Source organism: Meles meles, chromosome 16 (assembly GCF_922984935.1).
Source record: "Meles meles chromosome 16, mMelMel3.1 paternal haplotype, whole genome shotgun sequence".
In the NCBI taxonomy this organism is placed as follows: domain Eukaryota; kingdom Metazoa; phylum Chordata; class Mammalia; order Carnivora; family Mustelidae; genus Meles; species Meles meles.
In genome coordinates this window covers 54,468,493-54,605,413 of record NC_060081.1, presented here as the reverse complement: position 1 = coordinate 54,605,413, position 136,921 = coordinate 54,468,493, and the positions used below count along the sequence as shown (strand labels likewise).

The window sequence follows — 136,921 nt, the reverse complement described above, 5'->3', positions numbered from 1 at the left end:
GCAAAGAAGAACTTGGCAGAGGACAGACAAGTAGAGCCAGCATTTCTTAAGTCCTTCCCCCATGTCAGGCCCTGTGGCGCCACGTTCGCAGTTAGTACCGTGCCTGATTTCCCCAGTACCCCTGCAATCAGCGTCACGCCATACCCTCCCTTTTCAGATCGGGAACAGAGGCTAGGAGAGGGTAAGCCATGGGCATGGAGCTACGCAGGGGGCAACACGGCAGAGCACAGTCTGAAACCAGGTCGCTGGGTCCCAGGTGTATGCCCCAGGCCCGGGTGCTACTGCTTCCCACCATCTCTCCGCCCTGCTTCTGTCTCATCTCGAAGCTCTGTATATTTTCTCTCTTCACCTGTTGCTCTGGGAACACAGGAGCAGCTGACCTGGATCACTCCAGGGCCCTTGGGTGGAATTCAGTGCCTGTCTCCAGCTGGCTTCCAGTCCCGTGGCAGCTCTCCTGCAGAGCCTGCTGCCGTGGGAACAGAGACAAGCAAGTCAGAAGCTGTGCTGGAAGAGTTCCCCTGCTCAACCTCTCCATCTCTGTCTCCCCTCCCCCTCCCTCTGTCTCCTACTTTCATATCAAATGTCATCATGAGCCACTCTGTGCTTGGCCCTGAGAGGGAAGTGTGCCACACCCAACTTTGTCTCTGCACTCATGGTCCAGGGTGGGGGGCAACGGAGGTGTGGGAAGTGTCCAGCAGTGTGACAAGGACCGGCCTGGGAGGTGACCTGGAGTTCCGTGGGAAAACAGAAGAGGGGCTCCCAACCCAGCTGGGGTGGTGAGGGAGGGGAAGGTTTCCTAGAGGACAGGAGAGCTAAGTGAGAAACGATCATGATCACAAGTAGGAGTTGTCCAGGCAAAGAGGAGGAAAGGACATCCAGGCAGAGAGAACAGCTCAGGCTAAGGCTGAGAGGCAAGGAGAATAGAGGAGGATGTCGTTCTCCTAAGCACTCACGCTTGACTCCCCTCTTTCTCTGCCCCACATCTGATTCATCAGAGGTCTTCGTGGCTGTCGCCCTGGGCCAGCCCTCACCACTTCTCCCCCTGGCTGCTGCTTCCACCCCCTCTCCTACCTACTACTGGCTCATCTGCAGCCAGAGAGTCTTTTAAAAATATACCTCCAGGGGCGTCTGGGTGGCTCAGTGGGTTAAGCATCTGCCTTTGGCTCAGGTCAGGATCCCGGGGCCTGGGACTGAGTGTCTGCATCAGGGTCCCTGCTCAGCGGGAAGCCTGCTTCTCCCTCTCCCTCTGCCCCCATTTATGTGTGCGTGTGCTCTCTCTCTCTCTCTCTCTCACTCTCAAATAGACAAATAAAATCTTTTTTAATAATTGAAAAATGATAAAAATAAAAATGTACCTCTGATTGTGCTACATCCCTTTAAAAACACTCCAGTGGTTTTCATCAGCTTGGAAGAAGCTCCACGTTCCTCATGTGTGGGACCTGCTCTCAGCTGACCTGTCCCCGGTTCGCTGCTTCTGGGAGGCACCTGGAGCCAGTGAACTCACAGAGACAGAAAGGGGAACGGAGATCACCAAGGGGCACATTATTGCTTAAAGGGCACAGAGTTTTTGTTTAGGGTGATGAAAACGTTCTGGAAATAGACAGTAGAGATGGAGGCACAATACAATGAATGACCTTAAGGCCGCTGACCTGCACACTTTTAAATGGTTCAAAATGGAGGGCCAGGACAGATGCAAGAAGGTGTCTATTTTCCTAGTTGAGAAGGGCTCTTGGGTAACAATCAGGAGAAAGCAGTTGTTCTTCTCCAAGCCAAGAGATGCAGGCCGATGCCAACGGCAGAGTTGATGAACTGAAATTGGAGAGAACTTCCCACACCTGGAGCCCGCCCTTGACCTCTGCTACCTCTCGAACAAAAGGCCAATGGTGGGAAATGGTTTTGCCCAAATGAAGAAGAGAAGAACCTTCCATCTCTAATCACCCAAATCACATCACAGCCACCACACATCCAGTTTCCATCAGGTGCTAGGTGTGTCCCCTAAACCACCTCATGTACCCCTCATAAGCGTCCTATGATGTAGAAACCACCAGGTCCACTTTACAGATGAGGAAACTGAGCTCAGAAGAGGGCATTACTTGCCTAAGGTTGCACAGCCAGTAAGAAGTAGTAGAGCTAGGATAGAAACCTCAGTCTGTCCGCCTGGAAAGCCAGGGCTCTGCACTCATTGTTGCTGCTCTCAAAAGACTCCAGTTCTTATATTCCTCAAAAGCAGCCTGGACACCAGCAGGAAGACAGATCTACCAATGGATTCTAGATATTTGATCCAAAATGAGAGCCTTAACATGAGAGTTGCCCCTCGTCATCCCACAAGCTCCATGAGGTCCATGACCCCTAAAAATAGCTTCTAATGAGAAGTAAGTTTCTTTTTGCCAAAGGGGGAGATTAAATTACTTTATTCTCAGTCTGTGAATCTCAGTTTCACCTAAATCCTATTACACTGGCAAGTTGCTACCTTTCCTGCATTCATTCCATAAAACGCTCACAGAGTATGTGCTATAGGCCAGGTTCTCTGCTAAATACCCAGGGGTACAGCTGAGAAGACTCAGTCCCAGCCATCTGGGGATCACAGTGGGCAGGGAGGATAGAAAGCGAACAGTTAATTTCAGTACATTGTGGAAAAGTCTGAGACGGGTGTGACTGGCATCACAGAGAGGTACCTAAGTCAGCCTAGATGATAAGGTGAGTCATCCAAGAGCTGAAGCCTGAGGCTGGGTTTTGAAGATGAAGTAGGAGTATGCCACGCTGATAGGTCAAGGCTGAGTGCAGATGAAAGACACTATCCCAAGCTTTCATCAACGAACAGAGATTTAAGGTAGCAAATTGGGAGATTAAAGAGGAGCTGTTGGGAGTGGGGGGCTTCCGCTGGAGGACTAGACTGTTAATATGGGGGTCCCCATAGAGCCCCAGCCCTGTGGCCCACTTCAGAGAGGGAGCAACCTATCAAACCAGATAAATCCAAATTGTCATCTTAGTGATGAGGGAAGTAAGGCCCGGAGAAGCGGTAGTACCATCAAAGCCATACAGCCACCGCACGGCCAGAGGGACCTGGAGCTTGGTTATTCCCCTTGTATGGCACTGGTTCTGCCAGCCTACCTCAGCCCTTCCCTGTCCTATTCTGGGGCTTATCCTGCTGTGGCTGGGCTCAGCTGGAGCTGGGGATGGTGACTGGTGCAGGCCAAGGGTGGTAGTCTGACATGGTGGGGAAGGTTCAGGCCCTGGAGTCAGACAGACCTGAGTTCTCTTCCTGGCCCCAGTCCTCCTGGCTGTGTGACCTTGGGAAAGTTACTTTACCTCTCTGAGCTCCAATCGCCTCCTCTGTGAAATGGACATAGTAATAGTACAGAGTAGCAATGAAAAGGCAGCTAATGTATACAAAAAGGATACAGCGGGTACTTTCTAAATGGAGCTCATATGACTAGTTCTACAATATTACTGCTGATTTATAAACCACTATTATTATTAATAGTAGCTCATCTTCCCCAGTTCAGGAGAAAAAAATATTTGAAAAATGTCCTCTATTTCCTTCTCTTCTCTTACATCACAGCACCATCAAAACACCTGCTCTCTAAGTGCTTCCCCATCCTGACCCGCCTATGTGTCAATTTCTAACCAAATAGCTCCTCCTGGAGGTCCTCAGACACTTAGAGCCAAAGACCCACAAGGACCCTCAGGCCCACACCCATAGATTCACACCAAACACTACTGATGCACACGCATGGATAAGAAGACACACACACAAACACAATCACATACCAGACCCTCCCCAGCACTTTGGACTCACACACAAACTCAGAAACACAACCACACCCAAACGCACCCACAGCAAACTCAGGCAAACATACCCTCCTCATCAGGCATACCCCACACCCTCACAGTTGTGGGACACACTGGGCATATTAAAACTTGAAAGAAATTGAAGATGGGAGCCCTGTCCTTGACTTCCTTTGAGTAATTAGCTGATCAGTGACCACTCAGGACTCCTCCTGGCCCTCGTTGAAAGCACTTTATCAATCTAATTCTGAGTATTCAGCCTGGGTCCCACCTCTGATAAGACAATTAATTTTCCATTACAGCTTCTCCCTCTCTGAGTCATCCTTACAGGTCCCCAGAATAACAGCACTTAAGGAGGAAACATTCTGAACACCCCAAATCCCTACAAAAAGATTCAGCTTCCCCAGCGAAACATTTATGTGCTGGTAAGGGTGCACAGAGTGACATGGTTTCCACATTTGAGAAAAGTAAGTGGGAGGGAATATCAGACAACGGCACAATGCAGATTGTCATTTAAATAAAATCCCCATGGGGCTCCTTGGCAGCATTAAATCACTCTGTTCTCCATGAAGGTGTCATAGAACAGGCTCTCTCCTTTCCTCTGCTTTACCATTGAGAAAAGCAGCATGGAGCAGTGGAAATATTCTTCAGTTGGATCCTGGGCTTGAGTTGAGCCATCATTTCTGGACTATATACAACAGGGCAAGTTGCTTACCTCTCTGAGCAATGGTTGTTTTATCAACAGAGTACAGAGATTAAGAGCAAGGGCTCCAAAGCCATGACCTGGCTCTGCCCCTAACTGTGTGGTTTTTAGCAAGTTATTTAATCTCTCTCTGGGTTTCAACTTTCTTATCTATGAAATGGGAACAAAATGGCACTTACTTTATAGGTTGGTTACAAATATGGAATTAGCATATGTAAAATCCTTGGGAAAGTACCTATTACATACTTAGCACTCAGTGAATGCTACCTCTTATTCTCACCACTGCTACCTTCCAACATTGTTGGGAGGATTAAGAGGGACTAAGAATGAAACTGTGCCCCATAGAAGAGGCAGAGATGTCTGGGGCTTACCATTATCAAAGTTGGTTCTAAATAACCACAGGACTGGTCATTTTTCAAAAAAAGCCAAACACGAGATCCATCCTTGAGACCCAAGAACAGATTAGGACTACAAATGGCTTTGGGGTCAGGCAGATTCAAGACTGAGTCCTACTTCATCTCTTTAAGCATCCTGTGACGCTGGGGAAGCCACTTAACTTTCCCAAGCTTCAGTTTCTCATTTGTCAAAAGAATAGGTGTTACTCTGCCAACATCTCAGAGTTGCTGAGGATCCTGCAGCTACAAGACAGAATGTGTAAAATTCCTTTGCAACCTAAGACCAGCGAAGGATGGAGACTTCTCGTTGGGTAGGATTTATTTCAGGGACTTGGGAGTCTCCTAATGGGGTGATAAGGAAACTCCCACCACCTCAAGGAACCGATGTGAAAACTAAGTGGAATTCTTAGCAAAGAAGCCTGAAATGTGAGCTGCTTTCCCTCTGCTCTCTGGCAGGAAAGAGCCCATGCTGCTTTACTCAGACTAAGCCTCAGTGGCAGGACTTATAAAGCATCTGTTTCTAAGGTATAACCTACTGTAGACCCCCTACTCTAGACCTGCTACTCCTATCTCTAAAGAGGCCCTATTGGAGAACAGGTAAGTATCAGAGAGAAGTGGCTTTCCCTCAGCCTTCTGCTCTCTGGAGCTTCTTACTTGCCTTTGGATATTCTGCTTCCAACCAGTGAGTCATTCCCCATCTTTCCCCCAGTTCTTAGACCAGAGACTTGCATTAGACAATGGTCTTTGGGTACATAGCAGGTACTCAAAAAATGTTAGCTGAATAAATAGTACATTGCTAAATCCCTCTGGCCTCCATTTATTAGATCATTAGACATGGTGAGATCTGTATAGGCAGGAGCACTAATTATCTTTATATCTCTAGTGGCATCCGGAGTGTTGTGCTTTATCCATGAAAGTTACAGCTACAACTGTTATTCTGTAAGTGTTTTTTCTATTCTGAACATCTTGTTTTTCCTCCTCAAAACATGGGATCTGGTTTCTGTGTATTTATCCAACCCTTTCTAATATCTCCTTTGATAAATCTGTTCCACTCACATTGACCTCTTTGCTGTTCCTTGAACATCTTTTTCCCATTCAAGACTTTTGTTCTTGTTGTTCCCTCTGCCTGGAACACTGCCCTTCCCCAATATTTACATGTTTTATTCTTTCAATCAGTTTACATCTATGCTCAGATTTCACCTCCTCAAAGAGGCCTCCCATGATCATTTTTCCTAAAAGAGTGTTCCTTTTCATTATCTTCTCTCTTGCCTGGAATTATACAACACATTCATTTGTATAGTTGTTTATTGTTGATCTCCCCCCATTGAAATGTAAGTTCCAGGAAGACAGGGCCTTGTCTTTCTTGTACATAACTCTATCTGGAGCTCCTATAACAATGCCAGGCCATGGTAGGTAACACAATAAATATTTATAGACCAAATGGATGATGAACATATTATCCCATAAAATACTGGTCAAAATGAATCCTTGGCTAATCAGAACACTCACCCAGCTCCAGACTATTAATCTCAGGCCTTGCCTCTCTCTCATTTCCCTATGGCCAATTCTGACTCAGAGTTTTCCACATTCCTGGATGACAGACATGGGTGACATCAGCTGGGCTTTGGTGGGGGTGGGGACCCGTGACTGCTGCCTTTTACTTGCCCAGGAAGATACTGGAAAAAGACCACCAATTTTCAAGAACATTTTCAAACAGCGCTTTATAGGGCTATGGGCTTCCAGGAACCCCCCTCCTACCCATCTTAGAGATTATTATCCTGTGTGGTTATCAAAAAGAACACCTCTCTACCTAATGTTCCCAGCTAGAAAGAATTGCCAAATGGGGACAGCTGGAAAAAGAAATACCAGCTTTGGATTCCAAGATATGGCAAAATGAAGATGTCACTAATAGCCAGTGAAAAGTTGGCTCATTCTTCCTCCTCTCTATTCACTTCCCCTGGGCCCCATTTTCTGCCTCAGCACCTGCTTTGCCTCATGCCGAGTAGCAGGAATTTGCTTTTCAGCACCACGGACAGCAATCGGTTGGCAGCAGGAAAGGCAGAGGCAGCCAGAACTTGGGGCATCTATGCAGCCAAACAAATATTTATTGAGCACTTCCTGGGGCCAGGCACACTGGAGAATACAAAGATTTACGTGGTCTTGACCTTCAAATAACTTAATCCCTTCAAGTCATCAACATTCCTAGACTCACACTGCTGGGGCAAGGCCCACAGATACTTGAAAAGTTGGAGAATCAAAGGGAAAATGTTTTATTTTTCAACGATTGTTGAATTTCTGCCGTGTGTTGGCGTATATCATCTAATTTTCTCACTAGACTGCCGCCCTCGAGGAGAACAGGTAATGAACCATCCTATGTGTTGTTCTATTCCAAGTACTCAGCACAGTGCTTGGCACACAGTAGACACTCAGCAGTTTTGAATAGGTGTGCGGACTAAAGGAACTCTTACAAAACCCCGTTTTATACCTTGTCTTTTTACCTTAGTTTACAGATGAGAAATCTGAGGCTCAAAGAACTGTCTTCTCATGACAGCTGTTAAGTGGCAGAGCTTGGATTAGAAACCAGGACCTTCTGATTTCAGGCCATGATGCCAATCAGAGACATTTACTATGTGCTGGGCACTCTTAGAACCTAGAAAAAGTACTAGCCATGGAAAGACTAGTTCTAACCTCAACATGACTTTAAATAAATCACAACCTTAGATTATCACGTTTTTATTTCTGGCATCAGTTTCCTCATATGTAAAATGAGGAGAGGAGGTTGGTATGGCTAAAGGCTCCCCTGCCCCCTGCACCTGGTTTATAAGTCTCCCCACTCCCAGTCATCCCCATTTCCCCAGCCGAATCATGCATCCATTGCAGTTGAGCAAGTGGACCAGCAGGGGGCGGGATAAAATGAATTTAAAACCTCTTCCCCCAGCCTCTGCAGGGTGTCTAATGAGAAGTATATTGATATCCCAACAGACCTTGGGCTCCCTTTTCATCTTCCTGCTATAACCAGAACGTGTGCGCAAGAAGTGCAGGCTCTTTTCTTTTTAGAGTGCAACAAATGAACTTCAACCCCTCTTGAGAAGTGAGTAAAGAGGCAGCCCCAGGACACAGAGACAGTGGAGTGAGGTTGTGGTGACTTATCGCCCAGGAACCCACTGGTTGAGTAACTTTGGACAAAGCCCTGAGCAAAGATAACTGTTTAAATGGCTGCAGCAGCGGAAAAATCAGTTTGGTTGATTGATGTCCTGGGTTTCTAGTTAGCGGGTGGCTTCCAGCCATGGCTCTGCCTCAGCTCCCAGAATTACTCCAATAAGTGATTTGCTCATCCCTAACTCTTCCTGGGAGGCAAAGGCGGGGGCTGAATCAGCTATCTCCAAGGCTGATTGGGATTTCATGGGGGCCAGTGGGTATTTGCACTGGGGACAGTGTGGGGAGAGGAGGAACAGATCCGTCAGGCTTGGCAGAAATGTCTGGCTCCCGCCTGGGAGTGCAGAAGAAAAAATAAAATCAGGAAAGAACTAATTGCAGAGTGAATGTCTTTCAATTATTTGAAAAGGATGTGAATCAAATGTTTCATAAAAGCCACTTCTCTAACCATATCTTAGTCATTGAAATGTAGGTTGGCCAAAGAGGGTCTCCAGGTTGAAGAATAGTAATAGGGTTCTTGGGAGATTTTGTCAAGGAGCCTGACTCAGTCAGAGTCATCTAGAATAATTGGAAGAGAGCAAGCTCTACACTTAGCCAGACCTCAGTTGAGATCTTGGCTCTGCCACTGACTACCTGTGGGACCTGGATCAAGTTGCTTCACCTTTTTGAAACTCAGTTTCCTCGTCTATAAAACGGGATTGTAATAATAGTACTTACTCTTTCAGCTGTCTCCTTCTGCAGAAGAAGCCACATTAATACTTTGTGGCATAACAAAAGCACCATTTTATTACTCTTACAGATTCTTAGGTCAGGAGTTCAGACAGAACATAAGACTTATGGCTTGTATTTGCTGCATGAAGTCTAGGGCCTCAAAAGGGAGAACACAAATGATGGGGGTTGGAATAGCCTGGACGTTTTTTTCACTCATATGGGCCTAGGCTGGGGTGACTAAAAGCTGAGCTCATCTGGAACGATGACTAGTGGCCTCTCTAACATGGTGTCCTCAGGGTGATGGCTCAGAACCCAAAGAGCTAGAGTTCCAGGTAACAGGCTGAAATTGCATGACCTTCTATGACTTCTTGGAAATTAAATAGTATCCCTTCCTTTGCATTCTATTTGTCAAAGCCATCAGAAATGCACCCAGATTAAGGGGAAGGGACAAAGATCCTACCTCAAAATGAGAAGAGTGTCAATTTGTAATCAAGTTTAAAACCACCACACCTACCAAGCATGGGCATTGTAACAATTAAATGCATGCCAAATACTTGATGCAGGCTACTCCTGTTTTCTCAGAGGATTGACTAGTTCATTGTGAGAGCTCTTCATTATTCTTAAGTAAAAACTCTAAATCCCAGCCATGGTGTACAGGACCTGTATGGTCTGGACATAATTTCTTCTCCAACCCAATATTGCCCCTTTCTCCTCTCAAATTCCTTGCCAGTTGCCTTTCTTCAATAACTAAAAGGCATTCTTCACCCTCCTATTTTCTAAGCCCCTTTGCTCTGTTGTTTCCTCTGCCTGGAACACTCTTTGCTCATCTCAGTGCTTAGGAAAAAAACGCATGTATCTTAGGTTACTCCTGCAGGGACACCCTCCCTGATTCTTGAGACCTACATCAGGTCTTCTCTTTATATGCTCTTAGAGTACGCAATGCTTTCCTTCATGGCACTAATCACAATCACAAGGTAATTATTTAATTAATAGTCTTTTCTTGGGTGCCTGAGTGGCTCAGTCTGTTGAGCATCTGACTCTGGATTTCATCTCAGGTCATGATCTCAGGGTCATGAGATGGAGCCCCCGTGTCGGGCTCCGCATTCAGCACAGAGTCTTCTTATCCCTCTCCCCTGCTCCTCCCCCCTACCCACTCTCTCTCTCTCTCTCAAATAAATAAATTAAATAAATAGTTTTTTAAAAGCCATATCTTTCCCCATGCTCAAACTGACCACCATCATGTTAACTTAATGGACAGGAACTCTGTGTCTCTTTGTGTCCTCAGCATCTAGCAGAGAGACTGACTGACATAAAGACTCAGTAAATATTTGCTGAATAAATGAGCAAATGGGTGGTTGGACCTTCAAGGCTTTAGATGTGGGCTTGAATCACACTTACTAACATAATTAGTTACGCTAACCAGGAGATCTGATTGGCTTTATTGTCATCATGGTGCTTAGTGGTCTTCAGGGAAGAAGTTTCCAGTACTAAAGATGATAAAATTTTGAGGGTTGGTCTCTTGGAGAGTCGTTAAAGATATCCACCTCTGATGTTACATCTAGCACCTTCTGGGACAGCATTGGAGAATTCTGAGCATTTCCAGCTGGATTTTATAAGGTGCAGTAAGAATGTTTCAGCAGTAACTCATTTGAGCTCAGCTTCTTTTCAGCCAAATGGTGCCAACAACACCGTATGTATTTAACGAATAATTAAACCAAGAATTGTATACACAACACACACAGTGCAGTAGACACTGTGCCAGGAAATAAGAATACAGTGATAAAGAAAGCAGACGTGTTCCCTATTCTCATGAGTCTTAAAGTCAAACAGGTAAGAAATACCCCAAAATGGGATGAGAAGAGAACAAGTTCTGTGTAAGAGAGGAGGTCCAGGGGTCAGTGAGAGAACGGGGGGCGGGGCCCAGTTCTGCCTGTGGTGGGAGTAGTTAGGGGATGCCTTCTTGGGAAGGTGACATCCAGACAAAGAACTGAAGGGGAGAAGGAGGTGACACAAAGAAATTCCAAGAATGGGAATGGCAGATAACACGAAGGAATAAAGGAGAAAAAATAACATGCCTTCTTCAAGGAGGTGGAAGACATGAGTGTAAGAAAGGGAGGCACAGATGAGGTTAAAGAGCAGGCAGAAGCCTCCGGATTAAGGACAAACTCTAGACCATGTCAGGGAGCCTGTACTTTTTCCTGAAGGCAGTGGAAAGTCACTGAAGGGTGTTGAACATGGGCCTGATAAGTCTTCAGTGTGGAGAGCAGATTATAAAGGAAGACACTGAGTATAGGAAACCAGTTGGAGAATGATCATTGTCTCACCAGGAGGTAATGGTGGCCTCTGCTTGGGTGTGATGGTGGATTGAGGAAAAATTAACACGTTCCAGGGAACCTGGCAGGAATAATGGTGATTCACAAGAAATGAAGAGTGGAGGAGAGGGACGAGTCTATGAGACCTCCAGAGTTCTGTCCTGAGCACCTGAATGTAAAGGAAGTCAGAATCTCAAAAGAAAAAGCACATTTTCATAGAGGAGGGTGAGGAGTTGAACTTTTGGTATACTGTATTTATGTTGCCAGTGAGCATGCTCTCAGAAATCTAGTGCTGGTGCTGGCCCTGACATGTCTGGGTCCTGGAATTCCCAAGGGATTTGGCTTTGTTTAAGGAGTAGACGGAGTTATGAAAAGAGGGTTCCATCTCAGCCAAAATCCCCCTTAAAATTCAAAATTTGGCTTAATCTTCTGAGCGCCCCAAATCCAACCAGGTTTCCCGCAGCTCAACTCAGATACATATAATTTCCTGGGCATGCGACTGGTCTGTGGGGTAAAGAGAATATGGTTTAAAAGTCAGAAACTGGGGCTTTCTCATCAGACCTGGAAAGTAATGAGTTCTTTCTTAGTAGTTGCATTTAAGCACAACATTCATAGAGATGCATGTAAGATACTCAAATATTGGGTAAGTAATTAGATCAAGTGACCTTCAAGGACCCTTACTGTTTTATTCTTTACTTGTAATTTTATATCTGCTACTAAAAAAAAAAAATCTAAGTATCTCATTGCCTCGATTTCTTCACTTGCAGAAGAGGGTATAGAATAATGATTTCAGAGAATCCTCTTAGTTTGGTTAACTACAACTATTTTGTCAACAGTATCCTTGTTGGAAGATCCAAAGGGCTCTTCTTAGTCCTTATCTTGACTGATCCCCTATAAGTATTTTACACTGTTAATTTCTATTTCTTGACTTCCTCTCTTTCTGGGGCTTCTAAAACAAAGAACCCTCCTTTTCTCCCTCTGAGCACTCCTCTTGTGCTTTTTCATAGTCTCCTTTTCCTCTACCTATCCCTTAAATGGGGCTCCCTCTTCACTCTCTCTTGACACACTCTCATTCCACTCTCATTCACCACCATTGTTCCATACCATCTGGATGCTTATATATCAGTCAGAATTCTTTACTCAAAAGAGCTAGAAAGCCCAATCAAACATAATTTAGGAAATATGACTCACATGATTAGAGAGTCCAGAAACTGATCACAGATTGACCAGGGACTCAAACAGTATCCCTTGGACCCACTCATTCCCAGCACCCCTCAGCACTGCTTTCTCTCTTGCTCACGAATTTGCAGACGATTCCTCCTTGAGGGAAGAAAGATGGCAGCAGCATCAGTTTAACTTCAACTAGAAACAAAGTGTGTCTCCCCGAGATGATGGGACAGAAGTATTGGACCTTATTCTTACTGGCCAAATTTGGTTACAGGTCTAACCCTGAGCCAGTCCCTGTGGCCAGGAGGAACAGGATATAATAATTAATTGAGTCCACTCAAAGCCCATTTCTAGAGTTGAGAATGGGTTAGTCCCTTTCATGTAGCTAACAGATGTTAAGTGCCAAAAACAACAGATGCTGGGATGCCTGGCTGGCTCAGTCATTAAGAGTCTGCCTTTGGCTCAGGTCATGATCTCAGGGTCCTGGGATCGAGTTCCACATCGGGCTCCCTGCTCAGCAGCGTCTGCGACTCTTCTGCTTGTACTTGCACATTCTCTGGCTCTGTCTCTCTCTCCCTCTGGCAATTAGATAAATAAAATATTTTTAAAAAAAGATGCCAACTGCAAGTGGAGACTTCCAAATCTATCCTTCAACCTAGGACCTTTCTCCTAACTTCAGACCCATGTGATAAATTGCCTTCTGATGGGGCACAAGGGTGGCTCAGTCAGGTAAGTGTCCAACTCTTGATTTTGGCTCAGGTCATGATCTCAGGGTCCTGAGAGAGAGCCCTGCATCAGGCTCCATGCTCAGTGGGGAACCAGCTTGGGAATTCACTCTCCTTTTCTCCCATTGCCCCTCCCCCTACTCATGTATGCACGCTCTCTCTCAAATAAATAAATAAATAAATGCACTCTCTCTCTCAAATAAATAAATAAATGAAAACATTTTTTTTAAAATTGCCTTCTGATGTCTCCACTTGAATGATCCACAAATATCCAAAACTCCATATTTTCCAAACAAAACTCATTTCCATGAGAGCTGCTCTTCCATTTAAATTCACCCTGGTAATGGATGATATCACCTTACACCCATTTCCTGATCCAGAAACTTCAGTGTCATACTTAATCCTTTCTTTTATCCTATCCTCAGATTAAATCAATTGCCACATCCTCTTGAGTCCAGTAAACTGTTAAAAGTCAAGATATATGTATCTTGTATTCCCTACATCAAACATATATACTGTAATACAACAACCACTAAAAACTACATACAAAGAGATATGGTAAATAAAAGAGAAAAATTTAAATAGAATACTAAAAAAAAAAAAAAATCAAAAACTCCAAAAGAAGTCAAGAAAGGGAAAAGCAAAGAAAAACAGAAGTCAAAAATGAAAAAAATAGGGGCACCTGGGTGGCTCAGTGGACTAAGCCGCTGCCTTCGGCTCAGGTCATGATCTCAGGGTCCTGGGATCGAGCCCCGCATCGGGCTCTCTGCTCCGCAGGGAGCCTGCTTCCTCCTCTCTCTCTGCCTGCCTCTCTGCCTACTTGTGATCTCTCTCTGTCAAATAAATAAATAAAATCTTTAAAAAAATGAAAAAAATAAAATAAAATAGGACACCTAAAGTCAAACATCCCAATAATTACAGTAAATGAAAATAATATAAACACACCAAGTAAAGACAAAGATGATCAGATTTGAAGTTAAAAAAGACAATTATAAGCTGCATACAAGAATCCCATCTTAAATTCATGACATAGGTAGTTAAAAAATTAAAAGGATGAAAAATAAATATACTATGTGAATACTAAGAAGAAGAAAACTGGGGTGCTTCTATTAATATTGAAGTGCACCTCAGAGAAGAGAAAACTACCACTGAATAATGATACAAGGGTCAATCCACAAAAAAGATACAACTGTCTTTTTTTTTTTTGAGAGAGGGAGAGGGAGAGAAAAAGGGACAGAGAAAGAATGCACAACCAGGGGGTAGAGGCAGAAGGAGAGAGAGAGAGAGAGAATTCCCAAGCAGTCTCCCCACTGAGCATGGAGACCAACGGCGACGTGGGGCTCGATCTCATGACACTGACATCACGACATGAGCCAAAATCAAGAGTTGAACAATTAATCAACTGAGCCACCTAGGTACCCTAAGACACAACATTCTTAAATGCATGTATCTAACAACAGAGTTTCAAAATAAGTAAAAACTACTGAGCTGGAAGGAGAAATGAACGCATCCATAATTATGTTTGGAGATGTGAATATTACTCTCTTAATAACTGACAGGACAAGCACAGAGTCAGCAAGGATAGAGAAGAACCAACTCCCCATCAAGGAACTGGATCAAATCTACTTTTGCAGAATACTTCATCCAAAAACAGCAGAATTCACATTCTTTTCAAATGCCAAGAAACAGTCACCAAAATAGACCATATTCTGGGTCACAAAATAAATTTGAAAAATTGAAAACTTCTAAAAGATATCCCTGAAGATAACGGACTTAAATTAGAAATTCACAACAAAAAGTGATCTGGAAAATTCCACAAATGCTTAGAAAATTAAAAAACAAAACAAAACAAATTTGTAAATAATCCATGCATTAAAGAGGAAGTATCAAGGGATATTAGGATAGTTTGAAATGAAGGAAAATGAAAACACATCTCCACATGTGTGGGATAAAGCTAAAGCAGTGTGTAGGGAGAAATGTATTTCATTAAATGCGTGTATGTGGAAAGGTGTCCTATAGGTGTCACAATCCACAGTCTAAGATTCTACCTTATGAATCTTATGAGGGAAAAAAAGGAATAAAATAAACCAGAAACAACCAGAAGGAAAGAAATACTAAAAATAGATATAATAAAGGTCAGAAATCAATGAATAGTAGAGAAAATTGATCAAACCAAAAACTGCTTCTGTGAAAATATCAATAAAATTGATAAATCTCTAGCCAGACTAACAAAGAAAAGAAATGTGTTACCAATATCCAGAGTGAAATAGAGACTATTACTACAGACCCCACAGACATAAGTGGATAATGAAGAAAAAATACTATGAAAATTTACACACAAATTTAACAACTTAGTTGAAATGAACTGATTTCTCAAAAGCAGCAAACTACCAAATCTCACCCAAGAAGAAACAGATGACCTTAATATTCCCATGTCTAAGAAATCAAATAAGTAGTTTAATATATTCTGAACAATATAACTCTAGGACCATATGGTTTCATCAAAATATTAGCAAACTGTATATATTTGTGTGTGGCTTTATTCATCCCAACCACCCAAGTGAAGATTATCTGGGGAGTACAGTCTAGGTCAACATTTGAAAATCAATATAACCTACCACATCAATACATCAATATAGTAAAGAAGAAAACCACATGATCATATTATCTAAAGCAGAAAAAGCACTTAAACAGCACCCAATATCCATTTGTCATTTTTTTTTAAGGCTCTCAGCAAACTTAGAAGGGATCCTCCTTAACCTAATAAAGGGCCTCTACAGAACACTGACAGCTAACATCACACATAATGGTGAAAGGTTAAATGCTTTCCCTTAGACAGGGAACAAAGCAAGGATGCCCACTCTCATTATCGACTCAACATCATGCTGTTAAGTCCTGACCACTGCAAAAAGGCAAGTAAAAGAAATAAAAGCCATACAGATTGAAAAGAAAGAAAAACTGTATTCACAGAGGCTATGATTGTCTATACAGGAAATTCCAAACAATCTACAAAAAAGAAAAAACTTCCAGAACTAATAGGTGAGTTTAACAACTTTGTAAAATAGAAAGTTGGTATAAAAACTGTTATTTTTAAATATGATTATTAATCGTATCTATATATACTATCAATGAAGAATTAGGAGCTGAAGTTTTAAAAACAGTACCTTTGCAATAAGTCATAAAAAAATAAAATATTTAGGTGTAACCCTAAAAGAACATGTATGGGATCTGTACGCTGAAAATTCCAAAACACAGATGAAAAAAAACTTAAAAAGACACACCATGCTCACTGATTGTGAGACAACATAGTTCAGATGTCCATCATCCCCAAACCAACTGTAGCAAGAGCTTTTCTGTAGAAATAGAAAAGATAATTCTAGGGTACCTGGGTGACTTACTGGTTAAGCATCTGCCTTTGGCTCAGGTCATGATCCCAGAGTCCTGGGATAGAGTCCTACATCAGGCTCCCTGCTCAGTGGGAAGCCTGCTTCTCCCTCTCCCTCTCTCCCAGCTTGTGTTTCCTCTTTCACTATCTCTCTTGGTCAAATAAATAAATAAAATCTTTAAAAAATAAAAGAAAAGATAATTCTGAAATTTATATGGGTATGTAAAAAAAAAAAAAAAACAGCCAAAACAGTTTTGATCGAAAAAACAGAGCTGGAGGGCTCACACTAACCAATTTTAACATTTATTATAAAGCCACAGTAATAAAGACATTGAGGTGAGGTATCAACAAAGGACAGATACATAGATCAATGGAAAAGAATAGAGAGTACAGACAGGGACCCACATAAACATAATTGATTGTTTTTCAACAAAGGCGTGAAAGCAATTCAATGGAAGAAAGATAGTCTTTTCAACAAATGATAGTGGAACAATTAGACATTCATATGCAAAAAAATGAACCTCAACTTATACCTCCCGCCTTATACAAAAATTAACAACATGATAATAGATAAACTGTAAAACATAGACCATATTTTACATGGTAACATGGTTTTACATAGTTTCACAAGATAGGAGAGCTCTCCGTGACCTTTATTTAGGCAGAGTTTACAGATACGACACCAAAACCATACCCATTAAAAATGATTGATAAATTGGACTTCATGAAAATTTAAAACTTTTTTTTTGCTATGAGAATGAAAAAACAGGCTACATATGGAGAGAAAATAGTTGCAAATCACATATTCTGTAAGGGACTTTTATTCAGAATGTATAAAGAACTCTCCAAATTCAGCAGTGATAAGACAAAAAAAATGGGTCAAGTATTTCAACAGCCACTTTACCAAAGAAGATATGAGAGAAGTAAGTAAGTGCATGAAAAGATGCTCAACCATCATTTGCTTATGGAAATGCAAACTGAACCGTCACCATTATGCACCTAATAGAATGGCTACAGTTAAGGGGTGGGGACCCACCTAACAATATTTTGTGCTGACAAGGATTCAGAGCAACTAGAACTCTCATCCACTGTTGGGAAGAAGAATGGTCCAGCTACTCTGCCCTTCAGCAAGTGATAAAGAAACCGTAGATCCTCAACACAATTTAATACTAATAAGAAAAAATAAAAGTGAAGTATTGCCACATACAACAATAGAGATGTAGTTTAGAAGCATATTAAGCTGAATGAAAGAAATCAGAATCAAAAGGTTCTGTGGGGCACCTGGGTGGTTCAGTGAGTTGAGCTTCTGACTCTTGATTTTGGCTCAGATTATGATCTCAGGGTCCTGAAATCAAGTTCTCCCCATGCTCAGTATGGAGTCTACATGAGGATTCTCTCCCTCTCCCTCTCCCTCTGCTCCTCCCCCTTCCACGTTCACTCTCTCTTCTCAAATAAATGAATAAATCTTTTTTTTTTAAAGGTTACATATTGTATGATTCCATTATATGACATCTATAGGCCAAAATTTTAGGGACAACCAAAACCCCATAATTTTATACCCTGTCAAGCTTTCATTTATATAAAGGAAATGGCAGCATGTAGACATTTTTGAATGTGTGCAAACTTAGGAGCCAAGACACATTGTGGGTTTTTTTTCCTTCAGATTTTTATTTAAATTTTAGTCAGTTAACGCACAGTGAAATATTGGTTTCAGGAGAATTCAGGGACTCATCACTTACATATCACAGCCAGTGCTCATCGCAGTGTCCTCCTTAATGCCCATCCCCCGCCTAGCCCCTCCCCCACCCAGCCCCCTTCTTCCACCCTCAGTTTGTTCTCTATATTAAGAGTCAAAGAGACAGTGTTTTTTTTTATTCCTTTGAAGTATTCATTTACAAAATCCAGCCAATAAAGAGATAAACCAAAGTAAAGAATTCAGGAAACAGATAGTGGTGAGCCCAGAATTATTTAAATACATACTCAAGATGAAACAGCTCCAGTAATGAGGAAGTCAATGTTCTAAAATCTTGACAACAGAAAAATAATTAACAAAAATTTGCAAGTTTACGAGGAGAAAATGAAAGGATTTCTAGGGAGGGGCTAATGCCATCATATTTCTCAATAGGGAGTGCTCCATACCCTCTTGAACAAAAACATAATTAGAAACCACTCTAATCTCGTATGTCAATTGTAATTCAATAGAAAAACCTACCCTAATCATTTGTGTTTTCATAAATTTTTTTCTTAAACTGAAAGTGATTTTTGAAAAACATTAAATTTTGAAGTAATTCTAGAATTACGGAGAAGCTGAAAAAATAACACAGAAGTTTCCGTGTGTCCTTCACAGGTTTCTCCTAATGTTAACATTTTACATGATCATATAGAGTTATCGAAACCAGGAAATCAACCCTGATATAATATTATTAACAAAACTACAGACCTCATTAAAATATTGCCAGTTTTCCCAATCATATCCTTTTTCTGGTCCAGAATCCCATCCAGGATGCCACACTGCACTGTTGTCACTTCTCCTCAATAATTTCCTAAGAGAGATTGTTAAGACATCACATCCCTTGTGTGGGGAAAAAAAAGTATTTGAAAATCAGCAATTACTTCAATTTCACTTCAGTTTCTTCTTTTTCTTTAAAGTCAGGTAAAGTTAAATGTAATACTCTATTTGAAATGCTATTGCAATAACACCAGCGTTGTGTGAGTTGAGTAAGAGATTAATATCTCAATATTTTTCAGAAAAACTAATCAAGGTGCTGAGATGCTCTTTGAAAACCCTTATTTAGCCAGAAAATAACACCATGCCTGGGGACGATTGTAGGCAAGGAGAAACCTTTGAAAAGTTATCAAGCACAGAAGGGAAATGATTTGTTTGCTTCAAAACATACCTGTGGCAGCTATGCAGGGAATGAATTAGGGGGTTCACCCAGCGGGGAGGCAAGTTGGTAAGCTGGGAGGCTGATAACACAACATGAAGACCATGTAGGAATCCATCTAGTTCTCCGTAACAGAAACCCCAAGCATCAGTGGCTTACCCAAAGGAGGGGTTTCCTCTTCTCACAAGAAATTTAGAGGTCAGCAGTTAGCTATTTCCCCCAAGAATCCAGGATCCTTTATTTATTTATATATTTATTTTGGTGGGGTGGGGGGGTTCTTTCTTTATGTTCTGTCTTATTACTTCATGGTTCCAAGATAGCTACCACAGCTCCAGACATCACAATCATGTTTAAAGAAAGAAAAATTCAGGCAAGGTATAAGGCAAGCCTCCATGAGACTTTTGTTTCCCTCTTCTTGGTCACAACTGTCACTCTTTGCTCACTAAGTGCAAAAGAGGCTGGGAACATGAGTAGCCTGAGTTATAATGGACATTATAGACACAATGACACTTCCAGTGTAGAAGAAGGAAAGATGTATATTTGGGGTAAGCAATTAACAATGTCTGTCAGACAGGTGTGACATCAAGAGCCCCAAGCTATGTCAGTGAATGGGGGCTGGAGATGAGTGGGTTTTACATATGAGATTTAGAAGACTAGAAGGGCAGAACTTGGTGACCGACTCGCTCTCAGGGATAAGGAGGAGAGAGGAAGGAAAGATGCCTCTCCTGCTTCTGAGTTGGCAGAACAGGTGAATGGCAGTGTTAAGACTCCAGGGGAAGATGTCACCTGCTACCTCCTTGGGGCGTCCAGTATACTGAGCAGGGTTAGGAATGTGTTCCTTGGTGAATTTTTAAAATAATAATCAAAACAACCACCATCTAATAAGCATATAAATGGGCCAGGCATGGTATCAACTGTTTTATTTGCATTATCTCCTTTAATCTTTATAACTAACAACTCAGTGCATTTGACCTGTTTTGGTCATTGGAATATCACCAGTGTCCGGAAAAGCACCTGGGACATAGAGTACTCTTAAAATATTAAACAAGGAAGAAAGACCAACAGGATTATCATGATTTTACAGGAGAAAAATCGAAGGCTCAGAGAAATTTTTTCAAAGACTTATTTATTTTAGAGGTGGAGGGAGGAGTAGAGGGAGAGGACGAGAGTGAATTCCAAGCACGCCCCAAGCTGAGCTCGGAGCCCCACTCAGGGCTCAATATCATGACCTGAACAAAAAAATCGAGAGTCGGACAAGTCAACCGATTGAGCCCCCAAGCATCCATGAGATTCAGGGAGGTTAAAGGTCTGCCTCACAAGGTCACATACCTGTAGACTGGTGGAGCCAAGAGCTCAGTTTAGCTCTATGCTTTTCCTTCATGGTTTACCACCTTCCTGTTAAACTAAGATGTGAAACTCCCACTTTTCAGAGACAGTGGAACCACAGGAAAATTGGAAGCTTTCCAGACACCAAATCCTTTCATAGCTTCCAGATCAGACTTCCCAGTGTCTCCCCCACCCAGTCGTTTGTCATTCTAACGTCCTTAATGCACTCCAGTCACTCTTTGCTCACTCCCAGGTCTTCTCAACCTCAAGCTGTCCTTGGGCTCTTCTCAATGCCCTGAAAGCTCCATTTGGCTCCCAGGTGGATGGATGGCTCTTTCTCACCCACCAACTCTCAGAAGCCATCCATACACCACCTACCCCTTTTCTACAGTACTTCTTGGAGCCTCTAACTAAAAAGATACAGGCATGATTATCTGCTCATTTTCTGAACTCAGGCTAGAATGTTTACTGTATTTCCAGTGTTCACAGTGTGTGGCACATAGCAGATGCCTGAAGGGATAGACTCTGATGGACTGGTGGATATGATGGATGGATGGTGGGTATGATGGATGGATGGATATAATGAATGAATGAACAAATGACTGGAGGAACATGTTTGGATGGATGCCCTAGGTAAATACCAGATGCTATGCATGGACAGAAAGATGGATGGCTGAATGGATGATGGATGGATGGATGGATGGATGGATGGATGGATGGATGGATGAAGAAGATTTCCTAGACCACCTATCCCAGAAGGGTCTCCATCTCACCATCCAGATTCCTCGGGCTGCAGGTTTTGATGGCTCCTTCTTCCTTTGCTGACAAAGACTGCCTGGTTGGATCTCACCTGAGCCCACACTGCTGGGAAAGTAGCCAAAAGATTCCAAATCTGACTTGGGTGCAGCAGCAAGAAACTGTGGGCTGGTGTGGAAATATCCTCTCCCTGGGGAGAAGGTGGGCCCATGGCAATTATGCAGCAGAAAGGGTTTTCGAAGTAAATCTGTCTTGCACAACAGGTCAGAGTTAAATTTGACCTGAGCCATGAATCACGCTGTCAGGCTCCCATTCAACCACATCACTGAGCCAACAACCTTTGTGAGTGCTACTATTTATACAGATACAAAAACATGTATTTACACAGACAGGGGTATGTGCGCAACTGAAGCATTCTGATTAATTGTATCCTTGGGGAGCAAGACTTCTTTCGTCACTCTTCCTTTCAGTAGAAGCTGGTTCAAGGAGGTAGAGATGGAGGGCTTTGAAAGGCCAGGAGTGGGAGGTGTGGGAGATCATCGATTCACTTGGCAAACACTTCCTGGTGCCCACTCTGGGACAAGCCCGTGGGAGTGGGAGTCGGAATGGGAATGGGGTAGCAGAAGGTATGAAATTAATAAGACATACTTTTTGCCCCCATTAAAGTCTGCAGGTGCTGCTGACTGACAGGAGGAAGGATGGTGGGTGGTTGAGGATTTAGACTCTTGTAATCAAGTAGATGGAGATTCAAATCCCAGCTTCACCTTGTTCTTGCTGTGTGACCTTGGCAAGGTGTGTCAAGTCTCTGAGCCCAGGCTCTCACGTCTATGGGTAAAAAGAGATATAAACTCTGCCTTTCGGAGTTTGTGTGAGTCTGGAATGAGACAATGACGGTAAACCCCAGCAGAGTAAGCACTCAAGAATCTCCATCATGGGCCCATCATGATCATAGCTAATACTTTTTCCAGGGTTCCTTCTGTGCCGGGTGCCTGGGCTAGCTTGCTTATTCCTCACAATGGCCCTAGGGAAGATACTCTTACATCCCCTCCATTTTTCAGATGAAGAAGTGGGACACAGAGACATTAAGTGACTTGGTGCCCAAGGTCACACTTCTACTAATGAGTGGGAAAAGCCTTGAACTCAGAATACAAATGCAGATCCGGGGGGGTCAGAGACCTACCCCAGGATTTCTTTAGCACCCTTCCAGCACCGTTTTCTTAACTGCGGTGATCCTTCTGGGGACATTGCTTCTTTGATCATTATCATTGCTAAGAGCCCAGCGTTTCCTAGGAGCCGTACTGTGTGGTGTTCACGGCTTGAATATGTGCTCGTATAGAAAAGATTCATAGCAATAATGATGAAATGAATAATCTAACTCAAAAAACATCATGCAGGGAAAGGCTTGAACTCCAATCAGCCTCTGATGTCACTCTCCTGCCATTGGACTTTGGACCACTCACTTCCCCTCCAATGCCCTCTCAGCTACTTCTTTAGCAAACACCTCTCTGGTCACTGTTTTGTTTTGTTGTTGTGCTGTTTTGAGTATAGCTGACACACAGTGTTACATTTGTTTTGGGAGTACAACATAGCGATTTGACAAGTTTATACATGACGCTAGGCTCACCGCAAGTATATGGACACATCGCTACTATAATACCATCAATTCTGTTCCTTATGCTGTGTCTTTTATTCTGGGATTTTTTTCATTCCATGACTGATCACTGTTTTTAACATTTTACTAATATTAATCTTCGTAACAATTCTAGGAAGGAGGAATGATTATATCTCCATTCTGTGGATGGGAAAACTGAGACACAGAGAGGTCAGGAAACTTGCCGAGGTCAGACAGCTGGTAAGGACAGAACCAGGATTCAAACCAGGCCGCCTGGCTTCATGGTCATCAGTCCTCTTATGCATGATGCTCTCTGTCTTTACTCGCCTTATCACATTCTACGTATCCTCCCAACAACCCACAGCGGGTAAACATTTTCATCTCTGTTTTACAGATGAGGATGCTGATGCTCAGAGGTAACACCACTGACCTGAGACCTCTGGGTCATGAGTGGGCAGTGCCCCAAGACAGAGGCCAGGGCTGCCGTAGTGAGGTGTTCTCCACACAGCTGCACTGGGATCTTCCTGGGGCACAAATTTGATCAGGCCACTTGCCGATCAGATAGAGGCATTGGCTCCTCGCCACCCTCAGGATGAAGTCCAACCTTGATAACTGGGTTGACCTGATGACCAGTGCACTCCTACCCAGTCACTCTCCACTCTGGCACCACGGGGTCAAAGGAATGACAGGCACCTCCCAAGGGTGCCAGACCCTCTGTCCCAGCTCAGCTGGTATCCTGCTCTGCTGCCCCCACAGAGCCTGGAACCTCCCACTCCACACCCTCCGGAAACAGAAGTGCCCCACCCCCACCAAGTCCCTGTGATTTCCATGGGCCTGTGCCTGGTTGCCTCCACCGGCTGTATCTGGGCCACTGTCTCTGATATCTCAGCAAACCCCACAGGCAGCCCCCACCACGACCACCACCAAATCCAGAGGTATGCCCACGTGTCCTGAAGGGTTTTCTGCTAGCTGGAAACAGCCTGACCCTGCTAGATGCTCTGTAAGGACAGAAGGAGGGAGGGCAGAAATGGGCAGGGTGGGGACTGAGGAGGGAGAGAGCAAGGGAACAGAGTGGGAAAGAAGGTGGGAAGGAACCCGTAGGTGGCTCAGTTGTTGTCCGACTTCAGCTCAGGTGACGATCACAAGATCCTGGGATCAAGTCCCACATCATTGAGCTCCTTGCTCAGTGGGGAGCCTGCTTCTCCCTCTGCCTCTCTCCCTGCTTGAGCATGCTCACTCTCTCTGTGTCTCTCTGACAAATTAAAAAAAAAAAATTTTTTTTAAAGGAGGAGAGTGGGGAGCCCATGGATAGTCCCTTACGCCATCACCATTCCTAATTCATTTGAGAACCAGAAGAGATGCCCCACTTTGCTCAGTTCCTACATTAGAGCAATCACCTCTATGCCCAGGTCCTACCCCAGACCAACAGAACACAAATCTGCAGGATAGCACCAAGGCATTGGTAGTTTGAAAATGTTTCCCTTCCATCCCCCCACCACCCCTGCACCATTTCCACTCCCCTTATGTGATCACCTCTCACTGGTCCTTTAGGTCTCTCTTCCCCCAGGAAGCCCTCCTATTATCATTCTCAAAACCCAAGCTGGGTGTGCCTTTCCTGAGCTCCTGCGGCACTGAACATTACTGTATTCACATTTAAAGCGCCATGGTAAAACTGTACATTTACTTTATTTTCGCCTCTGAACCTCGAGTGTTACATCCAGATTGTGTCTTATTACTTGCATGTGTCCCCAGAGTCTAATACAAATGTCTCCCTCATTGTAAAAGGCCTTAATAACAGAAATAAATGGGTGAATTGCACATTGAGGATGTTTCTGGAATTTTACTCCTGTAAATAACAGTGAGCATCTCCATAAATAAGCCTTTTCTTGGGTTTTAGAACATTCCCCCAGAAGTAGGGCTACCAGGACAAGGACATAAAGATTCATGTGTCTCTTGCTATAGATACATGTGTCTTGCTCCATACTTTTCCATTCCCTCTTCTTCATTAAGACCTGGGATGTGCCACGCATAGCATTTGGGTAAGACTGACCTGCCTTTAATCCCTTGAGTAAATTTTCTGTTTAATCCAATCAGGATATCCTAGCACTCCCCACACCCACCCCCTGCCACAGACAGCAATGGATTTAAGGAGAATTACATGATCAAAGCTAGACCCATGGGACCAACCAGATTCAGATTCAACACTTCTTTTTTTTCACTGTCAGGAAAATGCATGACCATGACCAGACCCAGAAAGCAGAAAGCTCCAGTGCTGGTGACATCAATTTTGTGGCTGTAAGGGGAAGTCCCATTGCTTAGTAAGGATTATCACTACCCACCCCCCCCCCCCCCCGCCCCCGCAAGGAAGCAAAGGTGGGAAATGCACAAAAAGAAATTGACCCTGGTCACACTGCTGCTGGATTAAGCCTCACCTGAAACTTCTCTACCTCTCAGCTTTTGACTTTTGTTAGTCAATAAATCCCCTCTCTTGTTCAAACCATGTTAAATTGCTTTTATTTTTTTTTAAGATCTTTTTAAAGTATTCTCTACCCGCCCAACAGGGGGCTCGATCTCACAACCCCAAGACCAAGCGTCATGCGCTCTACTGACTGAGCCAGCCAGACGCCCCTGAGTTGCATTTTGTTTTTACTTTCAAACGTAAGCAACCGAATGCATATACTACAGGCTGCCAGATAGTTTTTCAAGGATTTTTCCACGTTGGCAATTAGGCGGAAATTGTTTTAACCTGTTTGATAAGACAGCTGCTTCGAAGAACTCAGTATTTCAGGATATCGGGGTCACAAAGACTCTAGGACATTGACTCATTTGTATTGCTCCCCCTCCCAGCGAGCGGTAGAATAGAAGGTCAGACAATATCTGTCACCGAGACCTGGAGAAACAGGTAGATGCGAGACCAATTTCTGTTCCCAGATGGTGCTGTGGTTTTGGGGGTTTTTTTTATTTGTTTGTTTTTATGTCTGTGACTTTTAAGAATAACCTTTCCTGTTGGTTTTTCTTTTTCAATTCTTAAATATAAAACAAACCTGTTCATTGCAGAATAAACAGAAATATCTGTGTTTCAACTATCTATTGATGTGTTAACAAACCATTCCAAAGTTTTGCAGCTTAAAATAATTTTATTATGCTCCCATATTCTGTAGGTCAACAATCTGGAAAGGACACGGTGGGCATATGGTATATATTAGTACCACCACGGGCCATCAGTTGGGAAGACCCAAAGGCTGGGACTGACTTGACTGCTGGGGGCCAAATTATCTGGAGGTGTCTGAACTTAAATGTCTGGTCCTTGATGCTGGCTGGCTATTAGCTGGGACCTCAGCGGCTGTCAGCTAGAACACATACACAGGGACTGTCCGTGTGGCCTGGGCTTCCTTCTAGCATGGCTGCCTCAGACTCTTATATGGAAGCTCTGGGCTCCAAGGCTTGTGCCCCAAAAGAACTGGACCCAAGCTCCATAGCATTTTATTACAAAGCTTAGGAAGTCACATAGTATAACTTCCACCACACTTTAGAGGGCATTCAGTCACTAAGGCCCTCCAGATTCAATGGGAGAGAACAGAGACCACATCTTTTGCTGGCAGAGGTATCGAAGAATTTGTGGAATGTTTGGGGTTTGGTTGGAGGGGAGCCTTGGGCATGTTTTTAATTTACTACACTATTCAAACAAAAAGAAGACAAAAAGCATCAACATAGCTCTTACCACCCAGAGAAAATCACAATCCACATCTTGGTGTCTACTTTTTTTTTCTTTTTTAAGATTTTATTTATTTATTTGACAGGCAGAGATCACAAGTAGGCAGAGAGGCAGGCAGAGAGAGAGGAGGAAGCAGGTTCCCGCAGAGCAGAGAGCCAGATGTGGGGCTCGATTCCAGGATCCTGGGATCATGACTTGAGCCGAAGGCAGAGGCTTTAACCTGCTGAACCACCCAGGAACCCCTTGGTATCTACTTTTATGAATACTTTTTTAAAAGGCTTTATTTATTTGAGATAGAGCGAGAGTGAGAGAGAGAGAGGGAGAGCACAAGAGGGGGAAGCAGAGGGAGAGCGAGAGGGGGAAGCAGACTTCCCATTGAGAAGGGAGCCCGATGTAGGGCTCCATCCCAGGACCCCAGGACCATGACCCGAGTGGAAGCAGACATTTAACCAACTGAGCCACCCAAACACCTCATACTTTTTTTTTAATGAATCTTTTTTTGTTACTGATTTTTATAAAACTGGGCTTGTTTTAGTCAAGGTTCTTTTACTTTAAAGTGAGAGAAATCCAATTCAAGCTAATGTAAGCAGTAAAAGAAACGCACTGGCTCATGGGATTGAAAATCATAGGGGCTGACTTCAGGAGCAGATGGATCCGGCTCAGTGAATGTCATCTGAATCTGTCTTCCCATATCTCCTGGTTCTACTTTCCCTTGTTTGATTTCATCCCAGGCAGGCTCTCCCACATGGAGGCAAGAAAGGGATACCACAGCTCTTGGCAAGCATGGTTCTCGGGCCTTAGGCCAATAGAAAGAGAGTCACTTCTTTCCTGAGGGTTTTAGCATCATCTAGGGATGGCCTTCACCGGTCAAGCTTGAGTCAGGAGTGCAGGGCATCCTGGCATGACATGGCCTGCCCCAAATCTCCTGGGGAGAGAAAAGCTCACATCCACTCCAGGGATCATACAATACATGCAGTTTTGTTCCCTGGTTTTCTCAAATTAACTTTATATTTACCCCAATGAATACACTTCCAGAAACATCATTTAGAACAACCGCTTAGCCCTGTCAGCAGATGCATCCTTATTTATTTACGAATTTGTTGCTGGACGTAAGCTGTTTTCAGTTTTTCACTACAACTGCCAGTCTAGCTTGCCTTTTAATTAAATCTTTGCAAGAATCCACTAAATATTATATCTGGATGTGGAATTGCTGAGTCCAAGGACACGCATGTTGTCAATGCTCTTGATGCTTTTTTTTTTTTTTTTTTGGTCAGATTCCCTTTATGACAAGTTGTAGCAACTTCTGCTCCCATCCCCATGATTTAAGACCATTGATATCACCCTGCCCAGACCCATACTGGATACTAAAACTTTAAAAACAAAATCTTTACCAAACAGATAAAATGTTATTTTGTGGTTTTCTTTTCTTTTCTTTTTCTTTAAGATTTTATTTATTTGAAAGAGATCACAAGTAGACAGAGAGGCAGAGAGAGAGAGGAAGAAGCGAGCTCCCTGCTGAGTAGAGAGCCCGATGCAGGGCTCAATTCCAGGACCCTGAGTTCATGATCTGAGCTCAAGGAAGAGGCTTTAACCCACTGAGCCACCCAGGGACCCTTATTTTGTGGTTTTCCTTTGTACTTTTTTTTCCTTATTGCTAGGGAGGCTCAGTGAATTTCACTTCCTTCCATCAATTGCATTTCCCAGGAGAGAAGGAAAACGCCTGTGAGGGTAGCCTGGCTCAAGACCCACAGAGCCCGATACCTCAGCGGCAGTGGGAAGTAACAAGAGTGCTATTTGTGGTGACAATTTAAATAATAGTGGCCACAGTAATAGAGCCTCCAAAATTATCAAGCATTGTGCCCAACACCATACGTTGGTCATAGTGTCTGACCTCCTGGGACATCATGGGTAGCCCCTTCCACTGGGGCCCCCTCTGGTAGACAGGGAGCTTTGCTCAGACCTCGGTTTCATGGCTATGAAATCCTCTTGGGATTTCCGCCAAGGGGTTTCTTTACTGCGCGCTCTGCGGAAAAGTCTCCATCTCATCCCCTCCCTACTCAGCCCCTTCACTTCCAAACCAGACAGTCGCAGAAAGGAGGCAGGTGTCTTACTGCACAGACGGTCTGGCTAGCTGCACTGTTTCTTGTTTTCTCTCCTCCTCCCAGGAGCAGAATCACCCCCTCTCTGTCCACACAGCAACACACGGATCGCCCTGTGTGGTTTCAACACACCTTAGTAAGGGGATGTGGCTCTCGTCCTGCCAAGGTTATGAAGGTATTTATCTCCATACACAGAACAGGGAAGAAGTGGAAAATAAAACGTTCTCTAGGCTTTCAGCATCTATAAGGTAGGCTGCTGATGTTGCCCTGTTTTATAGATGAGAAAACTGAGGTTAAAAGAAATACCATCATTTGTCTGCGGTCCTCCACTTATATGGGCTAAGAAAGTCTCAGGGATGCTGCTCCCGGAGCCACAAGAACCATCTACCCACCCTAAACCTACAGCAAGTCTTCTTGCCCCCAGGCCTTCCCTCCTGCAGTCCCCCCCCACCCCCTGTTTCTCACTGATCATCCCACACCCTCCCATTATCCCAATATCTGCTGTGCCAAGAGGCCACATCTGCCTCCTGTGGCTGGCCAAACAGAGCCCAGCCCCTAACAGCTGGAAGGATCAGTCACAGACACGAATCCCCATGGGCCCGAAAGTTGAGCTGCTTGGGACCCCATGGCCTCTCTATCCAGCACTCCCAGCTCTCAGCCTGGAGAACAAGGACACCCTAAGGAACTCCGAAGTGGCTCACAGCTCCTCCAGACACAGGTAGAGATCAGCTTGTACCAGGGCTGACAACTGACTCATTCACCCAGATCCCTTCCCATCTTCTCAGCTCAAACAGCTCCTGATGCAAAGCTAACGCTCTCCTCTGCCTCCTTGAGTGCCTGTTCTTGGGGGCGGGGGCTTTGGGTATATTTCTGAAAAGCAATTATGCTTATTACTGGTTAGGATTTCAGAAACCTTCTCTGTTTGCTGAGTGCATTAATTGCCAACCCTTTCCATCACTCATGCTTCCTGACAGCCCCATTTTGCAGGTGGAAAAAATGTGTTGATGCAGTGAGCAATGGAAAAAGGCTGTAACAGAAAACCAAAGATGGAAAGAGAAGGCCCGGAAGACGTTACTGGTGTCCATGGAGTTCCCAAGCCTTCACCCTGGACATCTCAGTTATGTGAGCCAATAAATCCTTTCACTTAAATGGTTCCAGGTAAATTTCTTTTCTTTTTTTTTTTTTTTTTAGAGATTTTATTTATTTATTCGACAGACAAAGATCACAAGTAGGCAGAGAGGCAGGCAGAGAGAGGAGGAAGCAGGCTCCCTGTGGAGCAGAGATCCTGATGCGGGGCTTGATCCCAGGACCCTGGGATCATGACCTGAGCGGAAAGCAGAGGCTTTAACCCACTGAGCCACCCAGGCGCCCCTCCAGGTGAATTTCTTTCACTTGTAATCAACAGGCTCCTTGCTATGCCTCTTATATGTGGTGTCTTTGAAATATATATTATAAGGGCACCTGGGTGGCTCAGTCGGTTGAGCGGCTGCCTTCAGCTCAGATCATGATCCCAGGGTCTTGGGATCAAGCCACGTATCCGGCTCCCTGCCTGGCAAGGAGTCTGCTTCTTCCTCTCCCTCTGCCTGCTGTTCTGCCTACTTGTACTCTCTATCTCTCTGTCAAATAACTAAGTAAAATCTTTAAAAATATATATATGTTATAAAAAATAAAATAGGCATTATATACATTTTTACTAATATATTTCAGTTTATTTCACAAACTAAGGGCTCATGTTAAAAATTGAAACCATCCACCTAAGGTATGGATTTGGGGTTAAGCGTGGGCATGTCCCCTTGCAGATTCCCACTTCAACCACAAGGGTGAAGTGAAGGAGAGAGGGGACAGGGCCATCGAACACAGAAGCTCTGCCACAAATGGACAAATAGTGAGCGACACAGCAGAGCCAGGGCAGCTAAAACCTGTACAAAGCAGCAGAGAGCAGGCGAGCCATCTAATTTGTGCCTCAATCCCCTAAAAGGCTCAGAAATGGGTGGTGTCCTACGCTTTCTAAAATAGGGTGTAGACAGGTCAGGAAATGGCCGGAGTGTTAGAAGTCTGTAAAAAGCCGCTGTTAGAGGCCTCTGCCTGAGGACCCCTCACCCCGGCAGAAGATTAAAGGGTGTCTTTGTGGGTTAAGGCAAAAGACTCCGGCTGTTGGAGTCTCCATCCGGAAGCCAGGCAGGAGCCAAGTTCAATGAGAGATATAATCTGAAGTCTGAGGCCCAGCTCTCCTCTCTACTCTGAGCAAGTCAAGCTTTCCCCCACCAGGCCATTGGAAGATTCTATTGTGGACAAATGAGCAGCGGATGAGAAAAGGCATATCAATACTCAACAGCTTTGCTCAAAGAAATAGCCCAACCAGACAGTCCTTTTCCAGGCAACACCCTTCTCTGATGTATTTACTCACGTGCATAATTAGTGACAAAGGAAGAAAGGCTGTAATTACCCACACAATGCTGCCTTGTGCTTTTTTAATTTAATAATGTGCCGTGGACACATCCCGCATCTGTACGTATAAGTCTCTTTTTGCAGCAGACAGATCCGTATGAAGAACAAGATATCCATGCAGTCTCCAAGAATCACGCCACAGGTTACTTCCTTACAGAGAGAGAAGTGTTCTTTTCCAATGAGAAATCCGAAATGCTTTCGTCAAAGGATCGAATTTGGTCTCATCCGTGAGGGACGCTCTAACACCGCATGCTTCTTCTGTGATGTACTAGCAAGCACGCAATGACTTGCAAGATAGTCCCGCCCAAAATGCACATCCCGAATCTAGCCAGGAAGGAACAGACAAATCTAGAATGTGACATAGTCTCCTAGACTCTTCAAAAATGTCACTGTTATGAGAGGGATCCTAGATTGGAAGGAAACTGGCTGGAAAGGACAGTTCGGAGAGAGGTTGGGAAAGGTGCATATAGGATGTACATCTGAATACAGAATGGATGGAGTGTATGAAAGTATTCCCGTTGGCGTTCTTGAGTATGGTACAGACACGGCAAATTGTTGGCTCTTGGTGAGACCAGGTAAAGGATATGTGGATGTTGGTTGCCCAAGTCTTGCAAGTTTGCTCTAAGTCTGAAATTTTTCACAATAAAAAGCTGGGGGATGAGGGATTGGCTTCTGGAGACTACACATGATCCATTTGGGCAGGTGACTCAACTTCATAAGTGCATCCTCTGTCAAGAGGGATAATAATAGAGCCTACCTCACAAGCCTGTTGAATTAAATGAGATAATGCCTGCAAAGTGCGTATCAGAGTTCCTGACATACCAAATGGTAACTGTCACGATCATCAGCCTTGTTCTCTTTAATGGATGCATGATTCCACTGTCTTGATTTGGCAAGGAAGTCATCGCCCAGCTTATGAGCTGTGCTCTTTTCTTGTCAGCTCCAGATAGCGTGGCCCCAGATGATGCCGTCTACAAGGGATTGGAGCAGAAAGAGGTCTTACCCCAATGGTTGAATTTGGATGCCTGACCAGTGGACTGTTGCCCCTTTCCCTACCTCCTTTGGGCGAGAGCTCCCTTTTCAAAGGAACACCCATCCAGAGTGGTGTGATTTGGGATAACTTTGCTCTTTCTACTTCCGCTGAGGCAGCCGCCCACCCAATCCTGGATAACGCCCTTTCCTCCTGGCTGAGTGGTTACTGTAAGCATCATCTCAGACAGGGTGCTCCCTAGGGGTCGTTTGCCAGCACCATCAGGAATACGTACAGTGAACCAGAAGCACAGACATAGATGCAGCCCAGCCCCGGACAGAGGCAATCCTCGGGTCTAGAAGAGGAGATAGCCTAGACGGAGATCCAGCTCCCTAGTACCCCAAATTTCCCAAAGATCGCTACTTTTTACTTCTCTGTCATTCCTGCAAACGAGGCACCAAAACTGAACTCGGAAACCTGCTTTATCTGCAAGACAGAGGTTTTAAGTTTGCCTCAGAAAGACCCTCGAGGAGCAATTTCCTCCCAATTACCACTAGTTTCTCAACGCTGTTCCCTTGGGAGGCTTTATAGAGGGGCGGTGGTGCCGGCTGATAATGTCAGGGGATCTGCGCTATTAAGTAACTTCTGGAAATCCCCAAGGCTTAATGACAATGCTTTTCCTTTGAACTCCAAACTTCTTCTTCTTTTTTTTTTTTAAAGCATTCTCCAGCTATTTCATTTTATTGTGTTCAGACCGTCCTTTGACGCAAGTGGAACAAATATAGTCCTATCCGTCCCTGCGAGAACAGAGGAGGTGGTGCAGTGTCGTGGAGAAGAACGCGGGCTCTGGCGTCAGACCGCTGCAGTCACTCTTGGCTCTGCCAATTAGCAGCTTTGTAATCCTGGGCCAGTGACTCGGCTTTTTTTGAGCCTCAGTTCTCTCTCCTGTGAAATAGGGGTTAAAAAGAACCTGCTGTGTGGCATTGTGGTAAAGCTAAAAGGAAATCATGAATGCAGGGGCAAAGCCTGGCACATAGTAAGTGGTCAATAAGTATTAGCTATTATAATTATTATTATTGTGGTTGTTATTGTCACTGCAGACAGTCCAGGGATGACAAAGGTAGATAAGCAATCCTGGATGGCTTCCAGGCAGAAGCATAATATTAGACATGGAGGTAGATACAAGGGCCAAGAAAATTGTCCCTGCTCTCCAGGACCTCACAACTAGGTTAGGAAAGGGGGGGGAAATCAGGAGCAGGCAAATAATAATGCCAACAATTAGAAAGGGGTCTCCTATCCAAGATGTTTCAAGGAGGCATCAACACACAGGTGCACAGTGTAGGCACTGCGTGAGCTCCACAGGGTCAGATGGGAACTCATCAGCAGAGAATCGAGCCCCAGGAGATGCTCGAGTGAACACACATATACATATACACGTTCAAATGTTCAGAGTGAGGACATTTGTTCAGACAGATGTGATTTGAGAAGTGTCTTGCCAAATTCTCACGGGGAAGACATGCCATGAAGTTAGCCTGGCTTAGAATTCAGGTCTGTCTGACGCCAAATCTCCCAATCTATCTGTGACATCCCACCGCCTTCACTGATTTCTGCCTACTCCTCCACGGTTCTGAAGCATGGTGGGTGGAGAGGTTGGAAGGATAGGTGGATGGCATATGGCGGGTGGATGGAGGAGAGAGGGTAGATGGTGCTTGAATGGTTGATGGGGGATAAAGAGAAGGATGGTGGGAGGAAGAAGGGGTGGGTGGTGGCCAGATGTGCCGTGATTGGATGGGTGGCTGATGGCTACAGGAAAGGTATGGGGATGAATGGATGGGGGGATAGAGGAATGACAGATAGATGGACAAAGACACAGACTTGCTTTATACATAAAAGCTCAGGAGATGTACCCTATATAATGAAGTTTTAGAATATAGGTGAGGTTCCGTGGGGTGGAGTCCAGAGCCAATGACCAAGAAAGAATTCCTTAGACATCTTTGGTGCAAAATGGTGGTTTATTAAAGCACGGGAACAGGACCTGTGGACAGAAAGAGCCACTGCCCGGGGTTGTGAGGGGTGGCAGGTTATGTACGACGGTGTTAGGGAAGATAAGGAAAAAGGGAAGTTTCAATAAAACTTTCATATGCTAAAGACCTACAGGATACCAGGTACCAGAGGCCTTGCCATTGTCAAGGTCATTTTTTTCCCTTCTTAGCAAGGTATTAACATTAAGATAGTTGGGAGATTCCTGAGGAATGTCACATATGTCCCGCCCAGGAGTGGGGGTGGGGGAAGGTTGCACAGGGTGTCAGCTTCTGCTTTGTCCTCAGCCAGCCTTCTGTTCCGTCTTCATACAGATGAGACACTAGCCCAGGGTGAAGTCCGGATGACAGAGCAACAAGGTATAGTCAGGTACTTAAGAGCTCGGTTACTCTTTGTCAACGTAACGACTCCATGGTAGCTCGTAAGTCCTATAACTGAGTACTTCCTCTGTGCCAGAGCCTCTGCTAAGCCCTTGAGAGGGATCATGTCACAAAAATGCTGAGGTCGTTACTGTCATACCCCTACAGAACTGGGAGTTCTGGAGGTACGTCTCCAGGTTGGACAGCAAGTAAACAGGTTGGCAGAATCAGGACTTGGACTCGGGCTGTCGAAAACCCCAAACTCCTGTGCTTACCCACTGTGATAGACCTTCTTCTCAGAAGAAGCATCAGAGCACCAGCTAAGGGTCAAGACCTTTTCCCAGGGAAGAATACATCAGGGCTGAGTCTGAAAAGCCAGGAGAAGGAAGGGCTGTCGAGGCAGAAAGTGCAGAAGGCCCAGCACCAAGGAGCCATGACAAATCCCACCCCACAGGAGAGCAAAGCAGGAAAAGAGATGAGGCTGGAGCTGTAGGCTGGGACCACGTCAAGGCGGGCCTCAAGTGCCATATCTAGAATAATTAATAGTAATATTAATAGCAGAGTACTATGAGTCAAGCAATCTGCTGAGTACCTCCCTTGTATTAGCTCATCTGATCTTCTTAAATATGAGAGCTCAGTTGCTACTCTTTGCCCAATCTGCAGCCAAACAGCTGAAAGACTGAGTCACTGAGCTGTATGAAGGTCACACAGCTGAGAAGTGGCAGAACCAAGCCTCGAACCCACATCTCTCTGACTCCATGATCCATGTCTTAACCATGATGCTGGACTGCCCCGTGTGAGCTTGAACTTGACCATTCCACAAGGGTTTGGGCTTCCTCCTGTCCAATGGGAAGCCATTGGAAGTTTTGGAACAGGGAATAACCTGATAAAACGCATGTCTTTGAAATGTCCCCAACGATGCAAGTTGGACAGAGAAAGACAAAACTGGCCTCTACTGTAAGCCTACCTTTGATTGGCCTCTCCTAAGTGCCTCATTCTGCCTAGACAACCTGGAGCTCACTTCCCAGCCCCTGGACCCCACTCATTGGGTCAGAGGCCAAAACAACAGCTTCTCTATGGGCCTGTAAGCAGGACCTGACCCTCACTGGGCCTCGAATTCCTGATGGGAAGGGGGTATCTCCATCTTTAAAAAATATCTCTCCAGGGGCGCCTGGGTGGCTCAGTGGGTTAAGCCTCTGCCCTCAGCTCAGGTCATGATCTCAGGGTCCTGGGATCGAGCCCTGCATCAGGCTTTCTGCTTAGTGGGAGGCCTGCTTCCCCCCCTCTCTCTCTGCCTGCCTCTCTGCCTACTTGTGATCTCTCTCCCTGTTAAATAAATAAAATCTTTAAAATAAATAAAAAATAAATAAATAATACCTGGTTTTAAAAAGAAATCTCTCCAGCTCTGACATTACACTTCCCTCGGATGTCCTCTGGGGCTAGTCCACTAAACGTGTCACTTTTAGCCACTCATAACAGCCTTGGGAAAGTTGACATCTGCATTTTTCCCCACCACCGTGAAATTCCAATGGCTCTTCCTCCCAGCATAGAAGAGTTATTTTGGGCCACGGTTCACTATAAAGCTTTGTTCTCCCAGCCCTTGTGTGTCATCACCAGCTTGTCGCTACAGAATCCCCTTCAAGACACCTTTGCCTTCCGGAGCCACTAACTCCAAGGGGAAGTTATTTATAAGCCTCTGACGGTGCATAATTGCTGATTGCGCCTGGCTGAGGGGTTGTCAACAAGTAGCCGGAGACTGGCTTGCTTAATGCCCGCCGATATGTCAACTGTCACTTTGTTGAGACTCTGGGGAAGGTCTGTTTTCCATTTAAACGGAGCGGAGAACTCAGTGGAGGTGGTGCGAGAGGTTGTGAACCAGATGGTGAACACTGCCACTGGCCTATGCCCTGAGGCGTATTCAGGTGGGCCTGGCGCTCTTCGTCCTTGATGGAAGGGCAAGTTCTGATGAGCCGGGATTTTGTGGTATCCAGAGATGTGGGCTTGGAACCAGACTGCCTGGGTTCAAAGCTCAGCTCTGCTTCTTCGGGGGGCTACAACCTTGAGCGAGTTGCCTAATGTCTCCATGCCTCATGTTCCCCATATGGAAAATGGGGATGTTGTGGGTTTAAGTGAGTTATTGTGTGCGAAGTCGTAACAGTATAAGCACATTGTAACAGCTCAACAAAACGTGGGATGTTGCCTTTATTAGTATTAGGATTCCTGGCATAGTGAGAGCCCCCACTGGCCTGAAGAAATAAGGAGACCACAAAGCAGTGGTCCTTAAAGAGTGGTCCCCAGCTTTATGAGAGAACTTGTTAGAAATGCAAATTCTCAGACCCCACCCTGACCCATTGAATCAGACTCTCTCAGGGTGAAGCCATAAATCTGGGTTTTAAGAAACCCTCTGTGTGAGGGGTGCCTGGGTGGCTCAGTGGGTTAAAGCCTCTGCCTTCAGCTCAGGTCATGATCCCAGAGTCCTGGGATTGAGCCCCCAATCGGGCTCTCTGCTCAGCAGGGAGCTCTGCCTGCCTCTCTGCCTGCTTATGATCTCCGTCTGTCAAATAAATAAATAAAATCTTAAAAAAAAGAAAGAAAGAAAGAAACCCTCTGTGTGACATTAATACACAATGACATCTGGATGGCATCCCTCCCTCCCTTTCTCCTAACTGGTCATCCCCTAAGATGAATGAAAATGGCAATATTCCCTGTGTGACTTAGGGCGGGCTTTTTCCTTTGCCTGGGCCCTTGTCTCCATGGTGAAATGGGTGAAAATACAGGGCTGGCGTGGGGAGTGGGTGATATTAGGACTATGACAAGCCTGAATGGCCTCTCCCACCTCTCTTTTGTCTTCCCGGGTTACCTGAGGAAAATGTCCCTGGGACAAAAGGCAGCCCCAGCTGATTCCAGCTTGGTTCACTGGTTTTGGAAATGTGCAGAGAAGAGAAAGTGAAGAGAAAAACCAATGGAGATGAGTGACTGGGTGGCTCTCAGCAGGCAGCTTCCTCATCTCTGGGATCCATTTCCTCCCAGCCATTAATAAACATGGCGGCCAAGGGCCTTCCATCCAGATGACTCGGGGAAGAGGAATGACTTCTGAATGATCAAGACTCAAATCCTGGTTCCAGCTGAGTGACATGGGCAACTTGCTGCACCTCCCTGAGCCTTTCTGTAAGACAAAAATTATCATCCCTCCGTTCAGATGGTGGAGACGAGGAAATGAGATCTCTGACCAAGAGGCCCTTCTCGAGCACATACTGTGTGCCGGCTCTGCAGACAGAAAGGTGACAAGACAGAGGGACACCTGCCCCTGTGGAGCAGATGTTCCAATGAGGAAGAGAGATATTTAGCATCCAGTTACCAAGCTAATTACCTTACTTCAGCGGTGATCCAAACATGGTGGCAGAAGAGGAACTCACTCTGATGGGTGAGCTTCGGGACAGGTAAGGAAATGGTCACATTTGGTCTGAGAGCAGGAACTCCGCAGGCAAAATTCCAGAACGCTGAAGTCCGCCTTGAGAATGCTGAGCAATAAGAAGCAATAAAGGATTTTCAGCCGGGGCATGAAGTGATAGTAAATCTGAGCTTTTTGGAAAAACCCTCTTATTTAAAAAATAAGTAAATAAATAACAGACCATACCAAGTGCTGATGAGAAAGTGAAGCCACGAGAACTCTCTGGCAGGAACAGGAAATGGTACGAAGGCTTTTGGGGAGGTTTGGCAGTTTCATATAAAATTAAAAATACTTTTATTACCACCTAATCCGGCTGTCCCATTTTTAGGTATTTACCGAGGTGAAATGGGCCGTATGTTCACGCGCGCACGCATGCACACATACACACACACACACACACACACACACACAGGAGGCCGATGTCCATAGCAGCTTTGTACAAAATCACAAAAACCCAGAAACAATCCAGATGCCACCTGACTGCTCAACGGAGAAACCAAAAGGGCACTGCTAAAGAGTAAAAGGAAACAAATCACAAGTCCATGCAGAAACATGGCTGAGTCTCCTGCGAAGGAGGCCGTGTGAGAGCAGACTAGCCAGCACACACTGTATTGTCATAGTCACGTGCTATTTGAGACAAGCCAGAGCTCCAGATAGAAAACAGATCAGTGGTTGCCGAAGGAGAGGGGGAGGGAAGGCTTGACTGATAAGGGGCACAGGGAGACTTTGCGGGGGGGAGGGGTGTCACAGAACTGTTCTATACACCTTGATTAAAGTGATGGTTATGGGACCATACATGAAAAAGAGGGAATTCTACTGTGCGTGAATTATGCTTTTTCTTTAAAAAAAAAAAAAAGTATTTGTTACAGAAAGAAGAATAGTTAGGGCTGGGGGACCATTAGAAGGCTTTTAGGTGTCAGGTGTCAGAGATAAGAGATGACAAGCTTGTGCTCGGGATGGGGCGGTAGGGATAGAGAAGCAGGCAGATCGGAGAACTGGTCCAGAGGTGAGTATATATGCAAAGTGCCCCACAGCATAAGGACGGGCCCTTACCTCTCTCCATGTCATTTACATGAGCCGTATGTATATGTAACTTTCACATACATATCTGCAACTCCCGCCAATCACAGCATGTTATGGCCTTGCAGTTTCATCAGGGGCAGTGGTCAGGTGCAGGGACAGAGGCATCACTGGGGGCAGAGTGGAACAGAGATTCACAAGAGGACAGTGGGGCAGGTTGGAGTCGAGACACATCTATGGTGTGAACAGGGTCCTGAGCAATGGCAGCAGAGGCTCAACCAGGCCTGTCGGTGAATAAAGAGACCCATGTAAGGGTAACAGGTGATCCTGACAGGTCTGTCCTGGGCTGTGATGATCCCTCCCTGTACCTGCTTATATATCCCTTCTCCTCTGAGTATTTGAGCCTCAAAGCAGAGCCGTGAATCATGGTTCAGTTCTCAAGTCTAATTATTTCCTTGTATGACATTACCTTGTCTCTCAAATCGTGGACACAGAGAGAGTCTTGAGCAGTAAGACCTGGGGTGGGAGTTATGAGACCTGAATCATTATCCAGTTCTGACCCTCTGACTCGGAGTGACTTATTTTCACTCTCTGGGCTTTGACGTCTGTGTTTGGAAAATGAGCTGGTTGATCTCTAAGGACCTACCCAGCCTTTAGAATAAGCAAATTCTACCCCCAAAAGTTTTTGTTTTGCCCATCCCTAATTCCAAAATGTGTGTTAAAATATCTTACCAGAATGAACAGAGCAAGATAGAATGAACTGATTAGGAAATTAAGATGAAGGAGGCCGAGGGTAGGATTAAAAGCTTGTACTTTGCTAGAGATTAACCTTATCCTTGACCTTGGAGATTGAATTTATCTCCAAGATTTCTAGCAGCCAAAGCAAAGAAGCAATCAAGATTCATTAGATTGGACACCTGGGTGGCTTGGTCGGGTAAGTGTTAGACTCTTGGTTTTGGCTCAGGTCATGATCTCAGGGTCCTGAGATCAAGCCCCATGTCGAATTCTGTACTCAGCTTGGAGTCTGCTTGTCCCTCTCCCTCTTCTCCCCCTGCTCGCTCACACATGCTCTCTCCTCCCTCCCTCTTGAATAAGTAAATCAAATCTTTTTAAAAAGGTACATTAGATCAGAACTGTTTGGTAGAAATTTCTGTGATGAAGTCTGTGATAAGAGTATTCTACACCTGGCCTGTTCAAACATAGTAGCCTCTAGCAACACGTGGCCATTGGGAACTTAACATGTGGCTAGTGTGACTGAGGACGGGAGTTTTAAACCGTTACTTAACTTTAATTAGTATAAATTGCAGAAGCCTCTAGCCACAGGTTTCACACTGCTGTTGTATCAGACAGTGCAGCTTTAGATAATTTACAGTGTTTTCTCGGCGTGCCAATTCTAAATTTACTGTCTCAGTTTCACCCCTCATTGCCTGGTCTGCCATACTGAAGACAGACTTTGTCATTATTTCCCCTTTGTCAGCTGGTACAATGTTACGTTTTGTCACTGCAAGAGCAGGACCCTGAAGAAGGAAGGGGCTTCTCCACTTCCTACCCACTCTCCAGGGTAGGCTTCCACAGCTCGCCTGGTTTCTGCAGCCAGGCTCTCGCAACACCTGCAGCTTCTGCAGGTGCCAGCTCCCCCAACACACATGGCTTCTCCAGTGTCTGGCAGCTTCTCCAACACTCAGCCATGGAGAGCAAGCACCAGCCCCTGCAGGGTGCCCGGAGACAAGCAGCTTTCCCCAGGACCTCTTCAAGTGACTTCAGAGTGGAAGGCTACAGACTAAGTACCTCCCTGTGAACAGCCTCCCCTAAAAACCTCCCTTTGGGCAACTTTATAGCAAGTTCTAAGGCATGGCATCTGCTGGCAGATGGCTCCCCACTAGGAACCCCAGGGGCAAATGTCCAGCAAATCCTGCAGGTGCAAGACTCAGAGACTCATCCGCTATCTCCTTGGCCCTCTCCAAGATCTGGATCAGAGCCCTGGGGCTGGGAGCCTTTACTAGGGTGCTCTCTTAGTCCCAAAGGCAGCACTACCCTCAGAGCCTTGTATCCACTCTTCCAGTATTCTTCACGGTTCTTTCTGTCTCACGAGCCAATTCTTTGTTACTCCAATCTTCTCTTAGAGTTAATTTTATATTAAACTTTCTCTGTTCCAATTTCTGTGTAGTTTTTATCTCTTGATTGGACTCTGGCTGAGATAGGAGTAGTCTCTGGAGAGAGACCTGTAGAAATGGGATTTGGGTGTTGATGTGGTCATGCCCTTGGGCTTGAGAGCAATAATGAGCTCCTCACCACTGGGAAATGGGATGCTAGTGGTCCACTGCAAGCAGCGCTGATTAAATAAGTTATCACCTGTGGTTGACTGTGATGAAGAACCCATTGAGACAAGCGCCCGGGGAGCCCCGTGAGACGCTTCACTTGACTCTATGGCCATAATCATGATGAGAATGACTATAGTGTGGGATATATTCCTTCAAGTGGACTGGAATGCTTACAGAGGGAAAAAATGCCAAGTTCAGTTCAAACCATGGTCTGAGAATTAAAAGGATAGAATTTAAGTGGATTGAGTGTCCGACTCTTGATTTCAGCTTAGTTCATGATCTTAGGGTCATGGAGTCCGGCCCTGTGTCAGACTCTACACTAGGCTTGAGATTCTCTCTCTCTCTCTCATTCTCCTCTGCCCCTCCCCCCTCTAAAAAAAAACAATACAAAAGAATAGAAGTTAAAAGAATGCTTTCTTTCCTAAAGACATAAAGTTGATATGACTGAAAATAGAGAATTTAATTTTGTGAGTGGCTGAATGTCAATAACAATTGAATTTACAGCTTCATTGAGTTGTTCATGTGAAACTGGATTGGTAAAGAAGGGGATCATAAAATAGGAAAGGAAAACATCTGATTGAATCCATTTGAAACTGACAATCTTGAACCCCTGTGTCATTCTGAGCACCCATTATCAATCGCAGGAGCGTTCCCCCTGGTGTATTAGGACACTAGCACTTTTTTTTTCTTGAACCCTGTGATAACTTCATCTAAGGCAAATGTCTTGAGAGGATAGGCTCACTCTCCTCAACACCCACCATGACCGCCCCTAGTTGCCGCTAAACCCATTACTAGGGTTAAATATTAGCATGCTTTATGGAGACAGGTACACATGATGACCTTGGAGGAAACATCTTAAATATCCAAGAATTACAAAATTGTGGTAATATTTATCAGCATAAATCTGGGATCGTGCATGGGTCTGGATTTGAAGGGTTTTAGACCAAGGATGGTGGACTGTAACACTACAGTGAGCAAATCCATTGATGTAGATGAACCTAATAGAGAATCCCAAGTTATTACCTTATCTCATACCCCTGGAGGTATCTCGAACTGCTCACTTGGTGATTGACTGAAACTTGAACTCAACGGTGACTGACATTTAATGAAATTGAGAGGCCACAGCCTGGATTTACACACATAGAATTATATGGAAGAAGAAGTTAAAAGATGTGGGGACATGAGAAGGTTTGATTGGATTTGTCATGTACAACCTGCACACCCACCCACCAACTGTGTTCCATGGGAACACCCAGAAGACGCTCCCTTGATTAAGGCATTGAGAAATACATTTGAATTGTTCTTGAAAGTTCTGTGGTTGCCCTTTTTTTTTTTTTTAAGATTTTATTTATTTGACAGAGATCACAAGCAGGCAGAGAGGCAGGCAGAGAGAGAGAGAGGAAGGGAAGCAGGCTCCTGGCTGAGCAGAGAGCCTGATGCGGGGCTCGACCCCAGGACCCTGAGATCATGACCTGAGCTGAAGGCAGAGGCTTTGACTCACTGAGCTACCCAGGCACCCCTCTGTGGTTGCCCTTTTTGAACAATAGTTTCAACTATAGGGAATGTCACCATTGATATGGGCTCCCTGATTTCAGTGAAAATCATGGGATCCTGAAGTAGAAGAGGACAAATGGCATTACTTAACTCCTGAAGATCAGGTGGGTATATCTAATGGTGGCGGGAATGTACCAATAACTAGATGTCTTGGTACACAAAGATCTTTGGAAATGGCTAATTAAGCATGGAATCCTAGGGATGAAACAGATGGATACCCTAGTAGGGAACTGCCTGACTTCTTAACAGGAAAAGACTCTTGGTCTGGTAGCCAAAAAATATGACCCAGTGTTCACAGTAAAGGGTCATGGCTCTCATCCAATTTTGAAACCTAGGTCAGTTCACAGAGTAAGAGCCCTTTGATTGAAGGAGCAGTGGGGTACCCTTGAAGAATGGCTCTGCACCATTGCCTCAAAAATGCACAGTAAATCTTCCTGTAAGAGTTCCCCAAAAGGACAGGCAGTCATTTGCTAGAGTGACTTTTTTAGGAGGAAAAACAAAATTTCAGGGAAAACGAGACACTGGGTCTGAGCTGATGCTTATTCAGACTCAAAACCCCACTGCAGCCCAGAGTGGGGGTTACAGTGGTCAAGTGGTAGAATCTTAGCTCAAGTCAGAGTCACAGTAGACCCAGTTCATCCACAAATCCATCTTGTACATTTTTTTTCCAGCTTCTAAATTTATCGTTGAAATAGACATACTTAACAATAGGCAGAGTCCTCATACTGGCTCTTGGACCAATGGAAGGAGGATCATTATGGTAGGAAAGACTGAGTGGAAACCCTCAGAACATCCCCTTTTGTTGCTGTGCCAAACCAGAAGTAATACCACCTCACTGGGAAAATTGCAAAGACTGATGTCACTTTCAAAGACTTGAAAAAAGTAGGGATAGTGATACCTATCACATATCCCAGTGAACTCACCAGTTTGACCTATGAGGAAATCAGACCGATCTTGAAAAATGTGAACTCTTATAAATATAACCAGTGACGCTTCCCATGGCAATTGCTGTTCCAGATTTAGTATCTTTAACTGGAACACATCAACATGGCCCCAGGCACTTGGTAGGCAGATATTGGATTGTCCAAGGCCTCCCCACATTCCAGATCAACGTGTACAGACAGCTAGAAACAGTTTGTTTTACTTAACAGGGACAATAGTCTACCTTCCCAGTTGTGCCCCATGAATACATCAGTTCTGTTCTCGGCCATAAACAATGATCTGTAGAGATCTTAATTATCATGATATTCCATAAAATGTAATGCCGATTCACTGCACTGATGACATTTTGCTAATTGGATCTGAGCTCTTTTATTCATTTCATATTTTTGTTTTATATGCAAGTTTTTGAAACTCAATCTTACAATTTGGTCTTCCGATAACAATATTCAGCGGGACCGTGACAGAACTGGGGGGCAATAAATATAGCTAGCAAGGGATACAATGCCTGTTGGGGATGGTGCTTCTCTTTTGGGAGACAGGCTGAGAACTTCTTCATGTGTAATCAGGAGAACTCTATCTTATTAGATGGGAAGTCTAATCCCATTGGGGATTTCTGGGACACAGTGTAGAACCCACACCTCAGGGTTATCCCCCCCGAGGGTCGACACAGATAGACTATTTATGGGCAAACTCACACCAGTCGGTGGCTGAAAGCTCCTGGGATTGCTGATGTTCCAGCACCTCTATCCTGCCAGGCCAATGGCAACAGGAAGTGCCTGGGCAAAGAAAGGCAGAGGCCCGCTTTTGGAAAGGGTGGCAAGGGCGAGAGGATGCAAGTGAGGCCCTGATAGGGTCTGCTCCTCTGCAGTCTCCTTCTCTCTAAACCAGGGAGGAGAGGGGCGCCTGGGTGGCTAACTGATCATTAAACGTCAACTCTTGATTTCAGCTCAGGTCATGATCTCAGGGTCCTGAGATTGAGCTCCGCATTGGGCCCTGCCCTCAGCAGGCAGCGTGCTTGAGAGTCTCTCTTTCTCTTTCCCTCTACCCCTACCCCTCTCAAAAATATGTATAAAACAGTGACACCTGGGTGCCCCAGCCAGTTAAGCGGCTGCTTTCGGCTCAGATCCTGATCCTAAGTTCCTGGGATCAAGTCCCACATGGGGCTTCTTGTTCAGCAGGGAACCTGCTTCTCCCTCAGCCTGCCATCCCCCCCGCTTGTGTGCACTCTCTCTCTCTCTCCTTAAAATAAAAATTAAATTTAAAAATAAATTTTTAAAAATGTATAAAACAGGGAGGAGAATCCCTACTTCATAGGGTTGTTTCTGTGCTGCTGACTTGCAAGCTCCAAGAGTTAACTATTCATCACTTGGGGCCCTGCATTGCCTGGAGAACTAAGAGAAATGGTGTAGAGAGAGCAGCTGACAAAGAGTCCAGTCTCAATGTGAGTCCCTTCCCTCTCCCTTTTCGTGAGTTCCCTTTTAGTAACTGCTTGCCTAAATCCAGGACCTACTCGGTGCCCGTGCGGTACAGGTGTTAATCATTCTATCCAGAAGAGAAAACAGAGGCTGGGAGGGTTTAAGTCACCTCCCCCAGGTCACTGACTGCCTGACTCCAGAGCCCTGGTTCTTGGCCTCCATGTAGCACCACACCACCAAGGGCTGGCTTCTGACATGCTCGCCAACAGTGCCCATCGAGGAGCTCAGGTATCAGATGCCTGGGAAACATCCGCGCTTGCCAGATGTAACCCAGATTAGCTTTGGGAGAAGCTGCTGCCAGGAACGGGCCTGTCTTCTGCTTCTCTTCCTTCATAATTGGTGTCCCAGCAACATAGCTCAGGTGGGTGGAAGAAAGTCTTCTTTCTCCCTGCCCCAGGCTTTGTCCTCTTCTGCCCACACATGCCTCCGAGGTGTCACATGGCCTCACCTTCTGAGGGCTTCCTTCGGGGGATTAATTTTGAGTCTAGGCCAGGTTCTTTGTTCTGTCAATCTGAGCACAGAAGACATGGACATTCTGCCTGCTTTTTACCTTCTGCCTGGGAAGGCCCAAGCTGTCGCTGCTCACCTCTTCCTCACTGGGCTCGTAGTCTCGCGGAGGCTGACTGGGCACGTTTGTAGGGTACCAGCACAGAAAGGCACCGGAAAGGAATGGTGATAAGTGCAAACCAACGTAGTGACCAGGAAAATGGTTCCTACGTTTGGGATGTGCTTCTGACATCAAGGATTGGCTCCTTCAACTCTGTACCCCGCCCCTCCCCGTGCCTACTTCACCACATGCTAGAGACTGGCAGACATGAGTCTACAGACCGGGTCCTTGTGGAACTTGATTTCCAAAAAGGGCCGTGCTGTGTGGAAGCGAGAAGTGAAGTAGAGAATGTACTTCCTCCCTCTGCATTAACAAGCGTGTTCTTGGAGCATTCTTTGTTCCTTTGCAGCAGTGACAGCTGACAGGTCCAGTGACGGGGGCCTCACTTTGTTTTACTAAGAGGAAGGTCCTGGGACATCCGTTTGCTTGCCTTCAAGCAAGGCAGAGGCCATGTGGCCCCGGAGCCAAGAGTGGTCGCAGTTTCCAGATCTATGCATCTCAGCTGAGGCAATGTGGCCTTGGAGCCAGCCAGTGACTGAGACACAGACTTCCTGAATCTTCATCTTCCTCATCATAGAAGCTCCTTTGGTGGACCAATCCCATCGGCACATTCTGGGAGACATTCCTGGAGGTTCTGCCTACATCTGGGAGGCAGACGGTACATCTTGCTTCTCTGCACTTGTGGGCACACACATGGTCTTCAGCAGATGGCCACAGAAGCCTCTAGACATTCTCTGACAATTGTGGGGCCTACAGGCAATTGTGGAGCTCTAGGCCACCCATCTCATACTGAAAGAGGCTCCAGAAAACACATACCTGACTTCATTTGATTTTCACAGCAACCCTGTGAAGAAGAGGCTATTCATAATCCCACCTTACGGATAAATAAGTAGAGGTTAAATAATCACTCTAGGCCACAGATCTGTGTGAGAGCAGGGCTCCTCCTCACTTTCTCCTATCCCCAGCCAGCATCCTCCCCTGCTCACCTCCACCCCTTATTGGCAAAGGAGGGGGAGTAGCGGGTGCAGGAGAGGAGAGGGCTGGGCAGGAAGGACGGAGAGAGATCTCCAGGAGTCAGGCAGTAGTCAAAGCACAAACTATCCTTGGAATGTTAGAAAGTTCTTTTGGAAAGTCCTTCTCAGCCGGAGGCACATTCTTGTAAAGCACTTTCTTGATTGGAAAAATCCGGTGCTGTGAGGCTGGAATTGAACCTGTGGGCATGGCCCAAGGCCATTGGGTAACACAGCTGCAGAGTAAGGAAGCATGTCAAGAAGGGGGCACCATCAGAGGTCAGAGCCAGGTGGCCTCACACAGAGACAGGCCCCAGGGGGCAGTCAACATTATCAGGACCATGGCAGCTTCAAGGAAGGAACCCAGAGGATGAGTGTTCCAAAGGCACTCATTAGCTGTGCACCCTTGGGGAAGTGACTTCACCTCCCTGAGGCTCAGCCCTCTCATCAGCCCTCTGGCCGAGAGGCAGAGCATTACAGGGGTTAGGACTGCTGGCTTTCTAATCCGACAGCTGAGTCCTTGGCTTTGTCACTAGTTGCGTGGTTTCTTTGTGCCTGTTTCCACATCTGTGAAATGAGGATGAAACTATCAATGAAATAGCATCTTTGGGACAATTCAATGAATTGGCATAGGAAAAGGATTTTGCACTGTACCAGGCATATAGCAAACACCAAATACGTGTTAGCTGTTGTTTTTCCTACCTAAGAGGGAAGCGTGAGGATTAAAGGAGACAGTATAGGGGTGCCTGTGGGCCTCAGTTGGTTACTCGTCTGCCTTTGGCTCAGGTCCTGATCCCAGAGTCCGGGGACTGAGCCCTGCATCAGGCTCGCTGCTCAGCCTGCTTCTCCTCTCCCTCTGCCTGCAGCTCCCCCTGCTTGTGCTTTCTCTCTCTCTGTCCAGTAAATAAATAAAATCTTTCAAATAAAAAAGGGGGGGGGGAGAGTATGTATGTAAGGTTTCGTATATACTTTGCCTTAGATGATCAGCTCAGAAACTGGTATTCTGGTTATCTAATACTGCCTAAAAAACCATTCCAAAGTGTAGTGGCTTAAAATAACAATGATCAAGTACCTTGCTCACAAATCTGCAATCTGGGCAGGTCTTAGCAGGGTTGGCTCATCTCTGCTCTATGCAACATCAGCTGGGGAGTTTAGAGGGGGGCTGAGGGATTCACCTTCCAAGATGGCTCACTCCCATGGGTAGCCCATTGGTGCTAGCTGATGGCAGAGAGTTCAGCTGGGGCTATAGACCAATGGCCTATGTTATCTCTCCATGGCCACACCATGGCTGCTTGGGCTTCCTCACAGCATGGCAGCTGGATTGTCAGACCAAGTGTTCCCAGAGACGGAAGGTGGAGCTTCCAGTCTCTAAAGGTGTTGGCCTGAAGATGGGCCCAACTTCATTTCCATTGTATTCTGTTAGTCAAGCACTCACTGAGCCTGTCCATTCTCAAGGGGAGGGGGACAGATTCCTCCTCTGGAACGGAAAGAATGTCAAAGAATTTGCAGCCATCTTTAATGGAGGTAATTTGTGTATTCACTCCAGGTACTAGCCCTGGGTCCAAATACACACGCGTAGGTGAGTAAGCTCTTTGTTCCCACCACACCCCAACCAAGAAGTAGATGATCAAAGCAGGTAAGAAGGACTCCCTCCAAATTGGAAAAGTCCTATTTGTTATTCCAGATTCAGTAGAAGAGAGTTTGTGAGTCTCTCATCTCCCAAGATCCCTGGGTCAAGTGCCTACCTTTGCCTCCCCCGAATCCTGCTTCCCTCTCACTGGAGATGGTCAGGGAGCCCGTGGTTGTATTCAGGGTTGCAAGTCACGATGGTGAAGCATACAGGCTGTGGAACCTTTGGGTAGCTTCCTAAGCTCTGTCAGCCTTACGTATCTCATTCAGAAAATGGGCATGAGATGCCCTACATCACAAGGTCATTCTGAGGCTTAACTGAGGTCATGAGTACAAAGGTGCAAGGAAATTAACAAGTGACCCATCGGGCTAATTTTTTTTTTTTTTTTAAATGTGGAGTATTTTTCATTTCAGAAACAGATTTCCTCTTTCCCTCTGGCTCCCCACCCTACTACCTACTAGGTTATGGAGAGTAGGCCGGAGTCAGGAGACTTTAAAGAACCCATTAAAAGTAAGCCTCCTAAGATAGATAATGAGTATAGCTATAAGTACAGCTATAGATAGATAGTACAGTACGTAGAGACAGTATGATCTCAACTATGTGAAAAGATAGAGACTAGAGGAAATGTTCAAGATGTTAACAGTGGTTGACTCTGGAGGCTGAGACTATGGCTGATTTTTTTCCCTGCCTCTCCTTTATAACTTTTTTGTGTGCATCCCCATATCTTAGCAGTCTCTGTGTTGCTTTTTAATAAAGACATTCATATGAAATGAATAGATGTGTGATGGCACTCTTCCCATGCACCCCCACATATCCTCCCACACAAACTTGTCTTTCTACAGAGCAGGCTTTGCCCAGGATGATGCTATTGGACCTTTGGGCCGACAAGTCTTCCTTGAGCTGGAACAGACCAGGCATCGGGGCACACTGAGCCTCCCTGCCCCTCGCCCACGGAACTGTCAGTAGCGCTCCCCAGTGTCAACTAAGAACGCCCCCACATCGTGCCCAAAAAAAATGTTCTTGTTTTGCAGAGATGCATTTGGGGTGAAATGTCAGGATGTTTGTAATTTAGTTTCAACTACTTCAAAAAAAAATGGATAAAACAATTATGTGGAACAAACACAACAATTGAGAAATCTAGGCCACAGATATACGGGCATGAGTTCAATTACTCTTCTTACTTTCCTGCTTGAACATTTTCACAATCAAAAAGTGGGAGGAAACGCCCCCACTCCCCATTTTCCAAATGCCCCCGATGGGTGTAGTACGACCCCTTGCTGAAAAATCTCTGGCCATGTTTTGTACCAGCCTCTTTTTCATAGATGGTGAGTCCAGTTATAAGTCGAAAACTCCTACAGTGGTGCTTCTTTGGTCTTCAAATGTTTCCCCGATGGCATCTGGAGGTAGGGGGACTGTCCTCATGGTAATGGAAAGAAGGGACTCTTGTCCAGTCCACTGGGGCCTTGCTGGTTCCATGAGGTGTCCCCCGACCTGCCCAGCTAGTGGCATCTCGATGGTATGAGCTGAAACTCGTGATCTGTTCCCACTGGCACAGACTCGATGCCTCCGCCTCTCTCCTGGGCACCTGTGTGTCTCGGAGACTCAGCAGCACCCTCCATGTACCCCTGCCTCAACGTGCCACCTGGCCGCTCCAGGCTCAACCATTCCTCCCTGGGGGTACATAGGGACTTCCGGGGCTCTCCCATGCCGTGCCCACCCTGAGATGATTCCTAAACCTGGGGACAATACCAGAATGGGATAAGAGGTTGTAACAGGGAAGCCCAACCATCCACCCATACCTTCCTCATACGGGGCATTTTATAAATTTCATGTACACGCTCCCTTCAGTCACACACCTTTCTGAGTGCCTACGTTGTTGCGCGGGGCACTGTGCTAAGAGACTGGGCTCCCCACTCGGCAGCATATACACACCAGGTGTCTTTTGATATGTGAAAAGGCAAACAGATCCTGCTGCAGCCATACCCATGAATATCGAGCAGCTGTTACAAAGAATAAAAGGAATTGATATGTACTGATAAGGAAAGATATCCAAGCAATGTTGTTCAAAGGAAAGGCAAGTTTCAGTGTAATAGGTGGGATAGGCTTGGAGCTGTTTTCCGTGAAAAAAAAAAAAAAAAAAAAAGTATAATAATAAGAACTGAAAGCAACCCTCTTTCTGTCCCTGCATTAAATAATACTGTGACCAAGTCATAATTTAGTTGCTTGCTCTAGGAAATACCTGCTCTCAGAAGATAAGACAGAATCAGACATATGCCTTACTTAACGAAACAAAATTTGCTCATCAGGACTCATTTCAAGTCCCTTGCCTCTCTGGGTCCACAATGCAAAGCTCTGAGGTCATAAATTTTGCCCCGTCTCAACCAGCTACCTGCCTTAGATGACCCACCTGAATGAATTCCCCACTTATATGATCAGCGCAGCCTTTAGTGCCCCGGCAGTGTCCTTCCTTGAGGTCTTCGCTTTCCGACACCGCTAAGACTTGTTCTGGGTGGTGTTCTCCCTTCCTGCAGGAAGTTGGATACACTCAGCTTTGTCCGACCAACAAGTTTTCCTGGTAGTCTTTTAAGGAATCAGTGATCAAGAATTATAATTACTATGTGCTAGGGGTTGAGCTGATGGTTTTGTAGAGTAATCTTATTCTGTGCGATGTTTAGTCTCACGTGTTCACATTTTACAGGCGAAGAAATAAGAATTAGAATTTGAACAACTTACCCCATGTTACACGGGGAATAAGTAGCAGAGACGAACTCAAGATGTCGGATGCCAGAGCCTGAGAGTCGAACCCCCTGCTATGACTTCTGTTCTAGGTGTTATTGTAAGGACCTATTTAGCCAGAGCGACTCCATCTTGGGTAAATAGCCATTTTGTTGTTTGTGCAGTAAACTTAAATTGACCCTGCCCCCCAGAGAAACTTACTTAGAAGCAAGTCCAAGAAACCAGTAAAATGTAGTCGGCTAGTTCCTGATAACAGAGCCCAGAATACAAGGACGATTCAGGCCAGATGGAGACATCTAATCAGTACTATTTTTTTTTTTTTTTTAAAGATTTTATTTATTTATTTGACAGAGAGAGAGAGATCACAAGTAGGCAGAGAGGCAGACAGAGAGAGAGGAGGAAGCAGGCTCCCTGTGGAGCAGAGAGCCCGATGCGGGGCTCGATCCCAGGACCCTGAGACCACGACCTGAGCCGAAGGCAGCGGCTTAATCCACTGAGCCACCCAGGCGCCCCTAATCAGTACTATTTGTAACAGTGAGAAGGTCTTGCCCAAACCAAAATGACTCCATCTTGGGAAGGATAACCATCTTATTATTCACACTGAATATGTTAACTGACTAAGCCTTCCCAGAAAGTACTGTTTGTAATGGTTCCTGGTATGGGGTAATCTTGAATAACAAGTCACCAGACCTGATGGAACTAGCCAATCAGCAAGAAACACACAAACCCGGTGGGTTGAGATACCAAAATATGGGTCACAGTTTTACCCAATAAAAGGTAGCCTGTAAGATTGGGAGCGGGGGTCGCTTTCTTCGGAGACAACCCTGGCGGGTCAGGCTGACTTCTAATACTTGGCATAGAATAAAGCTCTACATAACTTTCACTCTGTCTCAGTCTCGTTCCTTTGATAATGGACCCAACATTATTACTATAGAACAAGTTGCTCAAAATCTCAGTGGCTTAAACATTTTTTTTCTTTTGTTTTTCTTTTCTTTTTTTTTTAAGATTTTATTTATTTATTTGACAGACAGAAATCTTAAGTAGGCAGAAAAGCAGGCACAGAGAAAGAAGGGGAGGCAGGCTCCCTGCCAAGCAGAGACCCCGATGTGGGGCTCGATCCCATGACCCCAGGATCACGACCGAAGCCGAAGGCAGAGGCTTTAACCCACTGAGCCACCCAGGCACCCCGGCTTAAACATTTTTTGATTTTGCTTATGGATCTTCATTTCGGGCTGGGCTTGGGAGAGATAAGCGCCTCCACTCCACGTAGCATCAGCTGAGGTGGCACAGACGCTGGAAGCTGGAATCATCTGGAAGCTCATTCTTTCGCATATCTGGCAACAAATGCTGTCAGCTGCGACCTCAGCTGGGCAATTAGCCATCACACTTGCGTGAGGCCTCTTCCTGTGACCAGGGCTTCTGCATAATGTGGTGGCTGGCTTCCCAGAGTGAGTATCCCAGGAAAAGAGATTTCCAGGTACAGCTGTATTGCCTTTCATAACCTTGCCTTGGAAGTCAGGCAGCGTCCCTTCTGCCGCATTCTATCTGTCAAGGCAATCACAGAGCCCTCTCCAGATTCTGGGGAGGGGAAAGAGACCCACCTATGGATGGGGAGTGGCAACGTCTGGAAGAGCATACGGGACCAGAAATATTGATGTGGTCATTTTTGGAAACACAATGTTCCACAGACCCACATACGTAGTGTGCATGCATATAAAACCTGAAATATTATATAACAAATAGTTAGCTAAGTTTATTCTGGAGCAATTAGGGCACTTTTTTTTTTTTTAATTTATATGCTGCTTGGATTCTTGTAAGTAGTGTGTAGTACACTAGGGCAACATATTCTTCAAAGTCTAGTGTCCAATCTCTAGAAGCTCATGCTGAAGGTGAGTATATATACTGACCATTGGCTCATTCTTCTCCTATATCCATTTTCTGCCTCCTGCTGCTCTACTTTGTGCCTCAAGAGATGACCTCTATGGTTGGTATTGCCTGGATTCCTTTCCCCTCTGTCTTCTGGTTGTGGTGATCCGATGGGAGCTGAAGTCAGAGGGTGAGGGGAGAGAGAGGTGGGTATCTATTCTCCCCTCCCTACCTGCCAATGGTTTTCCTGATGGCCACATTTCCCTATACGCCAGGACATATGTTGGGGAGCCCCTTTCCCACAGCTACAGGTCTCACTGGATTCCAGTAATACTTCCTTCATCTCCATTTTTCAGAGATAATGGCTTGCCTCTGTGGCTAGTCCCTAGATCACCTCATCATCCCTTATGGGTTTCCTTAATCCTCTCTATTCCTCTATAATTGTCTCTTCATTAAACTCTCTTCAGTTAAGCCCTTTAAGTGTGCTCTCCGCTCCCTACCAAGCCCCAATCCCTGACTGATCCTGTAAGACACTGATGGAGACCAACATGCAAACCATGACATTACAGTGTACTGACTGCTTTGAAAGCATGTATAGGAAAAGAATATTTTCTATTTTTATTTTTTTTTTAGGGAGAGACGGAGAGCATGAGCAGAGGAGAGGGAGAGAGAGAGGATCCCAAGCAGGCTCCATGCCCAGAGTGCATCGCAACGTGGGGCTTGACCCCATGACCCTGAGACTATGACCTAAATCAAAATCAAGAGTCAGACGCTCAACTGACTGCCATTTGCGACGTGGATGGAACTAGAGGGTATTATGCTAAGCAAAATAAGTCAATCAGAAAAAGACAATTATCAAATGATCTTCCCGATATGAGGAAGTTGAGAGGCAATGCAGGGGGTTTGGGGGTAGGGAAGGAAAAAATGAAACAAGGTGGGATCGGGAGGGAGACAAACCATAAGAAACTCCTAATCTCACAAAACAAACAGGGTTGCCGGGGGGAAGCAGGTAGGGAGAGGGTGGTTGGGTTATGGACACTGGGGAAGGTATGTGTTATGGTGAGTGCTGTGAAGTATGTAAACCTGGTGATTCACAGACCTGTACCCGTGGGGCTAGTAATACATTATATGTTAATAAAAAATCAAAAATTAATTTAAATTTATTTATTTATTTATTTGACAGAGAGAGATCACAAGTAGGCAGAGAGGCAGGCAGAGAGTGAGGGGGAAGCAGGCTCCCCACTGAGCAGAGATGCAGGGCTCAATCCCAGGACCTTGAGATCATGACCTGAGCTGAAGGCAGAGGCTTAACCACTGAACCACCCAGACACCCCAAAGATCTAGGTTTTAAAGAGAAGAGTCAGAGAAGTCTTCCCAAAGAAAATGATCCTTAAATTGAGTCAAAAAAAGATAAGCCAGTGTTCACTAGTTTGTGAAAAAGAGAAGAATGTCCCAATCTCATGAGGTTTCCATGAACAAGGAAACAGGCCAAGAGAGGTTAGGTGACTTACTTGTGGCCACACAGGATGTAGCATAGACTCAAGCCATCTGCTTAATCCATCACACTACGGACAAGTTTATATTAGTTATATTAGTTGAGATGTTTTTGGCTGCAAACAACCAGGGGAAAAATTACTTAAGCATTAAGGAAAATATTTATACAATACATTTATATAATCTTGTTATATAATAACAAGAAGACCAAGGTAAGGTAACTTCAGGGCTAATTAAATGAAATCAAATGTTCAACAAAGTCATCCAAAAGATCTAAATAGAGGAATATGCCATGGATTGAAGACTGAATATTGTTAAATCAATCCTCCTTCAATTGACTTATTAGATTTAATACAATCACAGTCAAATTCCCACAGTTAATGTGTGGAAATCATCCAGCTAATTCTACAATTTACATGGAAATACACAAGAGCAGCCTAAACTATATTGAAGAAGAACATACACTACCAGATATCAACACTTAATATCAAGCTACAGTAATTACGTCAGTGTGGTATTGGTACAAGGATAGATAAATAGACCAGTGGAACAGAACTGAGGTTCCAGAAATGGAACCAAACATGTACGTTCATTTTATTTCATTCATTCATTTATTTATTATACAAGGATTCAGTGGCACTGGAGAAATGTGATATTCATATAGAACACAGGCTTGGGGAAAAAAAATGAATCTTTACCTCACACCATATATAAAAATGAATGTGATGTACAGATCACAGACCTAAATGTAAAGGTTAAAAAGAATCAGGCTTCTCAAGGAAAATATAGAAAAATATCTCCATCATCTTAGGGGTAGGTAAATATCTCTGAAACTGAGCACAAATTAAAATTAAAGACCGGTGATAGCACCTGTTGATGAGCACCTAGAACAACGGGAAATGTCACACACTTCTGGTAGGAGTATAGGTTGGTTAAACCATTTTGCAAACCGGCGGTATCTACTAATTAATTGTTACTTATCCTATGACTCAGCAGTTTCACTCCTAGGTGTACATTCAAGAGAAAGGAGGACACACTTCCACGCAAAGATGGGTACATGGAATGTTTATTGCACCTTCCTCCCCCACCCCCAATAATAGTCCAAAGCTGGAAATAGCTGAAATGTCCATCAGCAGGAAATGAATCAACAAAATTGTGGTACCACTGGAACACTACACAGGGATTTTTTTTTTTTTTTAAGATAAACTACTGGTATACATAAAAACATAAGTGAATGTCAAAGAAAACATGCTGAACAAGAGAAAACAAACACAAAACAGTTAAGTACTGCATGAATCCATTTATATTTATTTCAGGCACAATAATTTACAGAGCTAGGAATCAGAACAGTAGAGGCTAGATGTTGCCTGGGAGGGAGCACGAGAGAACCCTCTGGACGGCTGGATATGACCTGCATCTTGACCTAGCAGTGGTTACTCGAGGGTATACATGCATAAAAATTTGCCACGCTCTGTACACTTGAGGTTTGCGTATTTTATTGTATGGAAATTACGCTTCCGGTTTGAAAGCCTGCTACCGAGCATTTTCACTCTGCCACCCTTCGTGCGCGGGCTTGTTCCCACCATAATCACAGGACTGCGTCTTCCATATTCAAGGCACCGCATAGCGTCAAGAATTTGGGGAAAAGGGAGACCCTCCGTTCCTGTGCCTCTTTGAAAAGTAAAGAAACATTCCACAGAGATTTCCTCGCCTCTCATTGGCCACAGTCTGGTCACATGTGCTGGCTTTACCCAACCGCAGGCAAGGGAAGTGGGAGTGTCCTGATTGTAGTTTACCCCCGTCCTGGTCACATGGGAAAGAGAGGAAGACTTGGCCGGGTCAGTGATAAATGCTAAGCTTGTAGCAATCGGTTCTTGAACAGGGAGCTGGGCTCACCCCACAGAGGATACCTCACAGGGATAAAGCAGAATTTCATCCCTTACAACCTCTTTTGTCTTTTATTTCATCTTTTTTCCTTAGTGTATCTATCTTCATTGTTTTCCTGTTTAGGTGATTAATATTCATTGTGAAAGTTCAACAAGTATGTGAAAACCAGCTGTAATTAATTCTTCCCTACCCCATACCATGTTAAGCACTAGTAAAAGTTTGATCTGTGGTCTTCCAGAATTTTTTCTTGACGTACATGTCATTTTATATATTTAAATGATTTTTCCACCCGAAGAAATAGAGGCACATCGTATTTGTCAAATACTATCACTCGCCTACACATTGAACCTTTTTTTATCATTTTCTCTGCTGCAACCCTCATTATTCTTCAAGTGTTTAGTGGCCAAGTGCTTCATGGAAGATAGCCCCCCTCCCTGGATCCAGGGGTGAATTATGATTAGTGTGAAAGAGTGGTTCTGATCCAAGCTGCCCATCAAAAATACCTAGGGAATTAAATGATCTATGTGATGGAGACACCTGGGTGGCTTAGTCGGTTAACCCTCTCCCTTCAGCTCTAGGTCCTGGGATTGAGTCCCACTTTGGGCTCCCTGCTCAGCCAGAAGTCTGCTTCTCTGTCTCCCTCTACCCTGCTTCCCTGCTCTCATGCTCTCTCTCTCTCTTTCTCAAATAAATAAAATCTTAAAAAAAAAAAATCCTATGTGAATCCCTAGGTCCCACTTCCAGAGAGATGCCCAGACCTCAGAGGCATTGCAGAAGATATCCCAGGCAGCTGGGATTGAGATCTGCTGGTGTCAGCTCTTGGTAACGTACCCATTCCCCAACAGGTGCTGATTGGTTTAAGAATGACGCACATGACCCAGTTCTTGCCATGGGCAATGAGGGGAAATTGATGGACATTCTGGAGCAAGTTTCCTTAATTTCAAAGACAGACATCTTAAGGTCATTTCTGTCTCTACACACTGCCAGCAGCATGCCACTCTTGGAATGATGGCAGTCACCTGGGACCAGGAGGGGAGGAGACGAAGACGATGAGCCAATGGCCTGGAGACGGTGGAGCAGAACTGTGGAAAGAGCTTGAATCCCTGGTGATGTCATCGTGCCGCCAAATCTGAACTTCTTGAGTGAGATAATAAGATTTCACTCACCTTTTCACCACTTTGATTTACATACAGCCAGAAGCTTCCTGACTAGGGTAACAATGGTTCACAATCTGCTTATCTACTTCGTTGTTGTGGGTTTTGTTTCTTATTACAGTTGTGGATTTGTTGCTTGTTTGCTCCCAACCCCCCACTCAGGTGCTGAGGAGCATCACTTGTTGGAGAGAAGGACTTGAGACGCATGAGGCATTTGAGGGTCTCCAGCTTGGAACCTGGAAAGTAGCTACTCTCCCCAGAAAGGGGAGATGCTAGAATTGGGGAGACCCAGCTCAGCTCCAGGAGTGAGGGGTCCAGGGGTTGTGCCAGATGTGGTCAGTCAAGGTCAGGAGCCCCTGCAAGGGTCAGCAGGTGGGGAGATCCTGAATCCTGGGGGACAGAATGGGCAGAATTAGAATTGGGGGCCAGGGAAGCCATGGAGGTAGAAATCAGCCTTAGGATAAGAGGGTCCCCTTCCCAGTCCGGGCATATTCCATTTCATCTCACTAAACAGGTCCTAAAAAACAGATGTCCTTAATAAAAATATCAAAAGGAGGGGTGCCTGGGTGGCTCAGTTGGTTAAGCAACTGCCTTCAGTTCAGGTCATTATCCCAGAGTCCTGGGATAGAGTCCCACTTCGGGCTCCCAGCTCAGCGGGGAGTCTGCTTCTCCCTCTGACCTTCACCCCTCTCATGCTCTTACTCTCGCTTTCTTTAAAATAATAAATAAAATCTTTTTAAAAATATATCAAAAGGACGGGGCGCCTGGGTGGCTCAGTGGGTTAAAGCCTCTGCCTTCAGCTCAGGTCATGATCCCAGGGTCCTGGGATCAAACCCTGCATCGGGCTCTCTGCCTGGCAGGGAGCCCTGCTTCTTCCTCTCTCTCTGCCTGCCTCTCTGCCTGCTTGTGATCTCTCCCTCTCTGTCAAATAAATAAATAAAATCTGTAAAAAAAAAAAAAATATATATATATATATATATCAAAAGGAAATCTATTCCCATTATATTAAACGGGAAAACCTCAAAACCCTTAACAGATTTCCTGAAATTTTACTGAGATAAACTCTGTAAAATGCATGTATGTGTGTATATCTGTATACAGTCATATACACACACATACATACATATATTTTTTTTAAACTATCATGTTAGGGGCATCTGGGTGGCTCAGTTGGTTAAGCATCTGCCTTCAGTTCAGGTCATGATCCCAGGGTACTGGGATCAAGTTCTGCATCAGGCTCCCTGCTCTGCAGGGAGTCTGTGTCTCCCTTTGCCTCTCCCCCACTCATGTGCACATGTACTCTCCCTTCCTCTCAAAAATAAATACATAAAATCTTAAAAAAAAAAAACAACAAACTATCATGTTAGGAGCTGACCAGTCTGGGTCACTTGGTTGACTTTTCAACACTTCTCCATGTATTTCTAACCTATCCGTTTTGATTGAGATACAATGTGTGAAACTTTTTCTTCTAAATAATTTTGTTTAAAATGTCCTAATGAGTTTTAGGATCTAAATATAAATGTTTTCCTGTATAAACAATTGCCCTCCTCAAAAGCATTGTTATTGACAGACACATCTACACATCAATTTGGGTATTATAACTAGGAATCATTCTAGTGAGAGAACATTAAGGAGGGAAATATTCTGCAGGATATGCCTGAATACTTGGGAGGTATCTCCTTACTCACAGCTCAACCCCATCTCTGTCTCTGGCAAGAGTCACGTAGTAAACACACCTTGTGTGCCGTAATTGACGTAAACTGTCCTCTATTGTTGGACGTTTAGAATGTTTCCAGTTTTGCACAACTGTAAACAAAGCTGCATTAAACATCTTTGTACAAACATCCTTTTGTCCAATTACCTCTTTGAGAGAAATGAAATCCTTGAAATGAAATTGCTGGGCTGAAGGTTCTACAAATTTAAAATTTTGATACGTACAGACACATGGCCCTCCAGAAAGGTGGTGGTAACTCCACAACTTCCCCACTGCTGGAACAATGAACATCCATCACTGGGGACACTGGCCCACCTAGATGGAGAGGAGAATGGAGGGAAGAATGGAAGCAGAGAGCTTTGTAGTTCAGGTACCAATTACATTTGGAAATGAGGTTAGCACATGGAATCTTCCCATTCATCTCTCTGGGAGTTTCAGGGTTCCATTCCTGGGCAGATGAAACAATAAAACAAAACTGGGGAAATGAAGTCAATGCAGAGCCCGGACGTTTACCCTGATAAATGTTTTCATTTAGGACAGATTTCCAGGGCTTGCTTGTGTGCTGACTTGAAGGAACATCCACAGCAGACTCAGTCCCTGGCTGTTCCCCATGAGTGACCCTTCCTCCCTAAAACATACATGCCGAGCCCATTAGCCCCCTTCTTAAAAGCAAATCATGATGCCCCGCCCTAAACGTGTTCTCAAGCATGATACCCAGCCCCCTCATTGAACAATTGCAAGTATTCACTATGCCCTAATGATGAGAACATCAACAATGGTATAAAAGTTAGCACTTACATAATGGGGAATTACTGTTTAATGGGTATGAAGTTTCACTTTGGGGTGATTAGAAAGTTCTGCAGATGGATGGCAGTGATGGTTGCACAACACCGAGCATGTACTTAATGCTTTGGACACTTAAGGATGGTTAAAATGATCAATTTTATGTTATGGATGTTTTACTACAATGGAAAAAACATGTAAAAAAAAAAAAATCCCGCCTTCCAGTTTCTAGTCCAGCATGTAAGGAACTTGGAAGTCATCACTCTGTCCTGACAACAAGGAGAGATGCTGAACAAACTGAAAAATTGACAACTCTTCTTGGATCTGTAAGAGAAATGAGGTTCCAGGGCAGACGGCTGCCCCCAAAATTGGACAGACAGGCAGATACAAAGAATCACAGTTCTCAGGAGCAGAAACCTCCCTGGGAACCAGTGCCAAGGCAGGAACACCTGAATGACAATTGACAAGTGGCAGGAGGCTCAGTGTGAATAAGACTTGAGGAATATAGCCTCTTGGGGACCCCAGTCTTGGGGAACCCCCAGACTTTTATGAGTTTTTCTTCTAGGAGCCTGACCAGGTTCTCATAGTGAATACTGGAATTTCAGTGAATATGGGTGGAAAATCCCTTTATGCCTCTCCGGGAGCAAGAGGAAATACACAGAACCACTCTGTTCTTACCAATGCCTATGCTCAGGAGAAACTATGTTACCAGAGTTTGACCTACAGGGGTCTTATCAGAGCCTAACTGACCTAGGGGAAGAAAACACCCAACTCCAGCACTCTGTAGCCATTTGTCCTACTTGCGGGAAGGAGAAACTGAGAAATGCTTGTGAAGTCCACAGCCCAGACACACAGCCTCATTAGAAGAGTGAGACCTAATTGCAGGATGATAGCCGGCTTGCCTTCCCCTACACTTTATCACCACATCACTAAAGGCCTATTTACCGAAGTTTCTTTTATCTGGTCTGGCTTTCAACAAAAAAATCGCAAGGCATACTCAAAGGAAAAAACACAGTTTGAAGAGACAAAGAAGACATCAGAACCAGATTCAGATATAGTAGAACGTTGAAATGATCAGACTGGAAATTTCAAATAACTATGACTATTATGCTAAAGGCACTCATGGAAAAAGTAGACCACATGCAAGAACAAATAGGCAATGTAAGCAGAGAGACGGGCCTTCTAAGGAAGAATAAAAAAGAAATGTTAGAGATGGAAAACAAATGAAGTGGTGTCTGTCTCCCACCGAGACATGTAACGTGAGGAATTCTTTGAAACCGAGCATAGGGGTTCAGATGCAGAGTGGCTTCCAAATAATAATGTCTATTCCACATATCATGTGGGTTAGGGCTGGACCAACTTAAGTACTTTGTTCGTACCCTTCTCCTGGCAGGTGCTAGCATCTGGTGCTGACTTAGAGGGAAGGTATTGCCCTGACCTCACTTTCCCTTTACCAAGTTCAGGTTCAAGTTCACAGGATTCAGAAGAGCCTCAGTAAACCCAGCCCTAGTAGGTAACCTAAGGACAGAGGCAAAAAGAGTTTTAGTGATTGCCCTGTCTTCCCCTTTTTCTTTTTCTAGTCAGCTCACTCTGCCTTCCACCGAGCTTTGAAGTGTAATTCAAAGGCGTGAGGTGATTTACTCCCAAACAGCTACCCAGTCCAGCTCTCAGCCCAATTAACAAGCACTTTATCCTGAGACTGGGCAAGCAGGAGCTGCTAGGATATTATTACTCAGCTCTCCAACCAGGCTGTTGAGAGAAAGGGGGCTTTTGCCTCCAGAGGCAGCAGACAAATCCCTCTGAAGGAGATGAGGGAGGTGTGCAGAAGTTCCGCGAAGCACCCAGGGGGTCACCCGACCCAGACAGGAGGCTGGGAGTCAGGGAAGACTTCCTAGAAAACCAGTATTTCAGATGAGTCTGGAAGGAGGGCTGGGAATTAACTCTCCCAACAAGGCGAGGGTGCTCCCAGTCAAAGTACCTGTGTGTACTGAGCCCAGAGGTGAGAAGGCAAAATACATGCAGGGAACAAGCCCAGGGTGAGAGCTTAGGAATCTAGTCAGTAAGTGGCCCAGCCCTTAGTGCATCTCAGATGCCCCACAGAGAAGATGATGTGTTCCTTCTAATCCAGTCATGAGCTTGTATAGACACCTACAGAGAATCTGCCACCCACTGTCAAGGACAGCAAGGATCCCAGGTTAAGGATCCTTTCTGTAAGTCAACCCTTCAGCAACAGATGCCCAAACAAGCCCAGAGAAGGCCAAAGTGACAACCGCAGCAAAGCAATGGCTCTTCAACACTGTTCTTCCCTCTCTCATTCATTGGAAAACTCAGCGACTAATCGTCTTTATTTGAAAGGGAGGCAAGTAAAAGCTGACTGAAAGCTTTGCAAGTATGGAGATGGTTTGACAACCGATATGTTTCCCTGTAGAGTAACTGAGTGTCCAGCTAGACTTCATGAGAAGCCCCAGATGGCACGACGGCAGGTGTTTTCTCTGGGGGCACTTGGGTTTCTTCATAAAAGGAAGCTCTACGAGACTGCTTGGGGCAGGAGAGGAGCGGGGGATGTTACCAAATGAGCCTTCATGCAAATATTTTGGAGCTCAGCTGGGAAGGGCTGGGGGTGTCATCATTCAGAATGCAGCTTTTTAGGCAACCCCTATGTCTAGTTCAGCACCCTCTCCCCCATTCCTGTAAGCTTCAGGAGTGTGGTTCCAAAATCTGGAACCTCACTGGTTAAAGTTTTCCAGAGATCAAACCCCTGAGGACAAGGGGTCAAAGTGCCCCATGACAAAGAATTTCAGTCAGTACTCTTGTTTGGGGCACCTTCCCTTACCTCCACTTCCTGCAAAACCTGGTTCCGCCATTCCGGAGCCTTCCGGGATTCTGGGGTGAATTGGCTGTCCATCAGTATATGCCCCTTCTTGGGCCAGATGGCAGACCCTCCTCCATTCTGCCAAAGCTTTTGTCATTCCCCAACCCAGTTTCTGTCTTCATTTCTTGTGTTTCACAGTTAGAGATGTCTCCTGGTCTCGTCAAAGATGGAAGGGGTGTGTGCGTGTTCTCCTTATTGTCTGAAGGGGATTCAATGAGAAGAGAACAAGATAGAAAGAAAACCAGGAGTCCTTGAATATACTTAACCCTACTGAATTGTGCACTCAAGCATGGCAAAGACAGCATGTGTAATGTGAGGTGTTTTTTTTTTTTTTTACCACAATTAAAAAACGAAACTTAGGGGCACCTGGGTGGCTCAGTGGGTTAAGCCTCTGCCTTCAGCTCAGTTCATGATCTCAGGGTCCTGAGATTGAGCTCCGCATCAGGCTTTCAGCTCGGCAGGGAGCCTGCTTCCCCCCTCTGCCTACTTGTGATCTCTATCAAATAAATAAATAAAATCTTTAAAAACCAAAACTTAGCCATCTTAAAAGCAGAAGTCTCCCCATTGAGTTTTCTATGGATTTGGAGAACCAAACACAAGAAGCCATTTCCAAAAAAAAAAAAAAAAAAGAAGAAGAAGAAGCCATTTCCTTGAAAACCTATTTACATGTAGAACATGAATATTTTGCTTCCTTCTATACAATTTATCGAAACAATTACTGGGAGTCCCTAGAGCAGTTGTTCTCAAGGTGTGTTTTCCAGACCAGCAGCATCAGCATCACCTGGAAACTTGTAAGAAATGCAACACCCCCCCCCCCCCCCGCCACCACCAAAAAAAGAAATGCAAACTCTCAGGCCCTAACCCAGACCTAGTGAAGCAGAAGTTCTGCAATGTGTGTTTTAAAGCCTTCCATGACTTCATAGTGCATATCAGCTTTGTGACAGCTGATACACAGCTAAGTCTGAGAACCACTCATCCAGAGAAATGTGGGGGGAAAAAAGAATGAAGCCAATATAGACTGACCATCAAAGCAACAGTCTAACTCTGTAACATGGATAAAATGTAAAGGAAATTGTCAAATGGGGAGAGAAGATAATTCATTGGGTGCCTTCCATGCAGCAGGCACCATGGCTGCCAAGTTAGGTACTCAGTTAACCCTCACAGTTCCCTTGAAAAGAAAGAATTATTCTACCCATTCTACAGATAAGAAAACTGAGGCTTAGGAAAGGTAAGCAACTTAGCTAATTAAGAAGGATTTCGGGGCGCCTGGGTGGCTCAGTGGGTTAAACCGCTGCCTTCAGCTCAGGTCATGATCTCAGGATCGTAGGATCGAGTCCCACATCGGGCTCTCTGCTCAGTGGAGAGCCTGCTTCCCTTCCTCTCTCTCTGCCTGCCTCTCTTGTGATTTCTCTGTAAAAAAAAAAAAAAAAAAAAAAAAACAAGAAGGATTTCAACCATGGTCTGTTAATTCCTTAGGTCCTTTTCTTTCTTGTTCCCATTGGCTATAAGGACAATAAAGAAAACAAGGTTTCTTCTCTGCTTGCTAAAGCCTTCTCTTCCTCCAAAGCAAAACTCAAATGTCACCTCCTCTGGGAAGTCTTCAAGAGAGCTAGCTTGCTCAAAGTTAACCTTCTCATAGCACTTTGCACATACCTTGGAGAACTTCATATACCTTATTAGAGAAGTTCTCAGATCTTTGGTGCCAGGATCCCCTAGAAATTATTGACATTCAGAGGCAAATGAACCTTGACCTAAACCTCACAGTTTATATAAAAATTAACTCAAAATTTTTCATCAAAAAAGGATTAGTGGTAGAATGAAAACTTATACAACTTTTTGAAAAAGATCTATTGATTTATTTGAGAGAGAGAGTGAGCAGGGGGAGGGGCAAAAGGAGAGGGAGAGAGAGAGAATCCTTAAGCAGACTCCTCACTGAGTGTAGAGCCTGATGCAGGGCTTGATCCCAGGACCCTGAGACCAAAACTCCAGACAACATCAAGAGTCAGCCACTCAACTGACCGAGCCACCCAGACATCCCAACACTATACAACTTCTGGGGGAAAAAAAAAACAAAAAAAAAATCTTCACGACCTAGGGCTGGGTGAAAAGTCCTTAGTAAAAGCATGATCCATTAAAAAAAATAATAATAAGTTGGATCATGCAAAATGAAACTCTTTTGCTCCAAGAAAGGCCCTGTAAAGAGGACAAAAGCTAGGGCACCTGGGTGGCTCAGTGGGTTTGCCTTCAGCTCAGGTCATGATCCCAGGGTCCTGGGATCGAGTCCCAAAGCCCCTGCTTCCTTCTCTCTCTCTGCCTACTTGTGATCTCTCTGTCAAATAAATAAATAAAATCTTTAAAAAAAAAAAAAAAAGAGGACAAAAGCTGGGGTGCCAGGGTGGCTCAGTTGTTAAGCATCTGCCTTTGGCTCAGGTCATGATCCTAGGGTCTTGGGATCAAGCCCCGTTTCGGGCTCTCTGCTCGGCAGGAAGCCTGCTTCTCCCTCTTCTGCTCCCCCTGCTTGTATTCCCTCTCTTGCTGTGTCTCTGTCAAATAAACAAAATGTTTAAAAAAAAAAAAAGGACAAAAGCACTGGAAGAAAATATCTGCAAATCACATATCTGACAAAGGACTGACATCGAGAATGCATAAAGAACTCTCCAAACCCAAGAGCGAGAGCAAACAATCCAATTAGAAAATGGGCAAAGAACATGAACAGACATTGCACTGAGAAGGATATACAGATGGCAAGTAAGCACATAAAAATATTTTCAACATCATTAGCCATCAGGAAATGCAAATTCAAATCATAATGAGCTATCACTACACAACTATCAGAATGGCTAAGATAAAACATGGTGATAACACCAAATGCTGGTGGAGATGCAGAGAAACTAGATCACTCATAGATTGGAATGTAAAATGATACAGTCACTCAGAAAAAAAAATTATGATGACTTCTTACAAAATGAAATAGACTTACTGTACTACCCAGTAATTGTATTTGGGGCATTCACTCCAGACCAGTAAAAACTTCTGTTCACCCAAAACCCTATACATGGGGGTACCTGCATGGCTCAGTGGATTAAGCCTCTGCCTTCAGCTCAGGCCATGGTCTCGGGGTCCTGGGATCAAGCCCCACATCAGGCTCTCTGCTCAGCATGGAGCCTGCTTCCCCCTCTCTCTCTGCCTGCCTCTCTGCCTCCCCCCTGTAATTTCTCTCTCTGTCAAATAAATAAATAAAATCCTTAAAAACAAAACAAAACAAAACAAACCCTGTACATGAATGCTCATAGTGACAGTATTTGTGATAGCCAAGAATCAGAAAAAAATCCAAATGTCCTTCCTCAGGGGTATGATTCAGTAAACCACGGTCCACATCATGAACGCCAGTCAGCCAAAGCTAGGGGTGCACTCTGGATACACACAACACCCGGGGTGGATCTCAAGGGAATTACACAGAGTGAAAAATCTCATCTCAAGAGGTTACGTAATGTTATGATTCTATTTATAGAACTTTCTTGATAACAAAATTAATAATAGGGAGAACAGGGGCCTGGGAGGGGATGCAGAGGGAGGCGGCTGTGGGGACAAGAGGGTAGTGGGAGAGATCCCTTTGATGGAAGTGTTGTACATCTTGAGTGTGGTGGTGGACACACAAATCAATGCATGCAAGAAAGTGATGTACATTAAACACGCACCTGCACACACACACACACACACACAACTGGTGGAATCTATAAGGGCGTGGGACTGTAACACCGCCAGTCTCCTGGTTGTACTGAAGTGACACAGGACGTTCGCCATCAGGGGAAACTGGGTGAAGAGTATGCAGGCTCTCTGTGCCGTCTTTCTTACAACCCCGTGTGAACGTACCGTGATTGCAAAGTGAAAAGTTAAAAAAAAAAAAAAGTATTGAAGACTGCAAAGAGATTTTGTTGCTGTGGGTCACATTAATTGGTATCTGCTATATGAGAAATTAAAATGGAGGTATCTTTTAAGTATCTATTACCTTTAAAACAATCATAAGCCCATCTTGTGTTAATATAGACAAATCATTTTTTATTTTCCATGACATATATTTTTTGAAAAGTAGTGAGAAGAGTGACACTGTTGTACAAATTTACACATTCTCTTTAATGTCTGGCTTCACAGACAACTGATTCTCCTGTCGCTGCTGCATTATAATATGTTGTGATAACAGATAACGTGCAGTTTCTGGAAAATTCCACTGTACACACATGAAAAACTAAGAGTGAAAAGGGCAAATAATGTCTTAGTGTTATTATGAAAATAGTTTGGCCTCGTGGATCCCCTCAAAGGGTCTCAGGGCCCCCCCAGCGGTCCTGGGACCACACTTTGGAAATTCTTGCATTATTGTGATCATTCTTTCACACATTTGTGCCTGCACTTAATGAGTGAGGACAAGGAGAACATCTTTTTCATCTTTGTATTCCAAGCACCTTATACAGTGCCTGGCAAAAAGCTGATACCCAATAAATATTTGATGAACCAACAGAATATTAACAACTTGTTAGCCCCTGGAGAGAGCAAGAGAAAGCAAGAGAGATCACCCATCTGATTGACAATATAGGCTTTGGACTTTTTAGTTCTGAGTCAGAATAAAGGTCAGAGTGTTCTGGCATAGCTTGGTCCCAACGAACAAACATCGTTCTGAGAAAGCAGGAGGCTCCTGGGGCATGAAACATGGGTTTGTAAAGACTGCGTGGCCTTTTGAGAAAGGTCTCACTGTGTCACCATTTCTCACAAGTCTTGACCTTGAGGCCTCTCCACACCTTTCAGAACAAACATGGGGAGATGGGGGTTTCGTGGGTGGTGCAGAGACATAATGAATTCTTTCTCTTGCTTTATTATCTTCCTACACCTAACCCCCAGGTAACCCCCCAAAGCACCCACTGCTGGCCAGTCTCGGTCCACTTGGTCCAAAGCCATTCTGGGAAGAGAAAAACAGTTCTGCTCACCATTCCAGATTACAAATTGGTTCTCATTTCTCATCCAAAGAATTCACCAAAGCACAATTTAGCAGGGAGCACACAAAAACCACTGAAGCTGACTTTAGAGTTGCCACTGAAAAATGTTCGTTAGAATCCACTCTGCGTCAGACACTGAGCCAGACCTGTGTAATGTTCCATGACAAAACTCATGCTCCCCACGCGCCCCACCCATCCCTTCACCCCGCTCCCCCCAACCCACCAAGGAGCTCCTGCTCTGATGGAGAGAGGATTTGACTCTACACTAGCCAGCAACCAGGGCTCTGAGGTGGAGAGAGAAATCATCTCTCCTAGGATCAGGGAAAGGGGGTGCATTTGATTTTGTCCTTCAAAGGCAGGAGAGGGCTGTTGCCAGGCAGATGGAGGTGAGCACCCCGGAAGGTAGCAGATTAGGGAAGATAGTCAGTTGTGTTCACAAAGACCTCAAGTAATAGTGGCTTAATAAAATGGAAGTTTCTTTCTTTTACCACAGTCCAGGCTTAAGTGGTCTAGGGCCCTGTGGCAACCCCACAGTGTCAGGGACCCATGTCCCTTCCCTCCTGATGCTTCACCATAGTCAAGGCCCAGCCCTCATCTGTTCTAATGGTTCCAAACCATCATGCCTCTATTCCAGCCAGTGGAAATGGGCAAGTGGAAGGGCAGACGTGTTCTTTCCTTCGGGGGGCACCAGCCGGAAGTTGCACACTCAACTCCTACTCACACCCCATGGGTCAGAACACAGTTGCAAGGGAGGCTGAGAAATGGGATTTCCAGCTGCAAGCTTCTGTTGCTATATAGAAATTGGAACACAGCTAGGGGTTTCTGCCCCCCAGCATGGAGGTGAGAAGAAAGTGCAGGGAGGTTTGAGGAGCCCATAGTTAGATGTGTTTAGAAGTTGTGGGAAGGAAAGGGAAAGGTGAGTGGGGGGCTATGATGAAGAAGGGCCACTTCGTTCTGTAAGTCAGGGGTGCCCAACCGGGAGTGCCTATCAGCAGTACCCGATGGCTTTGTTGAAGCCCGAATGCTGAGCCCCACCCCCAGGAAGTCTGATTCAGCAAGTCAACAGTGGGGCCTGAAAATGCACATTGCTAATCAGTATCCAGAAGCCACCTCCCCCCCCCACCCCGCCCCGGGCTGCTGATCGGGAACTCTGAGAAAGGTGGGGTCACAGAAAGATTTAAAGAGAAGAGTGAGATGTCAAGGTCTGTATTTCAGAAAACTGATTCTGTTCAGCGATAGGAAACGAGCTGTACCAAAGCCTCCCGGAGACACTAGGGCTTCTCACCCTCTTGATCCTTAGCGTTCCTGCGAAATCCCACTCAAGAAAAACGGGGATAATAAAGAACCTGCAAAGCAGAGTTCACAGAACTCCAACACTCAAGGGTCACTTCCTACTTCCTGGTGGGGCTCATGGCGTCAGCATCACCCCGGACCCACTAGTTCTTTGCACTGTGTGCAGAAGCCTGGATAAGGGTGAGGGTAGGCAAGTCCTTTTCCTCCCTGGACTTGGGTTTCTCCACCAATAATAATCATGAGGGTAATTTACCAATCCAGGCACCAAAGACTGTTAGATGGCACAGATCGAAAAGCTGAACAATGTCCCAAGGCTGTGGGGACTCACAGACCCACAACGCCCTGGGCTGGAGAGTAAATTGGACTCCCCACGAAGGCCAATTTGACAATCGAATCAGAATTTGAGATGCCGGGGCGCCTGGGTGGCTCAGTAGGTTAAAGCCTCTGCCTTCGGTTCAGGTCATGATCCCAGGGACCTGGGATGGTCCTCCACTTCGGGCTCTCTGCTCAGCAGGGAGCCTGCTTTCCCTTCTCACTCTCTGCCTGCCTCTCTGCCTACTTGTGATCTCTGTCTGTCAAATAAATAAATAAAATCTTAAAAAAAAAAAGAATTTGAGATGCCTATGCCTTTGACCCAAGAGCTCCATTTCCAGGAAATAAGCCTATAGATACACTCATGTTTGTGTGCAAAAGACAAGTTGTTCAATGCCCATTGTTTGCTATGGCAAGAGGTGGGAAACAACCTAAAAGTCGCATACAGAACGCTCATTAAATAAACCATGGGGCATGCACAAAAGGAATAATGGGCAGACCTTAAAAATAAGCTAGATCTAGGGGCACCAGGTTGGTTCAGTCAGTTAAGTGTTTGCCTTTGGTTCAAGTCATGATCCCAGGATCCTGGGATGGAGCCCCACACAGAGTTCCCTGCTCGCTGGAGAGTCTGATTCTCCCTCTCCCTCTGCCCCTCTCTCCGCTCATTCTCTCTCTCTCAAATAAATAAAATCTTTAAAAAGAAAATAAAAAGAAAAAAGCAACAAAAAATAAGCTAGATCTATAAGCCAGTTTATCTCTCATAGATAGATGTGAGGATGAAGATGATGAACATGGCTAGAGAAAGATATATATGTGTCTGTGTATCTCCCTTTCTCATATACATATATATGATATGTGTGTAGTTCATATGATACACATATGTATGATACATATATGACTAGGGGCTAAATACTGTTTTGACATGCTGTCGTTTAGAAAAATATACATGTGTCAAGAAGATCACACACACACACACACACACACACACACACAAATACCCATGTAGATATGCTTATGTATCTCTGGAAGGATTTGGAGAAACAGGTTGCCTTTCAGGATAGAAAGTGGAACAGAAGTCCAGGTTGAGAAGGAAACTTACTTCTCATGGTAACATTTGTTTGTTTTCAACTCCGGGTACGCATTATTTATTTAACTAAACATACAAACAATGCCTTGTGCTTTGCATGCTTTATCTCATTATGTCTTCAGAACAACCTAGAAGGAGAGTACTCTTACTATTCCCAAGGCACAGGGAGATTCACTCATTTGGGAGAGGGATGTGGGAGTAGAAGGAGCCTTGATGTGTAAGGTTTGCCAATTCCCATGGGGTAACTTCTCCCACCGTGGCTAATTTCACACTGCCAGTGTGATGTCACTGAGCAGAGCTGGGAAGAGATGCACACGATCAGCTCTCCTGGGCCTGGAGGAACCAGCTCCAGCACACATCTATAAGGGTCCCTTGCACTCGGAAGGAAGACACTACAGACTTCCCACTTCAAACCTGAAAGGGTGGCCTTTCAAGAGCAAAAGAGATGTAAGTAAATAGATCACGTCAGGACCTAAGAGCTGCTTCCGGGGATCTTTAGACAAAGATGCCCAGAGCATTTATTTATAGTGTAAATAACCTGCCTTGTTCTGCAATGGATTTGAAACAGAAACCCAGAAATTAAAATTAAGCATCTGGGTTTTATATTTGCAAATTGCTCTGCCATTCTCTTTATGAAATAGTGCACACAGTTATACAAGCAGAAGGCAATAAAAGAATAATAAATTAATCAGTGTTAGCATTCTGTCAACACAGCCTCACAGACTTACCAGAGCCAGCCAACTAAATTAGGAAGTTGGTTTAGAAACTTTTCCAGGGCTTTAACGGGAGGGGTGGGGGCGAGAGGACCGGATACCTTTGGATTTGAGCTGCGTTCTAGTTCTGCCACCTGCTAGGCATCTTGGGTAAGTCACCTTACCTTCTGCATCTCAATTTACACATGTGTCAAGTGAGGACAGTGGCACTATGCAGATTTGCAGACAGAGGCACCATGTTTACCAGGTGAGGTTAAACTGTGGTATGTACCTGGACATAAGGCAAGGTGTTTTCCCCTAAAAAATTACCCCAGGTTATAAAGTGAGAGTTGCCTTATATTTAAGTTCTGACAAAGGCTTACAGAATGTTACATATTCCCTAGACTCTCAATTACTTGATTTTAAGCAACAAAGTATCCTTTGAGGAAGACCAATTTATAGAAGTCACCAATAGAAGTGATTTAAAAAAGAAAAAAAGAGCGCTCGCTTCGGCAGCACATATACTAAAATTGGAACGATACAGAGAAGATTAGCATGGCCCCTGCACAAGGATGACACGCAAATTCGTGAAGCGTTCCATATTTTAAAATAAATAAATAAATAAAAGAAAAAAGAAAAAAAGAAAGCAAACAGTCTCTGATACAGACATAGTCATTATCCTGGGAGTTGGCCTCATGCCCCGTATAATGAAGCCAGCCTTCTAAAGATGACTTTAAAAGCAATAAATTAAAAGCTAGGATGTTGTGATCGCAAATATAAACCGATAGGACCAATGGAAAAACAATAGTGTCCTAAGATTAAGTGAATCAGGACTTCGAGGTTAAAATCTTTCAGCAAGAGAATCAATACAGGCTCAAAAAGTCTTGCATCACACACAATTTCAATAGGAGTGAAATTTATGTGATCTAGAAAGTGAGTTGGGTGATTCAGAAACCATCCCTGGCAATAATAACAAAGCTAAAATCAAAGACACACAGGAAGAGACGGAATAAAACTGGTTTGTGAAATGTGAGAGCAGATAAAAAACAGCATTTCCCAATTAAGATATTATTTATTAATATGTATTTAAATTTATTTAAGTAATATCTTAATCTTAAAAGTACATGCCTACCTAAAATAATAAATATTCCACACAGACATTTGATTATTTCATCTTCAGCCATAAGAATTGATATATTCGAGTGCCCCCCCCCCCAAATACTCTCCTTTCTGCAATCTTCTTATTGTGAAAAATTAGAGGGTCACTTTATATTTCGGACTTCCAAATACTGAGAGAAGTGTGTGCAGGCACTTAAAACTCAAGATAGTTCAGTGTGATTTGTGACAGGTGCTGTTATGGTTGTTAATACTACTTTTATTATGATTGTTCCACTACAAGCTGGGCTCTTTGGTTGTGCTCCTCAAAGCATTTACCTGGATTAGAGTTCCCTGATCTTCTACTTCCTAGCTGGGTGATCTTGGGCAAATTGCCTAATCTCTCTGGGCCCCAGATATTATTTCTATTATTATTCATTATTATTTTTTTAATTTTTATTTCTTTAAGATAGAAATAATAGTAGTATTTCTCAATAAATTAGTGTATATGTAAGAAGTGTTTGAACCAGTGCCTGGTACCATTATATTGACCATTATATTCATTCATTCATTCACCGTTATATTACCATTATATTCACCAACACAGAACTGTATTTATAAACATGGCAGTTTTCCTCACAGTGTGGTGAGATTTTATCACCAGGGAACTTGTCTTGCTCATCCAGATCCCCAGTTCACACAGAGGGCCGATTCCCAGTAAATGCTGGCTGAACCAAAATGAGTTCTATAGAGAGAGGAAGGCGATGTGCAATGCTGGGGGCCCAGCACAGCACCTGGCTCACAGGTCATTGCAACGGACAACCCTTGGAGTTGGATACCTAGAGTGCAGCCTCATTCCTCACTGGCCAACTAAAACTGAAAATAAAAGTACAGTGCAACACAGCTGGGCAAAACTGTAGACTGGGATTGGTGCCACCACTATGGAAAACGGTAGGAAGGGTCCTCAATAAATTCAATATAGACCTACCATAGGATCTGGCAAGTCCACTTGTGAGTGTTTATCCAAAGAAAACTAAAACACGAACTAAAAAAGATACAAGCACCTCCAAGTTTATGGTAGTGTTATTTATAACAGGCAAGATATAGAAACAACCTAAGTGTCATGTCCATCAATGGATGGACACCACTTATTGTGGTGATCATTTCATTATACATACAAATAACGAATCTTTACATTGTGTACATGAAGCTAATATTGTATGTCAATTAGATCTCAACTAAAAAAATAAGACTATGGGGTGCCTGGGTGGCTCAGTCATTTACTGTCTGCCTTCGGCGCAGGTTTTGATCCCAGGGTCCTGGGATCAAGCCCCGCATGGGACTCCCTGCTCAGCGGGAAGTCTGCTTCTCCCTCTCCCACTCCACGTGCTTGTGTTCCTTCTCTCACTGTCTCTCTCTCTCTCTGTGTCAATTAAATGAACAAATATGTAAATCTTAAACAAAAATAAACATTTTTTTAAAGACTATAGACTGGATCTGTCTCCACACTGAGTTCCTTCCTGACAGGAACTGGCTGTTGTTCATCTCAGTCCCCCTTGCTGGCAAACAGCAGGAGTCCATCAGTACTCACCAAGCAAATGAGCGATGAGGTGCACTCTGCATTACTGCACGGTGCTTTTTAACTGAATTTTATTGTTTTATTCATCTCTATAAAAAAGTGCCTAAAAATTAATAACCAGGGATGCCTGGGTGGCTCAGTTGGGTTAAGCGTCTGCCTTCGGCTCAGGTCGTGATCCCAGGGTCCTGGGATCGAGTCCCACATTGGGCTCCATACTCAACCAAGAGCCTGCTTCTCCCTCTGCTTGCTGCTCCCCCTGCTTGTGTGTTGTCTCTTCTCTCTGACAAAAAAAAAATTAAATAAATAAAAAAAATAACCAAAAGACATACATTGAAAGTTTAAATTATACAAAAATGTTGAAAGTAGAAAAATCACCCGAAAGGAATTCTTCTTGGCATCTCGAGTATTATTTATTTAAACGTTCCTCTATGGATGCATCAAACTAACATGTAAGTACACATGGGCTTATCATGTGATGGTTTCAGACCACAAATCAGATATGCCTTGGTTTAAAATCAAGCTCCACCTTTTTAGTGGTATGGCCTTGAGAAAATCATATAACCTCTCCATGCCTCAGTTTCTTTTTATTTTTATTTATTTATTTATGAGAGTTAGAGCTCTGCAGAGGGAGAGGGAGAAGCTGGCTCCCCGCTGAGCTGGGAGCCCACATGGGGCTTGATCACAGAACTCTGGGATCATGACCCCTGCCAAAAGGAAGGCAGACGCTTAACCCCAAATGAGCCATCCAGGAGCCCCCCGTGCCTCAGTTTCTATGGAAAAATGGAGATGATGAAGCCCTCCCTCTAGGCTTATTGCAATAAGTCTAAACAGAGCACTTAGGCTAGCGACAGAGAGACAACTCCGTGAAGACTAGCAGTTATGAACTTACAAGTATATATGAAGACAAAATATGAAGTCCCATTATAGATCCTAGTTTACATTTCCTTTTTTTTTTTTTTAATGTAACAGCATGTTGTGACTGGTTCCGTGCTAGTACGTACAGAGTTAATTCCTTCTTTTTGATGGCTATGTTATATTCAGATGCATAGGTAACTAATCCCCCTGTCTGCTACCTGAGTATTTCTAACATGTTACTATTACAAATTACCACAATAAAAATCCTCATGGCACACATATTGCTCCACCCTTGGGGAAGTATTTCTCTAGGATAAGTTCTAGAAATGGGACCGCTGGATCCGACTGTATGAATTTTTAACTATATGAATAAATAATGAGTTATCAAACTGCCTTCCTAAAAGGCTGTATCCTTTACACTTTGATCAGCGAGTGTACTTTGTAGCCTTGTGGCTGTATACACTTCAGCCAGATTCCCCAACCGTTTCATTTTGAATGTCCGAGTGGTTAACAGAATCAGGGACTTCGCCCTGCTACTTCTGCATTATATTCCCTTATCTTTCCCCCAAAACATCAACAACTCCTAAGAACCTAGCAACCAATTTTCTGCAGCAAATGTTCAGGTATAGAGCCTGGCGGAGAAGTTTTATACTATTCCCAGACGGGAGAGGAAGCAAGGTTGGAATTCCTGAGCCTTTTCGGAGGACAATAGGAAGAACAAGTGAAATTAGAACAATCCATTAAGTTTGGGAAACCGGGTGCTGGTATCCGCTTCCATCTTTGTTTTCTGTGACTTAGACCCTCATTAAAGAGACAAGAGGCCGCCTTTGCGGAGTCTTGCTGGGGACCGGATGTCTCCAGCGGGCCGAGTCTCCAGGGTGGTGATTTGAGTACTTAACTACTTGAGGCTCCTGCGATGCCTTTAGGTAATAATAGGACAACAGGTGGGCGTCAGAGCCGGAAGCTGAACAGCGCCACCAAGAGGACAGGCTGCCTTAGTGGTAGTTAAATCCCTCGCCCACTTTCATTTTTAATTTTGATTTTAATCCAAGTAATACATATACATAATGGTTAAGAGTTAGTACTACAAACTAGATCCTATGACAAGGCTTATAAGAAGAATGCCACCTGCAAGTCTCATCCATGAAGCAGTAACTCATTTTGTGGTTGTCTCTCCAAACCTGTTTATGGTGCCACTTGCAAGATTTTTTAATTTTAGGCTTTTCTATTAACTTACAGCAATGGAGAATAAGAACTTAGTTTTCCTCTCTCTCTCTCTCCTCTCTTTCTCTACACACACACTCACACACACACTCCCGCGCACACAGACACCCTCTCCAATTTTCCCCAAATAATTACAGCATAATTTTTGGTTAAATCAATGGGCTGTTTTTACATTACAATGACAATGTAATATTATTTCCAGCTAAGTGTTGTAGTTTATGATGATTACAATGTTTTTCTTCTAAATCGTTTTTGTTTCCTTGGCTTTAATAATCACTGTGTGCCTTATTTGCTTAGTTTTCTCCGTAATAGCTCCAATCCATCTCCGAATTCTTTGCCAGAACACCAATCCTTCATAACGGCCTCAGCTTTGTGCTCAGTCTAGGGGCAGGATAGTGTAATGTTGTGGTTCTTAAAGCGTGGTCAGTCCCTGGACCAGCAACAGTACAGCATGGCCTGGGACCTCGCTAAAAGATGCACACCGTGGAGCCCTACCCAAGACTTACCGATTAGCCTCCACTCTGGGCAGGGGTCCAGTCCTCTGGTTTTTTAACCAACCCTCCAGGGGATGCCGGTGTGTACTCGAGCTTGAGAACATCTGTATAAGAGTTAAGAGCTTGGATACCCAAACCCAAGGCTGCAGAGTGCTCGGATCCCAGCTGTTGCACTCCTATGGGATAGAAGAGCTTCCAGGGCCCAATCTCCCCATTCACTAAATGGGGACAAACCATCTCTCGCACACAGTTGTTGGGAGCTCCTTGGCCTTGGGCAGCGACACCAGCTCCAGTTTTCCTTGGGGACACCCCTCCCGGAGCCCAGTGAAACTCGTTCCAGCACGGGAGGGAAGTAAACCTGGCTGCAGAGCCTCCCCTGGCCTTCCTGGGTCCTCTGCTCAGAACCTGCCCTCCATCAAGGCACCCACCTTGAGCCTCTTCTGGCACCCCCACGGTCCCCCAAAGTGAAGTCCCCTCCTCTACCCCCTGTAGGAGCCTCACCTCCCCCTGCCAGAAGCACCATTTCGAAGCATTCTCTGCAGGAGACCCTGCCACCCAGCCCCCCCCACCCTCCTCCTCCCCACTCACTCTGACCTACCCTCTAGAGACATCTCCTGCCCCTCCCAGCTTCCATTCCTTCCACAGTCCTCCACTCGATCCAGAGCTCCCCCTTTTGCTACGGAACCAGCCCCATGGGGCCCCTGGGGCGTTCTCCTCCCTTGAAATACTGGGATGGGCAGGGAGCATCACCATTCTGCCTTCCTCTTCCCGGCAGTTCTCAAGGTGACTACCTCCATAAGCCTCAGATTTCCTGCTCCTTCGCTTTCTGTGGTGCTCGGTCTATCACAAAGTCTTGGGAAATCCCAAGCCCTCATCCTGGCCCACAAGTTCCCACCTCACCACCAGCCCACCATATCTCTGTCTCCCTATCTCCTGCCTCTCTTACCCCATTCCCTGTTTTCCAGCCACACCGACCTCCTTTGCACTGCTCTTCCCTCTGACACAAATGCTCTTCCAGTAGGCATTTGGCTGACTCTTTCACTTCTAGCAGCAAGTAAGGCTACCTCCTTGGAGAGGTTTTCTCAAGCCACCATTCTAAAATGGCACCTGCTCTGTCCCTTGCTATCCCTTTACAAACTGCTTCAGCGTCCTGTGTAAGAGTGTTATTTATGACCACATAATTCCATTACATGTTTAAAAACCTTTTTTTTTTTTTTTAAGATTTTATTTATTTGACAGAAAGAGAGAGTATGCACACAAACAAGGGGAGAAGCACTGAGCAGGTTGCCTGATTCGGAGCTCGATCCCAGGGTCCTGGGATCATGACCCGAGCCCAAGGCAGAGGCTTAACCAACTGAGCCACCCAGGTGCCCTCCATGACATTGTATGTTCTATGTCAGCTCCTCAAAGGCAGGGGCCACTGGAAGGGCCTAGACCTCACAGCTGCCCCTCCCTTTTCCTTCATTTTTCCGGTCACTGAATGCTGGGTTCCAGTCATGTGTCTGGCACCACGTGAGGCTCCGGGGATATGGAGGCAGGCGTGCGTGCTTACAGAGAAAGGTGTGGCAGAAGGCTTGCCGTAATTCTCACAGAAATGCTTACCCTGGGGAGGGCTGCTCAGGAAAGATAGAGTGAAGAATCTGGGGTCTCTGTTCCAATCCTAGCTGGGCAACCTCCTCCCTCCTCAGTCTCTTCATCTATAAAATGGAGCTAATGATAGTAGCCACCTCACGGGATTGGCATGAAAATACTTTGTTAATTCCTGTGGCTGACAGACAACTTCAATAGCTATTGGCAATTGGTTATAAGAAGAGGGTTCCTTCTGTAACTTAAGAAAAGCCAGAATAAAGAAAAAAGAATCAGTCAAGCCATCAACAATGTTTCAAGCAGCCTGGCCCTTCTCACACACACACACAAAGATGTACCTTCCTCGTGGTTCCCCCAGAACTTCTGATCCAATCTCACTTTTAAGACTCAAGTGGGATAGGGCATATGGGTGGCTCAGTTGGTTAAGTGTCTGCCTTTGGCTCAGGTCATGATCCCAGAGTCCTGGGATGGAGCCCTGCAGCGGGCTCCCTGCTTGGCAGGAAGCCTGCTTCTCCCTCTCCCACCCTCCCCCTGCTTGTGTTCCCTCTCTCGCTCTCTCTCTGTCGAATACGTAAAAATCTTAAAAAAAAAAAAAGACTCAGGTGGGATAACTAGCTGGGAGAAAGACTCTGTTGGCCTTGCTCAACCTCTGAGGCCAGTAATGGCAGACACCAGGCCAGTCTTGCCTCAGCACCATGCAGCCTTCCAGAAGCTCTGAGTAAAGATACAGGTGTCCATGGCATGACAGGATTTGGGTTTGTCTTTTCACCTTTTAAATCAACTTTATTGCAGTATAATCTCCATACAATAAAATTCCATCACCCAGAAAATGCTCTCATGGCCCTCGGCAGTCAACTCCCACCCCAAAGATAACCCACCGATGCGTTTTCTGCCGCCACGGATCAATGTTGCTTGACTTTATATTCATGGAGTCACACAGCATGGACTCTTTTTAATCCTTTTTTTTTTTTTTTTTTTTTTTTTACAGCTTTAATGAGGTAAAGCTGGAAAACTGACCTCTGTACACTGCACCTATTTAAAGCCTCTGATTTGAAGCAACTTTCACATATTCCCCACCCCTGGAAACGATCACTAGATAATTTCAAGATAATAAACATATCCATCAGCCCCCAAAAGTTTTCCTCATGTGCCGGCCTCCCCACCCTAACCACTAATCTGCTTTCTGTCACTGTAAATTAGTTTGCATTTTCAAGCACTGTAAAGAGAATCGTGAGGTCTGAACTCTCCTGCGCCTGGTTTCTTTCATTCAGCCTCATTATTTTAATTCAACCACTCCTCCCCGGCAGCATCTCACGGGATAGGAAGACCACAGTTTGGGTATCCATGTACTTCCTGATGAACATTAGAGTGTTTTCCAGTTTGGGACTCTTATGGAAAAAGCCACTACAAGCATTCTTATGAAAGTGTATTTGTGAAGATAAATTTTCATGTATCCTAGGTAAATACCGAGGCATGAGGTGCTGGGCCGTAGGGCAGATGTTTATTTAACTTCATAAGAAACTGCCAAACTTTTTCTTTTTGTTTTTTTTTTTCCCAAAGTGGTTGGATCACTCTACACACTCACCCGCCATCTAAAGTTGAACATCAGGCTTGTTCCTGTCTCAAGGGCTTCTATGCTTCTTCCTGCTTCCTTAATGCCTTACCACTAGTTTTAGCATGGCTGGCTTCAGGTGCCCCCCACCCCCACATTCATATGTTGAATTCATAAACCCTGGTACCTTAGAATATAAGGTATATAAGAAGGTATATAAGGTATATGAAGGTATATAAGGTATATAAGAAGGTATAAGAATATAAGGTATATAAGGTATGAAAGGTATATTTGGAGACAGGTCTTTAAGGGATGAATAAGGGGGGTGTGGGTGGCTCAGGTGGTTAAGTGTCTGCCTTTTGCTGGGGTCATGATCCCAGGGTTCTGGGATGGAGCCCCGCATTGGGCTCCCTGTTCGGCTAAGAGTCTGCTTCTCCCTCTCCCTCTGTGTGCTTGCTCAATCTTTCTCTCTTTCTCTCAAATAAATAAATAAAGCTTAAATTAAAAAATAAAGAGCTGATTAAGTTAACGCAAGCCCATTAAGGTGGGGCCCTAATCCAGTAAGACTTGTGTCCCTACAGTAAGAGGAAAAGATACCCACACAGAGCGAAGACCTTGTGGGACAGTCAGAAGGCAAACACTTTCAGGCCAAGAAGAGAGGTCTCAGGGGAGAAACTAAACCTGCCAACACTTTGATCTTGGACTTTTAGCCTCCAGAACTGTGAGAAAATGAATTTCTGTTAAGCCACCCAGTCTGTAATATTTTGTTATGGTGGCCCTAGCAAACCAACACAGAGGGCTTCCCATCATCATTTTGCAACCATTATAATAATAATTGATCCAGGCAAGAATCCTCAATGAACGCTAAAACCAGCGGGCAGAGAGTGAGATGAAAAACAGGATAGTCTCAAAATATCTTCCCCCAAGATACTTATTTTTTTTCCTAAGATTTTATTTATTTATTTGACAGAGAGAGCGATCACAAGTAGCAAGAAGAGCAGGCAGAGAGAGGGAGGAAGCAGGCTCCCCGCTGAGCAGAGAGCCAGATGCTGGGCGCAATCCCAGGACCCTGAAATCATGACCTGAGCTGAAGGCAGAGGCTTAACCCACTGAGCCACCCAGGTGCCCCTCCCCCGAGATACTTATTAATTACAAAAGGGAAGACAGCAACTTTTCAGCGGAGTATGATGGTGGACATCATCTTAACCAAATGATCAAAGTTAATATCACTAATTTTGGGACAAACCAAGTTTATGTGCCTTCTGATGGGATACACTCGGAACACAGCTTTCTCTCAGTGGCATTCCTACCAAAAATGCATAATCTGAATCCAATCGTGAGAAAATAAAAGATTCAAATTAAGGACATCTACAAAGTAACTCACCAGTACTCTTCAACAATGTCAAGGTCATGAAAGACAAAGGGTGAGGAACTAACTCCTTCTCTAGATTAAAGGAAACTAAGAAGACAGGACAGCTAAATGAAACCTGCGATCCTGAATTGGATCCTGGGGAATGGCTACATTACCGGGACAATTAGCAAAATTTAAATCTTAAAGGTGTATTAAAAGAATCATGTCACCGTTAAAATTCCTGATTTTGATCATTACCCCGAGATTCTGCAAGAGAATGTCCAAATCCTTACGACATACACACAGAAGTATATCAGGTAAAGGGGCATAACGTCTGGAAACCCACTCTAAAATGACTTAGGGAAGAAAAGTATATGTACATATTATATACATAAACACATACACAAAGGAGAATATGATAACACAAACGTAGCAAAATATAACAATTTGTTATTTGGGTTAAAAGTATATCAGAATTCTTGTGTTCACTTTGGCAGCATGTATACTAAAAACTGGAACGATACAGAGATTAGCATGGCCCCTGCGCAAGGGTGACATGAAAATTCATGAAGAGTTCCATAGTAAAAAAGAAATAAGTATATGAGAATTACTACTACTCTTGTAACTTACATGTAAATTTTAAATTTTAACATCTCCCCTCCCCAACTCCCAACCCCGAGGCAAATTACAGCCTTTCAATGGCCACACTATCAGAAGTGGTCTGCTCCCAAACCCAAACCCAAAGTGCTCTTTGATTCTTTTTCTCCATTATACTTATCCATGTCAAAAATTATTGTTGGGCACCTGGGTGGCTCAGTGGGTCAAGCCTCTGCCTTCAACTCAGGTCATGATCTCAGGGTCCTGGGATCAAGTCCCACATCCGGCTCTCTGCTCTCTGCAGGGAGCCTGCTTTCTCCTCTCTCTCTGCCTGCCTCTCTGCCTACTTCTGATCTCTGTCAAATAAATTAAAAATAAAAAAAAATTGTTTAGTTAATAGTACCGGACATTTACTGTGTGCAAGGCCCTGTCCTGTTCCAAGTGTAGAACCACATTGACTCCTCCGACTGCTGTTCTTCCCATCTTGCAGATGGGAACTACAAGAAACGAGAAAGTTAATCAACTTGCACAAGATCACCCTGTAGACCCTCAACTAAGGTAGACATTGTCTTGTTCACTTCCCTTTACCTCACACTTAGAACAGTGCCTAGCACACTACAGGAACTCGATAAACACTCCAGATTCAGTTTAAAAATAACCGGTACCTACTAGGCAGTGGAGTACAAAGCAGCGAATAAAACAGCACTTTCAGCTTTGCATCCAATTAGTCCCTTACATATATTCATGTATACTTAGCCACTCTTAATGTATGTATTTATATATAAATTATATAAATATAAATATATGTATATATATTTTCAATCTGGCGCTATTGACGCTGGAAGGTTAAGGTCAGCCTTGCACCCAATTAGCCACTTGTAAGTGGCTAATATATATATTCATATATATGAATATATATATTAATATATACTTAGCCACTGTTGATATATGTATTTATATTTTTGCATGTATTTATTTTTATATATTTGTATTATGCACTTATATCTTATACATATAGATTTTATTTGGCGCTGTCAACGCTGGGAGGGTAAGGTCCAATCACCCACTCTGCGGAACAGAAAACTGAGGCACCGAACGAACAATGATTTGCCCAGAATCAAGGGGCTATTGGCAGGCAGGGTGTGGATTCCAACGCAGTCCGAAAGGTTCCCAGGCGCAGCCTATGAATCAATCAAACCGCCCAATCCAATCAACCAATCGGTATTTATTAGGCGCCTACTGCACGCAGCCCCTCTTCACGCCGCGGAGGCGGAGGGAGGCGGCTGTGGTGGGCAGGCAGCAGCAGAGACCGGAGAACGCAGCGGATCGCCGGAATTTGGCGCCTATTTTTTGTTGACTGGGTGTTCTTGCCTGTGATTGGGCCGCGGCGCGGCGTGCCCGGTGCGCCGGGCTGCGGCTGCTCTGTCGACCTTGGCAAGACCCGGGCGGCGCGGTGCGCGACCGGCCTCCCGGGGGATGGGCCACCAGGAGCCCCCGCTGGCCCGAGTGCGGGCGGGAGGTGCGGCTTATATAAACAGGTTATGTAAAGGGCTCAGCTGGCGCGAACACGTGGAGAGCCGCGGGAGCCCGGACACCCGGGTCCCCCCCGCGAGCGCCGCCGCCGCCACCCGTGCCGCAGCAGGCTCCAGCACACACCCGGCCGCAGCCGCCGCCTCTCGCGCGGCTCCATACCAGAGGCAGCCCTGGCCCGGAGCGGACCATCCCCAGTCGCGGGCGCCAGGGGGGAAACGGGCCGCCCGGAAGTGGCGGGACGCCAGCCAGGTAAGGATGCAGCCGGCGCAGTCAAAGCAGCCGCCGAGGCTGGAGCCACCTCCGCCCCCTCGGGCGCTTGGGGAGGGCAGTTGGGTCCCCAGTTTGGCGGGCTCGGGGACGCCGTACTTTTAAGCCAACCTCCTCCACCCGCCGCCCTCGGGGACTTGGGTCGGTCCGCGGAGCTCCGCTCAGGCTTAATTCAATGGACTGTTTACACCCGGGAGAACCCAAGGCGGGATGCGGGGAGGGGAATCCCAGAGGGGACCAGGCAGGGGGACAAGATTTCCACAGTTACAGTTGCCCCTTAAGGCAATTTTCTTAAATCGTTTAGACTGCTGGTCCTTGTTTTTCCTACTCTTAGGCAACAGATTAACTGGGAAGGAGGGGGTGTTTTTCCTTTCTTTCCGGTTCCCCCTCTGAGCCACACCCTAATGGTTTCGTCTTTCCCGCTTTCCCCTCCCCTCCCCCGTTCAGTCAGCGGCGGCGGCTTCCGTCTTAAAGGGGCCGCGGCGGCCGGAGGAGGTGGAGGTGGGACGCCCTGCGGCCTGCGCTCTTTTCCTTCCTGCTTCGGCCTACTTGGTTAACCGATTCTTTCGCCCGCAGGTCACAATCCAGGGTCCCGCTCCTCCGCGTCCCGGGGCCGGACGGAGGGATGAGGCAGGGGGGACCCAGGCAGCGCCGTTGCTGCTCCCCCCGCCGCCCGCAGCCATGGAAACGGGGGAGGAGGACGGCGCCCGCAGAGGTACACAAAGCACCGAGCGGAAAAGGCGAAGCCCAGTGCCGCGGGCGCCCAGCGCGAAGCTGAGGCCGGCGGCGGCCCAGGCCATGGATCCGGTGGCGGCCGAGGCCCCGGGCGAGGCCTACCTGGCGCGGCGGCGGCCAGAGGGCGGCGGCGGGTCGGCGCGGCCGCGGTACAGCTTGTTGGCGGAGATCGGGCGCGGCAGCTACGGCGTGGTTTACGAGGCAGTGGCCGGGCGCAGCGGGGCCCGGGTGGCGGTCAAGAAGATCCGCTGCGACGCCCCCGAGAACGTGGAGCTGGCGCTGGCCGAATTCTGGGCCCTGACCAGCCTCAAGCGGCGCCACCAGAACGTCGTGCAGTTTGAGGAGTGCGTCCTGCAGCGTAACGGGCTAGCCCAGCGCATGAGCCACGGCAACAAGAGCTCGCAGCTGTACCTGCGCCTGGTGGAGACCTCGCTCAAAGGTAGGAACGTCGCCGGCTGTCCCACCCACAGGGGACCTGATCCCACAGCTCTGGACGGCTCGGCCCTGGCGGACCCCCAGACCCTTAGGCCCTGGTCCCGGTTCTGTCAGAATGGGCCCAGACACGCCCTCCTAATTGGGGGCCCAGACGTTTAGGCCCTTCTCTCCCGGATCGGTCCCTGGCACAAACGGGAGTTGGTACTTGAGTAAAAAGGGGCTTGTTGAGTGCTCACCGTTATCTTAGTTAAGTGCTCAGTGAAGTTGGACTGTTAGTTTCAAACTTCTAGTACTCTTGAGTTTCCACTGGGAGATGAGGGGGATTGGGCTGAGTTGGTGGAAGAACTTCAGAGCCCCTTCTCTAGGGCCTCCTGTCTTTCCCTCCCCAAACTAAAAGAACCATGCTGGACCCACCCACACCCCCTCTCTGCCTGGTTCCAAATGCCCTGACACCCTTCAGCTCCACCCCCAAACTCTTGCTTCTCAGTCTTCCGTTTTCGTCTGAGACCCCCCCACTCCCCCAGCACATCCCAAGGCAGTCAAGCAAACCGGTGGGTTTCCTGGCTAAGTCCTCTGGGGCCTGCTGGATAATACCCCTGCCCCAGGTGAGCCTAGAGCTGTCACATAACACAAAACATATTTTTTCCTCCTTTCCTCCGTTTTACATACTTTTTGTAAACCCTCTGAGGCTGGCTGGCTTGGGTGTTTATAGGGAAGATGGGCTTCGGGGAAGCAAGGGGGTTGCAGTCGTGGGAGGGCTAATCCTAATTTCTGGGTTTTAGTTGCGGTTAGGGAGTGAGTTCATCTTTGAGTACCCAGTCCTCACATGTCTTGTGCAGACTGAAAAGTAGCCAGGGATCTCTAAAGAGAGGAGAGGGTCAGGGGGCTGGAAAGGTCTTAGGAGACTTTCTTAGGGGAGAGGTTAAGCGTTCCACCTATGTCCTAGATGTCCTATAGAGTAACTTTGGGTAATAACTTTTAAAAGTAAATTCTCTCCTCTTTCTATACATGGAGAAACCAAGGATTAGAGGTAAACAAATACAAGTTGATGAGGTTAATCAGTTTGTAAAGAAGTTGGAATTTCAGAGTTTTCAGAGCATAAATGACGTAAACCCAGATCTGTCTTGATTCAAGGCCTAGATCCTTTCATATGGGTAATGATGTCCTCACTTTCCTGAGAATAAACTGGAACTGACCTTTAAGAATGGGTAGGATTTGGGGTGGGGTTGGACAGGGCATTTTGTTTGGAGTTTTTGCCCAGTTTTAAACTCCTGCAACCCATCCCAGGAGAACTCCATCCCATTTTAAGTCTTTTGTTTGACAGTGGACTGAGGGATTTGATCAATATCACTGGGAGTCCTTTTTCAAAATAGGTTTTCACTTTGTACGCCCAGCCCTGCCTCATCCATCCTGAAAAGCCCACCCTCTCTCCTCAGGGTGAATATATTTGTTTTGAAAAGACTTTCCAGGAGATTCCTTGAAGCTTACCTGTATCGTGCAAGCTATTCACTTCCATTCTCAGACTGTCTTCTCCACTATGATTAACCAGTAGTTTGGACTTCATAATACATGACTACCCTGGGATGTGGGAATTCACTTTGCCAATGATTCCCTTCTACCCTCAATTCTTTAAGGCCAGTCTTGAAACTTCTACCCAGGTGGGGAAGTCTTGGCTTCCCCTCCTCACACATAGATACTGCAGATTATCTCACCTGTAGAATTCGTCAGAACTCCACAGTAAACGGTGGCAGTATAATCTTGTGGTTAATAGCCTGGCCTTTGTGTTTAGGCTCACTTTAAGTCATGGCTTGTCTGCACTGACTGCAGGAGGCATGGGATAAGTTGTTTAAAACCTCTGGGGAGCATTCCTTTATCAGTAAGATAAGGGTGCCTGTGTTCTCCGGAGTTGCTGGGCAGCCTGGGAATGTCCCTAAGTGCTCTGATAAGGAGGAACTCAGCAAGTTGAGTCCAAGTTTGGAGTCCTCTTTCATCATCCCCTTTGAGATTCATTCACTGTGCTCTTGTTCAAGTTTGACCATGGAACACATCCTGTTGTCTGGGTTGTTAGTAACACCAGGTTGAGAGACACACTGGTATTTTCTGCCTCCCTTTGTGAGTTAAAACAGGTCTAGAGAAACAAAATAATTTTGTTTTAGGTCAGACACTTTCAGTTGTTGGGCCTCTTCAAAATATTTGATCCTCTGCTATGGGTCAGGTAATGTTGAGGGCTCAGAGAAGGTGCAATCAAGGAAAGGGTGCACAACTAGCTGTTGAAACTGACATTGAAATTTACATGTCAAATGTTAATTTAGCAAGCAGTAAATAGGCATTGTTTTCTGCTATTAGTATTAAAGTGAAGAACAAAAAGACCCACTCTTCTCTTAAGTAAGTTTTCCTGCCTTTGGCTTCCAGAATTGGGCAGTCTTAATCAGCCCTGGGGCGCTGGATTTACAGCTTGCTGATATCACTGGCGAAAAGTCCCAGGAGCTGGGAGGAATCTCGGAGATAATCTGGTTCAGCCCTGTCGTTAAACAACTCCGGTGCAGTCACCTTTTGCCCAGCCTCCTGCAATTTAGAATAATTTTGAAATAGACCAAAAAAGTGTTAATCTGTCTTAAAGTCTCTTTTGAACTAAATCTACATAGTTTTACAGAGTCCTCAGAGTTGCATTTTGGGTGGTGGGGGCATGGCAGGCTTTGCCCCAAAGGAACTCAATTTGGAAAGCTTGAGCACCTGTAGAAGACTTTAAGTGCTAATCAGTCAGAGGAGGGAAAGGCGAGTCGTCTGGTTAGCGAGGGCTTTCCACAGAGTGTTGTACAGGATTAACAGGAATGATAATCTAGAGTTATCTAGGAGTTGGCAGAGAAGATAGGCTTGAAAGAAGGTGGAGAAGGAGTGGGATTTATTTTACAATGGGCCGAATAGGGAATAGTTGGGATTTTTCCCCTCTTCAGTATCAGCACTCTAGTGAATGCGGGAAGGCATCTTTATAGTCTTAAGAAAGAAATTATTTGACCTGTAAATCCAGTATCAAAAGGGAAAGAGAAACTTCTTAATGCAGTTCTTAGACTTATCCAACTTTGATAGCCTGTAGGTCTCCTGTCCTTCCTTTCTCTCTGAATGTAGACCAAACATAGAGCGTTATGTAGTGAAGAGGAGTTCCAGGGTCAGTGGTGGTCTGGGAACCCTGATCTGGCCTTCTGTTTCACAGGGAGGGAAACAAGCCTAGGAAAGAGACAGGACTTGCCTCACATGAATGAGCGAGTGGTAGCATTCAAACCAGCTCCCGGACTTTCTTAAACCAGATTAACAATCCTGTAAATTACTCTGTTGGTGCATTGATGTCTTTGTTTAGCTTTCAAGTACTTGTCACATGAAACAGGAGTTAAAGCATAAACAGTTTGCTTTACCCCCTTGTTTCCATTGCCAAAGGACCCTGTCCTGAATGTACCTAAAACTGAATTCTAGCTTGCTGCCACTTAGAAGATAGCAGGCAAGCCTTTGTCAGACTAAATTCAAATTCCTGCCTGCTCTCTAACGCACACACTGATCTTTCTGAGAGCGATGAATACGTTAATACGTGTAATATATCATCTTCAGGACAAACCCAAGGCTCATGAGGCCAAATAAGTTTGGAAAAGCTTGGCGGAGGTCTAGCTTATCCCATCCTAGTAGGACACTGGTTCTGCTTTACCAACTATTTCATGTTTACCGTGCTTAAGAGATCTTAGGCGGCTTCGGATGGGTAGGAATCAAGGCCCTTGGGAAGTCAGGTCTGTGCCTTTGTGCCCAGTGGTGACTGTGAGCCAGGCACTGCAGGGAGGCCATGCAAAGTTTCCTCCATGAGGCATGCAGAAGACACAGTCCCAGATGACCTCAGTTCAAGGTCTGAAGTGATGGGTAGCCGCTCAGACCCTAGAAAGTGACTCTGAATTCTTTACTATGGCTTGGAGCTCAGAAAGGCAGAGAGCTGAGCAGTGATGTTTGGCTACTCAAACATAGATCCAAGGTGTCATTCAGGGTCTTAGAAATGAACGGGACACAACAGGGCATGAGCATTGACGGGGAGCCCCAAGGTTTGGTTTCCACTTTCACCCTGTTAGTAAGAGCTACGGCTTACTGATGGCTGTGGGCCGGTGCTGCGCTAGGCTTTATACCCATTAACCGCTTCAACCCTCACAACCCCCTTTTGAAGTCGGTGCTTTAATGACCCCTGTTTTACAGGTGAGGAGACCGAGGTTAGCAAAATTGCCCCATGTAAAGCAGATAACCCAGCTGAGGTCTGAGCACCCGCTTTCAGGCTTGAGTCGGCGCTTTCCAACAGCTATGCTGTACTCTTGGGACAGGTGGCCGAAATTCTGGGTTCTTCTGTTTTTCTTGGTTGTTAAACGGGCATAATCACATTTTACTCAGAAATTAATGGCTGCTGTTTATTTTTTAATTAGGTGCTAATCAGTACTGGGCACTGCTAGTCTCAACAAGGGGTGTCTCCCCTGTGTCTTGGCTTCCAGGGACCCTGTTCCTCCTTTCTGGTCTGTCTGGAGACAACCACGTAGACTTCTCTCTTCCTGCTGCCTGCCTGCCTTCTGAGTGCCCTGGGAATTTTAGATACCAGCCTCAGGAGACAGGAACAGCCCTTGCTTAATTGAGAGTTTTGGCTAATTGGGTTGCACAGAATAGGGTTTTTCTTGTGTAAATTTCCAAGAATTGCTTAGCTTCCTGTAAAATAATGAGTTCACTGTCCTCTCCGATTTGGCCTTTGGTGGGGTCCTTCGTGACTCAAAAATCTTGGATCCTCACCTGGTTGTCTTTAATGTGCACATTCTACATGGCTACTGCTAGAACTTTCCCCGGTTGTTGGCTGTTGTTTTGTTTTAAGCCTCTAGCTCACAGTTCTCTTGCTTCATTTCACCCAATTACTGAGCCTCTAGTATGTGTGAGGCCGACCGTGAGGAGTGCAGAGACCTGGTTTCCCTCTCCCGTGAGCGCGCAGGCATGGAGGAGACTGGATGGAGTCCGACGGACGTTACTTCACTGCAGCCTCAGAGAGAGGCTGTAGGGGAACAATTTTGAGGAATGTGGACTAAATTGAGGGGAGTAAAGAATGAGTTGTAAAAGGGTGGGTAGATGGAAGCAATCCTGGCAAGAGGTGAGGTCTAGGTAAGTAGGAAGGCCCTCGTGTGTGGAGAGAAAAATGGGCCAGGGCCTCCAGAGGTTACTTCCTTCCCACTCTTTGCTTAGGCATTTTACCAAGACTCCTGGAATGTTCCAGGCCTAATAGCTAGGCTTAGTATTCTCATGCTTGTTCTCATTTAATCCCCCCACTTGAAGTTGGTGTTTTTGTAACCTGGTCTTATACAGGAGAAAATCCAGATCCATCAAGGTCAAGTAACTCATCCAGAACCACCAGCGAAGGGCCAGGGTCTAGATCTACATCCAGAAGCTCTTTCCAGGTTCTACCTGCTTGACCTGCTGCGACCTTACAACTGCCTAAGTGCTGCCCCTGGTGTCTAGACACATTAACATAATTCACATCCAGCCCTTCGTTGGGTGCTCTGGTGTCCAGGTTCCATGTGAGATGCTTCCTGGATCACAGTTAAGCCTTACAGTAGCCCAGTGAGGTAGATTCACCCTGCATTATGGATAACGAAATAGATTCATAAAGTCTTAAGACCTTTGCCCAGGGTCACATAGCCATGGAAGTGAACCATGGGGGTGCCCACCCTGGGCCTGGGAGGCTCCACAGCCCTTGTCCTGTCTGTGTCTCCTGTTAGGCCTGAAGGTTCTTGGCCCTTGGCCTCTGTAGCACACTGTGTCTCATCCTGGCAGTCACTCTCTGGGGTTGATTGTCTAGTGCACAATGACATTTGACTAATCTTGTGAAGTACTTTGAACACACCCTGTGTGTTGATACTGGACCCAGCCTCTTTATAGTGACAGGACACAGCCCAAGGTCATTGAGACAGGGACCAGGGCTTGGTCTGTGTGCTCATCTTTCTTTGGAAGAAGAGCTTGTCTTGGAAAGGGGGCCTTGTCTTCAGCTTTTCCGGACTGATTTTAAGCCGAGACACTTCTTTAAAGAATACATATTAATATATAGCTTTTAACTAAGCAAAAACAGGGCTGGCTATAGTCATAATGAATTCAGAGTTCATTGTTCAAGGTGTTTGGTTTTTTTTTCCCCCCAACCCTTTTTCTTAAAATTGTAATTTTATATCGTTTTTTTCATTTCCCATTAAACTTGCTTCTTACCTGTTATGTGACCTCCTCTTTTGACTCTTTATTTAAGAAAATTAGACGTAGAACATGGCCCTTTAAAGCATTCAACCAAGTGGCAGTGCCATAATTAACTACTAAGTCTTCTCAGGCCGTTCTTCTCAAACCTTCACTTTGACCCAGTTCAGAATACCCATTCTGGATGCTTTGGGGGCTTGCCGTGACCTTTTTGTTGCTGTCAGTGATAGGGGTTTTGTTTGTTCTCAGCTTTTGTGTTTTTGGTACTCTTCTTAGAAGAAATTCCTCCAGTGAGATTTTTTTTTACGTCCAGTGGATTGAGCAGTTTTAGGACTTGGTGATCCATATTCCTGAACTTGGCACATTCAAGTCAAAGTCCTAATTAGTGCCCTGCTGAGAAGAAGGTCTGTGGTTGGACCCTCAACATGAGGGACTTGGCGAGCGTGAAGCACCTTGGGGGCATAGGTCTGTGAACTTAACAGAGAAACTCTGTCAGCAGTGGGCAGTAGAACATCTAGGCTGTAGGATCATGGTTAGGAATCCGGGCCATAGAGCCTGGGTGCCGTCTCCTACTAGCCGTGAGACCACAGGCAAGTAATTAATTTTGGGCCTTTGCTTCCTCCCCTGTAAAAGGGGATGTAATTACTACAGTCTCCGTAGATAGGGGTTTGGAGTAAGAAGAGGGGACTGGCCAGAGTACTCTCTCAATGTTTCCTTCCTGTCACAGAGGACATGTGATGTTACTAAATTCTACTGATTCTAAACCTCCCAGCACCTTCCCTGCCCCCTGCCACTCCTTCCTTCTTCTCCCTTGCCAGCCCTCACTTCTTGGGGTTTCCGAAACTGACAAATCCCCTCCGCTGCCGGGCGGTCTTCCATCTCTAACTCCTCATGCCCGCAGAGGGAACTTGTGGCAGGGATTCTGAGACGGGCTCTCACACATGGCAGCATCTTGGCCGTGAGAACCCAGCGTGTGTACACGGTAGTGCTGTTAGCAGCCCGTGTGTCTTACTTAAACGGTAGGTCTTAAAATTGGTCACTTAAGACTCTGTAAGCAGGATATCATTCTAAAACATGCCAAGAACTTTTAATTCCTGTTGCTTAGAGTCCAAGTTCAAATCCTTTAGTCTGCTGGACTCCATTTCTTAGGACCCTACTCCAGCGGCTTCTGCTCCAGCCTCCTTTCTGCGCATCGCCTGCTGTATCTCTCTGGGCTGACCCCAGGTGACTTGGGTCCCTTGCTGCAAGCTCCCTCTCCATCCCAGGAGACACTGCTCAAGGGCCATCCCTGAGTGATCTTCAGGCTGCCTCTCTCCCAACCACCTTGTCCACTCCTCGGGTGGAATCCCACCCTATTCCTTGTTCTCATCACTGTAGGCCAGCATTCTGTTTCCTTTTTTTTTTTTTTTAAGATTTTATTTATTTATTTGATAGACAGAGATCACAAGTAGGCAGAGAGGCAGGCAGAGAGAGAGGAGGAAGCAGTCTCCCTGCAGAGCAGAGAGCCCGATGCGGAGCTTGATCCCAGGACCCTGGGATCATGACCTGAGCCGAAGGCAGAGGCTTTAACCCACTGAACCACCCAGGCACCCCCAGCATTCTGTTTTTAATGACTGGAAGCCTGAGCTAAGGCAGAGACGACTGCTGATCTCCTCTCTGGTGTCTCACAAGTAGTGTGTGCCCAGGAAGTATTTAAATGGAATTGACTAGAGTGAGGAAATTCCAGCTTCTGGAGGCAGCTTGGGAATAGGTTTGGAAGGCCGTGAGTATGGTATATCCCTTTCTAGGAGGGGCCTGCTGTCCGGAAGCTCACACTGACTCCTCCTTATCCCCAGCCTGTGGGCCTCGAGTTTCTGAACAAGGCAGGCCATATTTTATTGGGAGCCACCTGCTTGACTTGTTTTTTTTTCCCCCATTTTCTCTGTCTCCCTTTGAACTGTGGCATAGAATGTTTTGAAACCGTTTATTCTGTGGTCTCCAGGCCATTGGACTTGAGGGGAAGGTAATAAACCTGTCCTGAAGGTAGGCCTGTCTTTCTATAATCACAGTGTGTTTCTTAGCCCCCTGGACCCAGGTGACAGCATCGTGTTGTGGGAAGGACTTGGCAGCAGAGGCTCATGTCTAACCCAACCAGCTATGGCTGTGATCTTGGGCAAGTTCTTTAACCTTCCTCTTGGTTTGTCCACCTGTAAAAGCGTGTCTGGAGAGCTGAGATGACTCACACACTTAGCCTTTACATAGGGCCTGGAAACCAGTTGCCTGTCAGGTGAATTGACCTCAAATCCTTAACCCTTCCAGGGAACATTCCATCTTTTCTCTCTAGCTCTGGGAAGCTGAGTCTTTGACTCCCTCACCTTACAGAACTGTCAGGCTGTACGAAACAAAGAAATTACAAAATTTAAGTTTGTTTCTATCCACTCAAAACACTAAGCTTCACATGGGGACTCTGCCCCGCTTGGTGTTTGTGTATTCCAGCTCTGCGTCCTGAAATTGGTGGGGAGGCAAAGGCAGGCTTGGCGACCGCCGAGACAGATGGGCGCTGAAGCTGCCTGGGACCATCTGACCTTCATGAGCCCCTGCTGACTGGTGGAGCCCAGGGATGTGTCTTCAGGAATCCGTGTCCTTGCAGGACCATGGACTGGTCATCCCTGAAAGTTCGAGCACTTTGTCTCCTGCAGTGTGTAGTCACCATGGTAAATTAGAAGGGAAGGGCTTTGGTCAGAAGAGGGAGATTACCTGGGAGGTCAGGCAAACATCGAGTAGGTTGGCATTCAGGCAGGGTATATAAAGGTACATCAGCAGAGATTTGGGGAGAGGGAAGGCTTTCTAGGGAGTGAGTGCCCCAAAACCACATGGTCTGGCTAGAGCATGGGCTTAACTATTTACAGCCTGAGCAGTACGATATAATGATCCACATTTTCATTTTCTGATTTCAGCATCCTTTGTTCTCTAGCATGTGCAGGCTTCATTCTGTGGCCTATAGCCCCGGGGTTACTGGGATGGGTGGATTCCTCGGACTTGGCTGAGGCCCAGTGGGGATGTTATTGATGGTCAGGATGTCCTCTCCCTGAAGTACCTGAGGCTCTGCAAAATCTGTTTCTTGTCTGTGACTTAACTCCCAGGAATACGTGGTGGCAGTGTCCCTCTCAGTGTGGTGGAGGTGACAGGCTCACAGAGCTTCTGTCATCTTTCCCAACCTCTGCCCAAGCTTCTTCCCTTGGTATCCATCCCCCCCATGTTTTCCTTTGAGCTGGGAGAGTACCCATTTAACCAGGGGGCAGAACTGGCATCTGACCCCAGCCTCGTCACCTGGCCTGGGCCCTTCCTGTGACTTTACCGTGGCTGGCTTCTCCACAGGAACACATCAGGGGCAACACGCTCCCCCCCACCCCCAACCCCACGGTGAGGCCGGCAGGGGCCCAGGTGGGCAGTCTGCCAGAAGGAAGGGGCTGGAATTCCAGCATGCCTCTCCTGTTTGTGAGTGGACAGCTGGGATTCCTGTGTGAAAACACAGTGTGTGGTTTCTGATGAAATGAACCCACGGCCCTGGACCACGCGGGGAGGTCTTCTTGCCTCCCGGACAAGTAGCCGCCCTCCCTGGTTTTCCATTCTGTCATGCTCCCTGATGCTGGGTCTGATTCTGAGCCTGCTTCTTCCTGTCCAGCACTTTCCTCTGAACAAACAGCCCCTCCTGTAGCATCTCCCGAGCTCAGCTCATTCCCCCCAGAGTGAGCTCTCGGGTCCCCAACACCCCCAGGACACTTGTTTACCCTTCTTTTCTTTCTCTGGGTTCTCATAACCTTGGACTTAACAGTGTAGTCTGTTTTGCAGGCTTGTTTTCTTTTTACTTCAGTTGCCCTGGTTACCAACTTTGTGTGTAAAGTAATCACCATTCCCCACCCTTTATTTCCCCACTGTTTGACTGAAAAAGTTGCACTGTTTTCTGATGGTAGCCTTCACAGGAGGAATTTGATGACTTTTTAATCGCTTTCTTTCTGGCTGTACCACCGGCAGACCTTTCTTGCCCTCCTTTTTATGGGTCTTTACTTTGGCGTCAGGCAGATTTGGGCTTCAGATCACTGCATCATTTCACAGTGTTTTTAGATAAAGAGCCTCAGCCCACCAGAGCCAGTGACCTAGAAAGAGGATTATGAGATGGGAAAGAGCTAATTTTAAAAAGAAAACACCCCATCTGCCCTAAATTGGTTCTACCTTTATTTTTTTGATTGTGAGTAATATAAACAAATTATATAATTACAGGGGAAGTGAGGTCTGTCAGATCGTGGTCAAAAACCCAAAGCTGTTGCCTTGTCCATTGGTCTTTCCTGCCTCAGCCTGGAACTCCCAGAGCAGTGGTCTCTGTAGACTCTGCTTTGGCAGAAGCTACATAAAGAGATGTAGCTCTTGTTTTCTGGTGGAACGGAGACCCCCATACTAGGGATCAGAGGACTGGTCTTCACGCTCAGTCATGAATGATCCATATGCCCACAGCAGGCCCCGCCTTCTCATCAGCAGGATGACCTCTGCCTGTTTAGACTTTGGGGACAGTTATAGTCCTCTGGTAACTTCCGCAGAGGATCAGTGTTCCGTTAATTGCTTTGTAAAGAACATTGGGATTCGTTTGGAGATGCCAGTCACCAGCTTTCCTGGAGTTTCTGTGGTTCAGCAAAAGGAAAGACTTCTGGAAAGGCAGAGCTGGGGTGTCAAGCCAATACAGCTTGATTCTAACTTCTGTGTCCGCTTTGGACTCCTGTTCCCACCAGACCTCCTTCCTGTTCACACCTCTCCTGTGTTCCATTCTCCATCCCATCTCTCAGCCTAGAATACTCTCTTGCCTCTCTGCATGGGTCTACTGCCTGTCCTTTAGGTGGAACTCATTCCTGCGCCTTCTAGTCTCAGATCCGGACACCTCCTACCCACCCTTCCACTGTTCGTAGTGAAAGTTGACCTTGATGCAGATACTTAAGATGCTTGCTGTCTTAGATACTTACCTGTTATCTCCTTGAAGCTAAGCTTTATAGAGGGAGGGGCCTGTTACAAACCTAGTTTGTGCTGGGCAGATACGGTAGTCGAGCAGGAAATACTGGAACATGCCTCTAAGATCAACAAAACTGTAGGACACATTTTTAGGTGCATTGACAAGAGTCGTGCAAGTTAGCAGAGAGGGGAGAAGAGGTCCTTTGCCTGGTGTGGATTAATAGACCCTTTTTATGGCCTTGACCTTGTCTCAGCAGCAACCCTGCGAGCCGTGGGGGGTGCAATGCTGCTGGTCCGGAGATGCTAGAAGGAGACAAAGTGGCTTCCCAGGCACGTGGATTGAGTCCCTGAACTCTTAAGCCTCTGGGAGCCTCAGGTTCTTCTATCTTTTAAGATGCGAGTATTTTATCCTTCCTCCCCCGATTGGGGGGGTGGTGGTAAATACTAGCTTGAAGGTCAGGGTCCAGTGTAGGTGTCCTGTGAGTGATGCTGCGTGGCCATGTACAGGTGAGGCAGTGAAGCAGAAACTTGGAAAGGTAAAAACTAAGTGCTGTTGCCTCCTGCTACCTCATTGAACCAGTCAGCAGGCAACCAGTTACTTAGCCAGGCACCGGGCAATCCAAAGCCAGGTGCTTGACTCCAATGCCCGTAGCCTGTGTCATTCCTTAGCTTCCTAGCCCTTGACGCACCCCGCGTGAGTAGAGATGGGCCTGCTTGGTGCAGTGTTGGCTCTGTGTGGGTTTTGCTGGTCCCCTTGACTGGGAGCCTGGTCCCCGTTGTCTGGCGTAAGCTCGCTGTGTTGCACGCGTGTGGTCGGAGAGTGGTGTGGGTGTGTCCGTGGCACTCAAGCTCTTTCCGGTCTTCCTTCGATTTAGGAGAAAGGATCCTGGGTTATGCTGAGGAGCCCTGCTATCTCTGGTTTGTCATGGAGTTCTGTGAAGGTGGAGACCTGAATCAGTACGTCCTGTCCCGGAGGCCGGACCCAGCCACCAACAAAAGCTTCATGCTACAGCTCACGAGCGCCATTGCCTTCCTGCACAAAAACCACATCGTGCACAGGGACCTAAAGCCAGACAACATCCTCATCACCGAGCGGTCTGGCACCCCCATCCTCAAGGTGGCAGACTTTGGACTAAGCAAGGTCTGTGCGGGGTTAGCCCCCCGAGGAAAAGAGGGCCATCAAGACAGCAAAAATGTGAATGTGAATAAGTACTGGCTGTCTTCAGCCTGCGGCTCAGACTTCTACATGGCCCCCGAAGTCTGGGAGGGACACTACACAGCCAAGGCCGACATCTTTGCCCTGGGCATTATCATCTGGGCAATGATAGAAAGAATCACTTTCATTGACTCTGAGACCAAGAAGGAGCTCCTGGGGACCTATATCAAACAGGGGACCGAAATCGTCCCTGTTGGTGAGGCGCTGCTAGAAAACCCAAAGATGGAGTTGCATATCCCCCAGAAACGCAGGACTTCCATGTCTGAGGGGATCAAGCAGCTCTTGAAAGATATGTTAGCTGCTAACCCACAGGACCGGCCTGATGCCTTTGAACTTGAAACCAGAATGGACCAGGTCACATGTGCTGCTTAAAATTCAGGGCAAAGCATCTTGAGTGTTTTTAAACTAGGTGAGTGTACGCTTTTTGTTCTGCATGCCAACTTCCTGGACTGGATTCTCCGTCTTGGGCCCTACAGTGGGCCCCGTGGAGCTGGGGGGGGGGAGACGGAGGGTTGAAGACACCCGAGTGCTTATTGTGAGAGGACTCACCCAGGTCTTGAGGAGGAGAGCTGTGGGGCGGAGTAAGAGCTGGAAAGTCTAGAGAAGTCCTCTGAGTGCACATCTCAAGTGTTTTAGAAATACTTTTTCTCGACAATAAACGCTTACTGGAGAAAATGTACAAAAGAGGTATGGACGGTTTTTTTCAGGGAATATATGCTCTCCCTAATTGTGTCTCCGATTCACATGTCCAGTTCTGCACAGTTGAGATCGTGCTATATTTAGGTCTAGTTTTGGTTCCTGCTCTTTGAGTACTGCTCTGAGCATCTCCCATGTGATACTCGGGAAGTACAGTTTTCAGTAATTGACATTCCACTATACATACCGTAATGTGACCAGTCTCCTATTTCAGATACAGAAGAGAAGATGGGTCTTTTCTTTTTTAGATAGTGTCAGTGGTGTGTGAGTGAATGTTCTTAGATCAAGTCTCTGCTTACTTAAGAGATTGATTGTGGGCTTTTATTTGTCAAGTGTTATGCTAGGCTCTGGGGTAACAGCGGTGAGCAAATTTCAGAAAACAGCCCCATCCCCATGAATTCTGCAGCTTCGTTGAATTAGTCGGGAAGAGAAACATTGATCGATACTCTCACCGCAGGTGTTTTATGACAAAGGAGAAATGGTATGACGGGAAATTGGCCTTTTAGGAGGTTGGTGCCCAGAGGCAGGTGTAGGGAATTGGGTGGGGAGGGGCGGGGGGGATTCCAGGGAAAAGGACTAACTTCTGCCAAGGACCTGAAGCCAGAGGGAGCCTAGCACACCTGAGCGCCTCCACGGGCTTGGGGTAAGGTAGTGAAGAAAGCAGGCTCGGAGTAATCAGCGATCTGCCCAGGGGAGCAAGCAGAGCTGAGGTGGAAAGTCCCGAAGTGTGTACTGGGAAGGGCCGTGGTTGTTTAGTTGGACCAGAGTCTGAGGTGAACAAGGGAAATAAGATCAGAAATAAGGTAATACAGGGAATTTGACCTTGGTTGGCATTTGGGAGCCATGAGCAGACCAGGGCAGAACGGTGCAGTGTTGAGGATCTCGGGACAGGTGAGTTGGGTTGAACCTGAGCCTGGGAGACCAGTTGGACCAATGATTTTATTCCCACTGCTAACGCAAGGAGATGTTCTTGAACCTGAAATTGAGCAGCACTGAGGATGGAGGAGTGCCTGGATCATCATTAAGGCAGGCCGTTGGCAAGACAGCCGGCTGGACGTGGAAGCAGAAGAAAGTAATACACTGGGGGAGATTGATGGCAGTAGACGCAAAGGCTAGCCAGGGTATTGGTCAGATTTGACTTGTTTTCTTCAAATAACGCAGCCTCGCTTTGTGGGGAGGGAGGAGAATGTTGACTCTGGTAGCAATCTGTTTGCCTTCGCCACCCTTCAAGGGGTTAAGTCCTTTATCCACCGTCCTTCTAATGTAGGTGCAGGTGTATCTTACTCATGACCCTCTTACCTTGTTTTCTTAATCTGGCAAGCTGGAAATAAGCGACTCAGATTTGCTGAAGCCTTGAGATGAGGCCTGGTGCTAATCCCAGGGGTCACCCTGCACATGAAGCCGTCTGTCACCTGGGTGGGTTCTTAGTCCCTTCCCTGCCCTCCACCACTCTCGGGTGCCGGGGTGAGTGCTGAGCGGAGCCTGCTCACAGCCAGTGTTCTCAGTCCCTAGGTTTACTTCTTCCTTCCCACAAACCTTGAGCTCTTCAGCGGGACAACAGGCGAGGTCATCTGCTGCCCACCGGGTAAGCGTGTTCTCCATAGCTCGATTTGGGGCTGTGCCGCGTTTAGAGCCCAGAGGGTTGGCTAGACCACATTTTAGTCGGATTTCATGCCACTGCTTCTCATTCCCATCTCATCCCTTCTGCTTTTAAAAGTCCTCTTACAGGGACACCTGGGTGGCACAGTCGGTTAAGTGCCTGACTCTTGGTTTCGGTTCAGGTTGTGATCTCTGGGTCTTGAGGTTGGGGCCCTGCTCAGCATGGAGTCTGCTTGAGATTCTCTCCCTCTGCACTTTCCTTCCCCCCATTCCCACCCCACAACATGCACACACACGTTCTCTCTCTCTCTCTAAAATAAATCTTAAAAAACAAACAAGCAAACACCTGTTGGGAGTTCAAGTTTGTCCTGGGGTAGGATGGAAGTTGTCATTGGAAGAGAGATTTGAATTTGGGTTAGGATTGTGGGGCTGTCACAGCTTCTGGAGATCATGCCACCACTGGGATTTGTGCGGCTTTGCGAGGCAAAGTTCTAGCTTAAAGGGTGATTCCTTCACCTAGGAGAAATAGGTGACCTTGACATAAGAGAAGATGAGGCACATAGTTCTGCTGAGTGTCCCAGGCTCTGACTGCTAGTGATGACACCAGTTCTCGGTCAGCTGGTGCCTATTTGATCGTAGCCTAGCCTCGCCTGTTCCAGTGGGGCACTTAGACTTGTGGGCCTGGGCCCAGGTCCCTATAACCAGGAGCTGCCCCTTTGTGGTGCCAAAAGCTTCAAATCGTTTGCAGTGTCAGTGAGTTGTGTCCGGCTGTTCACAGAATCAGAGGCTTGAGTTGGAAAGAGCTATTGTCCAGACTACCCCTGCTCCCCACTTGAGTTTTATAGCTAGAAAAGCGAATTTCATGTATGTTCGTTGTTCATTGACAGACTATTTGCCAGGGATTATTTTAGTCACAGAAGCTATTTTAGTGGATAAAATAGAAATTCTTGCAGGTGTGGCCCATGTTCTGCTGGGGAGATAGACAATAAACATAAGTAAAAAATGTTTCAAAATGCTGAGTGCTCTAGGGGGGCCTTAGGCAGAACAAGGGAGATCAGAATGCTGGGAGGTGGAGGGCGGAGGTGGACTTTTTAAAGGGAAGAGATCAGGATGGGTCTCTTGAGACCGTGGCATTTGAGTAAAGGCTAGGAGTTGAGAGAATGAGTCATGAGGATTTCTGGAAAAAGAGCATCCCAGAGAGACGGAATGGCCAGTATAAGGCTTGAAAGCTGGATAGAAAGCTGGGAGGGGAGTATAGTAAGAAAAGCAAGAAAGGTAACTAGGGTCAATTAGAGTGGGCCTGTAGGCCATTGTAAGTGTCTGGGATTTGGGCCTGAGTAAGATAGAAAGTCCTGAATGCGTGTTCATTCAGCTGTGGGATAGCTAAGCTTTTGAAAGGATTGTCGTGGCTACTATGATAAAAGTAAACTTTGGGGGAACAAGCCAGGGCATACGATGGGAGGCTTCTGTAGCAATCCAAGTGAGAGAATGGTGGCTTTGAGCAATGGAGCCCAGGAAGTGATACTAGATTGCGGGTGAACGTTGAAGTCAGCCAGCCATTTCCTGCTGGATTGAATGTAAGGTATGACAGAAAGGAATCAAAGACAACTTGGAGGTTTTGGCCTTGGAAGCCTTTGGAAGGATAGAGTTGCCCCCAAGTGAGATGGGAGGGGCATGGAGAAGAACAGGTTGGATGGAGAACGTTGGGCTTTGCTGCCATGTGTAAGTTTGCAGTGCCTGTTTAAAACCCAAGTACAGAGGTGGAGCGTTTAGTGGGATGAGTCTGGAGTTCAGGGGAGAGGTCTGGTCTAGAGATAGAAATTTAGAAATGGCCAAGGCACCCAGAGTGGGTATAGAAATTTCAAAGAATGACTGGGCTCTGGGCCATCCACCAGGGAGGTTGGGGAAAAGGAAAGGAGTCCGCAAGGTAGGAGGCCTGGGCTGTAGTGTCCTGGAAGCAGGTGAAGACAGGAGGAGGAGGAAGTAATTGGGGATGTACTGGTGGATTGAGGGACGTGGGGACTGAGGATTGACCTTTGGCTTTAGCGATTGGGAAGTCATTGGCACTTACGAGCAATTTTGGTGGCAGGTAATGAGGAGAGTCCCTCAAGCCATAGCAGGTTTGAGAGGGAATGAAAGGAGGAAAATTGGAGACAGAATTGACTGGTGACTCTCCACTTTTCTTGTTTAAGAGTCCAAGGAAATTTGTCCTTGGAAAATTGAGGACTCTAAAAAGCTCTGGTTTTGGGTTATATCTATGGATCCCGGTAGTAGTAAAAATTAAAACTGAGAAATGTTTTAAGTGTTCTTTTCAAATGAGTAAATAATCAGTTATATGTTAATGTGTAAGTATCATAATTTATGAAAAATATTTCAAACAAAAATTTAGTGAATAGAGAGGCATTCTTTTTTATATTAACAAATCTTTTTATTATCTGCCTTAATAACTGGGTTCTCATGTTTGCTTCTGATTTTAATCTGGTATCATGTCAGTCAGCATGTAACGTCTAGAAAGCAGAGGATGTGAAAAAGCCAAACCCAGCTTGGTGTTACGGTGAACAGGGTTGGCTTCGTGGAGTTCCACACTCTGGACCACACTTTTGGGAACTGGTGGTATAAAGAAATCTTCTGGAGGAATTTTCTGTGAAGGGGAGTGGCTGAGAAGTAGGGGGCAGCTGGAGACCTAGAAGGAATTATTCGAAGTCCTAAATGAAGGGACAGAACGTGTGTGTCCTTATTCCTTGTAAGCTTTCCCATTAGGCCTCTTGCTGGGACTCAGACTCCACCTGCATATAGGAGACACTTTGTCTGACCCCAGCACAGTGTGGTGAAGAACAGCGTCACTAGTCTGGTCTTGTAGATTTCAGAGTCCTGTTCAAATCAGCGCTCACCTGTTTTAGTTTTGCAACAGTGAATAGATGCACTTTGGGTGGGAAACATGGGATTCCTTTGAAAGGAGTGTTGCCTAGTGGACTGTTGAGGACTGAGTGGTTCCATTTTTGTGGCTTACTGGCCACGTGACCTCTCAGGCATGTTATATTACCTCTTGATTTTATCATCCATTAAATGGGGGTAGATCATATTTACTATCTTTTTTTTTTAAAGATTTTATTTATTTATTTGACAGAGATCACAAGTGGGCAGAGAGGCAGGCAGAGAGAGAAGAGGAAGCAGGCTTCCCACCAAGCAGAGAGCCCAATGTGGGGCTCGATCCCAGGACCCTGGGATCATGACCTGAGCCGAAGGCAGCCACTTAACAACTGAGCCACCCAGGTGCCCCCATATTTACTATCTTAATGAGGTTGTTGGAATCACAGGTTGTAAAAATGCCCTATATAATAACCTCCCTAAATGAAATGCTAAATTTTAGATACACACTTTGGCTTGAGGTGAAAATATTATCTTCATCTCTGAAGACAGTGGTCTTTAGTAGCCTTGCTTCAGAGGATTACCAAGTAGCCCTTTTTTAAAAAAACAACAACAACAAAGCTGGACTCCAGGCAACTCTGGCCAATTGTTTGTTCCGGAAAACTTATCTATTTTTAAAGATTACTCAGTAGTGGATTCTATCTCTCCCTTATTTGTCATTTTAAAAAGATGTTTAATAATTCCTAATGTTTCCTCCCAGCGAGCCACAGACCTTACCCAAAGTGGGTAAGCTAAACTGCTGTTCTAGGTGTCACCACCCACCTCCGTTACCAGGGAGGGTGCTGTGAGATGAGGGAGTCTGCATTCATGGCCAAGTTTGCGGTCTCAGACGAGCCTTGGTTACTAGGGCCTTTGGTAGTCAGGGCCCTTGAATGACATTTATCTGGAGCTGGCAGCTTGGGTCTGCTGAAGGAAATCAGATGTTGGTGTGGCCTGAAGGATCGTGGAAAATATTCTTTGTTCCATATGTGATCTTGGTAGCTACCTAACATCAGAGAAAAAAAAAAATCCAGCCTTATTTATTGTTGAAGTAATAATGGATGTATTTATTCTTGGTGTGAGGTCCAAAGATGTGTCTCTGGGCTCCACGCTGGAGGACCCGAGTTGACCCCTTGACCTGGGCTTCAGATTCTTCCCATTTTACAAGATTGGAGGTGGAGGTCCCCAGGCTGCTTGTTGGACCCCTGATGGTCTTCTGGGGGTTCACAGGCTTCAACTTACCTAACCGACAACAGCATGTTGGCTCACAGTGAAGCTGTAGAAGCCAGTTCAGATGAATTCTTTACTTTTGGCAAAATTATACCCCGATTGTGTCACATTATAGGTGTTGAGTTAAAAGTGATACTGGAAACTAAAAAATGGAATAGAAATTCTTTTTAAAAAAATCTTATTTTTTTTTAAGAGATTTTTTATTTAGCAAGAGAGGGAACACAAGCAGGAGGAGTGGGGAGAGGGAGAAGCAGACTCCTTGCCAAGCAGGGAGCCCCATGCGGGGCTCGATTCCAAGACCCTGGGATCACAACTGAGCCGAAGGCAGATGTTTAACAACTGAGCCACCCAGGTGCCCCTGTGTGGTTCATTTTAAATAGCAAAGTTTTCAAAATAGTCCTGGAAGGGTAAATTAGAACGGGGTTTTCGGTGAGCAGGTGGGAACCTGGGACAATTAGGTAGGTATTCAGGACCTGTCTCAGTTGAGTGTGACTTCCTTGTCCTGCCATGAGGACAGATGTGAGCAAATTCAGGAGCACCTGAGACATGCCCTTCACTCAGGACCCTGTGGGAGGTGGCAGCACAAAACCGAGCTGCTGGGGCATGAGAGCCCCACCTGGAGCCTCGCCTGGGGTGTGTGCAGAGCCAAGGGGTTAGGTTTTCAAGGAGAGCAACAGTGCAGAAGATGTTGATAATCACTGGTCATCCCTGGGTCCAAGTACTTTTTGACCCTTATTTCAACTTCCCGAAGGTCACAGCTGATAAGCCAAGTCTAGATTCGAACCCAGGTCTGAGTCCCTGGTGCGCCCCGACATGGGCTAATGTGTCACTGAAACACCTGTAGAAATCACACGTCTTTTTAACAGAATTCAACAAACACTTGCACCAAGTGGAGTCTGAGATGCATAACGTGGGCACGAGGGCTTGGCCATTAGTAGCCTTCTGGTTGGGAGGGAGTCTGTTGTACTCCACTCCGAAAAGGTGTGCTGTGCTGCTCAACAGGTAGGTAGCCGCTGGGAGGGATAAGCAAGGACACCTCCATGAAGCCGTAGCCGCCAAAGGAACCACAGTCGGTTTGGTTCCTACACCCCAGAGGCTCATCCCACTTAGTCTCTGGTACAGCTTTGAACTTTCCAATGAGGACAGAAGGCAGGAAATGCCATCCTCACCCTGAAGTGGGTGATTAGATCCGTACAGAATAGGGGTTTCATTTAAAGTTGAGAGATCGTTCAGAGGGGAATATATTTATCCGGTAAGGATAAGTCCTTGGATCCAAGCAGATCTGCTGTCTCTGAGCACCCTTCTACGCAGTGGATATCTCAGCCTGGCCTTCCCTGGCTCAAGTGCTGCACAGGCCTAAGAGCGGGATGTTGTGCTTGAGGATCCCGAAGGCTTGCTTCTCTTCTCACTGGGAAATTAAAGCTCTGCCTTCACTCTGAGGACCTGGTGGCCCGAGGTGCCGGCATCCAGGGAGACCGTGGGGACTGGTCTGTCTCCTCGTGTTTGCTCAGGGCTCCCCCAGGTCAAGAAGGCTGGTGGTTTGTAAGGCCAGGCAGCTCCCTGGGGCCCCGCTTCTGCCCTTGCCCTTGCCATCCCCTGACAGCTCCAGCTGTACCCACGGGAGGAAGCTGAGCTGTTGGTTATGTAATGGGGCTGGTGGCCCCCAGGGAGAATCTGTCCCTTGAAGCTCTGCAGGACATCAGAGCATCTGCAAGGGGACAGGCCTGCCCCAGGGCTGTTGTTGCTCACATTCTCCTCCTCCCTGGCATCCCTGGCTCCTCCTGGCCCAGACAGGGCCCTTTGGGCAAAGCAAAATCCCTTTTGTAATCGCCCAGCTATAAGCAAGGCTGCCTGATGGTTGGGGTCTATCCAAGTCCCATTTCCTCTTCCCCCAGGACACAGACACTCCTACCAACGATAACAACTCCTGGGTATCAAAACCTGCATGCAGATTCCCCTGGGTCACCCTGATACAGCCTCACACGGGCAGGTGAGGTTAGGCTGGGATAGTGAGACACCCACATAACCAGGGGTCAGGCCCTGATAGGCAGAAGCCACAGGGCAACAGAAGTCAAAATTATGCAAAGGTTGGAAGGTGGGAGGCCAGAAGCCCACTGCACATGATGGCCGTCGGGAAAGCACAGGCACAAGGGAGTGCTGACCGTGGTCTGTGGCACCAGGGCAGGGAAAGGGCTCTGGTGTGACCCAAAGGCAGCCTGCTGTCTCTGTTCCCCTGCCAGGGATCCTGGCAGAAGCCCCTTCCCAGTGAACGTAGCTGGGGCTTCTTGAGACTTGAGGACCCAAAGCAGAATAGTAGTAGCGGCCGGGTTTCTCCCCGACAAGTCTCCCAGTTCATTTATGAAGTGTGGACTAAAGCAGGGGTCTGTCATTGGTGCCCATCACTGATGTGGCTGCCCACAGCCCTGTGTTCAGAGATGCTGGGGCCAAGTCGCATTTATTTGGTGAGCAAGAGCCCTCCTGGTAGATGGCAGGCACTGGCCCAGGGGTGGCATCGACTGTGGAGACCCCCAATGCTGTCCTCTAGGAGTTCATTGTGTAGCAATGGGGAGATGACAGTAGCTGCGGCTCAGGGGAGATCCAGGAAGCCTGGAGGGAGTGGATGGAAAGCTTCCTGGAGGAGATGGCACCTTGGGCTGGTTCTTGAAGGTCGCTTTAGAGGCACCTTGTAAACCAGGTCATAAGCAAGCAGGTCACAGCTCAGGGCTCTCCAGAAACTGACCTTTTGCGACCTAAGGCTTTGTTGGGTACAAGACCCAGCTGGCCCAGGGAGAGGGTACTGTTCTAGTTATGAAATCCGAACCAGAGATGCCTCCTAGACCCAAGGCGTGGGGAGAAAGCCCACAGTTCCTCTTGATAAACAAGGGCAGCAGCATACAGGCTCCCAGCCCCTTCTTGCCACTAGTGAGTCCTCTGTGATATTATAGAACCCAAGGAAATGGAGCCCTCCTCCAGCATCTCTCAGATTCAGAAGCTTGGCAGGCCTTAAAACTGCCAGCCAAGTTTAAAATAAATCAATACCATAAAATACTGCAATGAATTTCCCAACTTTAAAGGAATTTCACTTTCAGTTAGAGGTGCCAAGGGAAAGCTGTAACTCAGTCTGCATCATACGCAGGTCAGGTTTCTGTGTTTTGTTTCTTTATAAAAGAAAATGCTATCTAGGGCCTCGGGGGGGGGGGGGGGGGGCAGGATTAGAGCCACCCAGGCACACCACAGGGCATAGGGAGGAAGGTGAAAATGCTTCTGTTTTTCCAGGATGCAAAAAGGAGCTGGATATGGGGCCCGGGCAATAGTCTCATGAAGGGGCACTTTGGCTCTTTGTCATTCCGAGTCCTGGCTCCACAGCTATGATGGAAGGCCGGTCAGCTTCGGTATATGGTGTTGGATTTTAGTATTAGCCCGTTGCAATGGGAAAGTCACAGATACGGTGTGAGCCAGGTGACTCGCTCTGCAGTTACTTCCATCCATTTGGAAAAAGGAAACCCTTCCATGTCATGGACAGCACCCTTTTGTTTTGTTTGAAAAAAGCTTTTCTGCTTTTTTCAGACATGTCTAAGACATGTCCTTCCTTCCAGAAGGCTCTGGTCTGGGGCATGTCTGAGGCATGGGCTGTGGAAGTACAGTGCAATCAGATCTTGGCAGAGGACATGGGCCTTACTGGCCCAGCCCAGCCTTGTCCAGACATAAGGAGAACTGGAAGTCACAAGTAAAGACTCATTTGTTGTTAGTAACCAGATTGCATACTTGGATTTGATGAATGTTTGGAAGGAACCCTTGGTTTGCATGGGGCAGCAGAAATGAGTGTGAGTATACCACACCCCAGACAAACAACACAGTGACTCTTACCTTCTAGAAAAAGTTATTTGGGAGTTTAAGTCAGTTGCCTAAACTGAAATCCAGATGTCACCACCGATGTGACCCAGAGCTTCTCCCTCCCCTGCCCTGAGAGCACCAAGCAGGTGTAGCACCAAGAGCCCTTGCAGAGCCCATCCCTCCAGCCCAGTGTCTGGGAGCCAGCCCTCTTGCCGTGGGACAGCTGTTCTGGAACTCTGGTTTCCCACCTGCTCATAGAGTGTCACGGAGTTGGGCATGAGCTCACGGGGCCATAGGCAGACTTAGATGTGAGCATTCAGGATCTACAGCCTGATGACATGGCCTGGGCCAAGTTTAACCAGAGTTCAAAAGATGGCTTCCTCTCTGTCAGTGGGAGGGATGGAGGATATCATGAGTAAGAAGTTTCCTACTTGGCAGATCACGATTCTGCCCTGCAACCTTGAAGATGTTGACAGCCTATCTCCATGCTCCTCCCAGCCCCTCACTAGCTCACCAGCACACACTGTATCCGTGACAAACCTTCTCCGAGTGTAGTCCCCACACAGGCAGCGTCACCTGGGAACTTGTCAGAATGCATTTTTCCACTTTATGTAAGAGCTAGGGAAAGGGGTCGCCTGGGTGGCTCAGTGGGTTAAGCCTCTGCCTTCGGCTCAGGTCATGATCCTAGGGTCCTGGGATTGAGCCCAGCATTGGGCTCTCTGCTTGGCAGGAAGCCTGCTTCTCCCTCTCTCTCTCTCTCTCTCTCTCACTCTCTGTCTGCCTCTCTGCCTGCTTGTGATCTCTGTCTTATCAAATAAATAAATATAATCTTAAAAGAAACAAAAAACTAGAAAGAGAGGTCTCAAGTCCTGGTCCTATCACTGCCTTCCAAATTACCTAGCATTGGGCAAGTCACTTCTCTGTGGGCTGTGGTTTCCTTGTCTAGAAAGCCAGGGCACCTAAAGGACCACTCTTAGCCCCTCTCTGCTTGCTCCCCCATCCTAGTCGTGTTCGTGGGTTGCACCATGGATGAGTTTCTAGGAGTTGGGACTCCTGATTCTTGCTTGGTTTCTCCTTCTGTGCAGTCCTGCAGCAGCCCCCTGCTCCTGGGAAGAGAAAGAAAATAATTAAATTTCTCCATGGGCTTCCCTGACCCTGAGAGACTAGACTTCTGAGCCATAATAACAATGAGCATCTTGGGATGATCTCCAGCAGAGGACCCTCAGGGGAATACGGGGCCCTGTGGGGTCTGTGTGGTAGGACGGGAGATCACCCTTCAAGAAAGGGGAACTTGAGAGGCAGCTGGGCATAGGGGATGGGGAAACAACAGGGTGCACAGGTCTGGCTTAGGTCTCTAAGTGGGGTCTCAGACATGGCCTTGAATCCTGCCTAGAAATCTTCACTTGTTCATTCCCCCGGCATGCGGTAAGCACATGTTCTGTACCGAGCTTGGGCCATGGAGACGGAGGTAATCCCTGACCTCAGTACAGTTAAACCAGGCATCTCTCTGAGCCTTGGAGTCCTCATTTATAAAGCAACATTTACGCCATAGGATTTTCCTGTGGATTCAGTGGAAAATGGATATAAAGCCAGCGTGGGGATGCTAATGTGCATCCTAGGGCTCTTGGGTTCTACTGCCTTTTCACCCTAGTTCTTGGCCACCCTGGTGACAGAGCTCGAAGTAGTCTGTCCGAATGCTTCCCACCCATCGCATCAAGAAAGAAAACACACACCCCCAAAGGGACCCGTTCGTGTTTTTGGTAGCTTATGTATGGGGCAGGCACTGCTCCGTGCTTATAGTATGTTGGGGACAGCTCAGACCTGGTCCCCACCCTCTGGGCCCTTAGACCTCAGTTGGAGAAAGCGGTCCGAAGGGAAAAACTACAGGTAAATTTCATGCCTGTATGGGTGGAGGAAATAGCAGACCCTCCCCATGGCCGGGGGAGAAGTGCTGTTGAACCTGAGACCTGAAAAATGAGATGTCTACCAGGCAGCGGAACAGTGAACAGGTAGGGGCAAGGTGGGGAGAGCCTGGGAGGAGACAAGCCTGATGTGCCCAGTGTTGGGGGTAGTGGTGAGTCAGGGATCCGCTGCCCCTGTTGGGTTCTGTGTTTATGGGAGCACTCTGGCTCTGCTGCTGGGATTGGAGAGGGCAAGCATGGACCCGGGGGCCCAGCTAGGAAGTCGAATTCCTCGAGTTAGAGCGAGTGGTACACGGGATGGGGCAGAGTGAATTTAAGGTGCCTTTGGAGATTGCTGGAGGACTGCAGGTGGCTGGAGTGAGGGAGATGAAGGCAGGGTGGCTCCACGAATCACTGTGCTGGGGAGCAGAGCTATTTACAAGACTGTGAACACTGCAGAAGAGGGGCGTTGGCAGGAGTGGAAAGGACACAGATGAATCCTGGATGTTTGGCCATCATCCCATCCTCTCTCCTCTAGATGGGCACTTGGTCAGTGATTATCTGGGGCTTCCTGGGGTGCCGCTGGATCCCAAATTTGGGACTAAGCCTAGGATACCTTCATGAGCCCCAACTACTCTCCTTAGACCCAGGGCTGCCTTCACAGCTTTCATCTGATGGCTGTGCCTTGCTGTGTTTTGTTCTTTCCTTCGTAATCAGCTTCTCATTAGGTGACTGATGTGTCTGGCTCTTCTCTGTACTTGCATATGCACCCTGCTATAATTATGTCCCCAAAACATAACGTTTCATTTTTTTGTTTGTTTTGGTTTTTTATATTTACTTTTGCTTTTCCGAGCTGAAGACCTGTTCAGTGCCCCGTCACATGGACAGGCTGGTGGCTCTGCAAGACAGCAGCTTTCCAGCGCCCGCATCTCCCTCCTGCTTTTTTTTCTTCCTTTTTTTCCCCATGGTTATATAATACCGGGACCATGATTGCTGGCTATAAAACTGACTTCGAGAGCCGCTTTGTGAATTGGCAAATACTTTCTATTTTGGGGTAAGGAAAGGAGAACAGGGAGAGGTGCGGGTAGCTCTGTGGTCGTTTGCCTTTGGGCATTTAAAGTGCAGGAGCTGAGGGGTGACCCCACACCCTGAACTTGACATCAGGCTAGGGGAAGGGGGCTTCAACGTCAGTCCTTCAGCCATCCTTGGACACCTTGGTTTGAACTACATGTAGGGCGTGGGGTAGACGTTGGCCCTACCTGTTTGCCACATCTCGTCCCCTAGAGAGGAGATCTGTGTTTTATACTCATTTACGAGTGCTTACTGGGAGCTTTTGCAGTTTGCTGGTGGGCTTACGGTCGCTGTATTTGTTTCGGTGTGGAACAGGCTTGGGGCAGCCTGAGTCTTTAGCATCCTAAGGCATGAGGGCTGGGGTGGAGGGACTTCCTCTCAGTTTCTGACTTCCCGAGTGCACACCCCATGCCAGACTTCATACTCTCCTGCTCTGTTTCTTATCTCATCCCATCCTGATGGGGGTCCTGGGTAGGATGTCCTTCCCACTCCAAAGACAGTGATGTGCCCCCCTGGCCACATGGCCAACAAGGGCCGGCTCTACGGCTCTCTGCCATCACATTCTGAGGACGGGTCCCACGCACACAGGTGTAGTGAGTGGCACCATGCGCAGTGCTCGCAGGAGCTTCGTGGAGGGAACGCTGGCTTTTGGTTGAAGAAGTCGGTAATGGCAACAAGTAGGACCTGTGGCTTAAGATAGCCCTGGAAGAAAGGAGGGCAGGCCAGAGTGCTGTAAGCAAGGGACGTGGTGAGAACATTGAGAATTTGTGTCAAGAGCAGATCTTCGGGTTGGCTGACACAGAGGAAAAGTGGGAGAGTGAAAGAGTGCTAAGTTGCCCAGAGCCTTGAATGTCAGCCTAAGGAGGGTGACCTTCACCCTGGGGGAAAAAAGTGGAGGCGGGTGATAGTGGTGCACAAGGCTGTTCTTTCTGGCAGATGAGTAGGTCATGGTGAGGAGAGAACTGTCAGCTCCCCCCGGGAGGAAGGAGATGGGATACCTGACAGGGCCGGCCTGCAGAAGATGCAAGGCGGCACAGGCACGCTCCTGAGCGAGGAGAGGCAGGGTAGGGGCTGATATGGCTGTTGGGAGCCCTGTGCTTCCACGTTGGTGTCAGTAAGGGACTGGCATCGAAACCTGGGATGTTGATATATCTAGGTTTACATTGTAGCTCTCCCACTGCCCAGCCAGATGACTTTGGGCAAAAGTCTCCTCTAACTTCTCTGGGCCCCCATATCCTATCCTCCAAATGATGCTATTTAACACTAGTGTTCGCTGTCCACAGCTGCAAAGACCAAAGGCACAAGAAGTAGGAAGGATCCACTGCCACTCCACGCAACAGCGAGAGCTCGGGGCAGCTCTGTGCATTGCCTCTATGCAGCCTGTTTATTTTTTCCAAATCCTTACAGGCTCATTCATTTTCTCTAGCAATCTGCAGTGCTCTTCTTTTCCCTAAGAGAGCTGCAGGCTGCTTCGCCATGCCCCCCTTCCGATCCCTATGAGTTCCCCTGGCACGCTGGGCTTTGGTCTGGTTGCCGTAACTGGAAGTCCATATGGTCCCCTCTTGCCCAGACCACTCTGGGCATGACCTTGTTTGAGTCTTCTTGCCTTTTCTAACCACAGACTGTCCTGTCACCATATGGAAGAGCGACCTCTCCCCTTCAGCTGTGACAGCACCTTAGGCATGCTCCTGGCAAAGGGCCGGGGAGGAGGGTTCTCCCGGGAGCCCAGCCGCTCCCTGGAGCCCTTTGTTAATCACAGCAGCCGCAGCTGAACCTCAGTCTCTTTGGGGACCAGTCGAGGCAGTTGGCAGCTCTCGTTTCGTCCCCACACTTAATAAGTTGAGGAAGGGAATTAGTCAGGGTGTCTCTGTAGCCAACTGCCAATTACCAGGGCTCTTTCTACAGACAGAAAGTTCCCCCTTCGTTTGTCTGGAGTGCCAGCCAGTGCCTGTTTACCCGCTCAGGTGCGTCCCAGCTCCCTGGGGACTCCCAGACATGACTTCCCAAGGCCGGAGACACCAGCTTTTAAATGGGTCTCCATCCTCTGACCCCGGTGGGGTGACTTGGGGTGTAGCCCTGTGGCCTGCTGGTCACCAGAGAGCCCTCCCGATCTCAGACTCTTAGGTCTTGCCAGCAGCTCTTCCTTTGTTTTGGCATTTGTTTTTTTAAAGATTTTAGTTTTAAGTAATCCCTCCACCCACCATGAGGCTCGAGTTCACAACCCACAGAACAGGAGTCACACGCTCCACTGACCGAGCCAGCCAGGCGCCCCAGCCATTCTTCTTTTGTGCATTTGGCCAGCTTTTGAATACCAGCATTTGGGGCAGCTCGCTTTGAGAAATCAGGAGGTTTAAAACAGTACTGGGCCAGCCCACCACGGTGACAACATGAACACCGCTATAATGTGACCAAGTCTCAGAGTCTGCAAGCTTCCATGGTAACGGGCTGCCACGTCTCCTGTGGGGGCGCTCCCTGCCTCAGCCCCGCTCCTTGATGAGCCGGAGATGAGGCTGGCATCTGTTGGCAGCAGCACACGCCATCTTGCCTTTAAGCTCGGTGCGTTCCCCTTGTCACAGGAGCCCAGGGCCCGCCGTCCAGCCAGCCTGCCAGCTGTGGCTGCAAGAGAGCGTGTAGCCCGCATGGTGCTGAGTGGGCCACCGATCGAGCTCCGCTGACTCGGCAGGGAGCCCGTAACCTCTCCATGGCCTCTGTCTGCTTTCAGAGTCTCAGATTTGCCTTGAAAATCTGTAAGGAGAGGGGACCCCCCCAACTCCCATCCCATCCCGCTGGTAGGCAGGGCTCTGGTGCCGTCGGCTGCCTCCTGCTTACCCCCACCCAGCTTGTCCTGCTCCGCTGTGCCGGAGGGAACCCCTTGTAGCCCTCCCATGTTGCTTTCTGGTTAGAGTCTTTGCTTTGATAGGTAGGAGCCTGCCGAGGTGCTCGTGGTTCTTAGGTTCCTCGTGCCAGGAGTCGGGGCTGTCCCTCCAGAGAAAGGCACACAACTGACACACGCCGTGGTACTTCATATATGCCTTCCGGGCGTTTGGAGACCCTGTGTCTCCTTGGGAATTTGAAGGACCCCCGATGGAGAACCCCTGCCCTGGTCCCAAGCCCCTGTCAGTGGCACAGGAGGAGACGGGGGTCCCCAGCAGAGAGCAGGGAGAGCGCTAGGTGGGACTGGTAACCGGGGTCCCCAGCACCAGGCTGGGTCCTTCACTTTTCTGCACTTTAGTTCAGTGTCTCTTTAGTAGGTCGCTGCACAGGGGTGAATTCTTCTGGTGGCATCTGTACTCTTCCAGCCTGGGCGACAGTCTGCCTTTCAGAGTTCACGGGGCTGCCCCTTCCCGACATACAGAAGTGGGCAAGGAGGATGTGGAAGACGGGAGGGGTGGCCTGGGAGACCAGGGTGGGCCCCCGGCTGCTCCACAGCTGTTGTTCAGTTTCTTGGGGGGGGGGGGGCGCTGCCCTGCCCCTTTCCCCCACCCCCACCACTGGTTTCCGTGACCCCGTGGGCTTCGAGCATGGGGTTCAGAGTCCACCCCACCTGCAGTGTCACCGGTCGGCTATGGAGTGGTGTTGGGCATCATTGCGTTTTGCAGGGGGCGGGTCCTGGAAGGAGGTGGTATGGGTCTTGACAATCTGGAGAAGACCACGGAGTTATTGAGGCCAGAGCCAAGGCTTCTGGTCTCGAGGCCACCGTTCTCATTTGCCTCGTCCTGTGGCTGGCCTGCCCCGGGGGGACACACTGAACCCAGGCTGGCTCCTGCTGGCCACCCCTGGATTTCAGGCTTCCCTCTCCAGATTGAACAGAAGGCCTTATTTTCGTCCCCTTTGAAAGGTGGCGAGAGAAGGAGTGGCAGACAGAGCAGGCGTTGGCCCTAGAGCCTCCTGCTTCTGTAGTGGGTTAGGGAAACCCTTCGTCCCATGCCTCATTGGGAGTTGGGGGATGGCCGGGTAGAAATGAGTATCAGCCTCCTCCCGGCTGCTCCCTGCTCCTCCCTGCTCCTCCCTGCCACCTGCTGGAGCCTGGACGAGTGGCCCGGTGTTCTGAGGGGAGGGTGAGCATCTCTCTCCACCTGGCCTTGGTGGTGTTCAGTGGGAACTCAAATCTAGGCAGGGATTTTATAACCAGACTTTTGAGTTAAGATCCTGTCATGCTGAATGATTCCGTGAAGTTCGGAAATTAATTCTTCTATTGCCACCTGCTAGCTCCCAGTTCCTGTCAGTCAGCCAGCGTTTGACTCGTGCGCTTGGCAACCTGAGAGGCTCGAGAGAAGCACAGACTGTCCAGTCCTCTTGGGGCTAGGGGTGGGGTGAGGAGAGCACATGGCATGGCTCGTGGAGGTCTGCGGTCACTCTGTTCTCTGGGGTGCAGGGACTGAGGCCCTGGGGAGAAGGCACATGGAGGGGCCCGGGGAGGTTACAGCTGGACCAACACTTGCTGAGGCCCAAAGCAGAAAGGAAGCTGGCCTGACGCCAAGTCGTCTCATCCGGAATTTTTGCGTGGGCCGGCCAATGAGGTGGTGAGGTTTAGGCTTGGGGTGTGATCGAAAGCTGCCATCACCACGTGTTAACTGCTTCCTGTAATCCTGTATACCTCAGTGTGCCCAGGACAGAGAATGTCACTGGACGTCACACCCTGCACGGCAGACCTGGCCACCTTGTCAGCTGAGAAAGCTGAGGCTCGGGGACCTCGACTGGTAACGGGGAGAGCTGGGATATCTCTGTAACCCGATGCTCTGTGGGTGACATTCTCCCCACGTTCAGGACCTGCTCCCCAAATTTCTGCCTTCCTTTGGCCTCCTCAGGGCTCAGAGCCAGTCACAAAGGATGTCCCTGGCCTTCCAGAACATCGTGGCGGCTGTAGAGCCCCTGTTGGGAGTGTTTGCCCGGACTCCTGTTCCCTTTTCCCTTCTGTAGACCCAAGGACGGACAGCATGGCCACTCCATCCATCACGTCCACCCCCAGGTCCTTTAACCCTGACACCAGGACCTCCATGAGCCGTGCTGTGGGCCGCTTGTGGCACGGTGTTCCCTAACTTTGCCCCTCTGGGAGCCGCGCTGTGGCCGGGAGAGCCTTCGATAAAGGGAATATCAGAAAGCTTGGCTCACTGGCCTCTGTCCCTCTGACAGTTGGGAATGAACAGTAGTGTGGGGGCCGCTGAACCCCCAGGCCTGGCAGGTCGGTGTCTGAGTATGAAAAGCTGCTTTGGCATATTAAGCAAGTGAGGAATGACTCTTTTTGAAGCTAACCCTACTTAGGAGGGGCCCGCCCTCTGCGACCCTGACATCGCCTTGCCTCTCTGTGCCTCCACAGTGTGATATGCAGACAATGTATACCTGAGCCTTGGTTTGCCCATCTGTGACATGGAGATCATTCCTCCATGCTCCTTCGTTGGGGCAAAGGAAGCATTGCTCGTGAAGCCTCGCACAGTGTCTGACCTGTCAAAGGTAGCCTTAACCGCAGAAATAATACCTCCACGTGGGGATGCACAGAGGACTCACTTGAAGAGTGAGTTCTTGGCTCCCCCACCCAGGAATACCACAGTTTGAGTTTATACTGTAATCTGTAAGCATGCCAGCCTGATGCCTTCCTTTTCTGTTGATGAGATGAGAGGGATAGAGGAGAGCGACTTGAGGTCTGAACCCCAGTTAAGCACTGACAAGTCATTGAACCTTTTCGCACTTTGCCGAGTGGATGCGTCACCCGTGCTTACGGTTGCTGCCTGCCTCCCCAGCAGGTGGCATGAGCTCAGGTGCTCTTTGCCACCCTGAACCCTGGTAAGGGAGCCCTCCTGACACGTGCCAGTGGCCGCCTGCTGGTCTGGCACGGCCTTTCAACAGTAGCCGTGACGTTTTTGTACACTATCACAGAAAATAGATCCTCGCAGACATCTGGGTCATATTTTAGATCTCGAGGCTCATGGGCTTTAAAAATCCATCCTTGGGTCTGAGCAGGTTGAAAGGTGCTGAGGATACCCGTGCCACCAGCTGGCTGTCCTTGAGGCATTACAGCAGTGGTGTGAGGAAGGCTCCCTTTCAGAGGGCTTATTGGGAGAGCTCCCCTCCCCTCCACTACCACCTCCACTGCCTTCCTCCTGCATGTCCATACTGCAGATAAAGGACAGAAAGTTCCTGAATTAAGCCTCATCTCTAGATAAGTTGTACAGTTCGGTCTGAGAACCGAAGTGACCATTAACACAGTGAACAGCATGGTAGCCCGTATGGATCATAGTGCTATGTACCAGGTGCTGGGGTAGGCAGCTTACTTAAATCCTCATAGCAGCCCCTAAAAGGGTAGGGCAGCATCCCCACTTCGCTAGCAAGGAAAGGGACGCTCAGGTATAAAGGGCCAGTAAGTGGCAGAGGCAGGATTTGAACCCAGAACCGTCCACCACAGCCTGTGCTGTTGCCCTGCTAGAGCACATGGGTGACGACGCTCAGTTGAAACGCAGTCGTGGCTCCCAGAGATTCTCACGTCCTGCGGCTGCCAGCCCTACACAGTTGGAAGGATGGTACCATTTGAAAGCAGGAGGCGGAGTAGGACACGGGGGACCCCAAACCATTCCCATTTAGTTTCATCTAAAAACGACATTTTAACAACAGTGAAGTAGGAGGGCCGCACTTCTGGAGAAGGATAGCCTTCTCCCCCCACAGATTTCCGTCTCTGTGGGCTGCGGGGTCAGGGAGGAGGTAGACGAGGGGAGCCGATCCATCCCACCCCTTCGTCCTCACTCCCCACCCCCTCCCCCACTTCCCTTCTGCAAACTGCTGGTGGCATTCAGGGGAGCGCTTTGGTTCCCCCATCTCCTCGATAGGACCAGACAGCTGCTTAGCTGGCAGAGGAACTTGCTAGAAGGCTGCTCACTGCCGGGTGGCTCCACCAGACTTGTGTGGAGGTACCTAAGCCAAGCCCTCCATGAACCCTTTTCTGTGTTTATAAATGAAGGGATTAAACGGGTTTAAAACTCCACTTAAGCTCCTGTCTCTCCAGGAAGGGATTTCCTGGGACAGTTAATGCTAAAAGCAGGAGGTGTGAGGCGAGACTGACCCAGGCCCAGACCCTTTTCTATCCCACCCATTAGCCGTGCAGCCCTTCTCTCCGAGCTGCTCTGGAACTGGGTGATGGCAGCGCCTTCCTCATCGGGTTGTGGGTGAGACAAGGCCGTAGCTGTAACACGCGGGCTCCGTGCAGGGACACAGTGAGTGGGAAGCAGCTTGGAAGAGCTGAAGTTTGCCTTAATGGATTGTTCCCTACAAAGCCCTTGGAACGTTCGATGCTGGGTGAGTGATCGCTGGGGCAGTAATTACAGAGAAATAAGGTCGGGCGTGCTGAGGGAGCTTTGTCTGGGAGTTGAAAGAAGGGGAAGGATTTGCTAACACTTCTGGATCCCTGGCCCCTCTCCGCTCAGGACCGTGGCAAATGCCTGCGGTGGGGGAACCCCTGGCCAGTGGCTTAGTGGCGTTGTGGTGTGGGCCACGCCGCTCCGTCTCTCTGGGCCTGTCCCCTTGTTAAAATGGGGCAGTCAACCTCACAAAATGAGTTGATCGGAAGGCGAAAGATGGGGCATGCTGATGACATCGCATGGAGGTGAATCACACACCACTTTTCATTCTGCCCAGCAGCGTGACTCGGCCTCTTTGCACAGGGCTCTGCAGTCAGAGGTACGTGTCCCACTGGAAAGGACGAGTCAGGCCCTGGTCCATGCTGGTCACTGGACAGCGGGGAGTCAGGGTGTGTGTAACATTTGCTAGGATGAAGTCGAAGGGGCCCCCCCACCCCCACCCCTGGGCTGAGCCTTTACTCCATTTATTGCCCCAGCACGTGCCTGGGAGGGTCTGCTGCTGCTCTGACCCCAAAGCAGATGCTCTGAGCCCTTCCTGCTCATAGCTGCGAAGCTTGTCTCCCCATGCACCTGCCGCCATTGGCTCCCTGGGCCAGGTGGACCTTCTGTAATGGGAGACGGGAGAGGAACCCGAAGCCAGAGTCCACTCCCTAAAAGAGAGCATTCTTACGTTCCTTGTCCTTGCCCCCAAGAAGGAAGCAGACCCAGACCTGTAGGCCATCCTGAGGCATCCTCCCAGGAGGACAGGACCCGGTGCCCAAGCAGGGGGAGGGTGGAGGAGCCTGTGGGAAATGTCAGCCTGGCTTCCTGGCAAGGGACCCAGTGAGTACAGTGGTCATTATATGCTGGTGTCGCGGGAGCTCTCGTGGGGAGCTGTGCTTTGACCTTCTGCGGGCACACTCTGTTCTAGTTAATTATGTGAAAAGGGACTTCCAGCTTCTGCATCTCTCGGCCTCCTTGGCCGCTGCTTTTCTGCTACCATGGGCCACCTTCCTGCTGATGGGTGTCCCCTTGAGCAGGGTGTCCTCAGCTTGGGTCCTGCCAAGGGAGGGAGGAAAGCAGTGTTGGAAAGGTCATAACTCGTCCCAGAGATAATCTTAGCAGATCACACATTAGCCTCCAGTTTCCTGGGCTTTTCTTGTCCTATTTCACAAGGACGTGGAGTATCTTGGAGGTGAGGTTCCCCCCAAGCCCTCCTTCCCCCTGGCTGCTGGGTGTTCTGCTTTGTCTTGAAAGCACAGGGAGAAGGTCATGGGCGTGCGGAGCAAAGCCAGTTGGCTTCTAGGTCATCCCAGGATGTGCTTCTGGTGACTTCATTTTACCAAATCAGAAACCAGGATACAAGAACCACTGATGATTTTTTTGTTGTTGAAGGAGGGGACTTCACAGGCAGGGAAACAGAAGCAACAGAGGGAAAGATTGAGGCTGTGAAAGCCAGTGTTTTCTTGCAGATCAGATATTTTTCAGCACCTTTATGATTCACCCTGACTCCACTCCCCGTATGCAGACTGGGTGACCCCTCCCTCGCCTTGCGCTGGAGGAGGGAACTGCACAGTCTAATGTCACCTGACAGCTGTGGAAAATTCTCTGCTGTCCACTGTGTGTGGAGGAGCCCAGAAAAGAGCCCGAGTCTGGTCTCTTGGACTGCTTCTCCAGGGACCTTTCTTTGGGGCTGCCAGCTTTTCTTGTCCCTTCAAGTATGCCCATTTTCCTGCTATAAAGTAAAGCATGAAAACGTGATGTGTTCTCAGTATTAAGCAGGCGAAGGAGAAAATACACCCACAACAAGTACGACATTTTGATGTATTTCTTGACAGATTTTCCTGTATGTGGAGGTTTTTGTTCGCTGCATGGTTCTGCTTCTACTGTATGCCGCAGGACATTGTAGCCTGCTTATTTCTCTTTGATAGTCCGGGAAGTGCTTCTGCTGTAACCTGCCTTCTCATTGCCTCTCTAATACTCCACAGAGTAGATGGATCATCTGCTTAAATCTTTTCTTTTTGGGTTTGTGGTTGTTGCCTCATAATGTAGATCATAGCTTCAGCGAGCATCTGTCTTTGTAAATTCCTTTCCATTTGTCAGAGGACCAGTCAGTCTAGGTTTTTGGAAGTGGAAGTTAAGGGTCTAGAGGTCTGCACACACCTGAGGCTCTGATTGGTCTCTGGAAGGCACTGGCCCATGTCCCTGGCAGGGTGTGCATCCCTTCCATGCCTCCTCCCCCAGCTAGCAGCAATTTGGGTGGTCCCCATGGTTGGGGACAGGGTGGGTTCATGGAGTCAGTCAGTTCCTGCTGGGGGCCAGATACTTCACAATCTTTACTCTGGTCAGACCTCGAAGGAGAGCCGACCATTTCCCACAGAAGGAGACAGCCTATCTCCGGTTGCTGGACCCCCACTGCCTCCCGTGAGGACCAGATGGGCATCTCCTGGGGACCTGAGCACGGTGGGCCCGGGTGGTCAGACTGTGCAGGGGGCAAGTGACAGTGGGGTGGGGAGGGCCCGGCTCCTCAGGCTGCACGGAGCTTATACAGGAATGAAGCCAGTGTGAGGGGCGGGGCCTGATATGGAGGGATTTCAAGGGCGTTATGAAAGACTTATGTGATGCTGTCATCTGTCAGGGTGAGAGCAGGCACTCCAGAACCCCAGGGTGAGTCCCTGTGCCGGGCAGAGGGAGCCCTGCTGCCTAGGCTGGGGCCCTGCTCAGCCCTGATCAGGCGACTCTGACTGGGACAGTGGGCTGGCAGCATATGCCGGCCCAAGGCTGTTCGCTGAAGGCTCTTGTGTTCTAGGCGTCCACAAAAAGGGTCCCTGAAAGGCTGGTGGCCGGGCCTGTTCCTGAGGCCTGGTTCCACGGCAGTTCCCAAACAATAGCTAATCACGATAGAGGCAGGCGCTCTCAGGTTACATGTCTTAGTTCATATGGTCCTCGTAATCACGTGATTTGGTGCAGGTGACAAGACTAAAGAGGGCTTAAATTTGCCTGTGGTCAAGTGGCAGAACCTCATTCTTAACCCTAGCCTTGAGTCACCCCAGTTACTAACTGGGACAGGTTCTCGGGGGGCTGAGCCTTAGTTGTCTATGAAATAGGATAAACCTGAGAGCGTGCGCACGAAGCTTCGGTACAGCACACTTAGAGAGGGCAAGGAGGGACTTGGGCCGGGGTCTGGAGGGACCGGATGGCTAGGGTCCTGTGGCATCTTGTCCTGATAGCACAGGGATGGAGGTCGTGGTGGGATTGGCCGCTGTAGCCGGCAAGCCTGGGTTCCCAGCCAGCGTCTTCTGCTCCATCAGTGCGATACTAGTCATGTGCCTTATTAACCCGTGCCTCAGTTTCCCTTTGTGACAAAGGAGGATAATGTGTATCGGCGACAGGGTGCTTGTAGCAAAGCTAGATCCAGTAATGTTTAGAAACCTCTCGGGGTTCGGTGGTGGCACCGAAGTGGGGGGTGTCCGGAGCTGGGAGGTGCCCCGAGCCCGCCGGCCCAGTGTCCGCTCATCCCCGGCCTTCTGTCTTCTGTCTTCCAGGTTGATCCTCGGGACAGTGTCATCGTGTCTCCCACAGAGGACGGCCGAGGGTGCAGGTGGTGGCTTGGTTGGTTGGTGATCTCCCGACAGCTGGATCTCCGGCAATGTGAAGCTTTTCTTTGGGTTTTCCCCTCTCCTTTTAGTTCTGCTTAATTTTTTAAAATCTTATTTTATTTTTGTCTTTTTTTTCCCCCTTTTTTAATTTAAACGATTAAGACGTCAGAAGAGCAGGAAACTATGCTGTGGAGAAACAACATGGACAAAAGCATATGTATAAATGTCATTTTTAATTTTTGTAAGGGGTTAGGGAGCTATTTTGTTTTGTTCCTTTATTCTCCCCCTGTCGTCTTTGTTCTTACCCATCCTTCCGTTCTGCTTAGAACACCTCACTTCCCCCGAGAAGGCCTGCCTCTCCGTGGAGAGCCGGGGTGGGTCCCGGCCCCGGGGGGTGGGGACATAAAGACCGAAGGCAGCCTGTGGGCCACCTCCCCCCACCACAGATATGGGCGCTGCCGGACTCTGGTGGGCTGCTCCTGGCCGGCCCTCAGACCTTAGAAATGGTCAAAGGCGAAGAACCACCTGGAAGAGGAAGACAGGGTTTGGCCAGGAAAACTCAAGAAAGAAAGTCTAAACTGCGGGTTTGTTCTCTTTCAGCTGCTGGACGCCCTGGGCCACTCCAGGACTCCAGTGGTGGGAGTCCATTCCCTCTTCTGCCCTTTATAACTGGGAGAGCTGGGGGGACAAAAGTGACTATCCCCCCACTTCCTGGCAGCCGAGCGCCAGCCCAGCCCAGCTCCACAAGCCTACCTTTCTGTTAGTGGTTCCCCTCCCAAAGGAAGACCCCCAGGAAAAAAAAAAAAAACTGTTGTGCCAAACCTCTGCCTGGGACACACCTGGGTCTTCGGAGGGCATCTGTCACTCCTGTGAGGTCAGCGTCCGTCACCTCCTGCCTCCTGGATCGTCTCCTTCCCACGTGTGCCCACACGCATCCCAGTTGTCACAGAGACTGCCTAAGTCCCTGAGATCCGGCTGTGACCTGGCCATAAGAACGGGGTGTGCTGAACTGGCTGCCACCGTCCTCTCCCTGCAGTGAAGCGTGTGCCCTGCATGTGGGCCCATGGTGTCCCAGGCGGCAACAACGTCAAGCGCCACCTCCGTCACCCCCAGGGACTCGCTGTGAGGTGCCCTCCCTCAGCGCACGCATGTCTGGTGGGACAAGATTGGACCCACCAAGAGCAGGGAGGGGAGGCCGGGCCGGACACCACCACCGCTGCTGCCGTCGCCACTCCCCCCACCCCCGCAGCTGTCAGGTGCCCACGCGTGGCCTGCCACCCTCAAGCTTCCCCAGTGTGACCCTGTTGACCTCAGCACCAATGTCTGTGCGGTCATCCCACGCTCTCCAGCAGGCACATGCCGCTCCCACGTCTCGGGCTTCTGAACCTGAGGGTTTGCCCCACTCCACCCCCACTCAACATCGCAGAGGCAGGTGGCTGGCCCCATGTCGTCCCTCACCCGTAAGCTCCTGGGCCTCCTCCAGAGGCTTTACCCCCATGACGACCAAGCAGAACAGGGTCTTGGGGAAGGGGAAAGGAAATTCTTTTAGGTTTGTTTTTCATTTTCTCTAAACCAGCATAGGATCGATAGGGGAGGTGGTCAGAGGGCATTCAGGTTAGTGTGTGATCAAGGGGGGCTCCCCCCCATCCCGAGTGGCAGTCCTTTGGCCCTGGGCGTTTGGGAGAGACCAGTGCGACACCAGCCTAAACTTGTGAACTCACCACACGTTTGCTGGCGTTCTCTCGCCTCTTCTTAGACCCCTCACATCCCGAGGCTGCTGCTTCCTCCTGGGCAGACCGTTGGCTGCGGTGAGCAGGGGTGCAGGTGGGAGGCATGCCCTTCCTTGTGATATCCTTCGTGCCTCTCCGTCCCTTGTTTCTCAGGCCACTAGAGTGCGCCCTGAGCCGCCCCCCTCCTCTTGGGGGCGGCAAATGGTCCCCTAGTGCCCTCACCACCCCCCCAACCACATTCCCTAGCTGCAGCCCCTGTCCACAAGTTCCTCATGAAGGCTTGAGCCTCGCAAGGTATTCCCTTGCCTTTAACTTTGCCTCTGCCCTCCCTGAGTCTCTAACCTCCATCTGATCAGGTCTTGGAGCTTCGGAGCTGCAACCATCCCCCTTTGTTTTCCTCTTGGCATCAATGTAGCCCCTGAGGGTCACAGGATGTCTCTGCCTTTTGGACAAGGCAGGCAGCCTGGGAAGGCTAGCCCTTATCGTGCAGGACCCAGCCTACCCTTGCTTGGTGGCAGGGCCTCCTTCCTTGGCTCACGATGGCCAGCTCATTAGCCCCAGGTGCCTGTCTCTCCCTCTTGCCCCCCCCACCCCCCACTTTCTCCACCTCGGGTGCCGAGCCAGCCAGGGGGACATCAGCCCAAGGTGAACGCCGGCTCAGCCCCCAGCCAGTGGACTAGTCTTGATTGGACCTGGGTAGCTCTCACCGCTTCTCAGCCACCTTCCCCCTGTTCCTGCTGTGGGTCAGCCTCCTGCCTCTTCATCCTCTGCGCCCAGGGCCCTGCGGCAGCTTCATACTGCCTCATCTCGTGCCACCATGTTCGTAAGGCCTGTACAAGTTCTAGGAGTTTCCAAACCTTGAAATAGCAGTCATTCTCTTCTCCTCGGATCTGTGAACCGGTTGTAGTGGGGAGGTTCTGGGCCTGAGACTGGTGGGTCTGGAGCTCAGCCTCCCCTCAGCAAGACAGATCCTAGTGCCTTATTCCACTGCCCTCCTTTGACCAGACCTGCTAGCTCAGCCAGAAGTCCATGGCATCCTCCTCCCCATCTATGTCTGTCTGTCGCTTAACCTCTCACTTCCACCCACAGAGAGCCTCGAGGGAAGCGTCCCCCGTGCCCCATCCTTCCCCGAGGGCTGCAGCCAGGCCCAGGGCTCCTGCCACCACCGAGACACTAAGAGCAGCTTTAGCCGAGGACAGAACAACCACGTTTCCACCAGCTGGCCGCTCCCTGCCTCTTACCTCTATAGCCAGGAGGATGCCGCCATCTGTCCATTCAAGGCTGGCTCCATCTGACCCCTTTCTGGGCACCAGGGACGAAGGGCGCAGGCCTTTGCCCCCGATGTCTGCCTTTCTGAGGGCGTGTATTCAGTGTTTACTTGAGAAATACCCTGTTTACAGCTGGAGGAGAAACGTGCCCAACACTGGCGGAGGCTGGGCTCCTGATGGGGCCCGGCCTCCTCTCTGGCACTGCCAGTGGTCGTCCCAGAGCGAATGAAGGTGGAGCCTGCAGGGGCACTTGTCCCGCACCCTCTGCCCCTTAACCCTGCGGTGCTAAGACCACTCCCCACCACCTTCCTCGCAGCCTCCCTGCCCCTGGACATTCCCTGCCTCTACCATTCCCTCCCTCTAAGGTTCTCTGCTCCTTGACATATCAGCTGTCTCCTAGAAAACCAGTGTTTGGAGCAATAAGATAATTTTTGCTTGATTCTTTTTTTCTGAGCAAAGGTAAAGAGCTGGCATTGTAGGAGCGTTCTTTCTTTGCAGTTTACCTTTTCAGAAGACAGATCTTAACAGGATGGATGTCTGGGTTTCAGCCTCAGAGTATCTTTTGGAAACTTGGAACAGAGGAGTTGGGCCTCCATCCCCTAAGAAGGGGTCCCCCCCTAACTCTCTCTGCCCTCCCCTTGCTCCATGCTGCCTGGGCTCTTGGCCCTTCCCACCATGGGCACCTGCCACCTCCGATCCTCCTTGTGCCCCCCACCCCATACTCACCCACCGGGGCACCGGTGGCTCCTGGGGTATTGCTTCCCCCTGACTCCCTTCCTCTCCCTTAGCCTCCGTGGTGGCCCCCAGATCACAGTGCTCCTGATCTGTCAGCCTGATCTGAGGCTGAGGCCTGGAGAAGGCACCTTGGCTGTCCTCCCATACTGGGCAGAGGCACAGCCTCCAGGACACCAGGCCCATCTCTGATCCTGCCTGCCCGGCTTGGAGCACAGGGACTCCTTTCTGGAGAGATGCCCTCAGAGGGGAAGCGAGGAGGTGGAACAGGACTGTTGGCAAATAATGTAAGCTCCCTGGGCCACCATGGAGAGGAGAATCCACTCCCATTGGTTGCCTGGAGGCCCCGCATCTCCCAGGAGGGGCCACAGGAGGGAGTTTGTTCAGGAACATTTTGAAGAACTTTTCTGTGCCCCTGGGGGCGTCTTTCATTAGAGCAAGGGAGTACGGGGCCCCAGTTGAACAGGCATGGGGGGGCCAACTTGGGTTTGAGGGAGGCACAGGGTAACCCAGGCACAAAGTTAGCTTCAAATACTAGTTAATAAATCTATTTTTCTTTATTTTCTTTTTTTGCACAGAAGCTGGTAATCTAGGACCTACGTGTGAACAACTTTATATGAATATTTTTTGTACTTGGTTTACTTGGGTTGGTATGATACATTATATTTAAGTTCCTTGAACACTGTGGATCCCCTAATGTGTATGAATGACTGAGGCTTTGTAAATTAAGGGACGTTTGTGTGAATAAAGTTATTTGATGGGGTCAGAGAAGCCATATGTGATTTGAAAACGAGTGCTTCGTGGTTTTGTTGGCCCCTATTGGGGGCAGGGTGAAGCCTCGGCTCCCAGGGCCTGGTGGGTGAGTGGCCCGGAAAGGACCCTCCCTCCCTACCCCGGGAGCAGGCCCTCCGGCGGAACCTGCCCATGGGGCACGGAAGTCCACACCGAGCCTGGGTGGCCCATCATGGGTTCCAGGACTGCAGGAGGCTGCTCAGAGCCCCTTCCAGGCCCAGCACTGCTTTGTTTCTGCAAGTTCTGCGCTGAGGAGTTTTAACAAACAAGAGGGGTCTCTGAACCACACCGGCTAGGGAAGGGGACAGCGACATCCTTACAAAGGTCAGGGCGGGTGGGGGTGGGGGGAATCTCTGAGAGGAGCAGGACTGAACGGCTCTGGAAGCTGAAGGGGTAACACCCCTGTCCAGAGAGCACCAGGAAGAATGGGAACTTGTGCCACTTGCCGTCGGGGACTGGGCACTTTGTCTCACCGCGCGCCCCTTTCCTCCCGCAGAGTAGTAGTGGCAGCTCACTCCAGAGCGGTTGAGGCTAAATAGGAAGCTCGTGTTGAGCCCAGCACTTAGTAGGCTTTCAACAAGTGCTCCTAGAGTTCCATTTCCCCGGAGGACCAGGTCTGGGATGTTCCCAGAGTCTGCTGGCACGGACTCCTGGCCCTGCGCAGCCTCAGGAAAGCTGCTTCCTCTGGTAGGGCAGCATTTTACCAGGGACCCGCCGCTCAGGCTTCTCGGGAATCAGAATCAGACCTTGCAGACCCAGGAATCCTAAAGCTGCTGGAGGCCGAATCAGGCCTCTGGAATGTGTGCCGGAGGAACAGATAAGTCCGCCTTCCGGCCTGATCTGACAGCGCCCGCTGCATTCCAGTCCGGGGCTTTGGTGTCTGGGGTCGAAGCTCCTTGCAGAAAAGGATCCTGATGTGCTTAGCCTGGGGCATGGGGAAGGACGACCCACAAGTTCACTTTAATAACTTGGCAGAAATCATTCACCCTTGTGGAGTGTGCGAGTCAGTGGTTTTTCATACGTTCAGAGCTGTGCAGCCATTGCACCATCCAGTTCCAGAACATTGTTACCACCTCTGAAAAGAAATCACACCCGTTAGCAATCACTTATCCCCTCCCCAATGCGCACTCACAGCCCAAGGCCGTGGCTAATCTACCTTTTGTCGATGGATCTGCCTATTCTGGACATTCTGTGTGAATGGAATCACTCTGTGCCCTTTGGTGTCCGGCTCCTGTCTGCACAGTGTTTTCAGGCCCCATCCATGTCCTTGCATGTGTCTGCTCTCTCTCCCTGCAGGATGTTGAATCGTAATCCATTGTGTGGAAACACCGTGTTCCCTGTATCCATTCACGGTCCGTGGACACGGTTTCTGTGTGGCGCCCTTAGAAGGAACATGGCTGTGGTTTTTGCACAGACCTCTGTTTCTGACGCCCTGGGCACAAATCTGGCAGAATTGTGGGGTCCTGCGGTAACTGTACAGTAGTTGAGGAACCCCCAGATTGTTTTCCAAAGATGCTGCACCATTTTACTTGCCCACCCACGAGGTGTGAGGTTCTCCTTCCTCTGCATCCTTGAGGACATTTGCTACTCTTGTTTTATTGTCATCCGGTGGGGGTTGGGGGACTTACAGACGTGGACAACATTGCACGACTTACTAATGGCCGATGAGGGGAGAATAGCAAATAGGTACTTGAGACCCAGACGCAGTCACGGGTGCAGCCAGGAGCCGGTACCTCGCAGAGTTCTAAGAATGCAGACTGACTCTGCTACCTAATCGTTCCCTTGACCTTGAGGCAGATCACCTCTCTGACTTCATTTCCTCATCTGTAAAGTAGGAAATGACCACTTCATAGGGTGGTTGGCAGTTCTGAAGGTGTGTCGTGCAGACGACTTGGTGGGCAGTCCTCAGGGCATTTCCTTGTCCCTGTGTCCTAGGCACCCGGGCTAACTAGGGCATGGCTCAAAATGAGGCTCTGTGAGCTCCCAGTGTGTTGGGTTCAGTGTGGGTGATGAGGAACAGGTCACTGCAACGTGGGGTCTACCGAGGGCCACACCACACTGAGCAGAGAAGTGTGTCACCCTGGCCCCGGGAGGGAGGGATCTAGGCGTCCGGAGCTGGCCAGCGCCCGCTCAGGTGGAAGAAGGTAGACATCCGGGCCCTCTCTGACCTTCCCCTCCCGGCCAGCTCCCTCAGGCTCCCTGGCTCTGCTGGCAAGGAACTCCAGGTTTGGGGGATGGAGGACTCTGAGAGGACAGGTAGGGCAGTGTGGCAGGCTGGGCGGTGCAGGAGGGAAGCTCCAGGGGCCACGGAGTGAGGAGGCGGAGACCTGAGGAGGAGGCCAGAGACCTGAGGCCACGCTCTTCCATCCGGTCTGCCTGACCTGGGCCCTGGGCCCTCTCCCGCCCTGCTGGGGGCCCTGAGCCTGCGGCGCCCGGACAAACATCCGGCAGCAGACACGGCACCCTGTCATCATTACTGGCCTCCACTCGGAGCGTCGCAGCATCTCCCTGGTTTCTGGGAAGTGTTTGCCTCACCATGTCCCACCCTGAGGAGCCCAAGGAAGGTGGATGGCATTTGCGACCTAGCCCTCAATCCAGTCTCCGCACTGCAGAGCAGGCCAAGGTGCGAGACCCTCTGGAGATCTCCATTGCACGTAGACCATTTCCCAGACCCTCCCCTTGGCCTGTAGAAAGTGCTTCTCTACCTTCCCCCTCTCCGGGTGCTTACTCCCCAGACCTGGTTGCTTGCCAGAGCCCCCAGGTCTACGCACTGGTGCACTGGGCCTTATTGTGGTCCTTTATTCATTCATTCATCCATCCATCCGTTCATTCATTCATTCGTTTGTTTTTTTGAGAGAGGGAGGAAGGGAGGGGCAGAGGGAAAGGGAGAGAATCTCAAGCAAACTCCCCGGAGGCGGGAGCCCAACACAGCTCGATCCCACGACCCCAAGATCATGCATGACCTGAGCCAAAATCCAGAGTCAGACGCTTCCAACTGAGCCCCCCAGGCACGCCTATTGCTGTCCCTGAAGCACACACGGGACATTCCCATCTCGGGGCCTTTGCTCTCGCTGTTCCGTCTGCCCCAAGCGCATGACTACTTGCTTCATCTAGGTCTCCGCTCACACACCTGAGAGATCTCCCCTTAAAGAAACCTCAGCACCATCGCTATCTCTGTAACATGCTGTATTTTCCTCTTTAGCACAATCACCAGCAGGAAGTTTTCTGTGTAACACACATATGTATGTACAATGCGTATACACACATGTTTATATACGTAAAGAACCTCTCCTATCCTTAAACAGTGCCTGACATGGCCCAAAGTAGACATTCAAGACATGTTCAGTAAGTAGATGGATGAGAGCAGGTGACATCAGTAGGAACACAGCCCCAGTGAAAGGAACTTGTTCGGGAGCCCACGGGGGTGGGGGCAGCATCCGTGAGTGGGGCCTGCGGTGGACAGCATGGGCCATACCTGATCATTCTGGTTCAGGGACGTGTCCCTGTGTCATGGGTCAGATCCATAGAGAACGTGGGTGATGGGGCAAGAAGCTGGTCCAGAATTTCCTCTTCATCTCCATCTGGTCTCTTGGCCACAGCTCTAGGTGTGTGGGAGGGAAGGGCAGGGTAGGGAGATGGAGATCACTCCCCATCTGACATATGTTCGTGAACCTATGAAAATCTGATTGGAACAAGAGTGAAGAAGCCTAGGTCCAGATCCAGCACGGCCTCCTGCCAGCTATGCGGGGTGTGGCAAAATCTCTCCTCTCTGGGCTTCCCGGTATTGTGGATTCTGGAATGGGACAGGAGGGTTTGGAGGACTGCTTTACCGCATACTTTGGCATGGTAGCCTCCAGGCCTGTCTTCTGACAATACCGGTGCCCACTTCATAGATTTTTCTGAAAATTCATGAGGTGGTGTATGTACCAATCATAGCATGGCGTCTGATGTGAAGTTAATTGTCCATAAATGGTAGTTAGTGATAGTATATTTTTTTTAAAGGATTTTGTTTTTCATTTATTTATTTGTCAGAGAGAGAGGGAGCACAAGCAGGGGAACGGCAGGCAGAGGGAGAAGCAGGCTCCCGCTAAGCAAGGAGCCCGATGTGAGACTCGATCCCAGGACCCTGGGATCAGGACCTGAGCCGAAGGCAGTCGCCTAAGGACTGAGCCACCCAGGCATCCCCTAGTGATAGAATTTTTTAAAGGGGAAAAAAAAACCTCCTTTAAGATGTTTCTCCAGAAAAAGCATTTGGACAGTTAAAGGAAGTTGTGTGTCTCATTCCTGCCCACCACGTTCCAGTGCACACTAAAAGCCCTGAGAAGGCCTGTAGGAGCCCAGTTTCTCCAGCTTCTGGGATCACTGATGCTTCCACACGGGACACCTAACAACTGAAAGTGGGGTTCTGGGGAATCGCTTTGGGGCCCACTTCAGCAGAAGCTAACCAAAACCATCTTTGCTGCTTTCCGATCCTAGCCTCCCCATCCTGTCTCACGTGGGGCCAGAATGACTTCCCTCTTGCAAAAGCCTGCAGCAGTTGCCTCTGCTTGGTCTACTGGTTCCTTGAGGACAGATCAGAATATGAGGAATTTAATAACCACAGTCTGGATCCCCTGCCAGAATGCTGGAGGGCCCTGGGCCAGCCTCGAATGTGGTGAGAACACAGAGCAGCTCCCCCAGCCCCCAGGCCAGGCCACTGCCAAAACCCTCAGGCTCCCAGTGCCCATGTAGCTGAGCCCAACCACTCCGCAGCAAGCCCTGACCCACCCAGCACACCAAGCTCTTAGCCTACTGCTGGGGGGGGCACTCGCCCTTCCGTGGGTACACACATGGGCCCTGCTGGGAGACCACCAGGGCTCAAGTTGCTCTATCTCATTAGGACTCAGTTTCCTCAGATGAAAAATGGGCCTCAGAACCACACCCGTGCCTTTGAGGGTTAGGATTACGGCTGCCTGATCGGGAGACCCCAGACAGCAGCAGCCAAAGCAAGAGAGAAGCTGGAGCTCTTGCCCATAAAAGAGATACGAGGGGGCACCTAGGGTGCTCAGTCCACTAAGCGGCTGCGTTCTGCTTGGGTCATGATCCCAGGGTCCTGGGATCAAGCCGCGCGTCAAGCAGGGGAATTTGTCTTCTCCCTTTCCCTCTGCCTCTCACCTCCACTCATGCTCTCTCTCAAATAAATAAAATCTTAAAAAAAAAAAAAAAAAAGAGGAAGCCTGAGGCTATCAATCCAGGGTCATCCAGGAGTTCATACATGGGGAGATCACTAGAGATCCCATCTCCTGTCTTCCTATTGTGACCTCTTCAGCAAGTGGCTCAAGTTCAAGGTCCGTTCCCAGTCCAGAACAGCTGCTGGAGCTTGAGGCATGTTCCCCCCATCCCTGACAATATCAAAGAGGGAGGGAGCCAGAGAGCAGGCCCCCTCCTTCCATGGAAGCTTCCCTGAAGTCCTCCCCGACCCGCCACTTATATCGCATGGGCTAGAGCTTAGTATGGCCATGATATGTGGTGCCAAGGAGGCTGAGAAGCAGCAGGGAAAGGTGCTGTTATTAAGGTTATCAAGGTTGACGGAGTCTGGGCGTCAGGTGGGCTAGCAGCCATCTGTGCCAGGAGCGTGCCTCTAGCTCCCTCCAGTAAAAGTTAGGTATTACCATCATTAATCATAGTCCTGCAGGTCTGGGTTCAAAAGAAACAAAATAACTAAATTAGCCAGAGGACCTCCTAGGGGGCTTGTTCAGAGCTGGGATAACAGTCACATGGTGCACCCAGCAGAAAGTTGTCGCCTTGGGTTCATTTGTCTGCTGGTATGTCATCTCTTCAGTTAGGGTGCACAGAGCGCCCCTTTCTAGGGCTGGGGGTACAGAGGAGATGGCCGAAGAGGCAGTGTCTTGTGGTGATTAAGAGTGGAGTCTGAAATACAGCGCCTGGTTAAAGTCCCAGTTCTGCCACTTCCTGTGTGATCCTGGGCAGCTTACTTAACCTCTCTGGGCTTTGTTGTCTTGGTCTCTAAGATGGAGAAGGTGATAAACACCATCACAGGATTATTCTGCAGGTCAAAGGAATTAACACAAACAGAGTGCTTTGAGTACTGAAGAAAAAATCCCTCTGATCTCTCCAGCGGACCCACGAGCTTCTCAACACCTTACCCTCCCTACCCCGATTTCTTCTTGCCCACTCTGGTTGCTCACTGAGCATGTTCTCCGCTGCCCACTGGAGGTTCCAAGATGAAATACACCCTAGCCCTAAGTGAATTCCTTCATCATAGGGCTGTTTCCTGAGCCCCTACTGTGTGCCATCTCCGTGTCGCAAGCTCACAGGCCTGAAGGAAACTAGGCAGAGGTGTGGAGTCTGGGGCGGGACACACAGAGGACCCTGGCTCAGACATGGATTGGCGGGGCGAGGAGACTTGGGGTCTGGGCCCAGCTCTGTTGGTGGCATGCGGCCTGGGGACATCTGTGTCCCATGATTCTGGACAGGCAGCCTGGCCAGGCCTTGTGGACAGGGCCCAGGAAAGGAGGACACCAATTCCAGCACAGGAAAGTGGTCCTTTATTTTTCTGGGTCATCGGATGGGCAGTAAACCGAGAACAAAAGGTGATTAGCGGTGACTGGTCGCAGACCTAAGCCAGTTGCCCTCACCCCGGAGCACAGCCAGTTTTCTGCTGTCAGGGCCCCAACTCGCTTCCCCAGACAGTTCCCTTGACCTCTTCCCCATCCCTGCCTATTCTTGAAACCTCCTACCCCTCCCCACCAGCTTCAGAGAGCGGTGGAAATCCGGGGTTCTGCCCACCTGTGTCAGTTACTAATTCATTGCCCCTCAGTTCCAAATAAATGCTCCTTCAATAGATATTCTACGAGGAGTAACAGAATTCCTTTAGGCCTTTCTCCTGTAAAGTGAGCACAATTTTAAGACCTCAGTAGAGGACTCTGGGGGGACATTGCAAAAGGAGGAGGCTTCCTGCAATTTCCAGCTTGGGACATGGGCCTGGTGGGGGTGAGGGATGTGTCCTACAGTGGATTCTTATCCCTGCCAAGGGTCCAGAATGGGATCCACCTGTGACCTTGCAGCCTCGGCCCTTTCTACAGCCCTCCCGAAACCAAAGCCCCTCCAGGGCCTGTGTACCGTTGTCTGTGACCTCGGGGTCTCGCAGACGCACCACTGCTCTCTCCCCAAGTCCATGTGCAGCCCAGGTAGTCTAAAACCACCTGCCCGCTGGCACCCAGTCCCCTGATGCCCATGACAATTGGCTGAAGCCTGCTGCTCCCACTTGTATCCTCTGGAGGGTGGCCTGTTGCCTCCCCTAGAAACCCGGGGCCAGGTCCAGCCTGGCTAAGCCTCAAAATTCTCAGCTGCCAGTGACTGAACTACACCTTTACCAACAAGGTATAAACCCTTGCACGGTGTCCTTCCTTGGGCATTTGTGAAAAACTACAGCTAACATCATACCTAAAGGTAAAAGACGGAATACTCTCCTTCTTATGTCAGGAATAAGAAAGGGTGTCCACTCTTACCATTCAACATTGATTGGAGTTTCTAGCCAGCACAAACAGGCAAGAAATACAATTAAAGATAAGGCATGAGATTAGAAAGAGGTAACTGTCTCAATTAGCACATAACATCACCATCTATGTAGAATATCCAATGAGATCAACGAAAAAACTCCCAGGATTAATTGAGTTTTGGCAAAGTTCCGGGATGCAAGATCAATATACAACAATCAGTTGTAGTTTTATGTGCTAGCAATGAATAATTGAGAATTGAAACAGAAAAAAAAAAACATTTACAGTGTCATTAAAAATGTCAAACTACTTAGGGATAAATCTGGCAAAAGCTAGAAAAGACTTGTGCAGTAAACACTACAAAGCGTTGCTAAGAGAAATTAAGGAAAGCCTAAATAAATGGAGAGTTAGAAGTCCTCATCATTTTCAGATTCCACACTTGGAAATTCATATACTCGCCGAAATGTATCCATAGTCCCCAAATCAATAAGGGCAGTGCTTTCGCAGTTATTCACAGACGTGCACAGAGCAGCAGAAAATTTGAGGAGCCCAGTGCACATTCCCAGCCGAGGCCAAACCAGGCAATGCTCTGCCTTCTCATTTCACCTCCTATACCGTAAGCAAGTGAGCAAGTGTCCTTTTTGCAATCTATTTAGTGCTATGTTTTTCACATTTGTACTCTTTGTTGGTGATTTTTAAATGGCTAGCAAGCATCATGCCGAAGTGCTATCTGGAGTTCCTCTGTGCAAGAAGGCTGTGATGTGCCTTACTTAGAAGATCTGTGCATTAAACTTTGTTCGGGCATGAGTTATAGCGCTGTTGGCTGTGAGTTCAATGGTAATAAATCAAACAAAGATATTACATAAGTTCCCTTTAAACAGAAACACACATAAAACAAGGTTGTTTATTGATCCATTGACAAAAAATGTGACCAGAGGCTCTAGGAACCTAACCTTGTATCTCCCCTAGAAGCAACAGTTCAGTATTCGCTAATTCAGCACTCACGGAGACTTTAGAGACCGTTAACTACCGTGAATAATGAGCGGCAACCGTACTTTGTTCGGGGTGAGGAAACTCCATATTAAGATGGCCGTTCTCCCCAAACTGATCTATAGGTTCAGTGTAATCCCAACCAAAACCCCAGCAGGATTTCTATAAAAATTGACAAGCTGGTTTTTAAATTCATATGGAAATAAAAAGATCGAAACAGATCTGGAAAAAAAACCCCACAAAGTTAGAAGGCTAACAGTGTCTGCTTTTATGAATTATTATGAAGTTACAGTAATCAGAACAGTATGATAGGGACATAAAGATAGACATATAGGTCATAAGACAAAACAGAGTCCAAAAATAGACCCACACGTGTTTGGAAAACTAATATTTGGCAGTTATGAAGGCAACTCAGTGGAGAAGGGATCACTTCTTAAATATGGTGCTGGGAGGCACTGACTCAGTCAGTGGGGCGTGCGACTCTTGATCTCCAGGTCATGAGTTCGAACCCTCATTGGGGGTAGAGACTACTTAAAAATAAAATCTTTTTTAAAAGGGGTGCTGGAATGACTGGATAAAAGTTATTTTAAAAGTTATTTTAAAAAGTTATAAAAAAAGAATTTCCATTTATGCCTCACACTGTATATACAAATTAACTCAAAACTGTTCATAGAACTAAAGGTAAATCCTAACACAATACAACTTCTAGAGAAAACACGGGAGAAAATCTTTGTGGTCTACTGTTAAGCCTATACTTCTTAGATATGCCACCAAAAGCACAATCCATGAAAGAACAAGAGAATGAACTGAATTACATCAAGATGTGGAAATTCCAAACTTTGAGGGACACTTGAGAGAACGCGAAGACAAAGCACAGACAGGGAGAAAATCTTTATAAAGCATATATTTAATAAAGGATTGTATCCAGAATATTTAAAGAACTCTCAAAACTGAAGAGTAAGAGAAACAACCCAGGACAAAAACGGCTAAAGATTTCACTAGACATGTAACAAGTGGAAATAAACATAGGACAAGGCACATGAAAAGATGTTCAATGTCGCTTGTTACTAAGGGAAGTTAAATTTTTTAAGTTTTTATAGTTTAAATTTAAAAAGGAAAACCCCAGTGAGATATCACTACACGCCTGATAGAATGGCTACAATTCTTTAGACTGACCATGACAGTCGGGCTGGGGTTCGGATGTGCGGGAACTGGAACTCGGACGCTGCCGGCAGGAGTAGAAAGTGGTATAACCACCTTGGGAGCACGCTGACAATTTCTTAAAAATTAAATGTACGCCTCCCATGTGACCAAGCCATCCCCGTCCTTGGGGTTTACCTGAGAGAAAAAGAAGTATACGTTTTTGCAAAGACCTACATGAATGTTCAGAGAGGTTTTATTTGTAATAGCCCCAAACTGCAAATAGCCAGATTGTCCATCACTGTGTCGACACGTGGACAAATTGTGATGTGTCCATCCAATGGAATGCTATTCAGCCACAAAAGTGATAAAGTCTGGGTACCCGTGGGAGCAGAGAAGGGTCTCATTGATGATGCTGAGTGGAAGGAACTAACGTGAAGGAGTGCAGAAGAGTCCTTCGGTTTCTAGAATGCAAGCTCATCCACATGACTCCAAGCAGATCGGTGGTGGCCTGGGGATGGTGAAGGTCTGGATGGGGAGGGAGACCAGATGAAGATGGAAATGCACCAGGAAATATTTGGAAGGACGGATGTGTCCACTGTCTTGAACATGGTCATGATTTCATGGGTGTGGACATATGTCAAAACGTATTAATTGTATACTTTAAACTTATGCAATCTATTCAATGTCAAGTATGCCTCAATGAAATTATTATTAAAGAAAATGTTGGGGCACACAAGGAGTCAGCTGGAAGGGACTTCCACAGGCCAAACTTGGAACAATCTGAACATCAAAAAGAGAAACGATCATCATAGATTTTTAACACATTGAGTAGTAATCATGATAAAACAATCCATAAGTGCATGGTAATAATACAAAAAGTTGGGGGCCACTTTTCTTTGCTAAGGAACATAGAAAGGTTTATAGAGTTAGGAACATCTCCACATCGCAGCCCCCAGTGCAGTCACTGATTCAGGCAAGGTCTGGGGCCAGGCGGTTGAAGTCAGTGTGTGAAAATTTGTGGGGGAATTCACACAAGACATTCACACAGCCTCAAACATCATAATTCATTACACAGATGGATTATTCCTTACAAAGGGAAAGATCAACTTTACAATGGAGAGATCTTTTGGAACCACTCCAATCGAATGATCACATTTAACATCACTAAAGATAGGACAGGCTGGCATGACGCCCTTCTTATGTAACGCACAGGAGCGGGGGGGGGGGGGGATGTGTGGAGAGTTGGGGGGGGACACGACCTCACCTCCGCAGTGTTGTTGCCCAGAATGTTCCACCCAAACCTAATCACGAGGAAACAATCATATATGCCCAAATGGAGGGTCATTCAAGACAACTGGGCTGTCTCTTCAAAAATGTCAGTGTCATGCAAGAAGGAAAAAAAAAAAAAGGCAGCGTGGGTGGTGCTCTGGGCA

The 136,921-nt window shown here is 47.4% G+C and overlaps 1 protein-coding gene and 2 non-coding genes across 3 annotated transcripts; all 3 read left to right on the top strand.

The window, feature by feature from the left end:
- The first annotated feature begins 71,941 nt into the window (after window positions 1–71,941).
- On the top strand, window positions 71,942–72,048 carry LOC123927320. Its single transcript, XR_006815406.1, has one exon. It is a non-coding gene; the product is annotated as a U6 spliceosomal RNA (small nuclear RNA).
- Window positions 72,049–81,659: 9,611 nt separating this feature from the next.
- Window positions 81,660–81,764, top strand: LOC123927329. The gene has a single exon (XR_006815415.1). It is a non-coding gene; the product is annotated as a U6 spliceosomal RNA (small nuclear RNA).
- A 1,291-nt stretch (window positions 81,765–83,055) lies between these two features.
- On the top strand, window positions 83,056–125,835 carry STK35 (serine/threonine kinase 35). The gene is made up of 4 exons (XM_045981256.1): window positions 83,056–83,557; window positions 84,152–84,749; window positions 96,832–97,581; window positions 121,281–125,835. The coding sequence occupies exons 1-3, from the start codon at window positions 83,252–83,254 to the stop codon at window positions 97,542–97,544; spliced, it is 1,617 nt and encodes a 538-aa protein (XP_045837212.1). The 5' UTR covers window positions 83,056–83,251; the 3' UTR covers window positions 97,545–97,581; window positions 121,281–125,835.
- The last annotated feature ends 11,086 nt before the right edge of the window (window positions 125,836–136,921 follow it).

Coding starts and splice junctions, on each gene's coding strand:
- STK35 (XM_045981256.1), top strand. CDS start 83,252: ATGGGCCACCAGGAGCCCCCGCTGGCCCGAGTGCGGGCGGGAGGTGCG. Junction 83,558..84,151: donor AGTGGCGGGACGCCAGCCAG/GTAAGGATGCAG, acceptor TTTCGCCCGCAG/GTCACAATCCAGGGTCCCGC. Junction 84,750..96,831: donor GGTGGAGACCTCGCTCAAAG/GTAGGAACGTCG, acceptor CCTTCGATTTAG/GAGAAAGGATCCTGGGTTAT.